Source organism: Mustela lutreola, chromosome 7, assembly GCF_030435805.1.
Source record: "Mustela lutreola isolate mMusLut2 chromosome 7, mMusLut2.pri, whole genome shotgun sequence".
NCBI classification, from domain to species: Eukaryota; Metazoa; Chordata; class Mammalia; order Carnivora; family Mustelidae; genus Mustela; species Mustela lutreola.
In genome coordinates, this window is record NC_081296.1 from 136,942,290 (window position 1) to 137,086,468 (window position 144,179).

The following is a 144,179-nucleotide window of genomic DNA, read 5'->3' on the forward strand; positions in this document are numbered from 1 at the left end:
TCTGTATCTTTTTATTGAGGAGTTTAGTCCATTTCCATTCCAAGTAATTATTGATATGGAAGGATTTACTATTGCTATTTTTTTAAAGATTTTATTTATTTTATTTGACAGACAGAGATTACAAGTAGGCAGAGAGGCAGGCAGAGAGAGAGAGAGAGAGAGAGAGGAGGAAGCAGGCTCCCTGCTGAGCAGAGAGCCCGATGCGGGACTTGATCCTAGGACCCTGAGATCATGACCTGAGCCGAAGGCAGTGGCTTAACCCACTGAGCCACCCAGGCGCCCCTACTATTGCTATTTTTAATATTTTGTTTATTTGACAGAGAGATCACAAGCAGGCAAAGAGGCAGGCAGAGGGAGGGGGAGGGAAGCAGACTCCCTACTGAGCAGAGAGCCTGATGCGGGGCTCGATCTCAGGACCCTGAGATCATGACCTGAGCCAAAGGCGGAGGCTTAACCCACTGAGCCACCCAGGCACCCCTACTATTGCTATTTTTAAAACAATTTGGTTTGCCTTATAGTTCTTTTGTCCCTCTTTCTCTCATGCTGCCTTCCTTTTAAAACAAGATAGTTTATTGTTATTATTATCATCATTATTATTGACAGGTTTTAATTCCTTTCTCTCTTTCATAACTTCTATAGTTAAATTACTCTGTGGTTTCCAAGGGGCTTTTTATCTTTTTCTGTATGTATGTCTTATTTCAATAAAAATATAATCCCTTCACTCCAGATTATAACAGAATACAAGGAAAAGTGAGTACAGCGATAATTTTAATGTAGACCTTAAAGAGTATCATCGCCAAGTTTTTGTGTTAATCAGGGCATTTTCAGCTGCAAGTAACAACAAAACCAATCTAACTGATTTAATCTAGAATATCTGAAAGTGGACTTCACATGCCATGAAGTTCAGAGGTAGGGCAATAACAAGATTGGCTAATCCATGCTCTGACAAAATCATAAAGGACCCAGGTTCTTCCTATCTTGTGTTCATCCATCCTTGGGCTAGCTCCCTTTATGTTTATAAGATAGTTGCTATGATTCTGGAAATCATACCCACACAGATAATGTCCAGCAGAATTGTTCCTTCCATAATATTAAAATATTTATTTCAGTCTTTATTTTTTAAAAAAAGCCTTTCCTAGAATGCAAACATTGCCTCATTATTCATTGGCCAGAATCATATCACATGACTACTCCTGCACCAATCACTGCAAAGGGCACTGGAACACTATGGATGGCTTCAACTCATCAGGGTTTACAGGAGTCAAATGAGGCATGATAACTGAAACTAGACCAGGGTTCTCCCAGCAGGAGAGAAGAGGAAAGACTACTGGGTAGGCAGCAAACAGAGGCACAAAGTGCAACAGAGGTTTGGATGATGAGAGAACTATCTGGTTGAGAGACCAAATAATAGTTTCATGAAGAAGGTGACATTAGGGAGAGGACCTGAAGGATACAAGGACTTTTAAAGGTAGAGATAAGTCCTAGGGAATAATTTCAGACTAGGTGGCAAAGCTATGAAAGTCTGAGGGGTGTTTGAGGCACAGCAAATAATTCAGTTGGGTCTGTTTAGGAAATTTGTGGGAGATACTGTAGAAGGGTCTTGGTCATCTAACTGAGCAGTGGGAACTTAATATGAGGTAATGAAGAGTTACTGAAAGTTTCTTTGAAGGAATGTGACAAGATTAGAATCTCAACAGTGGTGTTACAAAGTTCTGTCTTATTATAACGTATTGGTTTTACATTATTGTATAACAAATTACCTCAAATTGTAGTGCCTTAAAATAACAAACTTTGCATACTGTCCAGAGCAATCTACAGATTCAATGTGATCCCTACCAAAATACCAACATTTTTTCATGGAATTAGAACAAATAATCTTAGAATTTGTACAGAACCACAAGACTCCAAATAGCCAATGCACTCCTGAGAAAAAAGCACAAAAATGGAGGTATCACAATCTCAGATTTCAAGATATACTTCAAAGTTGTAGTAATCAAAACAGTATGGCACTGGCACAAAACAAAACAAAACAAAAACAACAAAACAGATGCAAAGATCAGTGGAACAGAACAGAGCACCCAGAAATAAACCTACATAATGTGGTCAACTAATCTATGACAAAGGAGGCAAACATATACTTTAAGGAAAAGACAGTCTCTTCAACAAATGGTGTTGGAAAATTGGACAGCTACATGAAAAAGAGTGAAACTGGACCACTTTCTTATACCACACACAAAAACTAAACTCAAAATAGATTAAAGGCTTAAATGTGAGACCTGAAGCCATAAAACTCCTAGAAGAAAACAAAGGCAGCAATTTCTTTGACATTGGCCTTAGCAACATTTTTCTAGATATTCGTCTCCTTGAGCCAAGGAAACAGAAGCAAACATAAACTATGAGCCTGCGCCAAAATAAAAAGCTTTTGCACAGGGAAGGAAACCATCAACAAAATGAAAAAGCAACCTATTAAAGGGGAGAAGATATTCACAAACAACCTTTTATTATCTCACAGTGTCTGTGGGTCAAGAATTTGGAAAGATTTACCTGGACAGTTGTGTCTCATGCTCTCTCTTCAGGCTGCAGTCAAAACGTTTTCTGGAATTGTAGTCATTTGAAGGTTTGACTGGGGCTGGAGGGCCCACTTCTGTGGTGACTCACTCACCGGCTATCGGCAGGAGGCTTGAGTTCCTTGTCACATGGGCCTCTCCTTAAGGCTGCTTGAGGTCTTCACAACATGGCAGCTGGCTTCCCCCAGACTGAATGATCCTAGAAGGTGGGGAAAGAGGAAGGAACTGCAAAGTTTTTATGACTCACCTTCAAACGTTATCAAGTTTCAGGTAAAATATTTCTTCTGTCATGTTCTGCTCATTATAATAGAGTCACTACTTAGAGACTACACCCAAGGAATGGCAAATGAAGCTTCACTCTCTGAAGGGAGGAATAGCAAAGAATTTAGTGGACATATTTTAAAACCACCACAGGGAGGTACTGATTTCCTGCTCTTGACTTGACTGGCACCAGTAGTAGAACCAGAGAAGATAGATATATCAGCAAAGATGGCCAAGTCCAAACAATGCAGGTGTTATAGGGCTAAGAAATTTCACCCCTGCTTCCTCTTTGCCCTCCTGAAACCCTATCTGGTTGGTGACAGTGGCCAGACTCTGGCCAAAATGGACTCTGACTAGTAAGTGATTTTGGTTTCAGATGACAGCATTGGGAAAGGAGCCTGAATCTTTACCCAACAAAATAGTTTTTCTAGTCTGCCACCCGCTTTGATATACTTGTTTCTTTATATATATATATATATATATATATATATATATGTATATATATATATATATATATACTTATTTCTAACACACGCATAGATAATGTTCTCTCCCTAATTTTCAGGACACTCTCAAGCATTTGAGTGGCACCACATGTTACTTTGCCCAAATGAGAACTGTGGAAACACCCAATAGTAGTTGGTATAAAATAATGGGCAAAGTATAGCATAGGGAATAGTACAGAGTAGTATCATTTAGTATAGAATGGTGTAGTGTGGTATGGCATGTTATAGAATAGAACAATGCGTGTGCACTCATAGTCTAAACATTTGGCTTCTCATAACTCCAGTGTGAGCTCCTCTGACCCCCGTCCAGCCAGATTTCTAGTTTGGATTCAGATTATTCAGATTATTAGCCAAAAGACAAAGCTATTTTTTGTCTGGCTTGGGATGGAAAATCAGATGGGAACTTCCAGATGGACCACAACTGGTTCCTCAACCTAGGATGGTTTAGGGGAAAGGAAATGAAAGGAAGATTCTCTGAAACAGTGGTTCTCAAAGTGTGCTCCCTAGACAAACAGCAACAGCACCACCTAGAAACCTGTGAGGATCACACATTCTCAGACCCATTCCAGACCGGCTCAGTCAGAAAGTCTGGAGGTGGGGCCCAGCTGTTTTAACAAGGCTTTTAGGAGATTTTCATGTATGTTCAAATTTGAAAATCACTTCTTAGAAAAATCCTACACCCAACTCACTGCATTTAATTTAACGATCACTTGGTGTGAAAAATGAATAAAGGAAGCCTGATTTACAAATGGAGTCCATGGGGCATCTGGGTAGCTCAGTTGGTTGATCGTCTGACTCTTGATTCCAGCTCAGGTCATGACCTCAGGTTTGTGGGATCAAGCCCCGAAACAGGTTCTACATTCTCTCTCTCCCTCTCCCTCTGCCCCCTACCCCATGTACACACTTGCTCAGTCTCTCTCTCAGAAAAAAAAAAAAAAAGGAGTCAAGAAGCCATGAAAGGAGAGAGCTGCCACACTCTTATCACTCATTTCAACCAACATGACCGGCAGGAAGAAGGAAGTTTTCCACAGGCCTCAGTAACAGCAAACTGCCCACCACTTGCGGCTGAGAGAAACCACCATAACTTCAAACTCATTCTCCTCCAGTGAACTTATTGTCAAAACAGCCCTCCCCAGTCTCCTTCTAGAACCTAGTAAAAGCTAGCCTCTCCTTTGTCTCTTTGGATGTGCCTCTGGTTCATCATAGTTTGCTTGTCCTGAATTATAAATCCCTTGCCATTCCCAAATAAACTTATCTTTGTTTAATTAAAACACCATTTATTTAAGGTTGACAGTAGTAAAGTAGTTGGCTGGACACTTGCATTTATTCTTGTTCATGCACAAACACATAATCGCAGAAACACACACAGAGAGATCAGAACACACACAGCCCAATGATGCCGACAACCACTGAGTCGGCTGCAGGAGCCCAGGTTCCTTGACTCCAGAAAGTGGAAAATGTCTAGAGTTCTTTCAAGAAGAAGAGTAAGCCACTGGGTGGGCTCAGTGGGTTAAAGCCTCTGCCTTCAGCTCAGGTCATGATCCATGGTCTGGGATCGAGTCCCACATAGGGCTCTCTGCTCAGCGGGGAACCTGCTTCCTCCTCTCTCTCTGCCTGCCTCTCTGCCTACTTGTGATCTCTGTCAAAGAAATAAATAAAATCTTAAAAAAGAAGAAGAAGAAGAGGATGAGGAGAAGAAAAAAAATTGTGTATTTTTTTTAAATTATAAACATATAATGTATTATTAGCCCCATGGGTACAGGTCTGTGAATCGCCAGGTTTACACACGTAAAATTGTGTATTTTTAAACTTGAGTCCGTAAGACATCAATTCTATCTATAGACAATCGCTGAATGCAAACACCAGTGATCTTCACAGTAGCCTTAAGAAAGTTAAACGTTTTAAATGATGTTATGCAGCACAAAACTCAACATCAGTGATGGCATTGTTCACAGCTCTAAAAGAATACACATCGCACCAGAGATGTGTCTGCTACTTCAGAACTTTCTCCCAGACTACAGATGGTACCCAACAAGGATGGCTTCCAATTTGTTGACAACAATGGTGAGAAAGTGATACGTATTCAGTAGAAATCCTACGTCAAACTTTGAATTTTGACCTTTTCCCGGGCCAGCAACACTTCCTCATGATGCCGGGCAGTGACAGCGAGCCGAAGCTCCTGCTCGCCACAGGATCATTTTCCACTTACGGCATTCTGTAACCACACCACCTTTCTGTTTTACTTTCAGTACAGTGTTCAGTAGATTAGGCAAGACATTTAGGGACCCTGGAGGGCTCAGTCAGTTGAGCGCCTGACTTTGATTTCAGCTCCAGTCATGATCTTCCAGGTTGGGAGATCGAGCCCCGCAAGGCGCTCCACGCTCAGTGGGGAGACTGCTTCTCTCGCTGTCCTTCTGCCCCTCTCCACCGCCACCCCCACTCTCTTTCTCTCAAATAAATAAATCTTAACAAAAATTACATGAGCTATCCAACACCTTGTTATAAAATAGGCTTTGTGTTACATGATTTTGCCCAGCTGTAGGCTCATGGAACTGTTCTGAGCACGATCCAGGTAGGCTAGGCTGAGCTATGATGTTTGGTAGGTTGGGTGGATTAAATACATTTTCGACTTACAATATTTTGAACTTATGAAGGGTTTATCGGGAGGTAACCCCATTGTGAGTTGACAGATATCTGTGGCTTGCTTTTTAACTTGTGCACACCATGAAGGGAATGTTGACTACGCTGCCTTCTTCCAGAAAACTCAGAGCCAAATTAGCAAGTGAACATCAATCAGCCTTTAGCCTAAGAGCCTCACGAGGCTGTCTTATTTTTCCGGCTTTTATTTCCTCTGCCTGGCATTCCTCCTTACTATCTACCTCACTGTACCATTCACATTTTTGTCAGATATTTCAAGCGCTTTCAGGAATGAGGCTGGCAATAAGAAAATAAATTCAAACTGTATCTGGGGGGCTGGGGGCATAGTTTCTTTCCTCAAGCAAACTGAAAACCTGAGGGGAGAGGCAGAGTGACAGCCGTGGGTCCAGCAGGGCCTTCCCCGCTGTACCACAGCCGACGTGGGGTAGGCACCGCAATCAGGATCAGCTTCTGAGAAAGCAGGAGCGGAGAGCGGGGGAAGGAAAGCTGTTCGTGGCAGAAAAACTCTTTGCACAAGTTGTTTCCTGAGGTTAGGAAAAGGACGGGGGGAGGGGGAGAGGAAATTGAGGTCTGGCTTCTCTGTCTTATGAGTTGGACCTCTTTCTGTCCTCCTCAGTCTTCTCATTTTAAGATGAAATCAGCATCCATGAAGGATTGACAAACCTGAGGCAGGCCACCCAGATCCCAGGCATCTCTCCCTTTCCGTGTAATAATGCACACACTACAGAGAAAGACCACCCTGATTCTACTCTGCTCAGAGATCCCGGGGAGACAGGCTGGCAGTTTGGGGACAGGAAATTATATAGACAATTAGGGGCAGCTGGTGCAGGCTCATTGCAAAAGTCAGGAAATACTCGCTGTTTTGATTTCCTATCTTGTGGGGTATTCTTCTTGGAGGGACTTCTTTCAGCTTCAAGGTGGGCTGGTGAGCAAGGAATTGGGGACCAGCCACAGCACAGGGGCTGTCTGGGGGGGCCCACGCCACCAGCCGGCAGTGCCTCCCAGGAAAATTTCCATAAACAGCTCCATCAGGACGGCAGTGTCAACCTTGACCAGTCACTTCTGAGCCCAGTTACATTCATAATGACACTTCTCCACCTGCCCCTTCCCCTAAGAACATGACAGATGAGGGGCTTCATGGAACAAGTCTCTGAGCTGCGATGGGAATCCGTCTCGCTTCATTGCAGGAAAAATATATATCCCTGAACAGCTGTGAGGGATTCTTTCATTATTCATCTGTAATCTTACCGCTAGCCCTTGCTTCCTCTTTTTACAATAAAAAATGAAAACACATTAAACGGCATATTCTGACAATGATTGCTTTTAAACACCCAGGCTGGAATAAAGGAAGTAGTAGAGAGAATGTGAGAATAGAGGGTTTGTGGAGCCCTGGGCTGTGGAGACAGAGGAGAATGGCCCCTGCTGGGTAGAAGGACAGGGAAGTTTCCCAGGGTGGCCTCTCCTCCTGGTGACCATACAGGGTCAGCAAAAGACTTTATGCTTATGCCCCACTCAAAAGCTTTTCGTTTGGAGCAATTTACAACCATCCAGGATCATACCAGGGCTGCTATGTCTAGAGGAGAAGGTAAATTTTATCAAAGGCAGAAACAGCCAAGGGACAAATAAAGTGGAGACAGATACCCAAAAGCCATCCACTCAGTGTTGTCCACATTACAGATTAGGTCTACTGAGAAGATTCAGACCCTTAGGAGGGCTCCTATGAGGGGCCTTACCCTCCAGAAACTCACCCTGAGGTCAGTGTAAACAGGCTCAGAGGAGATGGTGCAGGAAGGGTCAGGAATGGCTTGAGGCGACGCTGGAGCACAGCACAGTTGCCTGGCCAGACAGAGGGCCTGACCAGCTCACACATTGCAGACGTGGGTAAAACCATCTCATGAGGCAGTGGGTGGTGGTGGAATTTGGCCATCTGTCAACCGTCGGAAGACCTCCTCACCTACGAGCAGAGTACCTGACCAGTGTCTGAGTAGCCTTCCTATATATTCACTTGGTCAATTCAATCGGTTTAGTGCACAGCTGCTGCCTTCATTTCTATGTCACTTAATTAATTACCATAAACTCAGCAATCCTAAACAGCACACATTCATAATCTGTAGTTTCTGTAGGTTAGAAGACTACACACAGCTTGGCTGAATTCTCTGCTTACGGGTCTCATAATCCAGGTGTTGGCTAGGGCCGTGGTCTCATCAGAGGCTTCAGTGAGAAAAGTGTTTTCAAGGTCCCACAGGTTTTCCTTGCACTTGCCAGACTGAGGGTATCAGATTCTTTTTTTTGTTTTTCTTTTTAAGATTTTATTTATTTGACAGAGAGAGAAAGAGCATAAGCAGGGGAATGGCAGTCAGAGGGAGAGGAAGAAGTAGGCTCCCTACTAAGCAAGGAGTCCGATGCAGGGCTCGATCCCAGGGCTGGAAGGCAAATGCTTAACCGACTGAGCTACCCAGGTTCCCCTGGTTTCCAGTTCTTGCTGGAATCTACCCTCAGCTTCTAGAGAGTCCTTGTTCACAGTTCCTTGCCACGTGAGCTTCTCCAACTGGGTCACTTCCTTCCTAGCAGCCTGTTTCTTCAAAACAAGCAAAATGGAGAGGGAGAGGGGGAGAGAAATGGAGGCTGATAGGAAAATGGAGTCTCATATGATACGGTCATGGATGTGAGAGCTCCTCCCTTTTGCCATATTCTATGGGTTAGAAGGAAGTCACAGTCCAGAGGAGGGGATTACACAAAGAAGCAGACAGCAGGAGGTGGGGTTCATGGGAACATCTTGGAGCCTGCTTACCATATCTACTATGAGCCAGACTCGGTTTTAGGCACTAGGCATACAGCAGTGAACAACAAGTCACATCTTAAGAGGGAAGTGGTGAGGGGCAGGGAAGGAAGGGAGGGTGGGAGAGGGGAAATCGCCCCGTAAATCTTACACGTTAGATTAAAAGATATATCTACAAATCTCAATATCTGGACCTCGCTTGTATTCTGAATTTTTAATGTAAAAAGAAATTCTGATAATTATGAAACAATTGGAAATTTGAATATCAAGTGGATATTTCATGACATTAAGAAATTATTGTTAATTTTAACTGTAGATAATTGTATTTATGGTCTTTTAATAAAGAGCCCTTCGTTTTTAGAATTTCTTACTGAAATAGGAAAGAGAAAATGATATGTCTAGGCGCTTTTCGTTAAAAAACTATGGGAATAAGGGGTGACTTAATGGCTCGGTCATTTAAATGCCAACTCTTGATTTGGTTCAGGTCATGATCCCAGGGTTGTGAGATTGAGCCCTGTGCTGGGCTCTGCACTAGGCGTGGAGCCAGCTTAAGATTCTCTCCTCTCTCTGCCCCTTCCGGCCCACACCAACCCCCTACCCCACACCGTGCTCTCTCTCTCTCAAACAAACAAAAACTATAGGAGTGACAGAAGGTGGAGATATCAACGAGGTAGAATTTCCAGGGGTTGGTGGTTATGGGGTTGGGATGATGGTCATATGGGAGGGAGTTCATTAAGATATTCTGTCAACTTTTGTGGGTGCTCAAAATCCTGTATAACAAAAGCTTTAAAAATAAACATATTGGTATATACCCTTACCAGTCATCATAGAAAATAAAATAAAATAAAAGTAATCATAGAAATGCAAATGAAAATTATGCGATACCATTCTGTGTCTATCAAATTACCAATTTCTTTTCTTAGTGATGATATCCATTGCAAGTGAGAATGTGATAAAAACAGATATTCTGATACATTTGTGGAAGGAGGCGAGGGAGGAGTGGGATAGAAGTTGGTATACTCTTCAGAAAGCATTTTGGTAACACGTATCAAAAGCCTTAAAAAAATGTTCATATCCTTTGATCCAATAATTCCATTTTTGGACATGTACTCTAAATTATAGGTGTCAAACTGAACAGTTTATGCACAAAGATATTATAGAACATATGAGACAATTCACCTTACCCAACTGGTCTTTGTCCTCAGCTTTGGGAGTTGATCCCTATGTCTTTGGAATGTCCTGCCTGATAAGAGTGTCTTTGCTTACGTGGAGGCCTTGGCCACAAGACAGTCTAACATTGTGATTTATGATGGGGGTTTTGGGCCATGTAGTATCCAGTCTATATCTAGAGGGGCTGGAGGTTAAGATCAGCTACACAGGTAGTCAACCATGGAGCTCCAATAAAAACTTTGGACAAAATAACAACTCCATGTCTGGAACTTTCCTGAAATCTCTTCCATGGCTGCTTTCATCTGTGTCTGTTAACTGTAACAAGCCATACCCATGAATAGCATTGCTAATAGTGAGTTCTTTGAGTCCCTTCTAATGAATTATCAAAATTCAGGACAGTCTTGGTAATTCCCAAACTTATAAGTGGTGTCATAAGTGAAGGTAGTCTTGTGAACTCTTCCTAACTTTGCAGTCAGTATCAGAAGTGAGGGCAGGGGCACCTAGGTGGCTCAGTCAGTTAAGCATCTGACTTTTGATTTCAGCTCAGGTCATGATCTCAGGGTTGTGAAATCGAGCCCCACAACAGGCTGAGCACTGGGTGTGGAACCTGTTTAAGATTTTCTCTCTCTCTTTCTCTCTCTCTCTCCCTCTTCGTCCTCTCCCTCTCTCCCTCCCCCTACTCTGACTCTCTCTCTCTCCATAAAAAAAAAAGCTTAAAAAGAAATGTGGGCAGTCTTGTGGATTGTGCTCCTTTAATTTGCATGAGTTATTTACAAAATTTTAAAAAATCCTGGGAAAAACAGAATAATAGTTCAATAATAGCACTATATTTCACGTATGTAATATTATGCAGACATTAAATATAGCACTTACGAAGAATTTATATATTAATAGGGGGAGGCTATATAACATATCCAAAGCAAAATATTTGATGTATAGTATTTCTACTATATGTATGTCAATATTGGAATACATGTAGAATAATGTCTACATGAATGATGTAGACAATGGGTAGCTTTTTTGGAGTGCTAGGATTCTCTACATCTCTTAGCTTTTCAAATGGTCTACAGTATGCCCATATGTATAACTTCCTTTGATAATCAGAAATGTGTGCATTTGGTTTATAAATTTTAGCCATATCAGCAACAGTTCCATAGCCTAATAAAGATACCTCTTGATGGGACCATTCTCAAAAGCTCAAACTTACGTGACTAAAGATGTCACCAAAAGGAAAGGGAGAGGCAATGCCAGGACGTCTAAGCAGCTGCAGGCATTCTGACAAGCACAAATACAGAGTGTGGAAAGAAGAAACACAGAACCAATGACCTCCAGAGCAAGGACCAAGAAGCGCAGAGAACAGTGACAGGTGGTGCTGGGGAAGAGAAGCTCATGACAGCGGTTCATGTGAGTCTCCAACAGTTCATATGATCTGGCAAACCCTTGCGATCACTTCCAGGTTAGTACTAACTAACTAAGGCTTCAGCTCTTGAGCAAGGCAAAGGGGTCTTGAACTGACAAAGTGTTCAAGGCACTTCCCTAAATAATGCACATGTTCTCATGGAATTCTGTTCTCCAAAATCCTGGCAGAGTGGAATGTGAACGAAAACTAATAAATAAGATGGGTTTTGGTTTAAAGAGTGTCAGAAGGCTGAAGCCAGCAATGAGGTGAAATTTGCAAGAAGAAGAGCCAAAAGCATAAAAAATGGCTTCTGTTTTTTAAAGTTAAGTTTAGGGCCAGTTGGAAAACAAAGATTACAGGAGCCACTGTTTAGGAATGGTGGTGATTTTTATCAGAAGGAAGGCAGAACCTCTATACCCCTAATTTGCTTCCATCTTTTCTGTCAAATAACATCTTCTGCCATGAGATGGGTAACACAAATGTTGATAAGAGAGAATTAAAGCCCCGAGTGAAGAGATTATAAAAAGTGCACCTGTTCCCTAGCTACTCTAATGAATTAAAGTCGCTTACCTCAATGAATTACTTTCCAGGATGCTGATAACCCTTGCAAATGGGATTGCTAAATTATTGTCAGGGATCTTAGAGGCAACCAGGAGGATAGAAGATTCTAGAAGATGGAGGTTGGGGCTTTTATAACAAACTTCAGCCTAGATATAATGCATTACATTTCACTAAGCATTTTCACACAAATTCTTCTTTGTTCTTTGCAATAAACAGTATGGTCAGACCAAATGAGAGAATAAATGCTAAATGGTAAAGCCCCAAACAGAGGTTTGGAATTATAAGTAGGATAGATAGAATTATTCCATCAATCTTGCAGATGAAGACACTAAGATTCAAATAGACTTGCTCAAGGTCCCATTGCTGGTTCATTTTGCAAATACAGGGGCTTATTACTGACATCCATGCAAGAGCTTCAAATTCTAATTGACCTTCCAAAAGCCCTAGGAAACCAAATGGCAAACACTGGGATGTTATATGGATTCACTTACAAAACACACACACATACATCAGAGTGACATCATTTCTACCTTTGCCATGATTATTAAGACTCTTGGATATAATATATCTGTAATTCAACAGAGGATTTCCAAATGCTCTCCCATCAGGCACAATGTTGGGCTGTTCCTTAATGGTTGGAAGAAGGATGTCAGAAGAGGTACCAACCAGGAAACCTGGAAAATTGTGTTAATGGGGCTAGAAGCTGAGACACAGTAGGCTGTGTAAAGTCTTAAAGTCTGTATTCTGTTTTTCTTACAGTTACATTGTTATAAGCCATAGACTCTCCATCCCTTGATGGGAAACAGTGGACTTTCCTGGGAAAGCATCAGCGACCTTGCAGGCCTGACAGGAAGCAGGAGTGGCAGTCGGCAAGGACGGGCAGGGCTTGGCTAGCTAGAAGAACCGCCTTGTCAGGGCACTCCCCTCTGAAATGTGTGCATTTGGTGTCGTCTCTTGCTGTTGGAGGCCGTCCTTCCATCAATCTAGGGGAGAGGAAATCCCACTGCTTGGCATTATTTTAAAACAAGTCCAAGCATTGTCTTCTGAAGCCAGCAAAGTGAGTCTTTGGCTAAGTGGACACAAGTACAGAGAATGGAAGTGGATGCTTCCCCCTTACTTCTGAGGAGAAAGGTGGGGGTTAGGCAGGGAGAAGGAGGCTACACAAGGAATTTGAAAGGGGAAAGGCCACTGGCATGCTTCTAAGCCAGAGCCTCTGGCTCTGATGTTTGACCAAAACAAGGGTTAAATGTAAAGGGATGTATTAGGATTGTGAATGACAAGGAATCAGGAGATGGAAACCAAGCGGAAACTGGGTCTAAGTGAATGAAGAAGGAGCCTATGGAGAGGACAGTAGGGTCATGACCATGAGCGCCAGAACAGATTTTGGTTAGTGTAAGGAAATGCCTTCTAAGAGCTGAGCTTTCAGACTACGAAGGAACAATACTGGGAAGCAGCAGCATTCAGGTGGCTGTTGAGTTTACCAGGAAAATTGTAACAAATTCACACATCAGATGGGAAATAGTACTGGAGCATAGATTTAAGTCCCTGTTAATACTGAAATTCTGTGATTCTATTGCAGAACAGTAAATACATAGATTCCTTCAATCGCAAGCACAGCGACCATCACGTTGGGGAACAGTAATCCATTATGTAACCCAGAAATTAACGTTCATTAAAGTCGCTCCTAAGCTGTCATCTTGATAGTTAGCCAAGCTCCTAACACAAGAGTTCAAAGACACTGAAGTCTCGTTTTTGCTGATGCCCATGGAGAGTCTGCGATCACCTGACTGTGGGCTGCAGCCCTCTGGATGGAAAGCATGTCTGAGTCAGTGCCTGTGTTAGGAGACAGATGGAAGCTGGCCACATGACCCCTGGTCCCACATCCATTCCACCAAATGGAGAGACATGACAAGCCTTTTATTTTCAGGACAGAACACCATTGATTATTCCCTGTTAATGCTTCCCTGTCGATGGCGGGCAGGGACTAGAGGGAAATGGAAGGATGTGATATCCGGGCCCCCCAAAGGGAAAATCAATGTGATATGGTTTGTATTTCATCCTAGGATAACCTCTTTCTCTGAGTGCCAACCCACAGGCCACTGTTTCTCTCTCCACCAACTCCTCCAGACATTGTCACATCCTCTCACACTCACCAAAGGCTGGGGAGGGAGAGGAGAGAAGAGAAGGACCAGGCGTTCAGAATCGTTAAACTCTGCTTTCATTCTCTTTCAGGAATTTACAGTCACTTACAGGCTACAGGATGCACAGAGACTTCCTCAGCAGGTTCAGATCAGAGGAGAAGAGCCGACTAAGTCAGCCGAAGAAACCCTTGTCTGACTTATTACGGATGCATCCAGCAGTGAGCTCGTCTCAAAGGATGACCTTGGAAAACCGACAACCTAGAAACTGCGTGCCCCCTGGCACAATGCTGAAAGTTACAAGTTCAGAGAAAGAGGCAAAGACTTGTATCGCAGGGAGGTGAGAGGCAGGAAGCAACCTTTCTTTGTGTACACACACACACACACACACACACACATCAAATACCAAAAGTGTTTATGTTCCTCCCTCCCCAAAAGGAACCCAACATTTGAAACAAAACGCTTGAGGATCTTGGATCTAACAGAAAGGGGAATTTTTGTTCCCTTTGGGGTCTCAGAGTGAAGTAAAAGCAATACTTCTTTATTGTCTTAAAAGTGGGGAGGCAAACCAGTAATATCCTGATACCTAGAGCTATCCTCACCTTTTGGTTCCAGACAGGGCATTTTATTAGCATTTTACCTCCTCAGTATTGCAAGCCAATAGATCCATAACGTGGTGTTGCCTCTGGAAAGCTCTAGGATTATCCATTGTTATTTTTCCCCTTCACGTAGGAGTTACCTCAGGAGAAGCGAATCAACTTTTCTCCATTTACCTTACTCCCTGGGGCCAAGAATCACAGACTGAGCCCTCCGCCTGGACCAGGCTGGACCAGGTGACCTCCAGTGGGCTTTCCAACTCTCAGACTCCATGTCAGGTCCCTGTGCTGCAGACCAGAGTGGCAAGACGGAGGGTCTGTTTCCTGCTTGCAGGGAGAATGGAGCAGCTTGTGTTTTGTGCATCTACACAACGTGGAAAACCAGTTCCGCCAGAGGTACAGCAGTATGCTTCCCAGAGCACTGCTGTATGTATAGGTGTAGGCATCAAAAACATGAGCTGAAAAAGAAAAAGAAACAAATACATAAAATAAAACAAGAAACATGAACTACTTTTTCATAACTTAGAGGAAAAGCTTGTGTCCTAGCAGGAATAGGATTAATCCCGTTACTCGATTCACAAATGACTTGTAAACAATGCTACCATGAACATCCTCGAAGACTCTGAGGCTATGTCTTCTACACGTTCTTCTCCCCATGGGGGATCTGCTTCATGCCTTGGACTCTACCCTCCTCAGCTGGTCACAGTCACTTGCACCTGGGTCCCTCTTCACAGCAACTCCAGGGCTCCATCAGCTTCATTCCCCTGCCGCCAGGGCTCTTTCCTTTATTCCACATTGACCAGAGAAGTGTCCAGGACCTTTGAGTTTGCAGGGTGCAGTGCTAAAGACACCTTTGGGCAGTCACTTAGTCCCGCACCAGGGGTATCCTGCCGGGAGAGACATATGCTAATCAGAACAGATGTTGGCCAGAAGACTCAGGGGCAGGGTCCCACAGCAGCCTTTGCTGTGGAAGTTCCTTTCCAAGTAATGTGGTAAGTTATGGGAAATGCCAGAAGCCCTCAAGGATTGCCAAACTCACTCAAAAACACCTATGTTCACATACATTTTTGTTTGCTTGTTTTGTGTTGTTTTTATTGAACATAATATACTTCCAGAGAAATGCAGTCCTAAATGTACAGCTCAAGGAATCTCCATGAAGAGGGCATAACCACTTAACAAAGGCAAGAAGTTGACCAAAACTTGCAGGGGCCCTCTGTCTCCTCCAGTGAATCCCTCACACCTCCAGGCATGCACGCTCCTTCCTTCTAATAGCACGTTTCATTTTGCTCGTTCTTAACCTCATATAAATGGAATCACACAATATGTTCTCATGTATCTGGTTGCTTTGCTCACCCTTATTCTTCTGAGATTCATCGTTTCACATGTGATTTGTTAATCTTAATTTCTATAAGGCATCCCATTGATGACTATATCACAATTTATGAATTTGTCGATAGACACAGTTTGGTCCCCTGTGTGTAGAGCTGCTATATGCACATATTTTGGTGCACAGAGGTTTACATTTCTATTGAATATATACCTATGAGTGAAAGTGCTAGGTGGTTGGGTTTGCACCTGTTCAGTTTTAATGGATTTTGTCAAGTAACATTCCAAGGGGGCTGTACCAATGTCCATCTTGCCAGGTTTAGGGGGGAGCCTGTTGCTTCACATCCTTACCAGCATTCGGTGTTGTCAATCTTTTTAATTTCACCATTCTGTTGAGTGTGTCATGGTATGGCATTGTGGTTTCAACCTGCAGTTCGTGAACGACTCATGACGTTTAGCCCTTAATCATATATTTATTGGCTATTTGCATACCCTCCTCGGTGATGTTTTGTCCAAGTCATTTGCCCATTATTCTGTTGGATTACCTGTTTGTTTTCATTGATTTGTAGCAGTTTTAAAAACGGATTCTGGATACAGGTCCCTTGTCAGATCTTTGCATTGCCTGAATAATCTCCTACCATGTGGCTGGGTTTTTATTCTCAATAGGGTCTTTTGGCTTTAATGTAATCCAATGCATCAATCTTTATCTTTCTGGGTAATACTTTTTATGTTTTAAGAAATTTTACCCTACTTCAAGGTATTGGAGATATTTTCCTTTTTTTTTTTTTTTTTTTTTTGGAAGTTGTATTGTTTTATCCTTTCACTTTTTTTTTTTTTTTTTAAGATTTATGTATTTATTTGAGAGCAAGAAAGAAAGCAGGGTGGAGGGACAGAGGGAAAGGGAGAGGGTCTTAAGCAGACGCTGTGCTGAGCATGGAGCCTGAAACAGGGATCAATCCCATGACCCTGAGATCACGACCTGAGCCAAAACCAAGAGCCAGTCGCTTAACCGACTGCACCACTCAGGTGCCCTACCATTTCACCTTTATGATGCAATGTTTATGGAATTGGTTTTGTTTAAGTAGTGAAAATAAGGATTAAGGTTTATATTGCAATGAATATCCAACTGAGTAAGCACTGTTTACCGAAAAGGTCATCTACTCCTTACTGCACAATCGAGTCACCTTTGTCTTTAGCCAAGTGACTGTATGTGTGTGTGTATGATCTGCTTCTGATCTATTTTGTGCCATTGGTGTATCTGTCTATGTGTGCACCAATAATGATATAGTACTACAGCTTTATAAGAAGTCTTGATATCTAGTGGTGTAAGTCTTCCAGCTTTGTACCTTCAAGAATGTATGCTCTATTCTTGGTCTTTAACATTCTGTTCTGTTCTTTTCAAGATTTTATTTATTTATTTGACAAAGAGAGAGAGAGAGAGAGAGAGAGAGAGATCACAAGTAGGCAGAGAAGCAGGCAGAGAGAGAGGAGGAAGCAGGCTCCCTGACAAGCAGAGAGCCTGATGCAGGGCTCAATCTCAGGACCCCAGAAGTATGACCCGAGCTGAAGGCAGAGACTTTAATACACTGAGCCACCCAGGTGCCCCTATATATTTCTATTAATCCTAATAAACATAGATTCTTTAGGATTTTCTACATAAACAATCATATCATCTGTAAATACAGTTTATCTCCTCCCTTTCAGCCTTTACAACCTCTTTTCTTGCCTTATTACAACAGTTACAATCTCTAGAACAATATTGGCTATAAGTATGATTAGGAGATATTCCCAATCTTAGGGAGAAATCTTTCAATATCTTGCTATAACTATGATGTTTTCTGTTATAGGTGATGTTTATCAGTTCAAGAACATATCTTTCCATTCCTAGTATGTTGAGTATTTATCATGAATAAGTATTTGATTTTATTAAAAGCTTTTTCTACATCATTCTATTGAGATGATCTCATTATTTTTCTCCTTTATTGTGCTAATTTGGTTAAATACACTAATTCTTAAGTTGAGATATAATTCATATACTGTAATGTTCATCCTTTTAAAGTGTGCAATTCAGGGTTTTCAGTTTATCCATAAAGCTGTGCGACCATCACCAATATCTAATTCCAGAACATCTTAATCATTCCCAGAAACTCACTCCAATCCCATTGGCAGTCACTCCCCATTACCTTCTTCCCCCAGTCTCTGGTAGCCACTAATCTACTTCCTGTCTATTTGCCTGTTCTGGACACTTCATTTATAAGAGGAATCACATAGTATGTGGCTTTTGTGTCAAACTTCCTTCACTTAGCATAACTTTCTTACAGCTCATCCATGTAGCATGAATCATCATTTCATGCCTTTTCATGACTGAACGATAAGCCCACCATATGGATACACCACATTTTGTTTATCAATTCATTCGTTTTTTCATTTGAAAATTCATTTGAGTTTTTTCCACTTTTTGGCTATGAATAATGTTATGAACATAGGGACATAGATTTTTAATTCATGGGTACATACCTAGGAATAAAATTTCTGGGTATGTTAACCCGCATTTAACTTTTTGAAGCGCTATCAAACTGTTTTCCAACGTGGCTATATCATTTTACATTCCCAAAAGCAATTTATAAAAGCTCCAATTTCTTAACATCCTTGTCAACACTTGTTATCATCTGTACTTTTTAGGGATTTTTTTTAAGTAGTCTCTAATGTGGGGCTCAAATTTATAACCCTGAGATTAAGAGTTGCATGCTCCACTGGCCAAACCAGACAGGTATCCCTGTATTTCTTCTTTTCTTTTTTTCCAGTTTCCTTTTTTTTTTTTTTTAAATTAGTGCTTTTAAGGGTTGAATTTAGTGATTCCTCAGTCACATATAACACCCAATGCTTATTACATCAAGTGCCCTCCTTAGGGCCCATCACCCAGCTACCCTATCCCCCATTCCCCTCCCCTCCAGCAACCCTCAGTTTGTCTCCTAGAGTTGGGTCTCTTATGGTCCTATTATTGTTTTCTTTGTTGGTATGAAGTGGTATTTCATTGTGATTTTGATTTGCATTTCCCTAATGAATAACAATGTTGAACATTTTTCCTGTGCTTATTGTCTATCTGTATCTCTTCTTTGGAGAAATGTTTATTCAAATCCTTTGCCTACCTTTTTTTAAAGATTTATTTATTTTAGAGAGAAAGCACACATATGTGCATGTGAGTGCATGTGCACATGTGTGCAGTCAGGAGGGGGTGCAGAGAGAGAGGGAGAGAGAATCCTCAAGTAGATGCCTTGCCCCACTGAGGGTGGAGACTGATGTGAGACTGGATCCCAGAATCCCAAGATTACGACTTGAACCAAGATTGAGAGTTGGATGCTTAACTGGCTGAGCCACCCAGCCACCCACTCCTTTGCCTATTTTTCAGTTGGGTTGTTTATCTTTTTGTTTTTGCTTTTTTGTTTTTTTTTTGTTGTTGTTGAGTTGTATCTTTTTGTTGTTCAGTTGTAAAAGTTATTCATATATTCTGGATACTAGACTCTTATCAGGTATATGAGTTACAAATATTTTCTCCTACTCTGTAGGTTGTTTTTTCTTTTTCTTCTTAATGTCCTTTGAAGCATAAAAGTTTAAAATTTTTGATGAAGTTCAGTTTATCTATTTTTATTTTGATTGCTTCTGCATTTGGTTTCCTATGTAAAAACTCCTCGCTGAATGAAAGATCATAAAAATTTATACTTATAATTTCTAATAGTTTTATATTTTAGCACTTACATTTAGTTTTTTTTATCCATTTTAAGTTAATTTTTTTTGCATGTGGAGTATGGAGAGATCCAACTTCATTTTCTTGCTTGTGGATAAAAGTTGTCCCAGACCCACCTGTTGAAAACACTGCTTGATTTTATAATATTAAGCCAACATTGCATTCCTGAAATAAATCACATCATTGGACTCTACTTATTAATATTCTGTTTTTTGTTAAGTATGCTCATGAGAGGTATTGCTCTATAATTTTCATTTCTTGTAATATATTCGTCACCCTTTGGCATTAAAATTATGGTTGTCTGTTCCTTTTCTATAATTTGAAAAGAGTTTGTGTAAGATTAGTTTCATTTCATTAAATGTTTAGAAGAATTTGAAGAAATCTGGACCTGGAGATTTCTTTATGTGAAAGTTTTAGTAACAGATTCAATTTCTTAGCTATAAAACATTCATATTTTCAATTTCCTCTTCAGCTGGTAAACTGTTTTCATAGACATTCCATTTCATGTAGATTTTCAGATTTATTGGTATAAAGTTCTTCATAATATCTACTTAGAATATTGGTAACTTGTACCATTTTTCTTATTTTTTTAATCTAGTAGTTTTTTCTTGCTATCAGTTTGTCAATTTTAAGTCTTTTCAAAAAACAAAACAAAATAAAAACAAAACAAAACAAAACCCAGCTCTAGGTTTGATTTTTCTTACATACTTTTTAAAATTTTCATTTCTGCTATTACCTTTATTATTTTCTTTACTCTTCTATTTTCAGATTTAATTTTCTATTCTTTCTCTACTTTTGGGGATGGAAACTAAAATTGATTTTTCACCTTTCTTTTCTTTTATTATATGCAGACTTAAAGAAACAAATTTCCCTTTAAGTACAGCTTTAGCTTTGTTCTTCAAGTTTTGATATATCATTATTTTTATTTTAATCTAGTTCCAATTATTGTCTGTTGATATAATTTTTTTGAATTATTGGTTATATGGAAGTATACTGCTTAATTTCCAAATATTTGAGGAGTTTCTGGTTATTTTTTTGTTATTGGTTTCTACCTTAACCACTTTGGTCAGAGAACATATTTTGGATGATTTCACTCTTTGGAATTTGTTGAGATTTGTTTTAAGGATGAGCATATGGCAAATTTTGGTAAATGTTCCATAGGCTCTTGGAAAGAACACATATCCTGACAATGCTGGTTGTAGTAAGGTATGTGCATCGGTTAAAGTTATTACTTATGTTTAAATCTTCCATATTCTTGATGATTTTTCACTGTACTATCAGTTAGTTACAGTTCTATAATTTTGCTTTCTATTTTGAATCTATAGTAGTAGGTGTATAGTAGGTGTATCAAAATACAAAATTATTATTTCTTCCTGGTAGATTGTATTTTTATGAACTGTCCTGTATCTTTAGTAATGCTTCTTCACTTACATTTACTTTGACTGATATTATAGAGCTATATCAGCCTCCTTTTGGTTAGCCTTTGGTTGGTGTACCTTTTCCAAATCCTTTAATTTCAATTTTTCTTTGCCTCTACACTTAAAAACTGTGCCTCCTGAAAGCAATATATATTAGGTTTTAAAAAATATTTTTCCATCTGGTAAGCAGCCTCTTTAAGATTATCCCAAATGATCCCCACCTTCTGTATTCAAGCCCTTGTACAATCTCTTCCCGAGTGTACACCGAAACTAACTCACCTCTAGTGAATTCTAAAGTTCAGCCATGCTCTTAAGTCATTTTATATGTAATGCAAGTTTATCTATATGAAAAATTCCTGGGATTGTTGGGTTAAAAGATGTAATGTACCTTTGTAATTTTGATAGATACTGCCAGCCTACACAGTTTGTACTAATTTAGGCAATGTGTGAAAGTGCCTATTTAACCAGATGCTTACCATTATAATGTGTTAACAAGCTTCATTATTTTTGATAGGTGAAAAACTTATATTAAAAGTGAGGTTTAGCATATTTTCATATGCTTCAGAGTCATTTGTACTTCCCCTTCTATGAGTGCCTATTAATTTCTTTTGCCTGTTTTTGTATTGGATTGCTGATCTATTTCTTTTTTATTTGAGGGGCTCCTTTTACATTAGATAAATTAGCCCTTATCTTGATGGAGTTACACACATCTCCCACAGGTTCTCATTTGCATTTGCTTATGATACTGCTGTCATGAAGAAATTCTTTATCTCTACAAAGTCTCATCTAGCAACCATTTCTTTTGAGGCTTTTTGGTTTTGTGGCAAAAGAAAGGCCTTCTTCATTCTTAAGCCATAAAATTTTCCTCTTTTTTTCTAGTACATTCAGAGTTTTACATCTTATGTTTAAGTCTTAGAACTGTCTGCAAGTTATTCTGATGTAATGAGTGAAGTGTGGATCCAACTTAATTTTCTTCCAGAATACTACCCAGTGATCTCTACTTCCTGAATAATCTTTTTCCCATTGATTAAAAAGCCACCTTTATCATACACTCAATTCCCATATGTATGTAGATCTGTTTCTGAACCGTTCTGCTATACTGATCTATTCACAAATTATTACCACAGTTGTAATCACTGTAGATTTATAAATTTTAAACATTTATAAATTTTAGACATCAATAATCTCCCTCTACCAACATCCCTTTCTTTCTCATATATTCTTGCTTGGTTTTCCATATGAACTTCAGAAGCAGTTTTGAAAATCTTTTTAAAAAATCTTATTGGTATTTTTATTGGATATCACATTAAATTTATGTTAACTAGGGAGAGGTGACATCTTTATAATGGTGAAATGTTTTTGTGTACGAACATAGTATATCTTTCCAATTGTTCAGGTTTTGTTTTGTGTCCTTCATTAGCACTTTAGAATTTTCTACAAATATTTCTTGAGTTTATTCCTAAGTATTTTATATCTTCTGTTTTCTGCTGCTATTATAAAGTGGGTCTTTTCTTTCCTTATAGCTGTAATCAGACATTGTGTATACAAAGGCTGTTGATTCTGAAAATTAATCTTGGAGTCATCTAATTTATTAAATTCTTATTTTGTTTCTAAGTTTTTGGTTAGTCCTTTTTAGTTTCTAGGTTGACAATCCAATCACATCAGCAAGTTATAATTTTATCCTCTCTTCCTAATTTCTATACCATTAATTTCTTTCTCTTGTCTAATTGCTTTGTTTAAGTCCTGAAGAACAATTTTAAATAATGGTGATTATGTATTTTATTTATATTAATAAATAAATAAATATTTACTTATTTATTTATTATTTATTTATATTTATTTTAATAATGGTGATTAGTGGACATCCTTGTTTCTGATTTAAATAAAACTCTTTTGCTAATCTCAAGCATGGTGCTGGCTTTGGACTGAGATATATTTTATCATACTAAGGAAATACCAAGCTAATCCTAATATTTTATCACACTAAGGAAACACCCAGATAATCTTAATATTAAATGATCCTTGTGTTCCTGAAATAAGCCTCACTTAGTCATGGTGAATTACTCTTATCTGGAGCCAACCTGACTGGGTTCAAATCCTAGAACCATAACTGGTTGGTATTTGAGTTTGGGCAGAATACTCTATCTCTTTTTGACTCAGTTTCCTTATCTGAAAAATGGGGATGATACGACTATCTATTGCATTAGGTTGTTGTGAAAATCAAATACAAAAAGTCGACCATTTTTCCACATGCTTAAGGGGCATTTGCATTTTTTTCCTGGAAAATAGTTCAAATCTCTCCCCTATTTTTCTGTAGGCCCTCCTCTGTTTTTAAAAGGTCTTTATAAATTAGGACTGTTAGCCCTTAATATGTGAAATCAGTTGCAAATATGTTATCCCAGTTATCACTTGTATTTTACCTTTTGCATGCAAGTGTTTTGGTTTTGTCTTTTAGCATAATTAAATACATCTCTTACTGTATCTGGATTTTTTTTTTGTATCTGGATATTTTTATTAATTGACTTTTTTGTTGTCATTGTTATGTCACCATACAGTACATCATTAGTTTTTGATGCAGTGTTCCATGATCCATTGTTTGCGTACAACACCCAGTGCGCCATGCTATATGTGCTTTCATTAATGCCTATCACTGGCCTCTGGATTTTTAAGTTACATGTAATCTGGAAGATTACATTATTGGCCTCAGTTTTGTACCATTCTCAGTATCCCCACCCTTTGTCATGTGAATTTATAATCCCTTCCACAAATGGGTGCAGATTATTTTCCTAGTGGTCCAAAGAGAATGAAAGACATGTGGAACAGAGCCGCCTTAGCTGAGCTCAGTGCAGAACTATGCAATGACTAACCAATACCATTACGAAAGCTCCCTCACTCCAGGTTACAGAGCTGGGGTTGACAATCTTCTTATCAAGGTCAGATAAACATTTGAGGGTTTGAAACCAGGTAAGTTTATGTTCTTTCCTCTCCCCTTTTCACTGAATCTCTTAAAAGTTTTTTTAAAAATTCTTATAAAAAAAATCTTATTTAGTTCCCAGCAGCCCCAAATAGGACTCTGGCCAGAATTAGGCTGCAGGTCAATTTGCTGAGAAATTCATTCTTCCTTTTTCTAGTAATTGTGTGGTTTAATATCATACAATTAAACCTCTGATCAATTTGAAAGTTATCTTGGCATATAGTATGAGGAACAGATCCAATTTGCTTTTTCAGATGGCTATCCAGTTATCCTAATACCATTCACTTAAAATGTTAAAAAAAAAATTTTTTTTTTTAAAGTAAAACTCTACCTCCAACACAGGGCTTGAACTCCCAACCCCAAGATTGAAAGTCACATTCTCTATTTACTGAGCCAGCCAGGCACCCTCAACACCATTCATTTTTATAGCCCATCTTTCCCCTGCTGACTTCAGATACTACCTTTATTGTATCCTGAATTTCTACAGGAGTCTCTCTATTTCTGAATTTTCTATTGTGTTCCATTTGTTAGCTTGTCTATTCATGTACCTGTACCATACTTTGTCTCAGAGGCTATATGCTTTTAATACCCTTTCCCTTCCAAGTGCTCTTTTTCACAGTTTTCTTAGGCTAGTCTTGCTTCTTTGGTCTTCTAAATAAACTTCATAAGCCATAGACATTTCCACCATTTTGGTGGGTCACACAAAATCTTTCTAGGAAGAATATACAGTCTTTTAAAATACTGACTAGTAGGATTAGTGTTACAGGACTAACGGAGTTAATTTACCAAAACTCAATCTCCTGATTGAGTTTTGGTAAATTATTTTTCTGGAAATTTTTGGTAAATTATTTTTCTGGAAATTTGTCCATTTTGTTTAAGCTTTCAAATATACTGGATAAGGTTTTCATGGTATTATTTTACTATCTTCTAAAACTCTTCTGTATCTATAATTATGTGTCCCTTCTTTCCTAATACTGATAATGCCTTCTCTATCTTTTCTTAATGATGCTAAAGTCTGCTTATCTTATAATTTTTGTTGATTTTTTCAATTATATGTTTATTACATTAAATTTAGATCTTATACTATTGTTTTATTATTTGTCTTCTCTGGGTTTATTCTGTTGTTTTTTACTAACTGTAAGTAGAATGCTTAGCTCATCAATTTTCAGTCCTTTCTTCTTCTCTGACTTAAACATTTCAGACCACATGCTTTCCTCAAACTACCCTTTAAGCTGCATTTCCAGAGGGTTAATATAATTCAGTTCTGAGTATTTTCTAGTATCTGTTAAGACTTTTTCATTGGTTCATTAGATATGCTATGAAATTTACAAATATGTTAACAAATTCATTTGTTACTGACTTTTCAATTTCATTCCATTGTCATTAGAAAGAGTGGTCTATGTGACTAACTTGAAATTCACTGAGGTTTATTTTATGGCCTAAGAGCCAATTTTTGTAATGTTCCACCTGTGCTTGAAAATAATATGTAATTCTTCACATTGTTGGGTGTGATATTCTTTTCATGTCCACTAGACTACAAATTTATTATACTATTTAAATATTATGTATTTATAACAATTTCTGTCTATTTGTCACATCAATTACTAAAAAAAGATATTTTAAACATAGTTTTGCCCATTTTTATTTATGTATACTGAGGCTTTATTATCAAGCTTAGTTGAGAATTAGTGTGTCTCTCTGGCAAATTGAACCACTTATCAGTGATTGAGTCAACGTTTGTTATTTAGTAGAGATTCTTAACTTTCGCTGATTATCTTCCTCTTACATTTTTTCTATCCTTTTACTTTCAGTCTTCCTCTACGTATTGGATGTATCTCTTATAAATAGCATATAAGTAGATATTTAAAATCTAGTATTATTGACTTTATCTTTAAACTGGAGAGTCTAGTTCATTAACATTCATAACTGGTAAGTTTAAATTCTTTTACCATCTTATTTTATGCTTTGTTTTTCTCTCCTTTCCAGTTTATTGTTTTTATTTTTTTCCCCCCATATTAGCTTAAATGCTATATTATTCTCTTAGTGGTTATCTTAAATATTTTAACATGTCTACTTACCTAAGGCCCCAAATTGATAAGATTCTTTAATTCCTCCCGAACAACCGAAAGGCAGCTGGACACTGTTAACTCATACCATCCCTTTTCAAAATTATGTGTTTTGTTGCCTGGTGTTTTAAAGCCTTTTTTTTTTTTTTTTAAGATTTTATTTATTTATTTGACAGAGAGAGATCACAAGTAGGCAGAGAGGCAGGCAGAGAGAGAGGAGGAAGCAGGCTCCCTGCTGAGCAGAGAGCCCGATGCGGGGCTCCATCCCAGGACCCTGGGATCATGACCCGAGCCGAAGGCAGCGGCTTTAACCCACTGAGCCACCCAGGCGCCCCTAAAGCCTTTCTTTTATTTCTTGAAATATATTTAAAACATTTAGTTTATACTGCGTGCCAGTAAGCGCAGTATCTAATGTGTTTAACTCTGATTGTCCCACATATTGTTTCTGATGACTCTCACTCATGGTCTCTCCTTCTTTGGTTTGTGGTTTTTACCTATGAGCTACCTATAATCTTTATAACTATCTGTGATAGTTATAAACTAGTTTATAACTATCTTTGATACCGGGACTGAAGTTTCCTTCCTCGTGAGAGAATTTGTGTTGGCTTTGCCAGTCATCTAAGGTTACTCCTGACCTGGGTCCACTGTAAATTAAATTTCCATTTACAGTATTTTAGACAGCACCAGTAAAATAAACTTAGGGCATAAACCTTTATAAGAGACTTGCTGGGGCACCTGAATGGCTCAGTCAATTGAGCATCTGCCTCCGGCTCAGGTCATGATTCCAGGGTCCTGGGGTCAAGCCCCATATAGGGCTCCCTGTTCAGTAGGAAGCTTTTGTCTCCCTCTCATTGTCACTCCCCCTGCTTATGTTTTTTTCTCCCTCTCTCTCTCTCTGTCAAATAAATAAATTAAAAGGTGCAACTTGTTAAACATTTTTAGGTTAAAATAAACTTTTCCTCAACCCATGGCCAAGGTCAAGAAAGGCCTTGCTGTTATTTCTGCTTGGTGGGTTTACTTAGTATTGATGCTTATGCTCTGAGAGTAGCCCTTTGAGGGCCCCCACTTTGTGGGAGATCTCCGGCTAAACTGCCTGGTTTGAGCAGGTCCTGCTTTACCTCCTGCACCACAGTCACCATGACAGAGGCTCAAGGGGACTAGGACTCTGCAGATACTTTCAGAGTGAATAATGGCTTTCATCTCACTTGTCACCCAAAGTTGAGCTTTCACAGAACCTTTGACTTCTATGGGTTCTTTCATTCCTTGTTACTGGTTCAGTGCATTTAAATTGATTTTTTTTTTTTGGACCCTTCAGAATCAATGATAAAACTCACCCACAAAGTAAGAGAATTCAGTAAGGTAGCAGGACCTAAAATTAATTTACAAAAATCAAAAGCCTTCCTATATAAGAATAACCAAGTAGAAGACATAATGGCAGAGAAAACCCCATGAGTAGCAACAGAGAAGATGGAATACTATGGGGTAAACGTAATAAGAAATGCATGATACCTATCCAAGGGAAAGTCTGAAGCAGTCTTAAAAGGCACAGAAACAGACATGAACAAATGGAAATACATCCCCTGTTCATGGATAATTTGGATAACTCGACATTGTAAAGATGCCAGTTCTCCCTAAGTGAGTTAATAAATGTAATACAATCCCAGTTAGACATGTTGGTACTAGTTTATATGGAAAAACAAACATGTAAGAAAGGCCAGGAAAACACCAGAAAAGAAAAATTATACAGAGAACTAGCTCTATCAGATATTAAAGCACATTATCGTTTCGGTTATTGAAAACATTGTGCAACTATGTACAAGCGGACACACAGACAAGTGAGTAGAATCAAAAGCTCAGAAACAGACCCAAGTACATACGGTCCTGGATTGAGTCCTTGACCAGAAAAAGGGAAAATGGGTGACGCTGAACTAAGTGGGTAGTTTCGTTAACAGGATTGTATCGACATAATTTCCTGGTTTCCATCATTATACCATGGTTATGTAAACTGTTAACATTAGAAGCTAGGAGAGGGACATATAGCAATTTTCTATACTATTTTTGCAACTTTCCTGTAAGTCTAAACTTATTTAAAACAACAATGCCAAAGGCAAGGGAAGCAAGGGCAAAAATGAACTATTGGGATTTCATCAAGATCAAAAGCTTTTGCACAGCAAAAGAAACAGTTAACAAAATCAAAAGACAACTGACAGAATGGGAGAAGATATTTGCAAATGACATATCAGATAAAGGACTAGTGTCCAGAATCTATAAAGAACTTAGCAAACTCAACACCCAAAGAACAAATAATCCAATCAAGAAATGGGCAGAAGACATGAACAGACATTTCTGCAAAGAAGACATCCAGATGGCCAACAGACACATGAAAAAGTGCTCCATATCACTCGGCATCAGGGAAATACAAATCAAAACCACAATGAGATATCACCTCACACCAGTCAGAATGGCTAAAATCAACAAGTCAGGAAATGACAGATGCTGGCGAGGATGCGGAGAAAGGGGAACCCTCCTACACTGTTGGTGGGAATGCAAGCTGGTGCAGCCACTCTGGAAAACAGCATGGAGGTTCCTCAAAATGTTGAAAATAGAACTGCCCTATGACCCAGCAATTGCACTACTGGGTATTTACCCTAAAGATACAAACGTAGTGATCCAAAGGGGCACGTGCACCCGAATGTTTATAGCAGCAATGTCCACAATAGCCAAACTATGGAAAGAACCTAGATGTCCATCAACAGATGAATGGATCAAGAAGATGTGGTATATATACACAATGGAATACTATGCAGCCATCAGAAGAAATGAAATCTTGCCATTTGCAACAACATGGATGGAACTAGAGTGTATTATGCTTAGCGAAATAAGTCAAGCAGAGAAAGACAACTATCATATGATCTCCCTGATATGAGGAAGTGGTGATGCAACATGGGGGCTTAAGTGGGTAGGAGAAGAATAAATGAAACAAGATGGGATTGGGAGGGAGACAAACCATAAGTGACTCTTAATCTCACAAAACAAACTGAGGGTTGCTGGGGGGAGGGGGTTTGGGAGAAGGGGGTGGGATTATGGACATTGGGGATGGTATGTGCTTTGGTGAGTGCTGTGAAGTGTGTAAACCTAGTGATTCACAGACCTGTATCCCTGGGAATAAAAATATATGTTTATAAAAAATTAAAAAATTAAAAATTAAAAAAAGGATAATTATACAAAAAAAAAAAAAAACTTAAAGATTTTTTTTAAAGAGTTTTCAATCCAGAGCTCCAAAGAATGCGTTGAATAAACTCTGAGTCACACTAACATGGAACACCAGGAAAATGGCCATACGTCACCACTGTTGGCCAAAAACACTACATTGGTTCCATTTTACAGAGCCCAGATAACTTTGCTTATAGCATGGTATTAATGAGACTGAAATCATGAGATCGATGCCTGGGATGGGCCAGCTGCATTGGTTTTGTCCTATAGACACTTTCTGCAGCACTGAAATTACAAAGATTGTAAAGTTCCCCAATAAAAATGGTGTAGATTCATCAACACAAATTTACTGTGGCCAGTGAGAAAAAAAAGTCCCAAATGCATAGTTTAGAGTGGCAACTTTGCTACTGAAGAACAGTACGAGGGATTAAGATTACCACACTGTACATTAAATTCTACCAAGATAAGGTGGTTTAAAGGGAATAACCTCAGACAGGCATCAAGATAGAACACATGTAGAATTCAGCCAGCCATGGGGCAAACTGAGTATTTCATGCTCCTAAGTATGTCAGTAGCTCCTACAAATAGACGGATCCTATTTTATTTTCCAGGGAGGTGATCGAGGCACTGGCAACCTGTTCACATCTCCATTCAGCTTTGTCTGCACAATGGGCCAGTTGCATTGGCTTTCCATGACTGCATGGCAGAGGAATACTGTGACAGTTCTCCAAATCAGCAAGCAAGCCAGATTACACAGGGTCCTTCACTTTGCCTCTACCTCTCCCTCTCCTCTATACTGTCAGCCGCACTGCAGTGCCCGGTACAAACCACACCCTTTATGGCCTCCTCCTCTCTTCACTTAAATTCTGTTCATCCTCCGGGACTTGGTCCCATATTTTTAAACTCCTCCCTCTACCCAGCTTGAGTTGGAGTGCCTTCCTCCTTGCTGCCAAGATCCCCTGGTATTCTTTCTCAAAGTTTATCATTCTACCCTGGAATATTTGCTTTGTGTCTTCCTCAGAAGACCAGGAAGACCATGACAACAGGAATATCCTTCCTCTTTGCATATTCAGCAGCTAGCAGTGTGCTGGACCAAAAACGTGCTCTATTCACATCTAATGAGTGAAGGGACATTTGGAAAGGCCAAAACCATTAAGACCACTGTCTTGCTAGCAGCTCTGTGAGATGTTTAGCAAGATGTTCAGAACAGTTCATTGCTAACATTAACAATTCAAAGTACATGTCCGTCTGGCTTAGGGATCCATTTTTGTTTTGGCCTACAGAGGACAGTATCTGTTCACTGCTATGGATTTGGAAGATTGTATTGACTTTTGCTCTGGTCACTTCCAAAACCAAGAATCGACCAGAGAAACTGCCTATCTTCTTTCCATGATGTAGGCACAGAGATGTGCCCATTCAGAGTTGCTTTGACAGAGAAACAGCCCATCAGGAGCAACAGGTAAATGGAGTCAGAGGGTGTCACGAGACACCAGTTCCAGGCCCACTGGCACACAGTTAATTTCAGATATACATGGCCAACAGGTCATTTGTATTGTGCCAACAGCACAGGGTATTACTGGGAACAGAAAGTCTAGCACAAAACAGACTTGGGAGTTTGAACTCTGGCTTACACTGATTAGCTATGTAACTTTAAGCAAGTTAGTCTCTAACTATAAGCATATTTCATTGCTTTAAAACATAGACTTACCTACCTTAGAGTTGTTGAAGATTGAGATGCTGTTGACAAATGGCATATAATTATCACTCAGTAAATAGTCATCATTACTATTATTATATTTTCTCTAGGGGCTCTGGAAAGGCTCAATCTGGTTTCATGCAGAGCATATCTGAGAACTTTGGGCAGCAGCCACCTTCCCCAAAAGGTCCCTGAAGAAGACTGGCTTAGCGAGTGCTCAACACAGGTTTGTTCAATGAGTAAATAGGACAATGGCCCTTGAGGACCTTTGTTAGTCTTATCAGCTGTCCAGCACCTGAACTATTCTCCTATGTTTGAGGAATTCCTCCAACCCCAACAGACGCTACACATTCCAGATAACCTCGTTCTCACTTCCTGCAGCTAGGACATAAGCACATGAGTGCTAATCAGATCCATTCATACCAGACTTTGAAACAGAAATTAGTGATTCAAAGAAGCCCGGAACACACAGGATCCCTTCCAGTGAGGGGGAACCCCCCGACATATAGCTCCTGAGGCACCAAGTTATGATGGTAATAAAGTAGAAAATTGAGTTCCACTTTACTATTAGTAGAGCTAGGGCCTGAAACCCCAGTAAATATTCTCTAATATTCTCCAACACAGTACCAAAGGTCAAAAATTGGTGAGGAAATGAGTCTGTTTCACCCCCTAAACCCAAACTAACTCTTACCAGCAGCGGAAAGTAAAAAAAAAAAAAAAACCTGAAGCGAGCACTAGATGGAGGGGTAGCGTCCTTGTATGTAGAAGTGGGCCCAGGCCTCCTTACCAGTCCAAGATCCTGGATGGGAGAAAGCAGAAGAGGGACCACAGTTCAAGCCTGACTCTTTATGAATGGCAACCCCAAGAATATCTATGGGGGTGATCCATCTTAGGATCTGAATAATGTGGTTAGCAAACTTCCTACCTCAATGGGCCAAGAGGAGGGACAAAGAGAAACAAAGGAAGCAGCAGAGACCTTGAGCATGACTTCCTGTGTCTGCAACAGTGATGAAAGGATGTAAATGCTTCGCTGTAAGTCCATGCTTTAAGTCAGTGCATTAGGTGATACAGCAAAGGAGCTCACTCGTACATATGTGTTCATTGAAGTACTGGAGGTGAGGACAGGGACATTCAGAGTGTGTCGGATTGACCCACCAACCCATCTGCCCACCTGTGGACACTGCATAAGCAAAGTAGTGGAAAAAACCAGGAGAGAGCAGGGTCAGAACAGGCAGAATTCCAAAAAGAAAGTGGTTATATAGCATGAAGTCATCAGCATCAACCAAAGGGCTGTATTTTGACAACTGGAAATCACTGGTGAACCCAGCAAGAACAACTTTAATGGTGGTGAGTGCAGCAACCACATTTTGGCATGCCGGTTCTCAGCCCCAGCTGTACCACTGTTTTAAAAAAGAATGAAGCCTGTCCCACCTCTCCATTCTGATGTAATTGGTCTGTGGTTCAGTGGGGGGAATTAGGATTTTTTAAAATCTCCCCAGGTGGTCCTAATGTGCAGCCAAGGTTAAAAACCACTGCTTCAGGGACTCAGAATTAATGAACAGGCAGTGGAAGTGAGGGCGGTATCTTAGTGGCAGTCAAGGGGTATTTTCGTTTTAAGAGGGAATCTTTACACACGTTCAAATGCAAAGATGTACGTGCCAGGAGTGAGAAGCTACCGCTAGATTGAGCAAGGTATCTGATCAAAGGAGAGGGACCGAGGCATGGAAGGGATTTGTCTTGGGCAGGACAAGCACTTACAAGGAAGAGGTGAGGAAGGGTGTATGTCAGTGTGTGCAGTGGGGGACTCCCGTCTAATGCATTATTCCCTGGAAGGAGTTGGGGGAGATTAGCTGCTGAGGTCGAGAGAAGGTGGGGGGTAAGGAGTGTGAAATGGCCACTGTCCACAAGAGCTAATGACAACAGGACTGGGATAAATCCTGAGAGCAGTTCCAAGTGTTGCCATGATTTGGGGGTGGCAGAAGTTTGCATAATCATGACAATTGTTCATGTAGAAATACATGGCCCACTGGGAGGAGCAACAGGTAGAAACTACACAGTGAAATGTGTTGATTTAAGTCCAAGCCACCAAGGCCACTTATAAATTCTCTGATTTTTTTTTCTTTTTCAATTAAAAACATTCCATTGAGGGATCTGCAAGAGTTAGAACTCACTTCTTGAGAAAGAAAATGCTCATTTTCATAATTTACATCTTAAAAATCTTTTTATATTCCCATAACTTAAAAAGCATCTAGTAACAACACTTTTGGCCAGAGGTATTTTTAACTGGTTCTCAAGATGGAAAAGAAAAATTACATGGTTTTAAGACTGCAAAAATGGAAAGGAGAGCTTAACAGCTTCCACATGTGTGTTAATCATGTTTTCTGCTTTCTACAATAATTATGTTTTAACAGAGTAAAAAACCTTTCTGGCTGGGGGAAAACTACCTCTCCCAAAGCTAGCTGATTCTTAGAAAGATAGCAAAGGACTCTGCCAGCAGCATGCTTTCGGTGTGCAAACAAACCATGTATGATACAGCCATACCCTCTCCATCTGACCTGTTACACTCTAGGAAGCAATCATCCCAGGGCCAGGTACCAGGCAACCAGGGACTAGACTATAGCCTAAGGCCCCCGAAAGTGTCGAACTAGCCATTTCTAGACTGTTCACCCTGCCTTACCTTCCCTTCTTAGAGGAAACCCCAATAAAGGCTCTGGCCTAAACCTGCTGCTTGCTCCACTCTTCGGCCTCCTGACCCAAACCTGGTATTCATCCTCTGGTCCTGCGTGGCAAGCCGTGCCTTATTTCCAGGAAAACTGTAATTTCAAACTTTTCTTTGAGTGGCACAGTCCTCTCCATGTCCTCACTTAATCAAACCTTTATAAATCAAACCCCGGGCACAAAACAACATGAACACCTGAGAGATGATACCAGAGAACTCCTCTTTGGCCAAACAAATTCCCAGAGAAAACTTGGGTCTGTGGGCTTTGGTCATCAACTAGAGCCTTGCCCAATTCAGACAAATAAAACCCGGAGAAAAAAATGGTTGTGATTTCATTTCAAAGCTTTAAGATTAGAGCATTATATTCTGAAATGCTGAATCCATGAGTTAGAAAAAAAAAAAAAAATAGAACAAGCAGTTGCTATTGGCCACCAAGCCCTGCAGAACCACTGAAATGTAAAACAAAGACAATAGGGTGTGATTAAGTGGATCACTGAAAATTGATTTTTACATGCTCTGAAGTACCAAGATTAAGCCCTAGCAAAAGACCACCAATAACTCAACAAGTATTTAACATACAACACTATGTTCTCAGGGTGGTTTTCTTCTTCTAAATATTTTCATTTTTGTGAGCCATACCTTAACAACTTCATCATTATTATGCTGGAAAATGCATGACATTTTCCCAGGAAATTAAGATGTAATGAACAAATACCATGAAATCATGGACAGCAGTATCTTACACAAATGTTTTACCATCTATTGTGAAAAATGACTACCACTCACAGACTAAAAATTCACTGTTACATTTTAATCCACTTTAAAGGTTGTTTCCATCCATCCAAATATGGCCTTGACGGCAATTTTCTCCACATCATTCTTTCTCAATATTTCCCGATCTTTTGGGAGCTTTAGGGAAAAAGTATGGGAAATAAAGACATTAATTAACAGTTGCCGCAAAGAATCGTATACAAAACATATCTATACTGATGGAGGGAAATGTTAAGTGCACCTCAGAGCTTAAAGGGGGATGCCAACATACTAAAACATTTAGGTTCAGCAAAGCCTGTGGTTCTCAAATGTCCACATGCACCAGAGTCCCCCAGAGGGCTTGTGAGACTGCCGGGCCCACCCTGTTTCTGATTGAGTGGGTCTGGTGGAGTATGTGCTGCTGCTGGTGGTTGAGGGGCCCCAACACCCCTGCTCTGCGCATCTCCCCTTCTCTTCCTCGTGCCTTCTCACTTCTGGACGTTGCCAAGATTGTTTTCCCTGGTCAACATCTTTGGGATCTGCCTCATTCTTCAATACTGTAGTCGAAGAGCTTTTATTCCAAAAACTCGGCAATTTTAGTAAGTGCTTATCATATCTATTTGCAGTGGCAGGAAAAGTTCTCCTTTTGGCAATAAGTTTGTCAGGCTGGTTAAGAACCTTACAATCCACTCTCTTTGGTGAATCATTCATTTTCCTTGCTTCTTTTCGATGTTGCTGTTTCCAGGCATTTGACATTTGTCTGTTTGGGGATCTTAATGGAGTGTGAAAGCATCCCTGGGCCATCAAAGCAGAACCCACTGATCCCCTCACCTCCCTCTGTGCCATTTCCTGATGGGGTAGGAACCCATCCTGACTGCTTCCACCATCAGTAACTCTACTGGCTGGCACAACCGGAGCGGGAGACAAGGAAACATGGACAAGTAAGACAGCTCAAGCATTAACAAAGGAAGCAGCTGACACCAGAGCAAGCTCCTTTTACCATCCCTCCTGTCACCCTGCGAATCGTGACGGATCCTGTAAACTGTGCCCCCGACCAGACCACATCCACAGTCCCTCGAGTAAGCCATTCTGTTCTCACGCTGGCTCAGAAAAGGTTCACCAGACTTAGGGAATACTGACTGCGGCTCCTAATGCTGAGACTTCTACAGAGCCTTGTCCCCAGGAAACAAAAGTGTATGGCCCACACCACAATAATGAGGCCAAACTCTAGAAAAGACCTGAAATGAATCAAACATCACCTGGAGCCCAAGCAGAGAGGCCATGGCATCAGCACTGACACTGCCAGCCTCGCTCCTTTCTCTTGTTCAATTTCAAGTGACAGAGGTCTGTGATGGCTCTGCTCCTCTGCGGCTCCATAACTTCCAATGCTGTGGTCTAGACTGGGTCTCTGATGCCAAAAAGCAAAAAGATAGGTCACAGTCCTCTACATGGGAGTCATGTAAGTGGTTTAATTACCTATTGTCAGTGTGGAGCTTTACTCATTATCAAAGGACGCCACCAGCACCAGAGAATAAGAAATTTTATTTCAGCTTTTGGTCATTTTCCTGCCAAAACAGCCTTGTTTGCAGCCTGTTTCACAGCAAAACAAATTTTCAACTGCATTTGATTTCAAAAGAATTCAACGTTAAATGTGCCTTATTTATCAAGCACACACCACTCAATAAAGACCACACTCTGCCTCTCCTAAATTTGGCACCATGTAAACAGCTAATTCTCTCTTCTGCACAGGTCTTACCAAAAAGCAACACAAGAGTTTTGATACAAATGAACTTGTTCCCTTTAAAATGCTGTATCTGAAAAATAATCTCAAATTCCCTTGTAAGCAAAAATTTTTTAGGGATTTTTAGGAATGATGTTCATACAAGTGGATAATATCTTGACTTTTGCTCCTTGTGGAAAACGCAGAAGATTAGGATTCAGACAGGCAGACTGTGTGGCCAGCTAGGATGAATCAGAAGTTGGAAATACATAAAAACTGTGGAACTCAGCTTTGTTACTACTTTTAGGCAGATAAAACACATGTGAGCTCCATGATTATTCTCAAAGGAAGTCATGCTATCAGTTTTTTTTAAGAGACTACAAAACCTGATTTTGAAATTATATCTTTCGTTAAAAGGTAACAGACTTTACTCAATGTATGATATCATACACTTGGCTACATAAAAAAGAAATTTAAAATTTATGGTTCAAAAAAACACTCAATTCTAAGGTTATTCCTCTGGAATTGACTCATACAGAAAACAAGCGAAGTAAGTTGGTTAATAATTCTGTCAGCATGCTCATGCAGCAGCTTAAAATGAGGAGCACAATTTACAACCCTGTGTTGCAAAGTATTAATAGCTGTTTCTTAGGCAATTAATTTTCTTCCCCACTTATTACAGGCATATCTGGCATTTTTGGATAATCCCCACTGAATGTATTCAAAGTAGAAAAGCATGCCCAAGAAAGATGATAAACATTCATGACACACGGATTCAAAATTATGGGTCTCAGAGTGACTCAGATATACCAAGGGAAAACAAAAGATTATAACCCAGGGCAGAGGAAGTCCGAAAGTCTGGGATTTTAGTCTTGGCTTGATCATGTGATTTTTTTTGGCAAGTCGCTAAACTCTGTGACCATTCTTGTCTCTCTAAAATGGCAGTACAACCTAGAGATGTTAAAAATGTAAATAAAGTCATATATATAAGTTATTTGTAATCACAGGTAGATAGGAGAACTGCCAAGGCAAGAAGATGCTATCTGCACTGTGGAGATCTGAATAGGACATGATCACAGGACCCGTCTCTGCAAGAGCCAGAGCCTAGTGTGAAGAAAATAAAATTATGCCCGTGTATTTTTCTCTTAAATCCAACAAATTATGTTACAAATATGTCTCAGGACACGATGGGGACTAGGTAAGAATGCACATATGACAATAATGCACATATGATAATAAAACCCCCCCTTCATCGCTAAAACAATATAGTAGTGCCATTTCATATTCAATAGGCACTTTATTTTCTGTACTGCCCTGGATGCAGCCCCAAGGGGTGACAGGAGAACCAGGGGTGGCTCCCAGGGATGCAGGGTTGGCTTTAATGCTACTCCTCACCTCCTAATCTCCCACCTGCCCCTCCCTCCACCAGACTCCTCGTTATGAACAACTGAAGGACGTGTTCTCCCTCTCACAGAAAGTGCCATTTAAATCAGCTTCAAGTCCCCCCTCCCAAACAGAGTCACACCCAAGCATCAACAAGGAAATCCTGGAGTTAAACACTGATACATAAGGACTATCATTTTTAAAGGGAACACAACAGAGCAGCCCACCCCACGTTCTGTGCGAGGAAAAGAGACAGCTGCACTTCGGGGAAAGGAGGCTCTGTCCCACTCGGCACCTATTCAAGCACAGAAAATATCCAGGGGCAGGGCTGGGAGTTCCTCTGGGACATTGCCAGAGAAGTGGGCACTTAGAGAACAGTTTCTCTGTATTTCAGAGCGAATGTACTCAATTCATATAAAAGAAGAACCCTTCCGTCAACCAGGCCCCCAAATGACACTCACGATAATACTTCAGAAAGGGCGGCTTTTCTCCAGCAGCTCAGGCAGCCACTGATTCCTCATTTTGACAAAGTAGCATCCAACTTCAGGCACAGCCATATATATAACTCCACACGCAGCTGAGCCGTCATAAACACACCAAGTATAAAGGCGTGTCAAAAAGACATTTTTCTCCCCAAAGTATGGCCCTGAGAAGCCATTATTATAATAGAGTGTGGATTTCTGCTGCAGGTTATTGACCTATAAGCTAACAATAAAAGTCCCATTTCGTACATAAAAGCTTACACTGTGACATGAAGTATTAAGACACGATCCACTGACTATTTTAAGTTTGCGAAACAACTCAACCACTTCTTCATTACAGCATGAATGTACACATCCTCCTGTGGGAGAACAGCAACTCCGGAGACACGGCGAAGTACAGTCCAGCCACCGAAGATCCCATGAGGCTGCCTAGGAAAATGGAAGAAGTTCCCACTGTCCGTGCTGCTGGGGTCTCCTCTGAGGCTCCCGAAGGAGAACGTGGTGAATTTGGCTTATGGCACTCTCAGTGAATCAAGACCAGGCTCAAAGGCAAACTCTATCTCCTGTAAACACGATGCCACACACAGGTCTCAACTCAGTGTTTACATCTGTCCAGAACTGGCTACAAATTTGGGACTTCCTCAAATGGTATTAAAAGCTCTACATAAAAAGTATGCAAAAGCAGTTACTAGTTTTTCAGGAAAAGAGACATACCTGCTAAAAGCAACAGCTCTGTACACAGGGCTGTAGGAAGCTGCCGGGGCTACAACAGCAACGTAACAAACACAACATCGGGTGACCTTTTTTTTTTTTTTTTTCTTTTTTTAAATTGCTGCTGCAATACTTTACTTTAAAAAAAAAAAAAAACAGAAAACCAAAAAACAGATTTCCACATGATTTCGTAAGAGAAAGAGTCCACTGCTTTGTGTGAAAGAAGGGTCATCCTGGCGGTGGAAGGACTGGGAATGTCAATTACACTACGCGAGATTCTGTGATACCAAGTTTAGGATGCGTTTCACAGCATCCAGTGGGCTCCTGGTGGGCGGGATCCTGCTCTCTAGCTGTATCCAGAGCTCTTTTCTGGTGGCATTTTAAAAAACGTAGCTGGAGCGGAGTCAGTGGCTTTCTCTGCAGCAGAGGTCCTGACCAACCACTCGGGGTTTGGAGATTTCGGGACCTGTGATGTTGGCGTGCTTGGTTCCGCTACATCCACGTGAACTGGTAAGGTGGTTACAATGAAAGAAAGGAAGAAAAGATCAAGGGGAGACAAATTAGAATCCGAGACACTGCAATGCACAAATCTCGGAATGTCTTTATTTTTTAACCTATGAATCCAAGTGGCTACACGGTTTTTTTCCCCTTTCCAAAAATACATACATACATACATACATACATAAAGGCAAATTTCAGAGAGAGAGCAAATATTTCTCTACCTGAGAAAATGGGTTGAACAGAACAAATAAATAAATTCAGTCACACAAATTCATAAGACAGTCATGATCACTTATCGAGCACCCACGAGCCAGGCACTGTGCTATGTAAGTACTGTCCAACCAGAATCTGATTTCCTAATGCAAACCCTTCCAAGTAGGACTGTCATCTCCATTTTCTTGATCAAAAACTGAGGCAGAGAAGACAGCAGATACACTGCTCGGGGACACAAAAGAGCTAGTTAAGTAGCAAGATTTAAACTCAGATACTGGAGGTCAAGCCCTTAGGCTCTTTCTGTTACATCCCATGCCTCCAGTAACACAGCATTTCCAATAAATAGCCTATCATAAGAAAAATCACACAATTAGGCCCAGTGTTTTTCAATAAGGACACCAAAGACATTCTGGACATGATAATCATTGCTTGTGCAGGGCTGTGCTGTGTACTTTCAGACACTTACCATTCTGGACGCCATCCACTGAATGCCAAAAGGACTCCTCAGTCATTTTGAAGACCAACACTGTCCTCCCATTTCCAAATGCCCCCTGAGCTGAGTGGTACAAACCACCATCACGCCCACTGCTTGAGAGTGAATGAATATACACTAAAATACAGCAAAGTCTAGAAAATTTTTGTTTTTACTTGTCACTCAATTAATTTCACCCCTAGAAATGTAACTAGATCAGTAATTTTCAAGTTATGGGTCCCAAAATCAATTTAGTAGGCCATGACCAGTCCTTTTCTTCTTAATGGAAAGGAATAGGATATGTCAGAGCAAACCCAAGAATTTATTTCATATTTACACATACACTCACATACATATTCAAACACGAATTTCTTACTGTGAGTTACTGTAAAAAACAATCCGCAGGCTATTTCTCTGTGGCACATATACGAGAGGTTCTTGAGGGCAACAGCTTTCAAACATGCTGGAACCTCACCCATGGCAGCAAGAAATACATTTGACACCACAACCCAAATCTCAGTCTCTCCCTCTCACACAAACACACACACGTGGGCACACACTCACTTACTCATATTTGGCTGAAAATAAATTTCACAAAACTGTACTTACAGTTACTATATGGTATTCAACTGCAATGGGGGAAAAATCCCTTATCCTAGGGAAACTGGGGGTTTTTGCTTTATATTTTTTAACTATAATATTATTTTACTATGGTAAAATACAGGTAACACAAAATTCACCAATTTAATCATTTCTACGGGTACAGTTCCGTGGCATTACATATATTCGCACTGCTGTACAAGTATCACCACGATCCACACCCAGAACTTCTTGACTGGCCCAAAGGGAAAGACTGTACCTGTTAAACAGTAACTGCTACTCTCCTCCTTCCCCAGCCCCTGGCAGCCACTGTTCTACTTTCTGTCTGCACATATTTGACCATTTGAGGTACCTCGCACAACTGGGATCATGCAGGATTTATCCTTCTGTGCCTGGCTCATTGCCTTTAGTATTATGTCCTCACCTGTGCTGTAGCATGTCAGAGTCTCCTTCCTTTCCAAGGCCAAATAATACTCCCCTGTATGTATAAACCACATTTTGTTTATTGATTTATCCAGCAATGGAAACATGGGTGGTTTCCACGTTTTAGTTCCTGTGAATAATGCTGCTATGAACATGGACATACGAATTATTTGTTTGAATCCATGCTTTCAATCCCTTTGGAAAAATACTTAGAAGCAGAACTTCTGCAGCATATGGTAGTCCCGGGCTTACAACTGTGACAAGCCACGACCCTGGGCCCCACGGCGGCTGCACTATTTTACATTCCCACCAGCAACGCCCAAGGGTTCCGATTTTTCTCCATCTTTCCTAACATTTCTGTGTTTTCTGGTCCTTGACAGAGCTATACTAAGGAGTGTGAAGCAGCCCAGAATCACTTTTGCACACGTTCTCTCAGAGAACACTGCAGTATTTTTCACAGTGGCATAAAATGGGATATAATCCAAATGTCCATCAGAAATGTTTAATTATAGTGTACTCAGCACAGTCATACAATGGAATACCAGATGTATATGGCAGTAAAAAAAAAGGGGGGCCATTTTAGCAGGACAAATCATGAATGAATCTCAAAACATAACTCGGTGAAACTTGTAACTTATAAAATAAGACATCCCATTTACACAAGCCTCCAAAGAATGCTAACTAGACAATATACTGCTTAGAGAGCTATATATGTCTGTTAAAGCTAGCTGAAAAAAATCCCCAAAGAATGATAAATGATTAACAAAAAAGCCTATTCACATAACAAAAAAACCATATGAGGATAATGGTTACCTACGAGGACAGTGGGAAAACTGTAAAGGTGATGTTCGTGTTCTTGAAGTGGATGGTAGGTACACGGATATTTGCTATTACTGTTTTTCTTGACACCTTATCTATTTTCCAGAAATTTTCTTTCATAGCCCTTCAATATTTACTATAAAGCATTTTTAACTTTAAAAACCATTTGAACTTTAAAAATAAAAAGAGGCAATAAGAATCTGTCCTACGACACCTGAGATAAGGGCCAACCTACAACGGAACTACTGAAACCAATCGCAGGGTTTTAGAATAACTTTCAACTTTAAGATTCTATTCACTTATTCATAGAAGAAACGCCAAGTGAGGTCCTTCTCTGAGCTGTGTATTATTTTAGATGCTCAGGTTTCAGAAGTGAGCAAAACAGATTAAAAACTCCTGCTCTTGCAAATGCCCCTCTAGCATCGCTGGCCTGGCATTTGGAATCCGATGTAACGAGTTAACAGATTAACTGCTGAGTACCCTTCCAACAGATGCCCGAAGGACATATAACCTACCCCGGAGACTGGAAGGTCAGAAGAGGCTTTGGGGATGGCCAAAATAGGGCTCTGAATACAATGTCTTATCCTTCCCCGACTCTCCTTTATCTAAAGGAGGCACATGTTTAATTTTTGAAAGAATGGGATTTGTACACCAAAGGCTCCATTCTTGTCATTCATCTCATGGACATGAAATCTGGTTTTCATCTGAGTTCCTTGTGCTTCTTATAGCCACTTCATCTCAAATCTTAGAGAAAATAACCCATTTTTTTCTTTTCCAAGTACATTCTTTAAGAGCATAGAGGGCCATCCCACTTCAGCGTGAGTTACAAACTTGCCCTGTTCTGGTGTTACTGAAACAGAAGCAAGTTTACATGGTTACTCGCTAAAATCCAAGGGTGGCTCTGTGTACCAGATACCTGTGTAGGTTATAAAGTCATAAAGGGAAGGGGAGTGGAGATAAAAAGGAAATAAAGATGCTACCCTTTCAAGAAGGACCTACTTGACCACGCCAATGAAAAGCTCTGTTTCCCTGGCCTTTCCTGAGTGTTAATGTAAAAAGACAAGGAAGACAAGCTACTCCTTTCTGCTCTTCACTTCTCTAGCCTTATTAATACCTTTAAATTCAGTCAATCTCAACTCAAAACTTTCCACCAGTGGGGGAGGGGAAAAGGGAAAAGATTTGTGGCTGCATGTTTAAGAAAGAAGCTGAATTCATCACAGTGACAGGGGAGAGTGTTGGCAGAGATCTGAGCTATTTATTCTTTTAGGAAAATCCTATAAAGAATGACACAAGGAAGCCTCTATCTGCAGTCTTGTTCATCACACTGGTGAAGAGTCCGATAACAGATGTATGCAGTAGCGTGATTTAGTGCCAGGAGCTGGCCCCTGATGTGTATTAATACAGCGGCAAAGCGGAACGCACCTCTCTTCATCACTCATTTCTATAAAAGAGGTGGAATCCGAGATGGCCCGATGTTAGGCAGAGCAAGCCCATTTGTTCTACTGACTGATGGCGCGGGCTCGGGCTATGTCCTTCACCTCCATGGGGCACTCAGGTTGTGGATAGAAAAAAAAAAGAAAATGTTCAGTGAAGCAGACCTTAGTCAACAAGTGAGAGGAGGAGTGGGCTCAGGAGGAGAAATGTTTAATGCTCAAGCCTTGCTTAATCCCTCCCAGTAACATTTCCTGATTTGGGTATGGAACAAGGTTTTTAAACTCTTCTCACAGTTCTTGTCTTATGAACAACTAAAAGCTAAAAACAGAAGCTAGATATTGAGGGTGGGGGGAGAACAAAAGCTGTAAGAAGGGAGACTGTTGTAATGCTTCCAATATCATTGGCTGGATTTTGATGCAGTCAGTTTGGGACCAATGCTATCTTACACAACGCAGAACACCTAAAGTGTGGAAGAGGGCAGCTCTCGAAGTCATAGGAAAACTGATCTGAACTTGGCTTGCAACCATGGAGAAGTGATTTAACCTCTGCAATCTTTAATTTTCTCATGTGTAAATTAGGAATAAAAACAGCATCTACCCTTTAAGTTGTTGCAAAGATTAAGTGAAATAATACAGGCAAAGTAATCAGCTCAGGCCATGGCCACAGAGAAATCACTGGAAAAAATTCACTGTAAATATCAGATGTAAGATTAAGATTGTCCAGTAAGAACCATTACCAAGCAGCAACCCTAAAGAGAAGCTGAAAGAGGTCAATTGTGAAGTATGCTGACACCTACTGAGTTAAGGGAGAGAGAGAGAGTTCCCTAGCTCTCTGAGGTCTCTTCTTCACGCATCAATCAACTATTCTGATCTATATAATATAGAGTATTTCCTGAAGAAAATACAGTATCTATGATATACTCAATTTCCTCAGAGTGAATTCACTATCATTGAGAAAATAACTGGGTATTTCTGAGAGGTCCTACAAAGAGATATGCTCTTTTTGTCCAAAGAAATTCCTCCACTGCACTGAAATAACACAAAAATTTCCTTGTTACTGATTATGTTTAACTATCTTCTTCTAACTCCAAAGAAAAATACTGATAAACATCCAATATTCTAATTACTACCCCCCATTTTTTAAGGACAATATATGTAAAGAGCATAAATCATAAACATACAGCTCAATGAATTTTTACATATGATATACCCATGTAATTCTTATCTAGTTATGACATACAGCATTTCTCAGAAGACTTCTGATTATGTCTTCTCCTAGTCACTACCCCTCACCAAAGATAACCGCTATTTTGGTTTCCAAACAACTGGCTTTGGCCAGGAAACTAAAAGGTTTTAACTTGAAAAACAGTTTTTAATTAGAAAGTTCATGACTGGTAAAGTATTAGCACTCTACTACACATAAAAACAGTGCAAATGTACTATATCGTGTGCCAAGTAAAAAAGTAAATAAATCCATGTTTGGCTACTGACTATACCATCACCCTAACTGGATTTTCATTAACACAGACCTAATTTCCTATCTGTGCTAGAACAAAAGCACAAATGACTGCGGATTGTGGATTGTGGAACACCGGGATTCAGACTCAAAAAGCCACATGACACAGTGAAAAAACACAGACTTCAGGGTTAGAGAGAACTAGGTTGGGATTCTTAAAATGTGTGTGACCTTGGGCAAATTACTTCTCACATTCTCATCTTCCCAAGTAAAATGGAAATAAAATGACCTACCTTATCATAAAGGTTAGATGAAAAGGTATATAAAACATAATTTAGTGCTTGACACACAGTAGGTGCTCAAGAAATGAAAATTACATACAGTTACCTGCATTTGGGCTGGACAGAGATGCTGTGGCCACAGGTTTCCGTTTCCTCTTGATGTCACGTGAACATGGGGGTCCCAAATGTATGTTTGCCTGTCTGTAGATGTGAGGAAAAAAAAAAAAAACATTGTTTTCAACTTTGTAATTCTTACTGTAAGACATTTATGTTCAGCCCAGATAAAATCCTTGACCCATTATAGACATAACACTAATAAGACAGGCACTGTTCTTTGTCATCAAGTGTCAAGCACAAGATTATTCAGAATTAATCATAACTCATTCTTCATGCACAATATAGACCTATTCTAAACTTTTTACTTAATTTCAGAATAGCAGACACTCAAGATTAATTTCAATAAATGTGTTTCATTACATGCTGATTTTTGTACAATTATTTTTCATAAAAACTATAACTGCAATTGTTCTAAACTCACTAATGAAATACCAACTCCCAAGTGGTAATATATTGAAAAGTTTAATGCTGCATGAACACAGAAATTTGTGTAGAATTTTAATAGGAATTTTAACCCTTCTGTTGCTACAATCTGGATTTTTAATAGTGTCTATATCACAAGTTAAGTAAGTTAGATTTCTGTAATTTTTTAAAAAATTACTTGCTAATAATATATTCCCTCATCTGAATATTCAGCTTATATTAAAAACAAAACAGTGGGTGTTCCAAAGCTGGAAAAAAGCAAAAGACTGTCTGAAAGACAATGAACCTCATACTGCAACAGCTGGTCACTATGTTAGTTGCCCACTTCCTCCTTCCTCAAATTAGACAGATCCTACCGCTGATTAAGGACCAAACTAAATATCACCTTTACACAAAGCTTTCCTTGAACATTCAAGGCCTTACTGACCATGAATCATTATTTAACTGGTAAACATATATCTTGTTTCCCTAATGAGGCTTAATTTCCTTGAGAACAGGGACCATGTTTATACTTCTTTGGTAATTTTCCAATGATCCACCAACCTCAGCACAAGGCACTCAGCTGACGGCCATTAAATATCTGTTGACAAGAACTGATATAGATGAGTAAAAGCTTTAAAAACCAAGTAGCCAACTGTACACTTAAAGTGGTTAAAATGGCAAATTCTGTATCCTGTATATTTTACCACAGTTTTTAAAAAATAGCCAGAGTCCGTAACATATAAAAAGGAATCTAATAAAATTACACCAGATGAACTCCAAATTGGTAATCCTAGCTTGGGGAGTTAAGTCTCAACTAAATGATCGTAAAACGAGAACCTCAGTCAAATCTAAGAGCACCCAGCTAACAAAGCACCAAGACAATTACTGAATGGACAAATTTTCCTATTAAGAGGGCCCCCAATCTGGCAACTTCCATAGTTTAAAAGCATGCACGTATATAGTTTTTTTCTCTACAAGCAAAAGCTTAAGAATCGATTCACTTTATAAATAAGAAAAGAATTTAACTGCAATCATAAGATTTTTGGAATGCAAAGAGCACTACAATAGGCAGAGATTTACAGTATAAAGCCTGTGTTTTGGAAAATTCCATCCAAGTCACTGCGTATTGATACGTCTCTCCTGTATACAGAAAAAAAGTTAACTTTTGAGTATCCCATGAATAGTTAATTCTGAATGCCCAAAGTGAAATGTAAATTTAAATGTGCAAATTAGGGGAAAACAGTTCATTTTTCATAACTTAGCAATGTCCTGGGACTAAATCAACATGTTGATTTAATAGTAAGAAATACAGATGACAGAATATCAAAGGTAGACAGGCCTTCAGTCTAAATGGAAAGAAGATAATTCTTTTGAAGCCAAAAACACAGACAGAAAAGAGAGTGACCCTACAGAATTTTGGTTTCTGTGAAAACAAGAGAAATGTACAGAAATGTACAGAATAGGGCTTCCATCTTTTCCACGAACAAGGTACTTGAGTACATACAGATTCAAACTCAAAAACTGGTCACTTTAATCCAGTCATGCTGCTCCAGTCAAATAAAGGGTAACAGTTTATATTCATGTTTCTTTCTTCTTCTTTCTTTCTTCTTCCTTCTTCTTTACCTTAAGAAGGACTCCCCAAAACTTTTTAGGTTAAACGTTAACATCCTTTCTTCAAACTAAAACTCTGTTATTAGACGTCGAGATAGTGGTTACCCTTGCGCTGGGGGACAGAGGGGAGGAGGGACAGCGACTAAACAAAGCACCAGGAGCTTTTGTGGTTCTTTCTGATAATGATCTGTTTCTGGATCTGGATGAGGGTTACCTGAATGTGACTTCATTATCCTTCGTTAAAAAGTTTAATTAAGGGGCACCTAGGTGACTCAGTTCATTAAGTGTCAGCCTTCAGCTCAGGTCATGATCCTGGGATTCCGGGATCCTGGGATCAAGCCCCGAACTGGGCTCCCTGCTCAGCGGGGCGTCTGCTTCTTCCTCTCCTTTTTCCCTCTTCCTTCCCGTCCCCCCCCCCCCACTGCATGCTGTCTCCTTCTCTATCAAATAAATAAAATCTTTAAAAAAAAAGTTTAATTAAAAAAATGCAAAACATTCTTTTTTTCCCTCTATTTTCTTCATTGCTTCTTCAAGATCAATATAAAATGCTGAATTTTATGAGACAGATGCAAAATGAAAAGTACAAGAAAAGTACTCAAAAGAGTTTTAAGATATTATCTCTCAGAGTATCCACTGGGGCTGAACAAAATAAATACTGCCTTTTATTTACACACCATCCATCATTTTCACAGCTTTGCATGTTCGATAGATGTCAGTAAGACAGTTAAGGGACTATATCATCCCTCCTTTATTGACCTAGTCAGTAACATTTATCTCACATTTTCAGAAATGACACATTTGGGAATAAAAAGATCAAATCACTTATGTACGAAAATATTTACATTTTTAATCATTTTAAATGGAAATAGGGTGCTTTTTAAAATGCTTATTTGTTTTAGTAAAATGAAAGTAAGTATTACTTATAGCTACCCTGATGCATCTAGATTATTACACGGCCCTCACTACATCTGGCAGCATCCTTAGGGGGCTACTGTGGACACAAAGGCTCAGGTGGTTCTTCCCATGCCCCGCCCCTCTGGGCCCTGGTTCCCAGATCCCTACATTGGCCTGCTCCGTGATGGCGAGGGCTTCAGGGTTAATTGTCCCTACATTAAATGACCCCTGACTGCTAAGCCTCCAGACTGTTACTTGTTTCTGCGGTAAATGATCTACTTCTACTACCCCACTTCCACTCTTAAAAAAAAAAAAAAAAAAAAAAAAAAAAAAAAAGATTAATTAATTAATTAATTAATTTACTTACTTACCTGACAGAGGAGAGAGAAATCATAAGCAGCCAGAGCAGCAGGCAGAAAGAGAAATGATCTAATATCCCATTCCCAGTCTTTTTTTATTTTTAAGATTTATTTATTTATTTGACAGGTAGAGAGAGAGATATCACAAGTAGGCAGGACACAGGCAAGGTTGGGCGGCAGGCTTCCTGCTGAGCAGAGAGCCTGATGTAGGGCTCGATCCCAGGACCCTGAGATCATGACCTGAGTCTAAGGCAGAGGTTTAACCCACTGAGCCACCCAGGTGCCCCTATTCCCACTCTTAATTGTTAGCCTGAACATGCTAAAATCCTTCAAATTTTGTAAATTCCTCTGGTGATTACTCAGGAAAAAACTAAAGGCTTTCTAAGGAAGCCAGGTAATAAAGCTTACGAAGTCAACCACCTTATTTTGCCGTAAAAGTACTTTTTGCCTGGACTATTTCCTTTCTACTCTGGCGTTTTTCTGCATCTTCATTGTTCACTGCTTTTACTGAGGTGAGACAGTCCCTTCCCTAAAGGACCTTGTAGCCTAATCTTATTTCCAGCCACACAGCTTTTCTAGTTAGAATCTGGATAACAGAGAAACTGAGGCAGGGATACAGAGAAGCCACATTCATTCTTAGAATTCAGTTTAAAGCTCTTTCCCTCTTAACACATTTCTCTTAGGACCATTTCCAGGTTGGAGAGCTATTTTGTAAGAAGTGAAATAACATCACACCTTAGGTCTGAGTACAGAAGAGATACTTGTCTCTCCCTATATCCCTTCCTAGCAAAGATCTGGGAAAGAAAGAAGAGAAACAGTCAAATTATTACAAAGAACAGCAAGACATTTTCCTTCTTTTTGGTTTTAAGTGAACACTAGAAATGGAAGACTTCACAGCTTGGGAAAAATCTATATTTCCTTTTGAGGGCTTTGTCTGCCTTGGAAAAACCTTGGAGGACAGAGAGGGAAGAAAACTCAAAAGCTTGGAGACCCAGAGCCTTGGGAAATCACAAAGGAAGCTGAGTGCTTAGAGCAAGAAGACTCAAAGGAGACAGGAAATGGAAGCTGCCACCTGTATAGCACATTCCAAACATGAGGACACCCTGTTCGGGAGTGGAGAATAATCCGTGTGGCGCTGGAAGGGCCCCCTGTGTTATTTTTGGGAACCTGAGCATGGAAGTATGCACCTGCTGCAGCTACAGCCTCCTAATCAGAGGCAGTTCCAATTTTTGTGTGTCCCCAAATAATTCCTCATCAGTAACTCCAGACATAAAGACTGAAAAAAAGGAAACAAAATAAAATATTGACCTCTCCCCACCCTCATTTTCACTCAGGTGTATTTGGCTCCCTTTCTTTAATTTGTGTTATTTTATTCATACAGTATGTCTGTCTACTCTCACAAGATAGAAACTGAAAAGGGTCAACACAAGCAGCTCTCACAAAGGACAGGGAAAGTCAGAGCTTCCCCTTCTCGCCAATACATGGTAGGTAGAAAGGGTAGAAGACTTAACTAGATTTTTAAGAGCAGTATGTAGTCGCTCCTGCACCGCAAATCATGTACTGTGTGTGGAGGAAAGGAATCGTTCAACAATGCAGGGAGCAAAAGGCTAAGTATCACTTAAGCTGAAATTTCCACCAAATCAAAACTTCCTTCTCAGTTGGAGTGGCAATGGTTATCAGAATCACGTAAGGAGACTTTTACGAAACACGTGCCCTCTCCATGTTGGGGTAAGAGAAGAACCAATAATACGCTTACTCTGAAATTTCTCTTCAGGTAATTCCAATAAGCTTCTACCTACTGTGAAAAGTACTGAGTTAAAAAAGAAAAAAGAAAGAATGAAATGCCAAATTCTCAAAGCCAAACTAGTTAATAAAAAAGATCTAAAAATTTAACCTAAAAAATAACAGAAGGATTAAATGAAAATGGACTGAAATAAAAACGCTGTTCCCTAGTATACAAACAATTACCCTAGAGAAAAGAGAAGGCTACCCTGGTTCTGTTTCATCTGATCTGGGCCTCGGAGTTCGGCTCCTTTCACAGCCCAAGTCCTTCCCCTAAATGCACCCCATTCAGCAGGACTGGTCAAAAGGAACTGATGATGGGTTGGGGGGGGCGGGGAGTCAGCATTAAAAGCAGAAAAATACATTCTTTAAAAATTCTTACTCCAGGAAAAGTAACTAAATTCATTTCATAGCTGTGAAGGTGAATGCTGAAGATTAGCAATTAATTGAAAGAGTATTCTGTATATCTATACATAAACACAACATTTCTCTTTCACTTTTTAGTGGAGGTAACTCAGAGATCAGGTGTGTTGTTAAACGGCAGGGTTACTTAGGAAACTGGGCAGATCACTATGTCCCTGGGGCAGGAATGTACTTTTAGGGGGAAAAAAAAATTACTTTGAGAAATACATGCATGTTTAATAGAACCAATGTTGGCAAAAATATAACTGAAGTGGCTGCTTTAGATTTAAGAACAAAGATGTTTAGAGTCCCTCCTAAGGAGTGAAAACAGTCTTTACCCGCCAATGGCAAGACAATTTAAGGAAGAGTTCACCTTCAAAAATTCACTCGTTTTAAAAACCCATTGAAAAGTTCACGTTTTTAATACGGGAAATAAAAATAAAATTTACCGTGAGAATGTACTTATTTGCTGTATTTTTTTTCTTAAGCACACACAAACAAGTACTATCAGAAAAAAAAATTAATTGATATTTCTAAGGACCAAAGGTCATATATATCATATATTCCAATTATTCTCCTTAATTACCAATCTATTCCCCTCAATTATTGTTAACACAAATTTATGGAGGCCTACCCTGTGTAAAGCACTCTAATGATATGGACAGGGTACACACAAATGACCAGGCTGAGGGCCTGACCACCCGGAGCTCACAGCATAGTGAGGAAGGCCGATGCGTAAAGAGCGAAAAGATACTAAGTCACTGAGCTGTAATCAAAGAACAAAGTGCCAGGGTACAATGAAGAAAAGAGGATCAAATCGAGGGAAGTAGAAAGGCCCCTTCCTCACATGTGATTTTATCTTCAGGGTTAATGGACATTTATGAAACACCCAGTAGGGGAACTATTTTCTCAGATTGCACAGAGGACAGGGGCCGGGCCTGACACTAGCAGCCACTAGTGAGAGCAAAGCACTTCACAATTAGAGGACACAGCCGAGGCTGATCGGACAGGAAGAGATCCCAGCAATTCCAGTGGTGTCTGCACTCAAACCTAACCCTCAGCAGTCCATGCCAAACAGCTCACCAGCGCCTGGAACTTCTCGGCACTCTCCTTCCCTCGGCCAGGCCGAGGCCGGCAGATCACGGAGCGGCTCCGTGCCACCCGCAGCAGCAGCAAAGTTCTGGGTCCATTGGAGAGTTGGGCCGGTTACAGGGGCCAGGGAGGGAAAACGCTTTCATCACTCCGCTTAGGCATAAGATGCCAGCCGGCCGAGAGGGGCTGTCAACAAGACTATCCGGTGAAGGACAAAAGATTCAAGAGCTGTGCACTCTCGGAGGGGAAGTTCCAAGTAGGACTGGGCAGCTGCATGGACACGGTCCCAGCACAAACACCCTCACACACGGCCAGAACGAAGGCGCTACGGAGGTGAGCGTGGCGCGGCGCATCACAGCAGCCCCAGCAGATATGGGACTAATAAAAGGTTCTTTCCCCTAAGCCCTGAGGTAAAACCCGAGGCTGTTTACTATGGCTCCAAAGGTCAAAATTAATAGTGTGAATTGAGTCTTCTTCTCGCTCTTTGAAACTCCTTGTCAAGTGGCACGGCCAGCTGGGCACACAACTCTGATATGCAGATCGTAACGTTTGTGAACAGATAAAATGAATTCCAATGAGCACAGCCCATCATATTTCAACTCTCTGATGGGCAGGAAGGTCTCTCTCTTTTTTATCCACTGTCCAAATGCCTCCTCTTTTATAGTCCATTTGAGGCTATTTAAGCACCCCAAGAATCTGTACAACACCCCATTAGCAAATGACTCTGGAAGCCAACTCCAAGTTTATAAAACTGCCATTATCCTAAGGACAGAGTAGGGGTAGTGGCAATGTAAAATAAATAATCGTGTTAGCTACCAGTATGCTCAACAGTCAAATATGTGATTCCATTTTGATCTCTGCTAGCCCAATAAAAATGAGTATTTCCATTTTAAAGATAAGAAAATTGAGGTATAGGGAGGTTAAGGCACTTGCCCAAATAATGCCAAGGTTCTTAGCCAGGACTGCCTCACACTAATACATGCTAACGTGAGATTAAAAACTTAAAGGAGGTCTAAGTACAAGTGGTGATACGTTACCAAATCACTCCTTGTGAAAGAAAAAAGGTCAGGAAAGTTGGGGAAAACTAAAAAATGCCACAAGACACTCAAAAACCACAACTCGTGACTCGCGCGTCATACAGAGAGCTGTAGCATTTGATAAGTTCTAGTTACGGTTTTCTACAGCAATCACGGTAAGAAAAGCTATCCTTCACAATCAATAAATCTCTCATTTTGGGAAAAGCTGCCTCCAGCACTCGCTCCTTATTACCATTCTAGAACTGTGTCCTTGACAGCAACACCACTGCCTCCACCTGAACACCGATCACACCATCTGCTGTTTGAGCAGCAGCAACTCCTAACACCGATAACAAGTATTACTACTTTAATACAACATCCCAATACCAGCAACCAAAACAACCAACCGAAAGAGCTGGTTCACGAAGCTCATCCACGCACCCTGCCGACTATCCAGACCCCCATCCAGCAAGCCCTCCCATCAGTGAATCACTGTGTGCCGGGCCCTGTGCTAGACCCTGACGTTCTCCGCTTCATTTCAGAAGTCGTCCAAAATGAAGTCCAGCATTCCACCTCCCATAAGGAATCACACACACACACACACACACACACACACACACACACACCACCGAATCACAGAGCTGATTACAAAATGGGATTTCCTATTAAGAAAATTACAAAGCGCCGGTCACAAAATCATATGCATTTAGGGCAACAGTTCATAACCTCGGCTGTGTATTAGAGTCACCTGGGAACTGAAAAATAATGCCAATGCCTCATCCCAGATCAGTTAAATCAGAATCTTCGAGTGGGACTGAGCATGGCTCTAGTTTGTAAAGCTTCTCAGTAAAGCTTCTCAGGTGATTCAAAAGTGCAGTTGGAGTTGAAAAACACCAAATTCAAGTATTTCTAGAGTGGTAGTGCTGGAAACCTCACAACCCATGAATCTATTAGGCGGTGAAAGATCACAAAGACTCCCTTGCCCATCCACTGCACCTGCCATCTGGGCTGTATTAAAATGATACATCAATATAGTGCTCTCTTAAAATCAGGGTCCCATCATTACCTTGTTTATAGCAATGAAATACTAAACAAGAGTGTACCTGAAGTCATGTGCGCCCCCCTCACCACCCCCTCCCTCCCACACCCCTAGTGCTGAATGGCTCCAGCAGTGAGAGGGTGGCTGAGGGGTCCTGTCTCCTGAAGCTGAGTGTTTGGGTGAGTGGAACAGGCAATGTCCAGGCAGGAAGCAGCTTCAGCTCAGTAACCCGACAAGAGGAAACCTTCACAGTTCAGGCATGATTATCAAACTCTTTGTGCTCTTAAAGGAGAGTAATTATAGGCATGTGAAAAAAGGGAAGCACTCCCTGAGGAACTCTTCCTCACATGCTTCCCAAGAGGCACCAGGGCCATTAAAAATTCCATGATGAAGAGGAAAAACAGCCTGGGAACAGCCAGGAGGCAATACAGCAAATTAATACACCAGCCCTCCTCGGGGAAAGCTGTGATAAAACAGGAAACACTTTTCTCTTCGCAAAATAAAATTATACCACTAATGATAACATAGTCACCACACACACACACACACACATACACAATCATTCTAATGATAGGTGTGAAATTCCCAAGGCTGCCCAGACACTTTGAAAGAAATCTTTTCCTACTACAAATAAAATGGAACAAGAAAAAGATAAAATTTCCATTCGAAACAGTTTTTAATACAGTCATTCACCTGCCTCTTCCCTGCCACCATGGCTCTTTAACAGTCCTCGTTAGACACCAGGCTTTGTTAAATGGTGTCCACTCGGTGCAAAGTTCCAACCATCCAGCTCTGAAACCATCTTATCCTTCGGCCATACCGGAGCTAAATGGCTCCTTCTCAACTGACCCCTTGCTGGGCAGGGACCACCACCCCCACTCCCCAACTTCAAAGGAGTGAGAGGATGCCCGGAGGGCTCAAGGTTTCATCACCCACATTTTCTAAAAATTGCTTAGAGGTCACTTATGCTTACCATTTCCCACAGAGCCGTGCTTGCCAAACTTTTATTGACTGTGCTCCCCCATGAGTAAAACATTTGCACGAACATCCTTTATGTATTTAATATATACATATAAAACAAAAATACTACCGGATGTCTCTATGTACAATTTAAAACAAAAAACCATTTTTTAAGGATCAGACAATAAATGGAAATTTTAAAAATGTCTTCTCCTACCCTGAAAGAAGGCAACCCACTTTGCATCCACTGCCCTGGGAATGATATCTAAAAGGACAAAGATGAGCCAAAACTGTCCACATTCTCTCACCTTGTTTGTAGTAATGGTCTAAAGCAATGAGCAGTATTTCCCTAGAGCTGACCACACTGGAAGCTCAGCCTAGACTTCCTTACTCTTCCAAGCCTGGCCACAAGCACTGCCAGCAGAAGGAAGACAATAATGTGGATAATAAGATACATAAAGAAACAGAAAGGGGCACCTAGGTGGCTCAGTGGGTTAAGCCTCTGCCTACGGCCTCAGGTCATGACCTCAGGGTCCTGGGATCGAGCCCTGCATCGGGCTCCCTGCTCAGCGGGAACCTGCTTTCTCCTCTCTCTCTGCTTACTTGTGATCTCTCTGTCAAATAAATAAATAAAATCTAAAAAAATAAAAAATTTAAAGAAACAGAAAGCTGACACCCACTCCAGCCAACAGGAAGCTTTAGAAGCAACAGGGAACCTGATACAAGCTCAGCACAGCACCACACAGCTCTAAGTAACAGAAGTAAAGGGAGGAGGGCAAAGAATCCACTTTCTGCATCTGACAGGATATGGTGCTATTCATATAATCTTCCCAAAGAGCCATTATTTCACATGGGATTAAGACAAAAAGCTGGAGGACTGCTTTCCTATGCATTGAAATCTTGGGTCTTTTGAGACAGCTTGAGGATCACCACCTGTAAGAAAACCTCCCTGAGCCTCCGACTTAGAAGCCTGTCTTCAGGGCTTTGTATCATTCTGGTACGTGTTTTTACACACTGTTCCTCCACACTGTAACTGCTGATGTCCATGCCTGGCTTTCTCAAGAGAATGGAAGCCCCTGAAGGCAGGAGCTAAACAAAGAGCCTGGTGCACGGTACAGAGCCAGCAAGTGCCGAGTGAGTGAATGATGAACAAACAGCAAAGAGAAGGCCTTAGAGAAGTCATTTATTACTTCATTACTACTTCTCCAGTAGAAGCTCTAGCAGTTAGCAGTAGATTGGGGGCAGAATTTATTATTACAGCCCATAGTGGAAGTTCTCATTGGATCTGTGAAAGGATAATTTCTTGTGCCTGCACACCAACCTATGAACATATCCATTTAAGAATGAATTAAGAGAAGGCTAGAAAAAACCTGTATCAGAATTTTGGAAAGAAATCCTTTGTGCCACTAGAAATATTAAAAGTTCTGGGGTTCAGCCTATTAGCTCCTCTTTTGTGCACAATAACCTTGCTAGGGGATGCTACCATTAAAACCATGTTTACTTCCCATGTCACCTAACTCCAGAGAATTTCTGTTGAAAAACGCAGGATTCATTCTGCCACGTCGGCAAAGGATTCATTCTGACAAATGTATACTGAAAGTCTAGTAAGTGCCAGACACTATGTTAGGTACTGGGGATGTTATCAAGGAACAAGAAAAAACAAAGTCCCTACACGACGAAGCTTATATAGTGAGAGAGACAGGAGAAAAAAGTTGTGAGGGGAACCCAACAGGCAAATTCATTACAGACTGTGATAAAGCTTCAGCGAAAAGAAATTGATGAGCAGAAAGCGGTGGATGTGGCCCCTTTAGACAGGATGGTCTGAGAGGTCCTCCCTGAGATGAGAAGTAGCCAACTGTGAGAAGAGGCTTAGCACAGGACTCCAGACAAAGGGAACAAGGGTGAAGGTTCCGGAGCGGAAAAGGTTGCTACTTTTGATGAACAAAACGGAGCTGAGCTTCCTGGCATGGCTGGACCTCTCCCCCAGCGAGGGGAGAGAAGTACATGAAAGGAGGCTGGACACGCAGGCGGAAGGCAAATTACACCGAGTTCTGCAGGTCAAGGGAAGGATCATTAATAACGTTCTTGGAAGATGGGGCTTTTAGCCGAATAGGAAATACAAGCCAGAAGACTTGGGGGTGCCTGCGTGGCTCAGCTGGTTAAGCGTCTGACTCTTGATTTCAGCTCAGGTCCTGATCTCAGGGTTATGGATTCAAGCCCCACGTTGTTAAAAAGAACAAAATAAAAAAAGAATCCATGCTCTAGTACAAGTCAGAAGACAGGTCACAGTTAAGACTTAAATCACTATTAGCCATGTGATCACAGGAAAGACACTTCAACACTCTGCCTCAGTCTCTGTATCTGTAAAATATCCACTGGCCTTTAAAGGTTGTTGTAAAGATCATATTGGATATTATACACAAATATACTTAATAACTTGAAGAGTGTTGTAAAAAAGGAACGGGTCTTGTCTGGAAGAAAATCATCACCAGAAGACGCTTACCTGGCAGAGCAGTGTGCTGGTGAACATCTTCGGTGAGAAGCGTCGGTGAGAACATCCAAGGAGTAAAGGGGAGACAAGGGATTAAACTGCAGGAAAAAATGAGATTATTTTAGAACAGCTCCTATGAAAAGATCTGATCCCAGGGAGTGGCCTGCTGTTTGGTTATTTTGCCCCTTGGACCGTTTGACAATTTGATCATACGAATGACCACCATTCAGTGAAGTCGCAGCTAGGAACAGAGCGCACTGATCCCACACACCTCAAAAAAAGGCTATTCCTTGGTAACAACTTTACAAAAACTTCTAATACATGACAATTACTTAAATGGCAGAAGATAGTACCTTCTATCTGACATAACAGGAACTTATGCGATTGACTATTAGCTCTTGTTCCTAAGAAAACTAGCAAGAAGTTACCTTTTTATTTCCTTATCCTGGTCAGTGCTTCCAGTAAATAATGGTTAACACATACCAACAGTCGTTGCTCATGGAAACAGAACTAGATTAAGAACCCCTAACATCTGATTCCAGTCTATCCCTGAGTTGCCATACATTAAAAGCAACATACTTTCTTTGAGCTTTACTATCCTCATCTGTATAACGGATGCACTGCTTATCTTACCTATTTTATAGGACTGTTATGGGGCTAAATTACATACTGCTTTCAGCTTCTAATTCCAGTTTCTCTTCTGTAAAACTTCTATTTATCTCAAAAGGTGGTTGTGAGGATCAAACTCGGATACAATACACAAAAATACCTCACTTTCTGTTTTCCAGCTTTCTTTGGACTTCTACCAGAATAATCCTTCCCCCAAATTTCAGAACTAAATATATTTTAAGACCAGAGCTCTGAATGGTAATTTCAAAAGAACTTACAAAGAAGTCTAACTTTGGGCAAACTGTTTAACTCTTATGTGTAAGTAACAGATCTGGACTAGGTAATCACCACAGGCCTTCTTCTGCCTTTCGATCCTCTGACGCAAACACGATCAGTACCGTGGCTTCCTGTCTTTCACATACCACCTTAATCACTTTGTACCTGCCCACCATCTGCACTATATTTACTCCATATTTTCTTCATACCAATTATTTTTACTCAACGTTTACTATTTCTATGGAATGACAGATTGATAGAATGATATTTTTTCTAATACATATTATGACTTAAAGTAATAATTGTATGTCCACACACCATCTAAAATCCTAAGTACACACCAGTTAGGTATACTCTAATTCTATGCTCTAGTTCATTCTGAAATAGTAACTTCAAGAGGAAGGTTCCAAGTCTAAGCTGTACATCAATTTAATAAGCCCTAAAGAGTCTAACACAAAACAAAAACCAGTGAGCAACAGGAAACCTGGTATTTTCACCTATCAGTCTTCACCTGTTTTCTACCTAATTGAGATAAAGCAACCTCCACCCGCACAAAAATCGAAAGCTTCAAACATTAAAGGAATATACTGTTGCAGCAGCTCTTTCTGCCCGTGGGTCCTGTCCCTGTGCTTTAATAAACCACCATTTCGCACCAAAGACATCTCAAGAATTCTTTTTTGGTTGTCGGCTCGGGACTGCACCCCGCCGACCCTCAATTATATTCTAAAATTTCATCATTCAGCACCTGAACGTGGGGCTTTGAGTCTTTACATCTGGATGCTGAGCTTCAGTGCAAAACTGGTGAGTACTTTCTCTCCTTCCTTTACTCTCATTTCAGGGGCTTTTCAGGGAGTGTGGTCTTATTGGAACACTTGCATGTCGATTGCTCAGGCCGTAATCCTCTAGCCTGTGGCTGCTCTATAGAGAGAGAAAGCCTGCCCTTTGGTTGGAAGTTAGTGTCCTGACCAGAATGGTAATAAGACCAGAAACTTGATGCACTCTTTTTATTCCTTTTCTTTCTTAAAAAAAAAAAAAAGGAACATACTGTTAGCCATAGTCAGTAATTTTTAAATTATGACCCCTTATAAAGGCCTACATTTGCCAAAGGCCCTCTCCAGGGGTAGCCAGAGAAGAGACTAAGAGACTAAGTGGGCAAGGTCCCAAGGCCTTGACCCCACTTCACTCCCAGCAGCCCTCCCTCTTTCTGTTTCTTATGTTCAGGTCTCATCGCTATACTTCTCAGAGTAGGATGCTGGTGCTGAACTAAATCATAGACAAACGAGGTTCACTCTAATTTCTAACTACAAAGTTCAAAACCAAAATAAAAACGATCCCTATGAAATGTGCATTACAAGTAATAAACAGAAAAACACATTTGAACCTAAAAAGGGGAATTAGCTACAGTTCTTATCAGTGAGTATCAGATAATCTTAAACAGTCCTCTTAAAAAAAATCAGAACATAGGGAACAGGGACCTTACCTCATGTGCACAAGCAGAAATGTGAGGAAAATCAGAAGCCAATGCTTTATTCTTTCTAAAGAAAAGGAAATCAAATGATAAAATAAAGATGACAAAGAAAAGCGATCTTACCTGATTTCGTTCTCTTTTCCCAGCTGATGGTAACCAGAAACTAAAGAGAGGGAGAGAACAACAGGAAAGAAAACAATAAAAGAAGCAGTTGGAAATTACAGAAGAGCAGAATAAAAGATGCTGGGGTAACCAAGTGAAGATGAAGAAAGAACTGGGGAAAAGAAGGAACTAGAGGCTAAAGGAAAGGAATGGTAAATGTATACAAACTTCTTTTGTAAAAAAAATAATAATAATAACTTCAAAAGAAAAAGCTTTGTAATGAAATGCAAACCACTGTACTCTCTAAAAACAAACCCGAGATTACAGTGTGACACCAACAGACTCTTAGCTGTGTGGTGACAACAGGATCCCCCAAATTCAACAAGAACATAAAACAAACTCATATCTTGCCTATTTTGTAAATGACAAATTTGGCCAGGCTAATGAGTATAAGATCACAAGTAGATACCAACCATGAAGCGTATAGGGGACATCAAACAGCCAATCATGTTAGGGGACAAGGCTGTCACAAGAAAGGTGGGGGGAATAATTCTTAGAAGAACACAGTGGTAAGTTTCTTGCCATGGGTCTCTTTTGACTTGGGGGGTGGAAGGTGGGATCTGACTGCAAAGGCAAGGGAAACAAAAATAAAATAAATGGGACATCGGGGCGCCTGGGTGGCTCAGTGGGTTAAGCCACCGCCTTCAGCTCAGGTCATGATCTCAGGGTCTTGGGATCGAGTCCCACATCAGGCTCACTGCTCAGCAGGCAGCCTGCTTCCCTCCTTCTCTCTGCCTGCCTCTCTTGTCTACTTGTGATCTCTCGCTGTCAAATAAATAAATAAAATCTTTAAAAAAAAAAAAAAAAGAACTGGGTGGGAGGTTGGGTGAGCCTGGTGGTGGGTATTGTGGAGGGCACGTATTGCATGGAGCACTGGGTGTGGTGCATAAACAATAAATTCTGGAACACTGAAAAGAAATTTTAAAAATAAATAAAAATTAAATATATATATATATATGTAAAGAACTCATGTAACTCAACAACAACAAAAACCCAAACAATCCAATTAAAAAATGAGCAGAGGGCATGGAAGACATTTCCCCAAAGCATACAAGCCCACAGGCACATGAAAAGATGCCCAATACCACTAATTATCAGAGAAATGAAAATCAAAACCACAATGAAATATCACCTCACACCTGTCAGAATAGCTATTAACAAAACAAGATATAACAAGTGTTGGTGAGGACATGAAGAAAAGGGAATCTTAGTACACTGTTGGTGGGAATGCAAACTGGTGCAGCCACTCTGGAAAACAGTATGGAAATTCCTTGAAAAACTAAAAACAGATCTATCATATGATCCAGCTATACCACGTCTGGATATTTATCCAAGGAATATGAAAACACCAACTTGAAAAGATACATACACCTCTACGTTCACTAAAGCATTACTCAAAATAGCCAAAATGTGGAAACAACCTAAGATTCCATCAATGGATAAAGAACATGTGGTGTATACATCATACACATACACACAACGGGATACTACTCCATCATAAAACAGAAGGGATCTTGCCATTTATGACATGAATGAACCATGAGGGATTAGTTTAAATGAGTAAGTCAGAGAGAGAAGACAACTACCGTATGACATCATTTATATGAGGAATCTAAACAAAAACAGTAACAATAAACAAATGAAAGAATAAAACAAAACAAAACTCATAGATACAGAGAATGGATTGGTTGTTCCCCGAGGAGAAGGGGATGACAGGCGGGTGAAAGGGCTCCATTTCAAGCTGATGTATGCTACCTAGATTTACGTGATGATCACTTTGTAGCGGATACAAATACTGAATTACTATGTTGTACACCTGAAACTTACTTAACATCAATCAATATAAATAAATAAATAGGAACAGCACAACTGGAGGCTACTTTTATAATGCAGCATCTATATACACAAACAGCAAAGAAATAAAAACTAGTCTAGAAAGGAAAAAAAAAATCACTGTCTTGAGTTTAGGGCATTAGCCATGTTAACTGTTGTAAAGTACACATCTTGAAGATCCTCTCATTCAGCGCTAAAGTCAGATTTCTAGATTCCTTTCAAAAAACTTCCCTCTGCCTCCTACTCCAACGAATGGGCTAGGATAATGAGTAAATTATAGAAGCACTTACTCCTTCTGCCGAGGGTCACTAATGATGTGGCCTATTCTCTCAGTACTTATGCTGGTCTCCTGCAAAGGCAAGGAAGACAAGAGTGTCATCTAACCACAGAAACAAATAAAGTATGATCTGTCATCAAGTTCACACTTTCCCATAACTGTGCCAGCAACCTCAAAGGCACATGTCAAGTGTCAATCTTAAAATCCAATAGCAAGTTTATTTCTTTTTATGGAAATTTATCTTAAAAGTGTTATGCTTTCTAGACTTATTTTTCTCTAGTGTTCCCAAAAAGTCATTATAAACCTTGTTAACTATAGATAGCATTTCAATAGTAAGTTATTAAAGTATACAGAAATAGAAACAATTTTTTAAAAATCCAACAGTAGCTGATTTTTAATGGGCTGCACACCAAGTTCCCCAGTGCAGACACGGCCCCTTCATAATGGGAAATTCACCCCATCCTCACTGGGAACACCTAAAATCTGCCGGCTAAATGTACAAGTATTAAAGGAATTTTGCTAACTTACAAAAACTGTTACCCTGTCTTGTCTGTTAAGCATCATCTCTTAAAGTAAAACAGAAATTTGTACAAACTGGTTCTTAAATTTAGGGTTCTTAAGACTGTAATATGAAATCTTATCCATAATTCCACCAGAAACTAATCATCTCCAAAAAACTGAAAAATGGCACAAGGCACTCACCACCCTTCACTTCACTTGAATATATTTACAATGACTGCCTACCACAGGACCTGGGGAAGCACACCGATAGCACACGAGTAAGAGTCATGCACACACGAGTTAAGGGCTAAGATGAGAGCATGTAAGTCACGGGCATGAATGTCGAGTACGTGAAGTCTGTTACTCAAACACATTTGTTACTGGGCAAATATGATCAGTATTCATTTATGTGTGTGGATTAGCCTAGAATATTAGGGTATACATTTTCGCAGTACTGACCATAGGAAAATTAATCTGAAGTCAGATTCTGGGCGGGAATGGAGCTAAACGAAAAGGTTTCCCAGACTGTATTCTTCACATTCTTCATCTCTTATGCACATGCCTCCTGGTCACAGACACAGCCATAGTAGTAGGGCCAAGGGAAAGGATGGGTGAAAAATGAGCTATTTGTTACTGCAGAAAAATTATTAACTTAAAGTGCCGTAATGTTTAAATTTACAGTTTATTACTGTGTAAATTACAAGCAGTACTTTGCGTAATTAGCAGCTCGCTGGCAGGGAGCTGTGAATGAAACTCATTATTTATGATTACAATTTAGAGAAAGAGAAGAGAGGTGGGGGAGGGGGGAGAAGGGGGGCAGAACATTGACCTCTGCTAGAAATGACAAATATCCCTTTAAGGTGATGAAGATGAATTAAACAAGTAAATATTATCCCATTCATTTGAAATTCTTAGAGGCATATCCAATAGGCCCTAGAATTTCCTTCCAGGCAAGCTAAAGGAAGCCTTCAAGACAAACTGATTTACTTCCATGGAAGTGGAAGGCTCTTATTTTATAAGAGCTGAAACAAAATAAGGTAGATAGGTAGAACATTATCTTTCAAGCCCAACTGATAAAGGAAAAAGTAAAACCATCTCTCTGTTCCCTACTCCCAACCTCCAGCCTGCCTCTACCTATTAGCTGTCCTGTTAACTAAGAATAAGCTCTCAGAACAGTGAAAGCAGCATTTTAATGTCTGTGAAATCAATGAGCCAAAAGAAGAAGGTATCATTCTTTCAATAATCAAATGTCTTCCAATTAAGAGATTTGAAATTGAATTTAAAGATTAAAAATATCTGAGTTTGGGGCGCCTGGGTGGCTCAGTGGGTTAAAGTCTCTGCTTTCGGCTCAGGTCATGATTCTAGGGTCCTGGGATCAAGCCCCGCATCAGGCTCTCTGCTCAGCGGAGAGCCTGCCTCCTCCACTCTCTCTGCCTGCCTCTCTGCCTACTTGTGATCTCTGTCAAATAAATAAATAAAATCTTAAAAAAAAAAAATCTGAGTTCACCTGGAAATAAATAGCTTTTTACATAGCAAAAATTTCAGAAAACGGTTCCCTAATTCAACTATAAAACACCTGAGGGTAGCCAGGCTGTGGCTGTGATCACTATGTACCTGGCCTGGCACAGAGCCTGACACATAGTAGGCATTCTAAATGTTTATGCAATGAATGTTTATGCGTTAATGTTCTGAAATGCCTCTCACTCTCTTGCCCTTTGCTCACGACCATCCTCTCTAGGTACGAGCTCCAGTCTTCACCTACCTTGAATCTCAAAGCTACAGTAAAAAATTAATTAAAATCGTTTTTACGGGTACCTGGGTGAGTCAGACAATTAAGTGTCTGCCTTTGGCTCAGGTCGTGATCCCATAGTGCTGGGACAGGACGGTTCCCTGTTCAGTGGGAGTCTGCTTATCCCCTTCCCTTTACCCCTCCCCCTACCTGGGTACTCTCTCTCTAATTAATAAATACTTCTTAAAAAAATAATAACTTTCTAAGTTTTAAATTAGAAAAGATAAAAGAGAAACACAGCTGGGTTCAATTCTCTCTTCTGCCACATCTTTCTGGGGAATATCAGACATTACCTAGTTTCTCTGAACCCAAGTTTTCCTCATCTGCTAAGTGGTTCGGAACATCACCTATATGTTTGTTAAGAGGATTAAATGAATTGAGTGCTCAGTACAGTCCCCAGCAAAGGGGGAACTGAATAAATTGTAGATATTCCTCCCATGTGGCCAAGGAGAAGCTTTTGAAATCTGGTAACAGGTTTTCTTTCAGTTTTGGGGTTTTTTGTTTGTTTGTTTTGTTTTTTTTTTTTAATGAATTCTGGAACAAAAGACCAAAGTTAGAACAGAAGAAGCATTTATGAATTCAGGAGGAGTTATAAAGAAGCCAAGAGTATTTTAACTTCTACAATAATAATATAAGATTAATCAAAAGAATAGAAGAAACTAGAGCAGGCCTGCAGATTACAAACTGTCATAATAGTATTTGCTTTGTCAAAACTTCTGTATGAGTTAAGCTTCATCTTTTATGTGTGTATCCATTTATATCCTACGTTAAGGTTCACTCTTGTGAACTTGAAGAACATTTCAATTGGCTTAATTTACTCCAGGGAGTTCTGCAGCACCTAGGATTATTGAAAACAGTACACAAATCCCACAGGAAATACTGTCCTCCCAGTCTCCCAGTGAGCCCAGTAGACATAGAGAGCGGTCACCTTCCCAACAAGCCTTCTTCGGCCCTTTCTGAGGCATCGAGCTGCAGCTCCAGGCAGACGATTCAAGCGGGCATGGTACCCTAAAAAAAAGAAGAAAGCCCTCAGAAACAGAATGCAGAAGATTCATTACCAATGATATGCTTCTAGATCACCAAAGGTCTTCATCCCCAGGACCTTACTAGAATGACCCTTAAACTAGTATCATTAGTCTATATGCCAAGGATTTATAATTCTTACGTCTTTGCAGTATGATCTTAGGTGTGTCTTTAACTCTGACCTAGGGATCCTCACCTAGAAAGGAGGGATAATCACTCACTCAGTCCTAGCATACAGGGCTGATGGGAAGACTCAATTAAATAACACAGGGAAGGTATTTTATAAATTGAAAACAGTACACAAATAAAAGGTGTTATTAATAATTTCTAATAATAAATTAAATCCTAGTTATTATCTCAAAAACACTGAAGTCATAAAATAATAGTAAAAATAGCCTGTATAAGTGTATAGCCATTTATACATTTATATACAAAAAATATACATAATATACATAAAAATGTTTAGCCATTTTTCTAATTGCTGTATGTGTTCTATACATAAAAAACACAACTAGAAAAATCCACACCCAAGTCTTATTGATGACACTGTCTCTGGGTATAGAATAATGGGCCATTTTAAGGTGTCCTTCCTGCTCTCATTTGTGTGCATTTTAAGTGGTCCATAAAGAATTTTCAGAAATGGTCACTGAAATGTTTGACGCAAGTTATTAAGGCAGCAACATGCGCCTCAGCCAGGCAATAATCTCTACCAAGAGCCAAATGTTTTCAGAAGGACTTTCAATCACGTAAATTCATCCTTAGAAAACGCTATAGGAGTTTATAGCTCTGAGCATAATTCTGATCACCAAAAGATGCCCAACAAATACTTGATCACTGACTGATTACTGGGCACCCCAGAATCATCAGTTTATAGAGCTAAAAAGCTCTGAAACAGTCTTCTCAAAGCCACAATTATTTTAAGTGCCAACCCCCATCTCCCAAGGCAATGAAGTGACTCTGTCAGAGTCACAGAGCTAGAAGACAGTACCTGAGAGTTAAATTAGCACCCTGTTCCTTCCTCCTGTCCTAGGCTCTTTCCACTCTACTTTGCTACATCATAAGTAAAGGAAAAGCAAAAGGAAAGGATGTATTTGTGTTTAAGTCCACAATAATAGAATAAAATCAAATTATTTAAGGAAATATTTTAAAATCATCCAATTAAAAAAATGTCATTATACCTTGTATGTGAATGTTCTTACTGAAATCTGTTCTCTTCCAAGATCCAATACTTCAGGCTCCCACTGAGCACTCCATAGCCCATCGGTTTCACAGCAGGTAAGCAGCAGTGACACGCTGCTAGGCTTCCTAAATCTGGCACAAATGGCAATAGCAAGCTGAAGGAATGCCCTGCTAATAGATATCCCAAGAGTCTCCATGGGTTGATTTAGGTTTGAATGGAGAACCTCAAGCTTTGAGACTCACCCTTGAATCTTCTAGGAAAATCCCTGGACTAGCTCCAAATTTCAGAGAGTTAATGCATACTTAGAGGGATGAGTATACTGGCCATGGGATGATTCTCCCCAAAGAGAACCATAAAAGTTGCAAAGTATATTTTGGTCTCCTCAGAACGTACCTCTTTGAGCTGGTCGAGAAGGTAAAAGGAATGTGGAATCAGAAAGTTTATCCAGTCCAGAATCCATTCTTTCTACTTCAGGGCAATGATCAGGAGCCCACTTTGGCAGAAGATTAGGGACAGTGAATCCTGGGACACATTCTCCCTCATAGAACCAATCGCTCTGCTCATCATCTCCTAAAATAAAGAAATCATATCATAAGCTGGAATTTTAATATGCTCTATGGAAAACTAAATGAGAAAATGATTTCTCAGAGCAATGGATTTCATTATACTTTTTAAATAAAGTCAAAGTACAAAAAAATTTGTTTTGATCTTTCTTCTTGACCTATATTATAATGAAAACTAGAGTATCAAACTAGTTTCACAAAAATTTCATACTGTGTTATACTGGACTTCTTTTTAGAGTAAAAAACTAATAAAGCTACCATTTACTAAACCCTTACCACCTATGAGGGTCCATGCTAAAAATCTCTAAGTATGTTATCTCTTCTAAACCCTACACTAATTCCAACTTATAAATAAGGCAACTAAAGCCCAGAGAAGGCAAGACCAAGTTAGTGAATGATGAAGGCAAGATCTGAACCCGAAGTCTAACTCCAAAGCCTTTAACACAAAAATAAGTTGCCTCTTATGTAGCATTCTGTGGTATAAATGGGCCTGGGGGTTCAAAGCCCACAAATGTCTTTCAATTCAAAACTAGCTATTCCTCAGGATGTTTTATTTGCATTTGTTATAACGGGTGAATAAAAAATGCATACCCATACCTCAATTCCTACATTAATGGGACAGAAAAATCATCTTGACACTAGCAACCCAAGCAACCAGGAAAAAACTAACCACAGGAAGAAGCAATATAATCCCTTAAGGCTTGTCATGAAGTTATACCATTCACCCAAGGCCAGACTCTTCACCAATGACAAAATCAAGGTGAGACCCATAGAGTCAGACTCTTGGTTCAAACCTTTTTCTACTGGCTAGGATGACAGCTTCTCAGTTTGTAACAGAACTTGCTCCCACCCACAAAAAGTAGTAAGACAGATAACTTCAGGTCTGCCACTCCATACTCCTTTCAAAACAGCAAGGATGAAGGGAATTACTACAAGAACATCTAAATAATTCACAGCGCATTCATTCTCTAATGTATGCCAGATCCCAGGGAAAGCTGGTCAGGCCATGGTTAGGGCATGAAGTATCAGATTCATGAGCCTCTAACAGGATAATGGTAACTCTTAACCCACCTTGAAGATCTCTAAAAGGGAAAAGGAAAACGTCCATTAAAAAGTTACTCGAAGTGTTCCCTTATAAAAACACACCACCAACAACTACTTCTCTAGACCAGTGGTTCTCAAACTTCAATTGCATCAAAGGAAGCAGAAAGGGTTGTCAGAACACAGGCTGCTGGGCCCTACTCCCAAAGTTTCTGATTCTGGTCCAGAAAGGATCAAAAATTGAATTTCTAACCAGTTCCCTAGTGATGCAAAGCTGACTTCAGTACCACATTTTGAGAATCACTACTTTGAAAGCATCTCACCAAGCCATGTACATAAGATGAACTACAGATAGGCTTTAGAATTAACAATGAGGGGCACCTGGGTGGCTCCATTGTTAAGTGACTGCTTTTGGCTCAAGTCATCATCCCAGGATCCAGGGATCCAGCCCTGCACTGGGTTCCCTGCTCAGTGAGAAGCCTGCTTCTCTCTCTCCCACTCCCCCTGCTTGTGGTCCCTCTCTTGCTGTCTCTCTCTCTGTCAAATAAATAGAATCTTAAAAAAAAAAAAAAAAAGGAATTAACAATGATTAGTTTCTCTGCACGTCAATATATTAATTCCTTTCTTATTCACAAGCATTCCTTAGGCCATTTATTAAAACAGTATAGTTAGTTAGACCATACTTCCTAAAGACAAATGATATCCCATAAGGGCATTTTGTTGTTGTTGTTCTTAAGCATTCACTCAAGATTTTTGACAATATAAAAAGGGACTCACTGAACTGGAGAAAACCTTGTGAAGTCATCTAGACCAGTAGTCGCCAACCCTGGGCTCACCAGGATGCATGACGCAGCAGCTCCCCCAAAAGACTACTGCCAGAGAATAAGGAAGAAGCTGATGGGTTAAACTCCAGACTTCCTACTCCTCCTGCTTTTTCCAAAATAGGTTTAGCTGTTTCATCATCTGAGGTTCTATGTCTAATTCTGTTTGAGGGAGAAAAAGGAGAATTTTCCCCTTATCTGGCTTTTCCAGTAACTAATTATTAAGAGCTTACTATATGCCAGGCAATATGTTACCCACTGTAGCTCCAAATAGTAAAAAAAAAAAAAATTCCTACCTTGGAAGACTTCAGTGGAAAAGATACACATCTACAAATAATAACATCATGGTAAGTGATAACAAAGCAGTAAGTACAGGCAAAGACTAGGGGTTCCAGAATAGGAGACCTGCACTGAGTATCAGTCAGAATCTTTAGGAAATGCACACACATTTAAATGGGATAATCGAGGGGTGCCTGGGTGGCTCAGTGGGTTAAAGCCTCTGCCTTCGGCTCAGGTCGTGCTCCCAGGGTCCTGGGATCGATCCCCACATCGGGCTCTCTGCTCAGTGGGGAGCCTGCTTCCTCCTCTCTCTCTCTGCCTGCCTCTCTGCCTACCTGTGATTTCTCTGTGTCAAATAAATAAATACAATCTTTAAAAAAAATAAATAAATGGGATAATCGAGACTTTAATGAAGTGACTATTTACAAAAGTGTATACAGTATTAAGAGGAACCAATACGAGACAATGAAGCACCTGGGAGCCAGCACAGTGGGGAAACTTTACCCTTCCTAAACCTGCAGCAGCAAGGAGAAAGAATGGTTATCAGAGACCAGAGAGAAAACTGAGGTTGTAGAAGACTGCCCAACAGAAAGGGAGCCAGGGAAAACTACAATCCAACTCAGTAGATTGCATTATTTTTGCCAACTCTTCACTACCTCCCTATGATAATACATCCGTGCCTTTTGCCCTTTATCATGGAATTCCAGAGCCTTCCCCTTGAGGCAGAGCATACTTCCTCATCCCACTGATAACTGGTTTGTCAAGTAACATGCTTTAGGTAGTAGAACATTAAAAGATGTGACCCGGGGCGCCTGGGTGGCTCAGTGGGTTAAAGCCTCCGCCTTCGGCTCAGGTCATGATCTCAGAGTCCTGGGATTGAGCCCCACATTGGGCTCTCTGCTCAGTTGCTCAGTAGGGAGCCTGCTTCCCCCTCTCACTCTGCCTGACTCTCTGCCTACCTGTGATCTCTCTGTGTCAAATAAATAAATAAAATCTTTAAAAAACATTAAAAAAAATAAATAAAAGATGTGACCCAAGCACAAGCTTTAAATATATATGTATGCTCTGGTTTGGTCACCTAGCATTCACGTTTTCCAGCATGAGAAGTCCATGCCTCCAGCAGAAAGGTCCCAGGATAAGATACACTGAGTAGATACAAATATAGTTTAAATCCTGGAGACCAGCTGAGCTCAAGTTGGGCCAGCTGAAAGCACAGCCAACCCTTAGCCCCACAGCAAGAAATAAATGCGGTACACCACCAAAATTCTGGGGCTGTTAAACACTACTATCAAGATAAAAACTTGCCTAATACACTCAATCATCCGCCTCCTTCCCTCCCTCCATTCCTCTGCCAATGGCTCCTATTGCCCAAACCCAGTAAGAAAATGAGAGCAGAAAGCCCCACCGATGCAGTCCACAAATATGCCCTGGAGGGAGAAAAGGAAGACTGTGTCTCCGTGGATGAGCAACGATTCAAGAAAAGGTAAGGGATGAGATTCCTGGCAAAGACACCAGCGTCAACAAAGACATGGAAGCACGAAATAAACAGCTTTGTGCTGAGAACTCCCAAGCATCTAAGTATCATCAGAACCCGTGAAGTTGAAACAGAGAGGAAAGCTGGGGCTCTAGAATATCCTAAAATCTTCCATCAGAAACCAAGGATTCCTTACCAGTAGAAAGGTTTTCTAAAGGCCCAACACATAACCTGTCATACAAAGGTCCACGCTTTCTTAAATTTCTGGATAATTATACATCATAATCTTCAAGAGACAAATTGTGAGTGGTGCCTGGGTGTCTCAGTTGGTTAAATATCCGCCTTCCACTCAGGTCCTGATCCCTGGGGTCTGGGATGGAGCTCTGCATCAAGCTCCCTGCTCAGGGGGGAGCCTGCTTCTTCCCTTCCTCCCTGCTCGTGGCTCCTACTCTCTCTCGCTATCTCTGTCTCTCCTTCAAATAAATAAATAAATAAAATCTTTTAAAAAAGAGAGACGTTATACTTCACTGAGCAGTATAAGAGCAAATAAAAAGCAGCATTTGTAATTCTGAATAGTATGCACTAATTCATTCATGGAAAGACAACCAGACTTCCTGGTATGAAACAAAAGAATCAAGACCTGAGCCGCACCCCAGCTGGGAGTACACACACATAGCCTCTAATGACACATGGCTCCCTCAGAACCAGAAAGAGAGAGACAAGTATTCCCAACAACCTCGATTATAGTAGGAAGCTCAGCAACTCCAACCACGCCCATGACTCTCGAGGCACGAGTGAGATACCCGCCCTCATGATGTCTCTCCAAAGTCAGAACTTGGATCCTGAGAGTTACAGTCCCAGGATTCCTTCAGTTACTAGGGAGCCTATCTGGAACAACCTGGACATGTATCTGTTTTCAATCACTTAAAGAAAAATCACTGGATCTCAGAGCTAAAAGGGACTTTAGACATCTACGAATCTCTTATTTAGATTAACAGAAACACAATCCAAAGGAGCTACATGAAATTATCACTGGTACACAATTAGCGTGGTCCTAAGCAAATGCAGAGGATAAAACACAGTTTCAAATTACGGTGTAGGCTGTAAAGATAAGGGACTGGTAATTAACATACACCAGCCTTATTCACAGTGTTCTATGCTAAACTTCAGGAGTTTTAACATTAGAAAGAAGATGTGTTTTATAAAATATTCATCTAGAACACTATGTTCATTTATAAATGAGGTTATAAAAATAAATTCTTTTATAAAAATAAGAATGTCTTAATATCCAATAAAAGAATACAATACAGAAGGATATTTTTTGGTTCTAATAAAATTAGCAACTTCCCAGAGTCCCATCCTTGACACTATATTCCTCTAATTAATGAATTCTCAAAGTCTGAACTACCTGCATAAAAATCACTGCAGGTACTTAAGAAAAATTCAGATTCTAGGGGCCAACTCCAGACCTATTTGATTTCTAGGAACTCAGGAATTTTAACAGGTGGCCTTTAAATGCTCTAAAGTTTGAGAACCACTGCCATAGACAACCACCATACTCTCAGTGAGTCATTCATCTAATCATTACAATCTCCCCAGAAATACTGAGCCAACATCCCAAAGCTAGGATCCAGGTTACCTTGCCGTCCTTCATCGTTGGTAAAGAGCCCTGTGTCACTGCTGCTACACACACTGCTGGTTTCACTGGAAAAAAAGAGTCAAACATAATAGAACACATCAGCTCCTGTGAAAAAGAAAGCAGTGCCCATTCTGGTTGTCAAATCTAACATCCCAAGTTTCCGTGATTTTACTCCAGTTCATTAGCCAATCACAAATGTAAATTTCATAATTAAGCCACAGAAGAGAGCTTATTTTCCTGTAAAACAAATAAAAGGAAAACTCTGTAACTTTTGCTTATTATTTCAAAGTACTTTATAAACATCTAAAGTCATTTTGTTAGATTAGCATTAGAAAGTTATGTATTATGGTTCATAGACGTAATCTCAACCTGGCTAGGTATATAAACAATACAAAGCGATCAACCCATTTTGTTTATAAATCCTGTCAACTATCAGTTTCAAATGAAGCTATCCAACTTTAAGACATCTAACATCTATCATATTTTTTCCGCATTTACACAGCAACTAACAAAAATCCATGAACAAGAAGAAAGTCAGTATAACCAAAGGTATGTTTTCGGGTTTAATGGGTACAACAAAACTCATTTTCAAAACAGAAGGTTAAAAATAAACATACAGGGGCACATGGGTGGCTCAGTCGTTAAGCTGTTGCCTTTGGCTCAGGTCATGATCCCAGAGTCCTAGGATGGAGCCCTGCACTGGGCTCCCTGCTCTGTGGGAAGCCTGCTTCTCCCTCTCCCACTCCCTCTTCTTGTGTTCCCTCTCTTGCTTTGTATCTCTGTCAAATAAATAAATAAAATCTTTTTAAAAATAAAAATATAAATATAAAAACAAACTCCATTTGAACCCACTTAAATAAAACTTTTACCCTATAGAATTCTGTACAATTGGTTTCATTTCCTGAGCCATCACTAACAACTGATTCTTGCCCCTTCTGATGCCGCATTTCTTTGGCCTAATCATCATTAAATTTGATCGATCTGGTTCAAGAAAAATTACTCTATTCTTTACATTACGAGCTATTTTCTTGAGTGGGAGTGTTTCCTTCCAAGCTAGCCAATTTTTTTACCTACTCTACAAGATGGAAGAAACCAAAGCAAGGAAGAAACATTCTCATCATATGGCATAAGGAACAGGCTTGGCAAAATCCCAGTCTACATTTCTGGATCAAAAATCTGAAAATATTCTGTATTTTGCAACATTTCCAAATATCTTGCCAAAACTAAATCCTTAAAATCCTGATTAAGTAGCAATGCTTTCCTCACTTAAGTTTATCTCTGAATAAATCCAAGAAATTTGCTGTAGCAAGAGCCAATAAAACATACTCAATTTCTTTAAAGGCTCTTTCGTTTTATTTTCTTCTGTACTTGTAAGTGGGAGCTTTCTCAGGTGTCATTCCAAGAAATGGCTCACAAAACTATATGACTGGATTCTGATGGATTTAGAATCTTCAAAGAGCTCTGTAGTTAAAACCAGAAGATATGCCCTCTGAGTTCTGTACTCTTCCCACTTCTGAGTTCAAGGAACTGTGCCTGCTGAACGTAATGGTGTTATTTTTGTGCTTCTAGCAAATTCCTAAGACTATCAGTGGTCCAATTCCCTTGAGTCCTACTCACATTCTCTCATATTACTACTTTTTTATCCTCATCTGGCCTCAAAGATAAAGCAAATTTGACATTTTTTAACTCCTCTTGAGAGTAGGGTTTAAAAAGCACGTTAGGCCATGGAACAGATACTCTAGCCCACCATCATGTCATATACTTTACTAGTCAGCAGTATCACTAACCAAGATTTAGGGACCAGCAAACAGCTTGCCACCTATTTTTGCATAAGCTGTGAGCTAAGAATGATTTTTAGAGTTTAAATGATTGGGGATTAAAAAAAATAAAAAATCATTTTGTGACATGTGGGAATGATATGAAATTCAAATTTCAGTGTCCATAAATAAAGTTTTATTGGAACACAACCACAGTTATTCATTTACATATCATAGATGGCTGTTTTCACACTACAACTACAAAGTTCAGTAGCTCCAACACAGAACATATCACACACAAATCCCTAAAATATTTACTATCTGGCTCTCTACAGAGAAAGTTTGCTGATCCCTGCTCTACACATATTACAAATTCTACTCTTGAGTATTTAGAATTAAAAAATTAAAACCATTTTTCTTGATCACAAAATCTATCAATTCTTTTCCCCATTCATTTCTAGCCACCTATATGTCCTACAAGATAAGATTTCCTTGATCCTTTTTTGCATGGATTCCACTCTCTTGTTATTCTAAACAAAGGGACAAGCTCAAAGAAATATGCTTGATCAAGAAAGGTGCTAGTAACCTAAAGCCTTTCTGTCGACTGCACATTTCCTATTTTTGTCAACAGCATTTAAGAAGACTCACTGTTTTTGAAAAAGCCTGGACTAACCTTGTCTAAGCTTTCCCACTTATAGTTAATTAGAGGAAAGGCAATGAAATATCACCAGAATTTTAAGACTATGATCAAGGGAGATGGGTATTTTCTTCATAAAGAAAATAATTTGTCATGAAGAATGCTTATTACACAAAAGAATCACCAGTCTACTGGTATCCAGAAATGACTACTTCACAAATAGCATCTGCCAATTCTATTTATTCTCTCAGAAGGACTTGCATTGTGGAAATTTAATTATATGTAAGGAACTCTTAGCGTAATTTAATGAAAACAAAAGTCGAAACTTTGTGGTATGTCTGCACATAAACATTACGATACAGCAAGCAAAAATGTAGTGTTGGCCAAAAAGCAGAAGCAAGTATTTCCCCTTCCAAGTTACAGGCCAACGCTGTCCAGTCCTGCAGACTTTATTCACTTCTGGCTCAGAGATATGATTTCTTTGGAAAAAAATAAGATTCATGGGACTTTAATGACAATCTGGTCAACTATAAAATGTCAAGTTAGCTAATTAAGCATAATGTTTAATATTTTATTAAAACTAAGCTCCCTTCTTTCAATAAACACAAGTTTCTTTTTGCACCTTTGTAGTTCACAGGTCAAAAAATAAAAGATGTCAGGATCCTACATTTTCCTATTCCAAAACCTTCAAATTTGTTTGTAACTTTTTTGCTATAAGCATTTTTACTAGGCAAGAAAAAAAAAGCTCTGCTCCTCATTTTATAAGAAAAAAATATGATCCTACCTTTAGGGTCCACTCTACTGGTGGTACTCTGAGGCTTAGTGAGAAGACAGAAACAGCCTTTATTAATCTTCAGAAAAAGTAACTAGACAAATCCCACAAAGATAGCAGGTGTGAAATCTTGTCTTTTCCTAAAATGGCAGCAACTCATAGAGGCATCAATGCCTCCTGCCTTTGCCTTCGGAGCTGTTCTGTACTCCCTGTTCTCACATGATTCTAAATATAAAAGTTTGCATATAAAAAAAAAATCTTCCTAGAATATCTCTAAAATTTCTAAAAATGTATTAACCCTGCAAATAATTTACACATCATTCAAAAAACTCAATCCTAAATTGGGGCAATAAGAAGTTTCTCACAGAAAAAGGAGGAAGAAGCCCCATATCCATTTCTCCTAACCCTTCAATCACTCACTCGGTAAGCATTTATTATTTACCATACACCAGAAACTGCTCTGCCCAGTACTAAAACTAACAAAGAAACAAGTCAACAAAAACATACAGGTGTACATTTTATTAAAAACCTAGTCCAGGGGTGCCTGGTGGCTCAGCCATTGAGCATCAGCCTTCGGCTCAGGTCATGATCCCAGGGTCCTGGGATCGAGACCTGCATCTGGCTCCTGGGATCGAGACCCGCATCTGGCTCCCTACTTGGCGGAGAGCCTGCTTCTCCCTCTCCTGCTCCTCCTGCTTGTGTTCCCTCTCTCACTGTATCTCTGTCAAATAAATACATAAAATCTTTTTTAAAAAAATTTTTTAATTAAAAATTAAATAAATAAAACCTAGTCCAGACTAGAGAAGCTGTGAAAACAGAAAAAGAAGAATGCTTTACAGTGAATAATACTTTGCAAATAAGGGGTTGGGCAAGCCTACAGTTTAACCTTAATGATACTGAGGCAACCAACCCATTTCAGAAGCCAGAAAACACCTCAAAAGCCCTCTTATGTGAGTAAAAGTAGTAATAATATATTACACTTCTGTATAGTGGTCTTCACTAAAAAATGTTCCCACACTTAACTCAGCAGCATAGCCACCATTCTAAATAAGAAACAAGTAAAATTAAAGCCTGGGTTTTAGACCACCAATTGTGTTACCTAATTATTATAATATTGTCAGAAAAGCAACCGAACCACATCCAAAATGAAATAACGGGCGTGTAAAGAAAATCACCCTAACCTGCGGTTCCAGAGGCTTTCCTCTGCCAACATTTTATAACGAAAATTTCTGAACAGATGAGAAAGTTGAAAGAAGTTCCAATTACCACTCACACCCCATCACATCTACTGCACATCACACACTGCAATTAACATTTTGCTTTTTCTGTTTTATCACACGTCTATATAAGAAACCTTCCCACCCTGGCATCTTTGTAATTCAAGGCACTCTTGGTAGACCAGGTGATTGGTCATGGCATCCACTCTCAGAGAAGTAGATTATCAAGGAATCAAGCTTAATAAAACACTACTGATACCTCTCATCAACTTGAAGAATTAATTCCAGGGTGAACACTCGGCTAAACACTGTATACCTTGGTATGAACGTTAAAATGTTTTCCAAGTTCTGAAAATGAAGTGCCTTCCCTGTTAAAGAGTATTTTTTCAAGTTAGCAAAAACTCTTAGTTAAAAAGTTTCTAAAACTACAGTGTTTTTATTCTACAGAAGAGATCAGTGTTTTGGTCTTACTAAGTTCTCTAAATCTGAAATTCATGCTTGTTGGTAAAAGCAAAGTCAATGAAGTGAAACCCCATCTCAGCACCTAGAAACACCAGCAGTAACTCTCAACTCAATTTTACTCCTTTCCTCCCCGACCCCTACCCCTACCCCACCCCCACCCCAACCCTATACCCACAGGATCATCCGGCACTATCTGGAGAAATATTTTGTCAGGACTTGGGAGCAGGGGAGGGGGAGTTGGTCTCCTACTGGCATCTGTCAGGTAGAGGGAGGGATGCTGTTAAACATCCCACAATACAAGGTCCACAGGACAGCCCTCACAACAAAATTATCTGGCTCAAAATGTCAGTAGTGTCAGAGTTAAGAACCCTCACCTATAGGGATGAACAAACTACAGGATGCAGTGGGCAGGGCATCATGTTAAAAGAAACACCACTTCAGAGGAGGAGAGGAGGCTGTGCCCTTCTGTTGGATAAAACCAGCGTCCAGGGACAGAGGTCAACATCCCATAGTAGTAACAATGTCATTCTCTTGCCAGAGCTTCAATGAGTCTTGGGCCTCTGGATCCCATGGAATCATGAGAAGGTAGCTGGACCTTCAGGCCTACTGGTAAACTGAAACTACTCAAGTAGTACAGAGGATCCCTCCCTGCCTAGCCTGGGCAGAAAGAAGAGCATCTATAGGGAGAGCAAGAGATCCAGGCTGGGTAAGAGGGAAAGATCTCACTCATTCCAATGTCCCGGATGCCTAGCAGAGCACCTGGCACAAAACAGGCCTTCAGCAAATGTTACATAAATGGAGTGAACTCCTTCAGATCAACTCTGCTGCTTCCCTCCTATGGCCTTTGTGGCAGGTCCTTCAATCTCTAATCCTATTTCCTGCATGTAAAAAGTGAATGGGTTCTTTAGAGGATGTGATGACATGAGGCATGTGAACCCATTTTGTGAATTCTAGAGCATTATACAGAGGCAAATGAAAGACTCAAAAGCTACAACTATGGTGCTAATTCTTTTATGTGCCCAACATTATTACTTTAGAGGCTAATAATAGTAATTTCCTGATAGTCTTTTTATTAAAATAGTAATCTCAATTCTATAGGACTCTCAATTAAACTTCCATAGAGAAAAAAGAATTCTATGGGACTCAAATCTATTTTCATTTTGAATGGAAAAATAAATGTGGCCTATGAAGTCTAGTATTTTCCCTGGGTTTCATCCGAGAGAGGCAGACGCAGCTCTCAGCAGATATCCAAACCAAAAGTATCTCAAACAGCAGTCTGGTACTTGAATTGAGTTTAAGAAAAGTATTAATATATTACTGTTAATTACTGAGACCAGTAATATCATGTACTGGGAGTTCTATTATAGGCCCAGCGAAGTACTGAGTGCTCCAGGCTCCATGTACAGTATGGTATATGCTTGGGCTTCTCTCTCCCTCTCCTTTGCCCCTACCCCCTGCACTCTCTTCCTCTCTAAAATAATCTTAAGCGAACAGAAAAGAAAAGAAAGAGCTCTCTTAATGCCATATCTTGAATTTTTAAAAATAAATATTCATTTTCAGTATACGTATTTAAAACACAACAAAATATACTCTCAGTGATCTATATATACCCTTGCTTGCCCTTTGAGTTCCTGAATGCTCTTCCTTTGAAATCAAAGTAAAAAACATTCCCCCAAATTCCAGAGGAAATATTACTCTGAGAATACCATTCCTCAAACTAGCTTCATACTAAGGAAAAAATCTCAGAGGATGGGGAGACATCTATGGTAACAAGACTGTCAGATGATTCCCAATGATCCCAGTCGCCTGGTATTTCCCAGCCTGGTAGTCTGTATAACCAATAGCATAGGCAGAAGTAATGGCAGGTTACTTCTGAGATTAGGTTTTAAGAGACTATGGCTGCCATCTTGGGCACTCAAGCAAAAGCTGGCACGCTCTCACTCTCCCGCTCTCTCAAAACATTCCCTCTAGGGAAAAGCCAACAACCACGTGTCTTGAGGACACTGACAGCTCTGTGGAGGGGCCCACATGGAAAGGAACCTAGACTCTCAGTCCAACAGCTTATAAAGAATTAAAATCTGCCAACAGCTCTATGAGCTTGAAGTGAATTCTTTGGCCCCAGTTGTGCCTTGAAACAAATGTAGCCAGGGCCAACAATCTGCAACAATATGAAAGAGTCTGAACCTGAACCACCAGCTATGCTGCTCCCAGATACCTGACTTCAGGAACTGGAAATGTTTGTTGCTTACAGCTACTAAATTGTAGGGCAGCTTTTTTTCTCCATCAGTAAGTAATACAGCATTTTCATTAATCTTTTTTGAAAGTAATTCCCTGCTTTTGAGCCCTAACAAGAAGCTTCTAGTCTCAATAAAACCAATCTCTCAGGGGGCACCTGGGTGGCTCAGTGGGTTAAACCCCTGCCTTCAGCCCAGGTCATGATCCCAAGGTCCTAGGATAGAGCCCTGCATCAGAGCTCTCTGCTAGGTGGGGAGCCTGCTTCCCCCACTCTCTCTGCCTGCCTCTCTGCCTGCTTGTGATCTCTTTCTCTGTCAAATAAATAAATAAAATCTAAAAAATAAATTTTTAAAATATCCCTCAGTATTCTCATAATTGGGAGGAAAAAACAGTTTGTCCTCTGAACTGACGGCTTGCTGGTCTTTCATATTCCTAATCACAAAGAACTACAAATTTGTTATTGAATGAGAGTAGTTTATACCTGTGTCAATTAAAATAAAGAGGTACAGAATTAATTTATCACCTATAATCAAAAAGGTGGTATCAGTAAGTTAATACCCGGATTTCTCACCCACTGATTTTTTTTTTTTTTAAATAGCCCAAAAAAAATCTTTGCTCAATTTTTTTCCTGGGTCAAGGTGGTAGACTTATAACCATATATAATCAGACCTCAGAGTCCTAAAGTAAATATGACTGAGGGAGAGGTTTTTCAGAGAAACATCTCACATCAACTGTAAAATTAGTCTCACAATAGGTTATAAGAATGTATAATGAAGGAGCTTGGTTTTCGGTTTCATTTAGAGGGAGGACACCATGCTAGAAAACCACCTCACTGGGTTCACGGGCTCATTAATGCGGCCCCTGCCCCAGGTATACTTTGTAAAGGTAATGATTTTCCTCAGGACTATGCCTCAGTTATTGCACTGGGGACTGTGCCTTAGAGAAACCCACCCATCCTTTAAGGACTTACCTTTTCTTAGAGCTAAGAGATTCATCTTCAGTTAGATGAAATGTCTTTTCAGAGTCAATTTTTAAAGAGCATATATTCTGAGACCCGAATGTCTGAAAATGTCTTTCTGCTGCCTTTGCATACGAAATCTATCTAAGCTGTATATAAAATTCAGGGAGGAGTGGGAAGAGCAACCTTACCCCCTGTCGAAATTCTAAAGGCAACTGTAGCCCCTCACATTTAGTACGGCAGGGATAAATGCTGGTGTTTTTCTCATACCTTTTAAAATTGTTCTTTAGATCTGTTCTGTTCCCACTACCAAAGCAGAATGCAAAATTTTGCCAGGATACGTCTAGGTAGATGTGTTTTTTTCATTTGTTTTTCCCTTTTAATCTTTACACTTAATTTTTTCGACTCAGAACACTTTTTCTCTTTAGTTGTATTTTAAAAATCATTATTCCAATTCTTCAGTTTCTTCCTGTGGAATATTTACTCACAGACCGGGCCTCTATCCTTTGTCCTCCAGATAGATCAACTTTTCTCTCATTTTTACCTCCTCTCTCTGCATTTTGGGAGGGCTTCAAAGTTTTCCACATCAAATCAATTTTCAGCAAAATGAATTGTTCTTTTTTGTTTTTTATTTTAAATTTATTTATTTTATTTTTTTTAATTAACATATATTATTTGCCCCAGGGGTACAGGTCTGTGAATCGTCAGCCTTACACACTAAATCTCCTGTTTTAACACTGCAATTACATTTCAAATTTCCCTACAATTCTCTTCCCATACTACTGGCTTTTCAAATAGCCACCTTGTCCTTATGATTTACTGCTCCTCTTTCAAAGTGAAATAAGTCATTCAAACACAAATATTGTATGATTTCACTCGTAGGTGGAATCTGAGAAACCGAACAGATGAAACACAGGGAAAATGGGGGAGGGAGGCAAACCATAAGAAACTCTGAACTATAAAGAACAAACTGAGGGTTGCTGCAGGGGAAGTGGGTGGGAAGTGGGCTAAATAGTGATGGGGATTAAGGAGGGCACTTGTGAACACTAGGTGTTATATGTAAGTGATGAGTACTTCCTAAAACCAGTATTACACTTTATGTTAACTAGAATTTAAACAAAGACTTTAGAATACGGGCGCCTAGGTGGTTCAGTGGGTTAAAGCCTCTGCCTTTGGCTCAGGTCATGATCCCAGGGTCCTGGGACCCAGTCCCATGTCGGGCTCTCTGCTCAGCAGGGAGCCTACCTACCTGCCCACCCGCCACCCCCCCAACCGCCTCTCCACCTACTTGTGATCTCTGTCTGTCAAATAAATAAATAAAATCCTAAAAATAAAACAACAACAAAAAACTTTAAAACCAACCAACAAAAACCAACCAAATAAAAAAGTGACTATGTCTTCATGCATCCTAAAGAAGATTTTCTGAAATGTTCTTCTGGTTTCCACTGGCAATCATTTTCAAAGATATGTTTTTCCTCTAAACTTTCAGAATGATGTTCCTTTTCCCTTATTCTGCAGAACTTGCTCAAAGGACTCTTCTTGAGAACTGGTTTACCTAAAATCTGGTTATTTGTCAATAGAAAGGGTGTGTAAATTACCCCTGGTCCCACTCTCTAGTCCCCTGGATACGGGAAACATGTTCTTCTCACACTACAGCTGGCCAAGACAATGTGCAGAGGCGCTGGCCGAGTGCCCCATGTCACTGGTAGCTTTTCTCTCATATAGCTATGTTGGACTAAGACAGGATCTTCTTCTAACTCTCAAGGGTCTGAAATATATAAAGGTATATAAAACATTACAATTTCTGGAATGCACCACTAAGTGATTTTTTTCTTCTCTGCCCATGCCAACAGTAAACTTTATTCTTGGAGAATCTATTTCCTAGGATTCAATTTGTTGTGACTGCCTCCTACCCCAAACACAAATGCACACACAGAAAACACTAATTCCCTATCCACGTGTATTCTGGTAGTTAGAGCCTCCAAATGAAGATGGAAAGATACCAACTGGGAAGTACGGTAGTTCCCCCTTATCCACAGCAGCCACTTCAACACCCCCAGTGGATGCTTGAAACTGTAGTTAACCCTCCGATATGCCATGTTTGTTCCTACACATAAATCTGCGACTGTTTTATTTATAAATTAAGCACAGTAAAAGACAAGCAATAACCAATAATAAAACAGCACAACATAGCATAATAAAAGTTTTATGAATGTAGTCTCTTTCTCTCAAAATACCTTATGATTCTCACTCTTCTTTCTAGGATCATGGGAGAGGATAAAACGGCTACGTCCCGAGCTGAAGTGAGCTGAATGACGCAGGCTCTGTGAGGCAGTGCTGGGCTACTACGACTACTTCTGACGATAGGGCAGGGCTTCCAGACTGCACCAGACTGCACCTGCCTGCGGGTAACTCAAACCACTGAAAGAAACTGTGAGTGAGGGGGGACTCCCGCAGGATGGACCACTACTCTGGCTCAAACTGCAGCTGCCTGATTTTCTGACTGAAATGAACCCTGTATTTGTGAACAAAGGTCTGAGTACAGAGAAAGGAGGAAGGCTCTCGCTCCCTGCCTTCAGCGTCAGCTCGGCACTGCTGATGTGGGCTTCCGACCTCACAGGTAGCAGCCTTGTGGTTTGAGGAAATCTTGGGAAGAGCCAACTCTAAGTGCTAGGTCCTGGTGATATGAGTTTACATGTTTTATGTCTTTGTAAGTATTTTGGTGGGCAGCTGATCCTGCCTATCAAATGCTTTTTATTTTCATTTTTATTTTTTTTAAATTTTTTATTTACTTATTTGACAGACAGAAATCACAAGTAGGCAGAGAGGCAGACAGAGAGAATGGGGGAAGCAGGCTCCCCGCTGAGCAGAGAGCCCAATGCAGGGCTCTATCCCAGGACCCTGGGATCATGACCAGAGCCGAAGGCAGAGGCTTTAACCCACTGAGCCACCCAGGCACCCAGATGCTTTTTAAAGTATGAAGTTACAATGATGCCCTGGAATGGGGCTGTGACTAAAAAGAATGACAGAAAGATCATACAGCACAACCTCTACCAACTCTACACTAACTTAGCACATGGTCCCCAAGGCCCAGGCTTGAACCCCTTCAGTGACCTAGAACTCGCTACCCCGTCAAACAATTCATTTCATTTTTAGAGTTCAAATTTTTCGGAATGTTACTGAGGCAACACTGAACCCTCTACTTTGAGTCCTACCACCGTCCTCTAGAGTCACACAAAATAATCCGAACACATTCCTTTCTTTCAAGAGACAGATCTTCAAATACAGTAGTATCAAATCCACCTCCCAAGCTGTCTTTCTTAGTTGTTCCTAAAGATCTACTAGCAGAACTTTGAGTACATCTACATAAGCACACCATGCTGGCTATTCAATATTCCCAAATGCAACAGCACCGTCTGCAACAATGGTACATGTACTCTCGGTCAGCATCCCTAGTTATGGAACAGAAAACAGAACAACCTCAACCTACCACATATATTCTTTCCCACAGTTCCAGTGGCCCCTGATTAATGACCTCCACTTGCAAAGGAGGCTACTTACCTTAACCATGAAATAATGAATGCTATTGATCCAACAAGCTACTGCTATAGAGAGTTACTGATCACCCAATCTTTGTTAAAATGGTCCTCATTTAGCAATTTCACTGTCACAAACACCTGGAGCAAAGCATGCTCATAATTAAAGAGTTTGGGGGAGTTAAAGTGAAAGGTGATGGACAGAGATCTCAGCTTTCTCCCATTTATTCTTGCTTCTGAGCTATTGTTTGTGTCAGAAGGGATATTGATTTTCTATAAAAATAAGAAAACAAGAGGCACCAAGGGGCCGCAGAAGGTCAGCCTGGGCTGGAGAAGGAGGGGGGAGGTTTAGCACTCTATCTCTGTCACTTGCCTTCCAAGAGAAAGGAATATTTTCTTTCCTGTGAGATCGGCCTCTAATACATCACCTTAGAAAGGCTCCAGACTGAGACTTCAGGCCAACACCAAACTGATTCACTTATAAAAGAACAGAAACTAAACTATATTCAAGGGGAACAAACAAATGTGTTAGTGAAAAACAGAGCAAAATCAGGCTATGAATCACCTAATGGCTGCTACACAGACAATATGAATAAGAACAGTAAAAAGTAATTGCACAAAAGAACCGTTCCATTTTAGAATGGAACACACATACAAAGGAAAACATTAAAATAACCGATCTTTTTGCAAGCACAAAATACTACCACCTCATCCACTTTCAGTTCCTCAGAATCCCTGAGGGATTGGTTGGTGCAGAATTGAAGGAAGAACAGAAAAAGAGAAGTGAAAAAGAATTATTGGTCATGTTTAAAGCTATTCCATGGTTAATTAATAAAGTGAGTTTAAGGAAATTAGAAATAAAGCTCTCTGGTTGAGTCATACATTTTCAAACCTAAAACTCATGACATACATTTTTTTAAAAGAACTGTATCACTGACAAGGCTAGGTTAAATTTAATGATCACCTTCATCCTAATAATTCTACAAGTTTGAATCATACAGGCTGACAATCCTCAATGACTCATAAAAAGTAAGGTTCTAGGGGTGCCTGGGTGACTCAGTTGGTTGAACATCTGCCTTCGGCTCAGGCCATGATCCTGGAGTTCAGAATCAAGCCCGGGTCAGGCTCCCTGCTCAGTGGGGAGTCTGCTTCTCCCTCTGCCCTTCACCCGGCTCCTGTTCTCTTTCCCCTAAATAAAAAAAAAAAATCTTTAAATAATAATAATAATTGAGGGAAGAAGATTTTAGTTCCATCTTACTTGAGAGACTGAATATAATTTGCAGTCTCCTCTCTTTCTCCACAGGGTAGATTCTGGGGGGGAAATACAAAGCACTTCTGCTCATAACTACAGATGAATCAACATAAGGCATACTCCCAAACAGTGAGATTCTAAAGACGTAGTATTCTCATTTTCGGTCTGCTACTACTCTGCCTATTATTCCCTCACAGCTACAAGGCCATGTTATTAAAGACCTCTGAAGTCACGGACCAGGCAAATAGCACAAATGGCGGGGTGGGGGGGCACGACACGACAAGATCTTCTCAATTTAGAAAAGAATAAGAATTTCGTAAGAACTGCTGCCTGCTTCCACTTACCCAGGCTCTCATATAACCAGAATGTTTATTATTACAACCTGACTATAACGTGCAATAGATGTGTCTGGGGTAAGAAAGAACTGGAAGGACTGAAGGCCTCACTGCTAAATTACAGACTCCCTATCTGGAACCATTCTCAGACTATTAAGAGCAGACAGAGTTAACAGACTCTCACCTACAATTATGTCATAATTTAACAAGAAATTCTGGGGAAAAAATATATACAAGCTATCATTGCAAAAAAACAATTAAAAATCACTATTCTCAACAGTAAATTATTTGGCATATAGGTTTGATATTGAAACAAACTTAAATGCCTCAATCAAGGGTTTTGGTATTGTGAAAGGCTGTAAGTTGACTAAACATTTATTTGATTAAAAATAACACCAACAAAAAAAACTTTATAACCCAAAATCATACATATAAATTGGGCAACTAAGTCTGAGGAGATACATTAAAAGAAAATTAAGAAGCGAAATTATAAGCTTATCTGGTTGTGCAGACTGGCAAATATAAAGTTAGTCAGAAAAACTGTTAAAGCTGGATTTAAAATCACCCATGAAAGGTACAGGGATAAACATCTAAGCAGCTTTCCCTATTACTGACATAGCTTCACCTCATAGTTCCTAAGATTTATGTCTTTGTTTTTCAGACAAACTTCAAGAGGAAAGTCCTAAGAAAAGCCACATATTCTAAGCTAAGATGAGATGGAAAAAGAGCCATGGAAAAGGGACACTAAAGGGGCAGCAAAACATGGTGGTTAAGTATGAACTTTGGAATCAGGTTCAATTCCCAGTTTTGCCACTGGGTGACCTTGGGCAAATTATCTAAATGCTACTAACCTCCATCTCCTCTTCTACAAAATACGAATAGCGGTCCTACCATACAGTGGAGTTCTAAACATTCGATTGGGACTACCAACCCACTAGGCAGCCCCCATAAAGCCATTTGATTTGATGCTATGAAGAAGATAGAAACAATGTAGGGATATCAAATCCCAGGTAAAGCATGGGGTGGTCCCTCACCACCAAGAACTGCCCCATTCAAAACACCAACAGCATCTTCCTTGAGAAAGAGTTATCATACAATGATATTAAGAATAATATTAAAGTATCAAGGTGGGGATTAGTCCAATGTTCCTAGGACTACCTGAGATATAAAAAACAAAGTCACCAAAAACTGCACTGCCATTTTAAACATGCACCTAAAAGACCCAAATGTTTCTGGCCTAGTGACATCTAGTATAAGACTAATGGGATTTGGTACTGTTATTTTCAAAGCCCACTATGTGTTCAGACTACGTGAATGTCAGCTGTAAAAAATAACTACGTGAATGTCAGCTGTAAAAAATAAGCTCCACAGAGTCAAACTGGAAGGAGCAGACAACAGAATTATAGCCCAGTACCTAAAGCCATGACTCTTGATGGGGAAAGGCAGCTTACCAGGAACATACACGAACTCCACGTGCCTGGCACCAGCATTTTCTCATGTACACAAACACACGCCCCAGCCTCTGCTGAGACCCTCATTCTACCAACATCTACGTTTGATCTACATGGCATAAGCAGCAGCAAGTTGTTTTTAAAATAAAATTCATGGCTTCGCATGTGAAGTACACATTTAAAAACAATTTTTAAAAACAAATGTGGGGCGCCTGGGTGGCTCAGTGGGTTAAGCCGCTGCCTTCGGCTCAGGTCATGATCTCAGGGTCCTGGGATCGAGTCCCGCATCGGGCTCTCTGCTCAGCGGGGAGCCTGCTTCCTCCTCTCTCTCTCTGCCTGCCTCTCTGCCTACTTGTGATTTCTCTCTGTCAAATAAATAAATAAAATCTTTAAAAAAAAATAAAAATAAAAATAAAAATAAAAAATAAAAACAAATGTGTTTGTTTATATACAGCCTTCTTGACATAGGGAAACAGAATCATGAATGTACTGTAAAAAGCTAGAGATAAACCCTAGCTGCCTGCTTACGGGAGGGCTACAAAGTCAACACCACGGTGGCTGGTTTGGAAAGAGAGCTGAACTCATCAAGACTTGGGGTAAAAATAGCCAGGAAAATCTCTGAGTAAGGGAGAGCTCACCATTCTGACATGTTCTCATCAGAGCCCTGTTTTTGTTCATCTGCTTCACACTCCATCCTTTCTTTCCTTCCTGTTTTGCTTAGGAAAGTCCTATTTTCTGCTGATTCACACAACCCATGACCTGAGGAGGCCCAGGGAGTATTCTCCTTCCAGCGGGACAGACGCTGCTTCTTAGCCGATTTGAACCTGCAGCCTCTCTCATAGCTCCAATCTGACACCTTGAGCTTCTGCTGAAGGCTTGCGGCCACCTCTGATGTCACTCGCTTCACCTTCCGCCGGCGCCGGAGCGGTCGACATGGTGCATTTTCGGTAAAGGAGTCAGACTCGTGCCAAGAGTGCTGCTTACTCTTAACAATGGCATTGAGCGCTGGGTGCCGTTTGGCTACCATTGTGTCATCGGAGTCACTAAAATTGGCAATAGGGGCCATTTCTCGACAGTCCTTGATGGCTTCATCAAGACTCGACTCGGAGGCCTCACTGTAGCAGCAGGTATGTTCCGCCAGGTGAGTGAAGTCGGAACGGCGCTTCCGGCCTCTTCTTTTGCGAAGCTGCCGCCTCTGCTGCCGAGGACTCAGGGCCATCTCCTCCCACAGCTCACCAAGCTTATTCTGCTCGGATGTCTGCTCTAAGGCTGAGGCTAAGTCATGCACCAGCTCATCCATGAGGCCACATCTGCCAAAAGAAAGTTCAGAAAAAGAAAAAGAAAACCTGAATAGGATTCTGCTGTTTAGAGTAATTTTATAAAATAGATCATGGCACTGCAGGGTCCACCCCATCTACAGAAAATAAAGTCATCTTTCATCTGGCTACACTTAAGACTGTTCCTACACCCATGCACCTTTAAGCCACTAAAAACAGAGGTGTTTATCCTTGTTAGGTACCTCAAGTCAACATGCTTTTAAAGCACAAAAAAAAAAAAAAAAAAATCACTCACCAGATCACAACTAGGATGTTAGCAAAAATGAGCAAAGCCAGGGATATAAATCTTTCCTCCCCTTTTCCCCAATTAAACTTGTCACTAAATTATCTGATGATCGAATCCAAAAAGATTAGAGAAAGTCTCATTAGACAGGAGCAGAAAAACACACAATTTCAAAACCATGGATAAAGAATTGTTCCATGGGCTGGGGTCACTTGTGGAAGGGAGGAGAAAGACAACTTAGTGACTCACTTTAAGGACCACTGCTTGCGGTTTCAGTGATCAAGAAATTGTGGTAACCAGATGTGCACCCTGAATGGAAAAAAGACACTGTCTGCCCCCACTCTGGTCCCAACTACCACCTGGAAGCTAGCAGGGAAGGAATTTTATCGGGTATGTCATATCTTTTTTAACAATTAGCAGCTTCTAAGCTCTTCTCCCATCCTTCAGAAAATTAAGTGATCATAATTATGTGCTTTAGTACCAATCACACAAAATCAGGACGTAACTGATGCTGAAATGACAGGGACAGATGGAGTCTCTATGATTTGTGGCTAACCGCTTTCTACATTTTTCTATTTTTCTATTCATTCTTGTCAAACCCTCATACTTCTAGGGTCACTTCAGAGGCAAACCTTCCAAGGGATGAGAGCAGTACGAGCAATTTTCAAAATGCCCTTTTAAAGGTAAATGTCTAATATAATTTTTACAATACCTTATTAAATACATATTAATTTAGTATCTTTTCCCTAGCTCTCCTTAAGCCCAAAGTATTTCAAGCCCATAATTAGAATTTAAAACTGTGAGCCACCACTCTCAGACCCTATTTCCATTCATGCAGTTTACATTTGCAAAGGGTTTTCTAAAACCTCTTTTCAGGCTGTCCCTATGCCAATGAATTCAAAGGCAAGAAAACAGGAGGCTGGCTTATCTATCACATGGGTGGGAGCAATGGGACATCTAGTTCCACAACCACCAAACAAACAAAAACGTCTCCAGGTGTCAAAAGCCACAGAACATAAAATGACCACGTCCTTTCAAGCAATAGGAGGTCATTGAAAACGCCCTGACGGGGGTCTGGGAGACAACTGCCCTTAAGACCAAAACATGTGGGGACAGCACGTCTAAACCTAATTCCTTATTAAAGAACTACTGCTTTTAAGACTCAGGCAGAACTGTACACTTTAACGTGGAGCCAAGTTACAGAACTTGCAGCTGTTTGTGCAGAATCCTTTCCGATCTAAGGGAATGCAATTCGAACAGCCGGTGACAGAACCCTGAGCCCCCCACACCTTCAGTCTCGGGTGCACGCTCCAAGAGAAAGCCCTTGTCCAGCAAGCACTCGAGGAGAGGAAAGGTAAGTCACGCAAAGAAAAGAAGGGGAAAGGCAGCCGCACGGCTGGAGCGAAAGACCGGGTTGCGAGGAGCGGGGGAGGAGGCAGGCGTCAGGAAGCAACTTCTCCTGTGGGCTCACCGGGGCAGGGGGTCAGCCCTTCCCGGGCAGAACTGCAAAAAAAGGAAGTCCTGGCGACTAAGAACCCTCCGTAATCAGGGGTCGCAACATGGCCACATATGTGAGAAGGAGCTTGTTTGGGAGGACTCTCCCCCACGCCCCGGCCCGCCCCCGAACACTAGAACGAACACAGCTCGGGACACCAAGCCCTCACGCTGTCGCCTGCCCAAAAGAGTCAGAAAGAAGAAAGGAGAAGAGGTGACTGTCGCCCCGGAGACGCCCGAACCTCGTTCCCCGACATGGGGTCGATGGGCCCTGAAAAACAAGGCCCAGCCGCCCTCGCCCCTCCCGCCAACCTCCGCAGCCCCGTGGCGGCTATAGCCCCTCGGCCTCAGCCGGGAGCCCCGATCCCCGCTGGCGCCGGCCCCCTGGACCCCGACCCTCTCAACCCACTCCTCCCCCTCACCAGCTGCCGCAGCCACCTCCAATGGCCGCCGCTTTTGGGGCCGAGTCTCCCCGCCGGGGTTTCCCTTTCTGACCTCATTTCCGGTCCGGGCCGGAGGGGTGGGGCAGTGGTGGAGGGGGAGGGGCTGGCTACTCGAGAAGTCCCGCCCCTGCCCAGCGCTTCCGGTCCGTGGCCGCGCCCACTTCCGTCCCACGGAAGGCGGGGCCTTGGAGAAGCCGGAACAGGGACTGGGGGGGCCCCGGGGGGCGGGGGCTAAGGGCGGGAGGGTGAAGGATGAGGTCCACATCTGGGGCTGGACACTCCTCCCCCGGCTGGCCTCATCTGCCTCGGGGACGTCAAGAAATTGGGCACTAGGGAGGGACTTCGGCCTCGCCCTTGTTTGCTGACCTACTTTTAGAAAGGGTGTGTGAAATGGAGGGGAAATGGATCCTCATTCTTGACTGAGAGTTGGCACAACGATTAGCCTGGTACCTTTGTAGTGAATCACTCAGTCTTACAAATACAAATGCCTTGAGCAACAAAACAAAGTACTATGGGATTATAACTCTAAGTATAAAATCAATTCCCATGCATCTCTACTGACATAAACTAATGAATACAGACATGAATAAAGTAATAAACGGGGAAAAGGAGATAAATCTCTGGTGCAGAAAAATTCCAAAGACTTTATGTAGATAATTCACCCTGAAGTATAACTCCCAAGCCCTTGAATGAGGGCTGTGTGTAATGACTTCCTTCTAAAGAGCACAGTATGGAAAGAGGGGAAGTGAGGAGAGTGGAGACACTCGGCAAGTACTACCTCGGCCAGGTGATCAGGATTAACATGAACAGTGATAAATCACCCTGATCCTGTGTATGCTAGCTATGATATGATGAAAGTGGCATTTTACCTCTTTGATATTTTCCTTCCAAATCCCGTACACCCAGTCTAATCCAGAGAAATAAATCAGACAAACTCCAAATGAGGGACGTTCTACAGAATGCTTGACCAGTATTCCTCAAAACTGTTAACGGCAAAAAAACTCAAGGAACGTCTGAGAAATTGTCACAGCCAAGAGGAAGCTTAAGGAAATGTGACAACTAAATGTTGTGTAGTATCCTAGTTGGCAGACTGAAACAGAAAAAGGATATTAAGTAAAAACTAAAGGAACTTGGATAAACTATGGAATTCAGTTAATAATAATGTTTCAATGTCGGTTCATTAATTGTGACAAATGTTCTATATATTAACGGAAGAAGTTAATAATGGGGAAACTGAAGAAGTTAATAATGGGGAAACTGAGTATGGGATATAGAGGAACCGCCTGTAGTACCTTTGTAATTTTTCTGCTTACCTAATACTAGTCTAAAATAAAAAGGTTATTTTTTTCAAATGCACATACCTTTGACCCAGAAATTCTGCCTCTGAGGAATTTTATTCTGAAGAAAAACTGGAAATTGGCACAAAAATTTTAAATTGTGGAGAGAGGGGTAAGAAGACTAGAAAGAAAAATCCGACAACAGGGATTAGTTATCTAAATTATGGTACATCTATGGGATGGAATAACTCTATATCCTTTTAAAGTTGATGTGGAAGAATAATGAACAAAAAGTCATCAGTTTCTGGTTGTGTACATTCCTACATGACTGTGTTACTCCAATAAAAAGGTTATTCTAAAAAAAATAGAGTATGTTGTATTCATGTATACAGGAAATTAAATCTGTACTTGCCTGGGAATGTAACTAAAGTGATACACTACACATCACTGAAAATAGTTCCATTATAAATGACCATATCTTCTACCTGATATTTTTATGGATTTTCAGCATTTTCTTTCCCTTTTTTTTTTTTTAAGATTTTATGTATTTGAGAGAGAGAGAATGTGAGAGAGACAGAGGGAGCACAAGTGGGGTGGGGGGGACAGAGGGAGAAGCAGATTCCCCGCTGAGCAGGGATCCTGACATGGGACTCAATCTCAGGACCCTGGGATCATGACCTGAGCCAAAGGCAGAGGCCTAACTGACTGAGATACCCAGCCTCCTCTTTTCAGAATTTTCAATAGATGAAACTTACAATGTAAAGAATTAAGGAAAGAGACGAGGAGGACTGAAGTTGGGTGCCAGCACGATGAAGAGAGTGGTCAGTACCATTTACACAGCTAGAGAAGTCAAGAAGAGAAACAGCTTTGGTGAGAAAGTGATTAATTCCATTTTGGACACACCAAATTTGTAACTTTCACAGGAGAGAAAAATTGTTCTAAAGTTGTCCACAACCATCAGCCCTCTTTTTTGGTTAATTGAAGTTCTTTCCCACAAGCAAACTAAGTGTCCATTGATAAATAGATTTAAAAAAAAATGTGGTGTACACACACACACACACACACACACACACAGGAATATTACTCAGCCTTTAAAAAGGATGAGATGGTTACCATTTGCAACAACGTGGATGGACATAGAGGGTGAAGTAAGTCAGATTGAGAAAGACAAATACCAAATGATTTCACTCATATGTGGAATCAAAAAAATGAATAAACAAACAAAAAGCAGAATCAGACTTATAAATACAGAGAACAAACTGATGGTTGCCTAGGGGGAAGGAAAAAATGGGTTAAGAGGAGTGGGAGATACAGATCTCCAGTGATGGAAATGAATGAGTCATGGGAACAAAAGACATAACAAAGGGAATATAGTCAATAATACCGTAATAACATTGTATAGTGACAGATGGTAGCTGCTCTTGGGGCGAGAGCATATAGAAAAGTTGAATCACTATGTTGTCGACCTGAAACTAATAAAAGATTGTGTATCAAGTATATTCAAATAAAAAAATTTAATAAATAAAATAAAACTATGAAAAAAGTTCTCTCCCACAAATCACAGCATCTCCCATGATGTCAGTTGCCTCAGTCAGCTCTGAACGCTCCCATATTTCTTGAAATCCAACTTTTATTTTCAGCTTTCTGTTAGTTATCTTCCCTGGTTTACTCCACCAGCATCTCCAATTTAAGATGTTGAGACAAAGCTTAGTTTCTTCCATAGTCCCTATCAAATCTTCCCCTTCTCCACTGTTCCCTGTTTGGGAAATGTTAACACCATCATGCAGTCACCGAGGTGAGACGGTTTGAAGTCATTTTTAGTTCCTGATTCTTTCTTTCTTTTTTTAAAGATTTTATTTATTTATTTGACAGAGAAGAGAGAGATCATAAATAAGCAGAGAGGCGGGCAGAGAGAGAAGGGGAATCAGGCTCCCTGCTGAAAAGAGAGCCTGATGCGGTGCTCGATCCCAGGACCCTGAGATCATGACCTGAGGCCAAAGGCAGAGGCTTAACTCACTGAGCCACCCAGGCACCCCAAGTTCCTGCTTCTTTCTTATGCCCCTTTATCTAATTAAATGCCAAGCCTCATAGATTTTACTTTTATAGTACTCTTGCATCCACTCTCCCTGTTTTGTTTGTTCTGTGTCGTTGGCCTCGATAGGCAACCACTCTTCTGGATGGTCTGTCCCCAAGTCATTCTCTACACTGGCAGCAGAGTGAGAGTCCCAAAATACAATTGCACCTCATCTGTCTTTCACTATCTCTTGCATCATACTTGAGCACACCAGATCACTTGCCATTTCTTTTTTCTTTTTAAGGTCTTATTTTTTTTTAATTTGAGAGAGAGAGTACAAATGGGACAGGGGCAGAGAGACAGGGAGAGAGTCCCAAGCAGACTCCATACTGAGCACAGAACCTGATGTGGGACTTGAGCTCATGATCCTGATATCATTACCTGAGCTGAAATCAAGAGTCAGATGCTTAACTGACGGAACCAACCAGGCGCCCCTCACTTCCTATTTCTTGAGGAATACTACGACTTAAGGTGATTTAAAGGCTGAATGCTTATGGGAACTCCAGAAGACTTCCCCTTGCTTGTCTATGGCCTCCATGAAGACTTCCGCTTGCTTGTCTACTCTGTTGGACTCCCTCAGTACCACCTGGCATCTTTACTAGAGCATTTTCTCCATTCAACCTTGAATTAGAGCCAATTATGTGCAAGTTTGCCTCCCCAGCTAAATTACTCATTCCACAAATATATACCAAGCACCTATGTCAAGCTCTGGCAATAGAGCTGTGTGAACAAAAATGAAGCCAATCCCACTGCCTCAGAGATCCTGTCCTAGCCATTATATTCTCATCAATGCCTAGAACAACACTTTGCGTGTGGTAGGTGCCCAGTAACTGTTGTCAATTAAAAAAATATATATATGTATATATATATGTATAAAAATATATATGTGTATATATGTATATAAAATATATATGTATATATACATATATGTGTGTATATGTAAATATATATATATATATTTGCTGACTAAATGCTGAAACAGGAAATTAGAAGGGATTGTCTCCATCTTAAGAGAAAATTTAAATAAAAACTCCACCTTCAAGTGATGATGGCAGTCAGAGGTGGGACCACTCAAAGAAAGAGCATGACAAGAAAAGTCTGGGGGGTTGAAGGAGACAGCTCAAAAGAACAGAGAGCATCTGAAGAGAACGACTGTACAGAAGCCAGAAAAGGGAGAAATTTAAGAAAAAAGAGAACCAAAAGGAAAATTGGTGAAGACTAGTTCTAAGGAAATGCTATCATACTTGATAGCTAAAGTCACTGATGACATGGAGTTTGGGGCCGACTGCAAGCAGCTGACAGTAGAGGCAGGAGGAAAGTCAAGGGTAAAACGCCGGAACAGACCAGCTGTGTCCAGAGCTAACTGCTTAGACTCTTGGAGCACCTGCTTCACCCTCTGTGAAACGGAGACAATAATAGAATGTACACGTCCCTTCAGTGGAGATTAAATGACATAACGAATGCAAACCATTTAGCACAGAACCCACCACAAATTAAGTGCTGCAAAAAATTAGTAGTTACTGAGAAAAGGAAGAGAGTCTAGCCAACGAGTTTCCCTTAATGGACCATTAAAGCAAAAGTGTTGGTTGAATGAGAAAATCACCAGCTGAAAAGGATCCACATGTGGGAAAATTAATAGGTTTCTCCCTCTTGTGTCCCTGTGTCCTTCCCACAAAACACACACACACACACACACACACCACACCACACCATAGGAAAAGCACCTCTGCTGCTGGTTCATTAGATTCCCTGCAGTTAGAATAAACAGAGAGTACTCACCATGACCTCAGCACCTATGATCTGGCCCCTGCCTATGTCTCAGCTTCACCTTGACCCCTTTCCCCACCATACCAGCCCACAAAGAGCTCTCTCTTTGCATCCCCCAGGGCCTTGGCAAATGCCATCCTGCGACCAAGAATACCTGTCTACAGGGCTTTGTAGGCATGGGTGGGGGATCTCCTCATCTTTGGAGTCTTAGCTAAAACATCACCTTCACATAGAGAGATTTCCTAACACCATCTGAAGGAATTCTATTCCCCGAGCCATTTTCTATCTCATCCTCCTTATTCCCTGTCGCTTGTGTCATAATCCAACATCACCTTGTTTATTTGATGTGTACTTGCTTATAGTCTGTCACCAGCCACTAGAACATAGATATCATAAGAAAGCGGACATTGTCTTTCTTTTTGCCTTTCTATCTGCTGGGCACTGTTTGATGAAAGCAGCATTTCTCATCTTCTCATCTCCACAGTGTTTTTCTAGGTCCCCTTTTCTCTGCTGTCATCATTCCTAAACCGATCCTGGACATTCCAGAATCTTCCCAGAATTGTTTCCCAACAGTCTCTGGAGATATGTTACTAATACAGGCCGTGTCCATCAAGGAGAGTAGGAAGAGGCACCCGGGTGGCTCAGTAGGTTAAAGCTTCTGCCTTCAGCTCAGGTCATGATCCCAGGCTTCTGGGATTGAGCCCTGCATTGGGCTCTCTGCTCAGTGGGGAATCTGCTTCCTCCTCTCTCTCTGCCTGCCTCTCTGCCTACTTCTGATTCTGTCTGTCAAATAAATAAATAAAATCTTTAAAAAAAAAAAAAAAAAAGGAGAGCAGGAAGTGTCAGCATTTACTTGAATAAACGAATGACTCCCAGCAACAGGCCCTCCTTTGGCCCCAGCACTCTTTCTGCTTTGCATTACAAGAAACACTCTGGATGCCAGAATGGGAGTGTGGGGGCAGGTGTCCATCACTGTGTGGCAGCTGTGGCAACAGAAACAGAACTCCCAAAGAACACACCAAGTGTGGGGACAGTGGAAGAGACTATTCTTCTTTTTTTTTTTTTTAAAGATTTATTTATTTATTTGACAGAGAGAAATCACAAGTAGATGGAGAAGCAGGCAGAGAGAGAGAGAGGAGGAAGCAGTCTCCCTGCTGAGCAGAGAGCCCGATGCGGGACTCGATCCCAGGACCCTGAGATCATGACCTGAGCCGAAGGCAGCAGCTTAAGCCACTGAGCCACCCAGGCGCCCTGGAAGAGACTATTCTGTATCCAGAGCAGGTAGCCACAGGCCATTAGGTGGCAGCTGGCAGATGTTTGCCAAATTCCTCCTATGCCTTGCCTTTCAGACTCTCTCACATACCCTTCTCAACTACAGAATTTTGAGGTATTGTTGCAGTAACATTTACTGAAGGCTTACTGTAGACATCTCTATTAGTTTCCTATTGCTGCTATAACAAATTGCCACAAGCTTAAAATAATGTCCCCACATGGATAATCCAGGACGGTCATCCCATCTCAAGGTCTTTAACTTTATTTTTTTTTTTAAGATTTTATTTATTTATTTGACAGGCAGAGATCACAAGTAGGCAGAAAGGCAGGCAGAGAGAGAGGAGGAAGCAGACTCCCCGCTGAGCAGAGAGCCTGATGTGGGGCTCAATCCCAGGACCCTGGAATCAGGACCTGAGCCGAAGGCAGAGGCTTTAACCCACCGAGCCACTCAGGCGCCACATCAAGGTCTTTAACTTTAATCATAACTGCACAGTTCACATATTTATCCAGTGTATTATCCCCACTTTTGAGATGAGGAAACTGAAGTGTTTAGAGGCTAACGAGTTTACCTAAACCCACACAGCTGGAAAATGATAGAGCGACGACAAAGTAACAGGGACGGAAGCAACCAAACACAGATTACTCACCCGCTATGCTTGGCTGAGCTTGTTCTTACGTGGAAGGCATTGGAAGGAAAGAAAAGCAAGAAACTGGAGTGTTCAGATGACTGAGCCAAGGCAGTCGAAGTTGGTTCTGGCTTAGCTGGGTGTATGTGGTGGTGGGAACCAAGGTTTAGAATATTTACATTTAGGGGCGCCTGGGTGGCTCAGTGGGTTAGGGCCTCTGCCTTCGGCTCAGGTCATGATCTCAGGGTCCTGGGATCGAGTCCCGCGTCGGGCTCCCTGCTCAGCGGGGAGCCTGCTTCCTCCTCTCTCTCTCTCTGCCTGCCTGCTTGTGATCTCTGTCAAATAAATACATTAAAAAAAAAAAAAGAATATTTACATTTAATAAGATTATCCATATGGTGAATGTATTAGTTTACGAGGGCTGTTATAACAAAGTACCATGGTTTTGGTGGCTTAAACAAGAGAAATTTATTTTCTCACAGTTCCAGAGACTTGAAAAATCAAAGATCAAACTATTGGGAGGTTTGGTTTCTTCTGAACCCTGCCTTCACATGGTCTTCCTTCTCTAGTTATGTATCAAATTCCAAATTCTTTTTATAAAGACACCAGTCAAAGTGGATTGGGGCCCAATACTAACAACCCAATTTTAACTTAATTACCTCTTAAAGACCCTTTCACCAAATACAGTCACATTCTGAGGTACATCAACCCATGAATTTGCAGGGAATACGACTCAGCCAGTAAGAGTTAGGTTTAAACCTATAACCTTGCTTTTTATTTTCTATTTGTTCCATCTCTTCTTTTGTTCCTTTCCCCCTCCTTGTCTTCCTTCTTTTGAATTGGGTGTATTTTATTATTTCATTTTATTGCCACTGTTAGCTTAGTAGTTATCCTTCTGTGGTTGCTTTAGGGTTTCTAGTACACATCTTTAACTCATCTTGGTATGTCTTCAAATAATACTGTAACACTTTATGCCTAGTACAAAAAGCTTGCAATAGTATCCTTCCATTTCCTCTCTCCCAGCCATTGTGCTATTGTTATACAGTTTACTACTACATATGGCAGAAATCCCACCATACCTTGTTATTTGTTTGCCTTCAATAGTCAGTTATCATTTAAAGAGATTTTTAAAATAAGAAAAGTCATAATTCAAAAGAAAAGTGATAATTCTACAAATACCATTTTTGGTGCTATCTACCAATTCCTTTGCAGAGACCCCAGTTTCTGTGTGGTATCATTTTCCTCCTGTCTGAAGTATTTCGTTAACGTTTCTTGTGTAGCCCTGGTATATTGGTGGTGATTCTTCAGGTTTACCTGAGAAAGTCTTTATATTGTCTTCATTTTGGGGGGAGCAAGTTTGCTGACTATAGAATCCTAGCTTAATGGCATTTTTCTTTCATTACCTTAATGCTGTTGCTCCATTGTCTTCTGGTTTATATTATTTCCAAGATAAAGTCTATTGTCATTCTTATCATTTTCCCCACTATGTGTGATATATTTTTATTGTTGCTGCTGTTAAGATTTTGTCAAGCACTAGTTTTAAGTGTTTGATTATTATGAGTCTTAGTGTCATCATGTTTCTTTCTTTCTTTCTTTTTAAGATTTGTTCATTTATTTGACAGAGAGAGAGATCACAAGTAGGCAGAGAGGCAGACAGAGGGGGAGGGAGAAGCAGGCTCCCAGCTGAGCAGAGAGCCCAATGCGATTTGGAGCTCCATCCCAGGACCCTGAGATCATGACCTGAGCTGAAAGCAGAAGCTCAACCCACTGAGCCACCCAGGTGCCCCTGTCATCATGTTTCTTATCCTTGGGATTCATGGAGTTTCTTGGATCTACGGGTTTATAATTTTGAATATGGAAACTTTGGGGCCATTATTTCTTCAAATATTTTTCTCCTCTCACTTTCTACTTCTGGGACTCTAATTACACATATCTGAGGTTGCTTTAGGTTGTTCTTTTGTTCTTTCTTTTTTTTCTTTGTTTCGTTCTTTTGGGTTTTTTCCCCTGTTTTATTTTGAATGGTTTCTATTCCTATGTCTTCAAAGTCATGTTTCCTTCTGCAGTGTCTAACATGCTGTTAATTCTACCCAATATATTTTTAATCTCAGATGCTATATTTTTATAGAAGTTAGGCTTGAAAAAAACTTCCATGTCTCTCTTTAATGTGTTCATGTTTCTCTCCACTTTATTAAACACATGAAATATAGTATGTAGTAATTCTGGGTTTATTTTTATTGATTGCTTTTCTTTCCCATTTCTTTGTGCCTGGTAATTTTTTATTGTTTTCCAGACATGACTAATTTTACCTTGTTCAATACTAGAAATTTTTGTATTCCTTAAATTATTTAGGACAGGAGAGTAAATATGGTCCTTATTATTCCATTGTTTTCCAGACATGACTAATTTTACCTTGTTCAATACTAGAAATTTTTGTATTCCTTAAATTATTTAGGACAGGAGAGTAAATATGGTCCTTATTATTCCATTAATGCAAGAAGCAGAAGTCCTAGGCCTTGTATTACATTGAGAATCTTTTTTTTTTGCACCAGAATGCTTTTTTATTATATGTTTTTAAATAAAAATTTTTTATGTTTAAGATGTACAACATGATTTCACATATTCATAGTGAAATGATTCCTACAGTCAAGCTAATTAACATATCATCTCCTCTCATAGTTAACCAATTTTTTGCATAATAAGTGCACCTAAAGTTTCTCTAGCACATTTCCGGTGTTCAGTACAGTATTAGTCATCATGCTTCTATATTAGATCTGGAGACTTAGTCATCCCATATAACTGTAATTTTGCACCCTTTGACCACCAGGATTTCCCCAGTCCTCAACACCTCCCCAAAGTTCCTAGTATCCACCATTTTAGTCTCTGATTCTATGCGTTCGAATTTTTTTTTTAATACTACTTTTAAGTGAGATTGTTCATTATTTGTCCTTATCTGGCTTGCTTATTTCACTCAACATAATGGCCTCCAGGCTCATCCACATCACCACAAATGGCAGGATTTCCTTCTCTCTGATGGCTAAAAACATTCCATCTTTAGGTATATGTGAGATCTTCTTACTAATTTCACCCGTCAAGAGGCACTTGTGTTGTTTCTTGTCTTGGCTACTATGAATAATACTGCGATGAACATGAGTATGCAAATAAGTCTTCTTATAAGATCCTGATTTCATTTCTTTTAGACATATACCCAAAGTGAGATTGCAGGAGCATATGGAAGTTCTATTTTCACTCTTTCAGGGAACTCCCTACTATTTTCTTCAACGGCTGTGTCAATTTACATTCTCACCAATAAGGTACAAGGGTTCCATTTTCTCCACACCCTCACCAACAAGTGTTATCCCTTGTCTTTTTGATAGTAGACATCCTAAGATATGTGAGGTGATTTCTCATTGTGCTTTTGATTTGCATTTCCCTGATGATTTGTTAGGCAAGCACAAAACAGATCTCTTTGACCTTTGTATGTTTTCTTTTGAGAACTGTCTATGCAGGTTCTTTGCTCATTTTTTTAATCAAATTGGTTTTTTGCTACTGAATTGAGTTTCTTATATACTGTGCATATTACTCCTTATCAAATGTACGTTTTGCAAATATTTCCTCCCATTTAATAGATTGTCTCCTTAGTCCGTTGACTGTGTCCTTCATTTTGGAGAAGCTTTTTGGTTTGATGCAATCCCATTGGTCTATTTTTGCTTTTGTTGACTGTGGCGTTTGAGGTGATATCCAAAATATTATTGCCCTAATATCAGGAAGCTTTGTCCCAGGGACACCTGGGTGGCTCAGTGTGTTAAAGCCTCTGCCTTCAACTCAGGTCATGATCCCAGGGTCCTGGGACCAAGCCCCACATAGGGCTCATCTATGCTCAGCAGGGAGCCTGCTTCCTGCTCGCTCTCTCTGCCTGCCTCTCTGCCTACTTGTGATCTCTTTCTCTGTGAAATAAATAAATAAAATCTTTAAAAAGAAAAAAAAAGAAGCTTTGTCCCTGGGTTTTTTGGTTTTTTGTTTCCCTAATAGTTTTGTGGTTTCAGGTCTTACACTTACAGGTCTTATTTAAAGACTTACACTTAAAATTACACTTAAAGACTTACACAGGTCTTTAATCCATTTTGAGTAACCTTGTTGCTGTTGTTGTTTAAGATTTTATTTTTAAGTAACCACCCCCCTCCCCCCACAATGGGGCTCAAATTCACAACCCTGTGATCAAGAGTCATATGCTCTACCAACTGAGCCAGCCAGGCAACCCGAGTTTAATTTTGTACGTGGAATGAGATAATGGTTCAGTTTCATCCTTCCCGTGTCAAAAAACCAGTTTCCCCAGAACCATTTGTTGAAGACTCTCCTTTGCCATCGTATATTCTTGGCACCTTTGTTGAAGATCAGTTGACCATAAATGTGTGTGTTTATTTCTGAAGTCTCTATTCTGTTCCTTTGTATTTATTTCTGAGGTCTCTATTCTGTTCCTTTGTATTTATTTCTGAGGTCTCTATTCTGTTCCTTTGTATTTATTTCTGAGGTCTCTATTCTTTTCATTTGGTCTACATGTCTCTTTTTACGCCAGTACCATGCTGCTTTGATTACTATAGCCTTGTAATATACTTGGAAATCAGGGAGTGTGATGCCTCAAACTTTGTCCTTTTTGCTCAAGAGTGCTGTGCATATTCATGGTCTTTTGTGGTTCCATAAGATACAATGAGATTCTTGAGACCAGAAATGAGAAACAGTTTTATCTTTCAATTCAACTTCTGGGACATTTATATTCCCTACACATTCTGTTGATGAACAGTTGTTTCCTGTTTTCAGTTCTCTCTTTCTCATAGTCCCTTACCAGAGTCACTCGTAAGAGTCCGTTGATCTTTCAACATTCCACCTGGAAATCTCATTACTTAAATCCCTAAGTTCGTTAAGTACTTTTTCTTCTTTCCAAATTAGCTCAGACACCAAGTTTTATTGATTGATTCACCATACATAAGTACAGGTCACCTTTTGTCCAAACTACTCTAGTAGTTCCTTCATCATCTTTTCTGGACTCCACTTGCTTTCCAGTCCCAAAGCCATTGCCCTGTATCCTAGGATTAGGTTTTGTTTCGATTTTGGTTTTGGCAACATCAAACTTCTTGGTACCAATTGGTTATCTACTTTGCAGTAAAGCTGACTCACAAGCCACCCCGACATTTAGTTTCTTAAAACGACAGCTACTTACTATTTCTCACAAGTCCATAAGCTTTCTAGAAAGCCTTGCCCATCTGGGCTAGGATTGGCGGACTGGCTAGGTTTGCTCATGTATTTTCTGTCAACTGAGGGCTGGCTGTCCCAGACAAGGACAACTTGGCACTCCTCATCGTGTCTCCCACATGCCTCCAGCAGGCTGTCACCCTCAGGTTCGCATGATCAGAAGCAAGTCATGGAATGTTCTTATGACTCTGGTAATGTCCCCGTAAAGGTACACACAGAGGTACGTGTTCTGAGATAGAACGGCACCGTGCTTTTTCATGCCTTTGCTTAAACCAAGCTACCCGAAGTTAGTGATGTGACTGGGCCCCGAGTCAGTGCAGACAAGCACTAACAGTGGGTGTAGAACAGGAAGGCAGGAAAAACCAGGGAAAGTTATGCCACAGTCTATCCTCCCTATGAAGTAAATATTAGTATATGATCATTGCCCCCATTTTACAGATATGAGACTAAGGCACAGAGAAGTTAGGTTACTTGCCCAAGTTTGGGTTTGAACACAGGTGATTTGGCTGTGGAGTCCATACCCACAATGCTGTGCTGCGCACGGGGAACAAGTGATAGCATTAGAGGAACGTCTAACCCATCTGGATAATTGTCATCCAGCCTCCTCCGGGGGTCTTCCAGGGATGGCAAGCTCACTCCTTCCTAGCTCAGCCATGACCCCTGGGGTCAGCCAAAAGCCCCAGACCTCCAAGGTCTGCCTCCCAGGGGTGCATGGGGAAGGCCCTTGCCAGTCCTCACTTCTCGGCCTCCAGCGCCTGTGGCCACAGTGAAGTCTGTCAGGGGTTAAAGGCAAGGAAGGGAGAAACAAAAGAAGGAATAAAGTTAAGAAATGTGCCATGAAGCTTCTCGCAGCGCAGAGCAGAGAAAGTCATTTCCAACTTCTTTCATCTCCAAGATGAAGCCACTAAATAAAGGGGCAAAGCGGCGAACACAAGGGCTTTTAATCTGTCTCATCTCCTTCATAATAACTGCAAATTTTCCCTGGGCCCCTGGGAGTGAGCCTCTTCCCTGCGCTCGGCCTTATCTCCCCCTCCACATTTCGCCGGCGCCGCGCCGCTCCCCGCGCGCGCTGCCCGGGCCGTCCCGCCGAGGCCTGGGGGAGCCGGCGCTCCCCGCCGCATTGTTCGCGCGGCCCGGGGCTCGCAGGAGGGATGAAGGCCCGTCAAAGGGAAGCGGGCTCGCCGCGGCTTCATTAACGGCGGCCTTTCAGCGGCGCGCATATCAGAGCCAGGCCTTTTCAGAGGCGCTAATTAGCAATTTGGAGCCTTCCCCCCTCTGGAGAGGCGCCTTCAATCTAACAAGTGGGAACGGCGCTGGCGCTCCCTTTTTTCTTGCACTTAATATTTATTGTTTTCCATTTCTCCCTCTCCTGTCCCTCCTCCTCCCGGCCCGTCGCATTGTCGGGCTCACCGCCACCAGATAAGGCCGATGGGGCGGGGGCGCCGCGGGAAAGAGGGGGGCACCATTAATCACTCTTTTAATTCTCTGCTAATGATAACTTTCTCTCTCGCAGCGAGAGAAGTTAATCTTTCTTGGATGTTGAGAGGAAGGGGAGAGTTGGGACCGAGCGGGGGTCGGGGGAACTCCGAGGGATACGGTGATGGCCGAGGGGGGGGGGGCGTGGGGGCGACTCGAATCCTATCCCCGCTCCTCCCCTAGTTCCCCAACTTGACCTCCCGACCGGTTGGCGTTACAGGGAGGGGCTTTCGTTCTTCCGACCCCCGCTGCCCAGCAGCAAGGCTTCCCCACCTACTGAAAGAATTCACCTTCTTCCAAGTTCAACTCAGAGGGCCACCTCCTCAGGAAAGCCAGCAGCGATGATCCTGTCCTGCCTCAATGTCCCTCCTTCCTCGTTCTGAAATCCCACAGTGCCTGAGGCACCACTCTTCTGGTGAAGTCTGCCCATATTACAGTTGCCAGTATTACACCTGGAGAGTAGAGACCACCAAATCTTTAAAATATGTATATCCTCCATAGGACAGCAAATGTTTATTGAATGAATGGATCAACTCATTCTTGACTGCCACAGGGGCCTATAACCTTTTTTCTTTTTGCTTCCTTCTTTTTTTTTTTTTTAAGCTTCTTTGCATAACATATGAATAACACCCCTTTGAGACGAGAAAGCCAAGGCACAGGGAAGTGAGGTCACTTGCCTGTGCTCACAGAGCTGTTAGGCAGCACAACTGGATTCAAACCCAGGGCTGGCTGGCTGCAGAATCTTGTTCTCATGCCCACTTTGCTAGGATAGGATCTTGGCTTCCACAGGGCCCCTGCTTCCCTACCTGGACGGAGGAATGGGCTGGGAAGGAGGCCCAACACAAAAGTCTAGGCAGGCACAGAAGGTAGGGCAAAGTCAAATAAGCCAGGCCCCCAGCAACAAGCGAGATCTGACACCTGGTGTTTGGCTTTTGGCTACAAAGCGAGGGCTACCGGCAGTGGCCTCAAGACAATGGCTGTGACCACCCCCCCCCCCACCTGTTCTCCCTTCTCACCCCAGGCCCGCCCCGCTCACTGAGGCAGCAGGAGCAAAATTCCCAACAAACTCTGGGTGCTGCCATACAGAAGTAAGTGGAGCCGAGTGCCCTGGAGAGGGAGGGAGGGCAGGAGAGCCCCCGAAAATCCCCTCCGAATTATAAACATATCCTCTTTAAGTACATTTCTAAGGATAACATTTGTATTACTCTGTCCTGTGCCTGCAGATAGGGCCGTGCGTATCTCCTCCATCTCCCCTCCTTTCTCTCCGCTCTGCTGGGAGCAGTCCCTATCTGGAGCCGCGCTGGCAATCCGCTTCCCTGCAATTGTTTCGATCGAAGGGAAAAATTAATTTCTGCCTATCGTTAATTGAGAGAATTGTGTGGAGGGCGAGAGAAGGGGAGGGGAAAGGAGAGGAAGGAAGGAGGCGGAGGGGAGCAATCGTGTTATTAACCGTGTCCCTTTCATAAGCAAATATTCTGATTGCCATCAGTGAGATGAGAGGCTCATTAATGCAGGAAGCAGAGAGGTGATTAGAGAACTTTCAAGAGCTATTGAGCTAAGCGGGAGGGAGGGTTGTGGGGATCTGGAGGCCAGGGGAATTTGGGGAGGACTGGGCTGGGGGAAAAGCCACTGGCCTTTTCAATTCGTTGGGCTTTCCTCCTCTCTGGTCCCCCTCAGCCATTTTCCCCAGTACACAGTTCCAAAGGAGTCCCAACGCCATCTGCTCCAGTTGCAAAGAATGCAAAAGAAAGTGAGTAAAAACTTCACAAAAGTCACATCTTCTCTAAAGACCCCATCCGCCCTGATGCTAAACCGGTAGTCTGCAAATTTCCTAGCCCCCAAAGAGGTCTGTGTAATAGCACATGCTTTTAAAATTGTGTCATTGTCTTTACAAGATCCCTACTGTCTGATTTGCCGGTCCCCACAGTTCCTATTTATTGACCCCCAACCTGCCTCACTTGTGTATGTCCCCGCCAGGTCTGCTCTGCTATTTGTGTCGGCAGCCCCAGGACAGAGCTGAGAGCTGCCGGTGGCCCTGGGGCATTGGGGATTAAGAGGGAGGGATGGGTTGAGGAGGTAGGCGCGGGGGCTGGTGGCAGGAGTGACAGCAGTTGATAAACCTTACATCCTCTCGGCCCACCTCTGATTTCAGCCATCACTGTGCTGCTCAGGTCCATGTGAATTCATCCCAAGCAAACCGGCCTCCAGAAGTACCATGTTCTGTCTCTCCAGTTTTCTGCTCCGGAGACTTCTCCAAGAAGAAGGTGCTCAGCAGTACCCCTCAGGTGACACACTAGTGCGGTGGAGCTGGATGGGAGAGTTTATACCCCCAGGGATAACAGTCAAGGTGGGCAGGGGCAGAGGGGAGCCTCCGGACAAACACCCAAGGCTTTTCAGAAGGGTGTTTCTGGAAGGGTACTGTACCCAGCTCAGAAGGCCTGGGGGAGTCAAGCCTCACTCCTACAACAGCCTCTCTGGATAACACACTCTTTAATTGGTTTTTCCTTCTTATCGGCCTCACTTTCTCCACCCTTCACCCGGGTTTCCCAGGATCAGCTCTCACACTATCTGTGCCCAAATCTGCTCCAGCTGTGCTTTCAGGGGCACATGAACTAAGACAGTGGTCACACGAGTCCCCAGTACAGAGGACAGGAGACAGTCACTCAGAAGAAGTGGCAAGTGCTACTTCAGAGAATGGCTCCCTGTGGCCCCGAGCACCACTGGTGCTAGAGACAAGGGCGTGTGCAATGCCAGAAGAGCCAGGACCAGGAGCCAGGGAGGACCCAGAACCTATAGGTGGAGCTCAGATGCTAGGACAAAGCTGGGGGGTGGGGCGGGGGAGCTGGAGAGGACAACACCTGAAACTGACAGTGTATGCCTTGGTCAGGGACAGCCAGGTGTGTGGCCCTATGGCAGCACAAGCACATGATGCAACGGCTTACTTCCCAGGCTGTGGCCAGCCGCCACACCAGGGCTCAGGGTGTTTCAGACACCGCATAGCCATTTTGGGATGCTTCTGAACCTCTCCCAACTTTCTTTCCCACATGTGGACATGATAAAGTCCCCATGACACACAGGAACCCTGCCCAGTCCTTCCTCACATCCGGGTCCTTTATCTCCCAGAATCGGTCCCAATGCCTGATTTCAAATTAGATGCTCCCAACTGGAGGCACAAAGAGGGGCCAGGCTGCCTCTGGAAAAGGAATCTGGGGGAGAGACAACTGACTGAGGGCTCAGGGGACTCCTAGGGAGCTCTGCTTGCTCTATTCTCCAACCCCCACAGCCAAAGGGGTTCTCTTCCAGGAGCCAAATGTTCCTTCCCATCCTTATTCTTCCCCTAAAAGTGGGAGAACCACCTGCAGAAAGACCAAAACCAAAAAAAAAAAAAAAAAAGGCCAAGGAAAGAACTGGAAAGAGGAAAAGGAAGAAAAAAGGAGACAAGAGAGAGCAAAGAGAGAGAGAGAGGCACTTGGAGATTTTCAGAACAATCTCCATTCTGTACGGTGCTTTCTGTTTAAAAAAATGAAAAAGGAATGATGGAGAAGGGGAGAGAGTCAGACAAGTTTAATGATGTGTGTTCAAAGCTCAGATTGGAAAAATGACAGAGAAAAGCAGCCTGTTTCGGCACTAATAAATTGTTCTCTGCCGTAAGAGGCGCCTGTCGCGGCATTAATACAGGCCCCTAATACACGGGTCAGGGTTAAGTAATTCTCTCCGGCAACTTAAGCGAATAATGAAGCTGGCAGCGGCTGGTGGTGCGGTGGGAGAGATGGTCTATGCCGCCGGCACTTTGTCTTCATTTATTATGCCAGCGGCGGCACGGACGGGAAGCCTCCGCCGAGGAGCTATCGCTTCATTTCGGCAAGGTAATGAAAGCCGGGTTGGGGGGAGGATAAACCAATTTGCCGGCTGACACTGGAAGGAGTGATTTGCGGACTCAGGAAGGGGAGAGGAGGGCCTATGCACAAGGAGGCACAAGGCTAAGTAAACCAGAGTGGGCCTGTGCTTTTCCACTGTGCAGAGATCTGGCAGGGGCAGGGGCAGGAGCACCGAGCGGGGACAGGTGGGCAAAACTGAGGACCCAGGTGAGTGGGAAGGTGGGTGGAAGGACCCGCTAGGAGTGAGGGGAAGGAACAGAAAACAGGCCGAGGAAAGAAAGGTCACAGAGGTATTGGGCCAAGGCTGGAGAATGAAGCATTGCAGGGAAGAAAAGAAACCGAGACAGAAGCAGAGGGTACAGTTAAAGGTCAAGAGAATGGCAGAGAATGGTGGGCGGGAATTACAGGGGGAAATTGCGTGTTGGCTGATAACCAACTGGAAATATCTGGAATTAAACTGTCTTTGAATGGAGAGTCTGAAGTTCCCCCAGGACACTTGGATGATCAGGCAGTTCAGGGATTACTTCCTCTGTGGACAGCATGGGCCAGTTCGGCCATCAGGAGCACCCCGGGTAGCTTCTCTCCTCCAGAGATATCCTCAAGCAGCAATCTGAATTTAAGGGCAGAGGGTCTGAGGTTGTCATTGGAGAGTAAGTTGAAGTCCTATTCCAAGTCTAGAATGACTCTTCCCTCCAAATCACTCAAGAGCATCCCTCTACACACCCAGTTCCGCCTTAAAACTAGGGGGAACCCTCTCCTAGGTCAGATGCTCAGTTGAGTCTCCCCTGCAGGTGCTTACTCCCTCCAGGACTCTGGCTCAGTTACAAATTGTCATTCTTCTCTGCCAGATGCGTGTAAGTAAGAGAGCAGGACAGAACAGGTGATGGGATCTACTTCTGCCCATCCTCATAGAATGTTGGCACTTATGTCTTGTATGTACTGCAAGGTCACACCTGAACAAGACAGAACACTCATAGGAGCGGGTATAACCCCAGGGACCAAGACAGGGTTAGGAAAAGTAACATCGCCCCAGTGACATTCCCAAACATTGTCACCTTCCTTTCAGAACCAAGACCTTTGGACAGCTCCAGCCAGAGCCCCAGCCAACTAAACAAGATTTCTTCCCCTATTATCACGTTTTCAAGTTCCCTAAGATCCATGCTTACCTCTCCCTGCAACATCAAGATGAGGGGATCTCCAGCAGTCAGTCAGTGGAGAGGAGTCTCAACTTCCCCATCCTCCTCTTGCCAATAAGCACTTCTCTCCCTGTTGCCCTACACCCAATCTTCCTCCTGATTCCCTGCCAGCCACCCGCCCCCCACCCCGCCAAGTAATGCTGCCACTTTTCTCCCCTGATGTGGGTTAAGGATTTCCAATAAGGACCAAGTATTTGAAGCTTAACACTGCAGTCTCTGGAGGAGCCAGGCCAATTTCACACTAATCTAACCCATGAAGGGAGAGAGCATCGGAAGCAAAAATTACATCAAAGAGAAGTTAATGCCGAGAAGCAGGCGACATAAAAAGGAGCTGCTTTCAGTTTCAAATGACTACACCAATCTGGATTAAGAGATCAGCCTGCCGAATGCCTGTATCACCATTTCTGTGCCCGGGCACCAGGCAGAATGAAGCCTTGTCCTCGGGGCCCACTCTGATTGGGGGGTCAGAAGAGAAAATGAAGCTTCCAGCCTAACCCCACACTCAGTGACATAGGGACACGCCCTGGGCTATGGGCTTTTGAGGGGAAAAAAAGTTAAAGAGCTCTAAGAAAAAAGACAAGAAGGAAGCATATCAAGATGCTAGTTTTTTAGGTGGTTTCCCCCCTCCTCGTTGCTCCAAATTTTCTGTAATAAAGTTATATTACTTTCATAGTAACAAAAATAAAATAGATGTTTGAACAGCAGTGGGAACTCAATGTTTTTCTCTCTATCTGGAATTTATATCTCCAAACATTTTCCTTGGCACAGCACTTAGCACAGTTACATTTAAATGTGAAAAAGCACTTTATCAATGTGCTAAGGATTATGGAGGGATAGGGGCTATAGATTCATACACTGATTCTATGACAGAAATGTCAGCCTGAGAAACTTGTGACACTTTAAGTCCTTTCTTGTAGAATATGGGGATCGGTACTGTTGGACTCAGCCCTTTGCATAGAGCCTCACTGAATACCACTGGCAGAATGAGTAAAGGAATGAATAAAAAGCAAAACAAATTCATTTGACCACATTTCACTTGACCACAGATAGAATCTCTCCAAAGTAGTCCATTTTCCCCACAGGGTCCCATTGCTCCTTTCCAAACATATGCCCCAGCTGCTGCCCAGGACAGCCAGTACCCCCGGCCCTGAGGCCACCTATCTTTCCCAACCTGCTCACTGCTGGGCTTCTTCCCATTCCTTGAGCCTGAAGCCCACTGACCTGAAAGTCCCCTGAACCTGGGGAATGACCCACAGGAAAAAGAAGTGGAAGCACAGCAAAAGCAAGTGGACCCAGCCTGCAGTGCCCCTGGAGAGGAGCCGCCAGTCATCCCGTTTTAAGTGGAGCTGGACTGAAACCAGCCTGCCCACCCCTCCTCCTGTCCACCCCCAGGCGGCAGCCTGACAAGTGTAAATCCCAGAATGAATGAAGGCGCCCGGCCTCATGGAGCCAGTGTCTCGGTGCGCATCTCCGCGCTGATTGACTTGTAGCCTCTGCGCGGCTGACTCTATCAGCTCCTCGGCGCCTCCAATTCCAGGTGTGATTTAGTTTGGAGATGAGAGGTGACAGTTAACATTGGTACTCGTCACTGTAGATCAGACGCAGTCACGCTGTCTTCCCCCTCCCCTCATCCCCTGCCCGCCTCGTCCTCCTCAGAGACAGACGCCGCCCAGCAAGTGCAGCCCATGGCTTTCCTTCCAGACTCCTTTCTGTCCTCTGCATTCCCAAGTGTTTTCTCCAAGCCCAATGCCTTCCTCTGGCCTGACCCCAAACGGCCCTAGAGCCCTTGTCTTTCCAGGGAAGGCTGAGAGGTTTTTATTTTCACCACCACTCCACCTTCTCTCTCCTGGTTAGGCCAGCCTCTGAGGGCTCTTGGTCCCTGCTAGCCTTTGGCTCAGGACTCCCTCCAGATGATGGAGGCATGCTTACTGGGCTTGCCCCTTCCTCAACAGGGGGACAGTTTCAGTTTTCTTTCTTTTACTTTTTCACTGAGGTATAAGTCACACAAAGTGCACAATTAGGTGTAGGGCACCATGACCTTTTATGGACACAAGGGCTCCTGTGGCCATCGCCCTGATCTAGCTATAGAACATTCCTAGCATGCCGACTGACTCTCTCATGTGCCCATCCTCCAGGCAAGGAGACACTGAAGAACAAAAACCCTTGTGAAAAGGACACCTGGATTAGATGTGAGCAAAATCTCCTGGGCCTGGAGGATCCAGAAGAGTCTAGAAGGTTGTGTGTGCGGAAGGAGTGTCTCTGTGCCAGATCCAGGAAGTAACCAACCTGGGAAGACCAGCACGGCAGAGCGTGCTCGTGTTCGCAGCCATGCCCTGTGCTTTGACTAGTGAGGTTGCAGAAGTGGAGATCTCAAAAGCTGCTCGGTCAGACCCCATCACTGGGATGGACCACATCCCAAGCCACGGTGGCCTCTCCAGTTTCCAAAGAGTCACCCCTGTTTTGGCAATTATGTGACCTTGTGTGGTGGGGGCAGTTTCTTCTTCCTGAAGACCTAATCTCTCTTTCATCTCCTGAAGCCCATTTCATTCATTTGACAGGCCCCTAGTAAAGGTGTGGTGCATGTAAGCCCCCTAGGCTTATCCCTGCAGAGACCAGGAAGATGTGGTCCTTCTTAAACAACCTCTAGACTTGCAGGAGAAATGGACATGACCCCCAAATCAACAGAGCAAATAAAGTAAGTGCTCTGTCTGGAGATTGGCAAAGGGCAAAGAGCAAGAGAGGAAACAGTAGTTAATTCTATCTATAGAGAATGAAAGGTACCAGAAAAGGCAAATATGGCAACTATTTCAAATATGGCAGAGTAGTGGGGACAAGGAACCATGCCTATCTTGCAGTCTTAATTGCCTAGACACCCGTCCCAAGGTTGTGCCTATCTGCGACCTGCCGGGGTTTATGCTGCTGAGCATAGTGGAGATCTCAAAAGCTACTTGGCATAAACCTAGGTGGGTGGCAGATAGCCACACACCTGGAATGGCCCAGCCTGCACTGGCATCATGGAAATTCTTTTTTTCCTGCAACCACTAATTACTGGGTGATGAATGAAGCAGAAATGTAGCAGGAAACTTACAGGAAGAAGACAGATAATTAGTATGATATTTTTAGATTGCAGTCATGGAACCAAGGGACTGGAGACCCCAGATCTTTTTATCGAGCTATAATACACATGCAGTAAAATGCACAGATTTGGGTGTACAGCTCAATATTTATATATGTATAGATCCAGCAGTGTGCTGGTAAATGTTTAACTGGCTCCTAGGAGAAAAAAGCCCTGATTGTCAGTTTGCCCATTACCATGGTGTAAATCGCATCACAGCAGATTTCGACTCACTAACTGATGTCGCTGCAGGCAGAGCTGGGAAGAGATTCACACAGTTGGCTCTTAGGAGCAGGAGGGAGCCACATTTGAGTCAGATCCAGAGCCCTTCTGTGTCCTGTATATAATACTCATGCATTCAAATGAAGATAAGGAAAAGTTCTAGTCCTCTAGAAGAATCTATCATGCTCCCTCACCATCAAGGGGAGATTTTTTTTTAAACAAATGTTTTTAATAATGTATTTTTTAAATAAAAAGTGTATCTATTTAAGGCGTCCAACATGATCTTGTACTCACATACACAATGAAGTGATTACTACAGTCAAGCTAATGAATACAGCATCTCCTCACACAGCTACCATTTTGTGTGTGATGAGTACCTCTGATATCTCCTCTCTTAGCAAGTTTTCAGTGTTCAACACAGTATTGTTTAGTTTTAGTTATCATGTCTGTACATTAGATCGCTAGACTTATTCTTTCTATGTAATTGCAACTTTGTACCCTTTGACCAATATCTCCCAAAGAGAAGTTCTTGAGAGTATAATCTTGTTGGAAGAAGACCTGGATGAGATTTGGACGAAGTCCCTCAGGCCACGGAGGACCCAGAAGAATCTAGAAGGTCAATAAGGTGGTAGTTTCTCGGATAAGCAACTGCTCCTTTCTAGGCTTCTAGAAAGTGCAATGTGGAGCAAGATGAGGGATTTTAACCGTGCAACCCTCAGAGTTCTAAGGGATCCCCTGTTATAATTCAGGGACCACTGATAAGGGGGCTCCAGGAGGGGGCATGGGCAGGCCTCTGGTCACCCCGCTCCACTATTCAGCTTCAGTGGCTCTGCTGATGTCTGTGTTATGTACTGGATTTCTCTACAGGATTTCATTCAAGAAAACAGTTTTGCAAGTATAGGTTGTGCTCCCCTTGACGCTCCAAGTGGTCTCTGTAGCACTAACATGCCTTGATTCTCTCACTCTAGGACCTTCTCCACTTCACTTTCTCCACCTTCCCTGAACCCTACACTGGGCTAGGAATAGTGTTCCCACCTTCTCAACAGGATACACCCCCATCTCCAACCCCCCCCACACACACTCATTCCTATTCTGACTTCACTTTTATTCTGACTTCATGCCTATCTGCCTTTGCAGCTGATGAGAATGGAGATTTCTGACCTTTCCAACCCCTCCTGCCTTGGATCCTGCATGGGGGTAGGGAAGACTTTGGAGTTCTCCAGGGTAAAGGTGAGAATTGGACTAACATTGTCCTCTTCCTCCAACCCAAGCCAAGGACCCTAAAAATACTTTGATTGACCTCAAAGTTGTTCACACAGGAGTAGGAGAAGAGCTTCTCTGACAACAGAGAGCTGGCCTGGCATTCACAGGTAGACTGTGATGCTTTCCTGATGACTGTAAACAATTTCACAGAACACCAACATCAGACAAAGCCACTCTGTGACTGTGATGAATCAAGGTGAAAACAAGACTGCTTCAAGATCATGTCTGCACATAGACAAAAACAAAAACATTATCCAAACCATAAAATGACCCACTACACCCCTATCTGGGCTGCTGCTAGTGGTGATGGCTGCTTCTTTACATATTATAGCTTTAACCTAGAGCTATTCCTGTTTTCCTCTAGATAAGCATCATTAAAATACCCAACTATAGAATTACTCCAACCTCCTGAGAGCATCTTACCCAGAGCAAAGTCCCACTTCCTTGAACCCTCCCCCAAATCCCCTACCACGAGTCCGAATCCTATGATAATTCATTTCTCACCCTCTCTTACAACCCACAGACAATCCACAGTTCCCCATGACTTGCTTTTGCCTCCTTGCAACAAATCAACAAGCCCAAGTTGTGCAACCACGAGCACATTCCTGATCTTTTTGGCTGGAGAACATTGGCACACAGGTTGAGTTTCCCCCATTCACAAACCTTAATGCAGAGGCTCAAGACAGGAAGTCGTGTTCATGAGGTAAGAGAAGTTGACAGAAAGAGAAGGTCTGGTACAGGTCCAGTAGGAAGGCAGATTCAGGAAAATGGGACTCATATTTATAGGTCAGGCATTTCTTATATGGGTCTTTCTAAATTCATCACAATCCAGAGAAGTGAGGGGTGTTTGCCCCATCTTCACAGCCGAGTAAACAAAGTTTGAGAGAGAATAATACATTTGCCAAAGCCACACAGTAAAAGGCTGGGATTTGAAATCAGGTGTTAGGGAACTGAATGTTTGTGTCCTTCTTCCCAAATTCATATGTTGAAGTCCTAACCAATGATGTGATGTTATTTGGAGATGGGGCCTTTGGGTGGTAACTGGGTTTAGATGAGGCCATGAGAGTGGGAGCCCATGATAGGATCAGTGTCCTTACAAGAAGAGAAAGAGAAACCAGGCTCTTTCTCCCTTTCTCTGCCCTGTGAGGACACAGTACAAAGGTGGCTCTCTACAAGCCAGGAGAAGGGCTTTCACCAGGAATTCAACTGGTCAGCACCTTGATCTTGGACTTCCCAATCTCTAAAACTTTGAGAAATAAAGGTGTGTTGTTTAAGCCACCTAGCCTTTGGCATTGTGTTATGGTAGCCTAAGTAGATTAAAGCATCAGGTTTGTCTAATTTCAAGGGCTGTGCCATAAGAAGCTTACTCCTTGATCAATTTTTCCCATTTTAATATTAAAATTTCATTATAAAAGTAATACACAAACAAATTCTTATCATAGAAAATGCTAATATTTAATCAACCTACCAATCTTAAGTCTTGGTCTCTCCTCTTAATCTCCCAGAGATGATCACTGTGAGTAATTTGGTGTGTACCTTTCAGTTCTCCTATGTACTCACACACTATGTGAATACCCTTAGAAAACATGTATCATCATTCTGCGCTGTGGTTTTATTTTTACATAAATGGCTTTCCATGTGTTACTCTGCAGCTTTGCTTCTTTCACTCAGCAGGGATTGGAAGCTCCACAGAGTCAGAGACTTTGGTCCCTCCTGTTCACAGGTGTGTCCCCAGGACCTAGAGGAGTGGCTGGCACACAGCAGGTGCTTGGGAAATGTTGATTGTTTGGATGAATGAATGAAGCTTTCTTAGTGAGCTTTTCAAGTGAGGGGCCTGCAAAGCTGCCCCACTGTCTTCACGGCATGATACTCCATGGTGGACAGGGCAGGAGGTGGCCCTCTACTTTGTGTGGCCATCCTCTGTGGATGGACACTGAGTTTGTCCCTCTCATCAGTGCTGTGGATACTGTGCCCATGTCACCTCGTGCATATGTGCACGTGTCTCTCTAGAGTAGACAACAAGAAGTGGCACGGTTGGGTCGTAAAAAGTACATGGTTTTAATTTTAATGATCTCTTGCAAACAATCTTTTCAAAGATTTACCATAAACACTTCCAGCAGCAGCGCAGGAAACGACCCACTTCCTCCCCTTCTTGATGACCCTTGATGTTACCACACTTTGTAATGTCTGCCTTCCTTGATGGGCAGACGTGGTGCCTGCTTTAAGCATTCTGCTGCTTGTTTTCATGGGACGAAGAGGGACCCTGGTGAAATGTCTATGGGAGAAAAGCAGAGAGAATGGTAAAGAAGACGCCGGAGTTTATTCAGGGACAACCGGGTAAAATGAGTTAGGTAACACTGACTGAGCACAGCCCTGTGTCGATGTGACGTTCACGTCTGGAGGCAGAAGATCTGGGTTTGAATCCTGGCCCTGCCACTTGCTAGCTGTGTGACACGCCCCCACCAACCCAGTGAGTCACTTAGCCTTTCTGAGCCCTGAGTCTCCCATCTGTTAAATGGAGATAATAATATTACCTATTGGATAATGTTGTTGGAAGAATTAAATGAGTTGATATTTGTTCTTAAAGTACCTGCCTGTTTTATGAGTTATTCTTAATTAAAAATATTCTATGCCAGAGTCCGCATTTTCTATGTATATTGATTCATTTAAGTTTCACATTTGTTTTAAATAAATCCTCTTGTTAATCCCATTTTTGGGAAAAAGGGGGAAAAGCAGGCAAAGAGAGGTTGAGAAATTTGTCCAAGGTCAAAGGGCTCTGCTGTTAAGGGCAGAGCTATGATTCGAACCCACGTTGTCTAGCACCACTAAACCACTGCACTGTATGTCAGTGTTGTAAAAGGGAGGTGGGGGAGCAGGATTTTACTCCTTGGAGTGGCTGTGAAAAGGGGGATAAAACTCTCAGAAAGATATTTAGGAGAAAGCTGTCATAGCCTCTGTCAGAGGGCACCCTGGCGTTGTCCAAGGTGTCCCAGTTTTTAGAACAGGGGCTTATTTTCCGCTCCACCCTCGTTAGTTCTGGAATCCAATGTCAAAAAGCCTTGTGTCCACATGCAGGCCCAGCATATCCTTGCTCTGTGAACTCAGGCAAATCTTCCATCATGGAGAGCCTCCAGTCTCTCTCTGTCAAAACGCAGGCAGCATTTCCCCCTGCCCCCCAGGATTAAAGCAATAATGCTTGCAAAAACCCTACACATAATGGAGGCCCAAGGAAACCTTACTATGTTTCCTTCTTCGGGCCTTTGAGCCAGTTCCGAATTCAACCTACTCCCAACTCTCCCTTTTAGAAGCTCTCATGGTCACCAGGAGGAAGTAGGACCAGCAGCATTCCAAGGATAAACCCATGAGCACAGTCTGCTCCAGGCGCAAGCAATACCAGGGGCATTGTCTTAAAGACTTTAAAAACAATCACGAGAATGATTGAAAGTCAGTCTGCTTTTTATCACTAACATGCCCTAGAAATTCTAAACCATGCCAGTGATTAAAAAAAAAAATGCTTCCCTGAAAAACTTTTATTGGTCTAAGATCCAAGTGCCTGCATTCAGGATGCGCCATTTCTCCACACCACCCTTGGTACACCTCTGGGTAGGAATTCTAGTTGGTACAAGTGTATCTGCTCCACTGGGGGGGTCTTTCCCTGGGTTTTGAGGAGGGGGGGCTAGCAGGAAGCAGGGAGGGTGGTTCTAAGGACCACAGATAAGAGAGTCATCTATTACTGTGTAATGAACCATTCCAAAGTGACGTGGCTTAAAAAAACAACTGCTTTATGGCTTATGATGTTGGGGGTTGGCTGGGCCGCTCTCAGCCAGGAGTTCCCAGCTCTGCTCTGTGTGCTTTGGCTGGGCTTGGCCTATGGCTTCAATATGCGCTAGAGGATCCAAAGTGACTGGCCCCCGAGTTGGGATGGCGGGAACACTGGGACTTTCTCTCCTCCTGGTCTTTCATCCTCTAGGCCTTTCTCTGCATGTAACTTTACTTCTCTCTCTCTCTCTCTCTTTTTTTTTCTTTTGTCCTTTTTTCTTTTCTTCTCTTTTTTTTTGCACATAACTTTTCTAAGAGGTTGACCCAGACTTCTTTACAAGGTGGCCAGAAACCCCAAGAGAACAAAAGAAGAAGTCAGAAGGCATCTTCAGCCCCAGGCCTAGAACTGGCACAGCTTTACTTTTGCTACAGTTCACAGGCCAGTCCAGACTCAACATGAGAAGGAACCCACGAGCACGTGAATTCAGAGGGAGCTGACACCTGACTCAGCCACGCGCCCTCTTGAAGCTGGGACTCTCCTGCATTTAGGGAGTCTCTGACCCTAGGTGACCTCGCTGTGCAGCAGAGGTTCTCTCTGAAGCCTTCCACAGCCTCACCCCAGCACACAGACTTTGGGCAAGACCTGGCCTCCCCAGGGCCCATTTGAGCCCACCTTCCAGAATAAGCTTTTCTGACCTTTTCTAATTCCCATTAGAACTGACTGACCATACTGAGTGTGCTCGCCGTCATTCAGTGTGCTGAGTCCCAGCCAGTCCGGGGCCTTACCCTCCCACCTCACAGGCAGCCGGAGGGGTCTTCTGGAACGGCTCTCTGGGTGAACCTTCCAGGCACATCTCCTGAGTCACCCATGAGGCTTGGAGCCCCTGACTAATGATATGCCAGCAGGAAGGGCCATGCTGTCCAGGAAATTAGTGAACCCTCAGCCCCAGACATTTGGGGGACTTTTCTTTCCAGTTACCTCCTCAGCGGGCTCAGTCTGTACCTTTCCTCCATACTTTCGAGCACAGCGATTAACAATTACACAAGCAAGTAGGGCTGCCTCTGTCCCGGCAGCCATGCCTCGGGCTTGGAGCACTGTCACTGCAGGGAAGGGCTGCCGTCCGGGGGCGGGGGGCGGGGGAGGGTGCTCAGGTGTACTCCTGCCCTTGGCGGAGAAGCTCACCTGTGAGGCCCACTGCACACAGCTCGTTTTGGCAGGTCCCTCCAGCCCCTCTTAGCGTTGCCACCCTCCCCCGCTCTGAGCTGCGCCCCAGTGTGTATATCTATTACAAGAAGGGGGAGAGCCAGCCAGCAGTATGTCATGGGAGTGATAATTACATCCCCAACTCCCATCATGCCGTCTGCTGCTGACCTCTCACCCTTCCTTTCCTTCAATCACCCCCCGGCATCACTCACTCTGACAGAGCAGCGGCACAGGCCCTGTGACCTGTCAGCCCGGGGACATGACTTATAGGGCCTCGCAGGTGGACAAAGGGAAGGGAGATAGGCCACATAAATCTCCCTAGTGAATAAAAGAGAGTAATGGAGGGCGCTCCCAGGACTGCGCTAGCAGATTCCCGTGGTCTTGTTATTTGGTGCAGAGTTACGGTGATGAGGAAGTAGCCCCAGCTGACGTGTGGGTCCCAATCAACCTTGCCAAAGCCAGCAGCCTCCACACGGGTCCCAATGTCAGTCACATCCACCCTGATGTCCCTGGGGAGAACGGGATGGGTGAGGGTCGCATGACTATGGAAGTCAGCTCCTGGGCTGGTTTACTGCATCACAAGGGGAGGGAAGGAAGGAGGAAGAACCAGGCTCAAACCAAGCAACCCCTAGCCTGGCCCCTCCTGGTTGGGGTTCTCTGAGCAGCTCCATCAGGGGCTTCATTCCAGGCAGTAGACAGGGCAGGAGTATCACCAGCCTGTAGAGCTACCCAGTTTCTAGAGAGATCCTGGAGTGGTGCCTCTAGTCACCTGGACAGTAGGCGCTGGGAGGAAGACTTTACGAGTTGTGTGCAGGACTTCTCAGGGCCTTTCCAAGCTTCACTGATTAGCATGAGGGGACCTGTCCCCAGTGAGGGATCTGAGAATGAATAGGAATCTGATAGCCTAAAGCCCTGAGCTGGGCAGGCATGTCCCCCTTCCACAGAAGGATCCGCTAGTTGGTATGAGTTGATACTTCTGAAACACACTTGTTCATAAGACACCAGTCAGCTTCCAAGTCCTTCTTTACCTATTCATTTAGCCATGGGGCTTCAAACTGGGCCCCAGAAGCCAAATATGGCCCCATAGATGTCTTCTGTGTGTTCTGCACTTGTTTTTGTCAAATTAGAACTTGCATTTCTTCAGACAGAGAAGACTCCTTCCAGGACACACTCACAGACACAGGCCTTGGGACCATTGCTCTCTCCCAGTTCCATCATTTACATCACCTGCCTCTTCCCCGTAGGGATCCTGATGCCTGAAGATGCCCCTGGTACTCAGGCATGGCTCTTGGGTGGTCCTACTCAGACCATCCTGCTTGCAGACCTTCCCAATTCACCACCCACTGGCAACCTCTTCCATCTGTGTGGATGTTGCATCCATTTCCTCAAACCCTTTGTAGCTTTGACTGTACCTGAGCCTCATAATAATTCCCCAAGAGAGCAGTAGCATCATCCCCACTTGGGCAGATAGAGAACATGAATCAGAGAGGTCAATTGGCTTGCTTTGGGCCATACAGCTTGTCGATGACAGAGAAATGAGGACCCAGAGATTCTGATTCCAGATGTCTCTTTCACTAGAGCATAACTCTACTCAATTGTTGCTTCTACCACACCCAACAATACATTGATAGCTAAATCTTCATACTTCAGAATTCAAGAGCTATTTGGTCTAATTCGTACCCTATGAACGAGGAGCCTTCATGATGACCCCAACATAGGTGTTCCTACAGCCCCCTCCTGGCACGTTCTGGGGCCAAAGAGCTCACCACATCAGAGGTATGCCTTGTTCCTTCCTCGGGCAACACCTGCCTTTAGAAGAGTCTTATCTTCCTGGAGCCCAAATCCATGAGGTCCTCTTACTGCCACCATTGGCTCTTCTGTTCCCCTCAGGATCCACATGGAAAAGCCTCACTGACTTTAAGATTTTGAAAACCCTTTGTCAGGCCAAACAGACTCAGTCGCTATATCAGCCAGAATCACAAAGGACAAAATCTTAACCCTAAAGGGAATGTATTGGTTCATGAACCTGGCAAAATCCAGTGTTAGGCACTAAGGATTTGAAGGGTTCAAACATTTTCAGGAACCTGTTCCCCTTTCTTGCCTCTGCCTTCCTCCTCACCGACACTGTCCTTAGGTAGAGACTCCCCACGTGGCAGCCCCTGGCCGACTCAGCCTAAGTCCCACCAGCTCAACAAAAGTGGCAAAAGAAGATCTCTTCTTTCCCAATAGTTCCCGAAAAGGCCCCAGACAGGGCTCTCTTTGACTGGGCTTGGATCACCTGTCCACCCCTGACCCAGTCCTTGTGTCCAAAAAGATGCAAATCTTTCTGACCTGAATGGTCAGGCCTGAGTCATATACCCACCACAGGAGGTCGGTTCCACCTACCTGATGTACACAGTGGGGTGGGGTGGGGTGGGTACTCTAAGGAAAATCACAGGGAGCTCTTTCTAGAACAAGGGAGAATGGAGGTCCGGTCAGAACAACCCCGGCCTGCCGTAGTCGTCATGGTCTGGAGGTCTATCCTGTCCCGATCACCCTCTCCGTGCGCCTCCGGCTGTGTTACTGTCTCTCTGTGGGGGTGAGTTCAGAGAGAAGAACGCAATCTCCAGTGCGGTATCAACTGCAAAAAGTGGGTCACAGGTATGTCCCACCCCTGAACACATACCATTTCCATCACACACGAAGGCTCCCATTTGCTATTATGGGACCACACTGCTGTACCAGTTCCCCGAGCCTGCAGGCCACCTGTCACAGGGAGTGTCACTTAGCTACCCATCTCCCCCTGTGTGTTAGTACCACAGAGGTTTTTAAAACAAAGGTGCCTAATTTCATATGTTATCCTACTCGATCTTAGCTTGAGAGTTTTTGCCCCATGATTGCCGTGCACTGGAATCACCTAACACAGGATTGCTTCAGCAGTCCGAAACTATATATATGGCTGTGTGTTTCCTAGCCAAGTCTTTGATCTAAAAAAAAAAAAAAAAAAAAAAAAAACTTACTAAGACAGGATTAAGAACAGAGCCTGTGGCCTGCCACTAGACGTTCCATCTAGGCTGACATCAATCCAATGACAGGATAGCAGCATTACCTATCTCCGAAAATTGTCGTGATGATTCAATGAGTTGATATTTGTAAAGCTCTTAGAACAGGGCCTGGCACATAATAGATAGGAAAGTGTTTGCTAAACAAACAAACAGCTGAGACTTGATCGATCAAAAAAAGGTGGACGAAAGCTGCGCTATTCTTCAACTCACATTTCTGTTTCAGGACTCCAGTCTCTTGTGATAGGTTTTCTCGAAAACCTTACAATATAAGAATGTGCTATCTCCGGCTTTCCTCTCATCCATCTTACAAAACAGGGAAAGTGAAGTTTGGCTGGGATGAGTGACACTGGCCCCTTGTGACCCACACCCCTTTCTAGGAGTTCCAAATCCATCTGTTTGATAAACATACTGTTCTAGAGCTGTCTTGGGGAGTATCAGTCTTACTAATAAAGAATGTGTGGCACCGCCTATCGGAAATCTGAAACAACACGATATTAGTGTCTCTCTTCTTTGAGTCAAAGCTGTATTTAATCAAGAAGCGTGAATTCAGGCAGTTGAGTGTCTGACTCTTGATTTTGGCTAGGGTTGTGATCTCAGGGTTGTGGGATCAAGCCCTGCATCAGGCTCCATGCTCAGCATCTCCCTCTGCTCTTTCCCCCACTCTTGCTCTCTTTCTCTCCAAAATAAATGAATAAAATCTCAAAAAAAAAAAAAAAAAAGTAAACTTAGTTTTATTGAGGTCCAAAACAATAATCCCCAACCAAAGTCAGAACCCTTCTCTTGATCACTTAACAAGCTAAGCCATGGCTTCTTGCCATAAAGAAAAAGTCTAGAATCAATTAAAAATGTTGTGACCTCCAAGTCACAGAACACTCAGCAGCTGTGCTGGTTGTGAGGCTGGATATAGCCTGCATACCAGGAGGTCCAAGGACAGTAGGTCTTAGGGCTGGTTTAGCTGCTTAATCGTGTATCGAGGACCCAGTCTCTTTTTGTTTCTGTTCTTCTCTCTTTGGCTGTTGGTTTATGCCTCATGGTCACAAGATTGCTACTACAGTTCCAGACATTGTGGCCTTCTTTAAGGCACAAAGAAAGGGAAAAGATAAGCACCAACGAATTCTCTTCTCTAACTTTTTCCTATGGGGAAGCAAAATATATTTTCTAGAAGTTCCTAGCACACTTCCTCTTTGTTTATCATTAGCCAGAAGAAGATCACCCGGCTACCCCTAGCTACAAAGGAAGCTAGGAATGAGATGATCTGTGCTGTGTAATGAGGGGTGGCAAGGGATAAGTGCATTAGGAATGGTTGCTAGGTGGCCAACAAAACATCCGTGGCAAGACTGTAGTCCTTTCTATGCAACCCTCACAGCCCAGATGTTAGCACTGATAGTAGTAAGCTTGAATTCATCTTTTCCAGCTCCCCCATTTGGCTATGATAAAACAGGTGCCCGAAGAGAAAAAGACTTGCCCAAGGCCACACAGCTAGTTAGTAGCTGAACTGTGTCTTCATCCATAAATGAGGAGAACAATACATTTTAGTCAAGACTAGTGTTCTCCAGAGAAATGATACAGATATATAGATAGATATGGGGACAGATACCGACACGGGTATGGATACCTATCTCTATGTATCTTTCTGTCTACCTATCAGTCCATCGAGAGAGAGATTAAGAAACGGATTTTAAGGAACTGACGTATATACCCATGGGGTCTGGCAAGTCTGAAATCTATAGAGCAGGCCAGCAGCCTGGAAATTCGGGTTAGAGTAGATGTTGTAGACTCGCGTCCCAGTCCTTTAGGGCAGCAGGCCGGAAACTCGGGCAGGTCTCCTTCCTTCCTTCCTTCCTTCCTCCCTTCTTCTTTGTTTCAAGATTTACTTATTTGTTTGAGAGAGAGTGTGTTTCATGCATGTGTGTGAGCAGGAGGACAGAGGGAGAGGGAGACAGAATTTCAAGCGGACTCCACACTGAGGGCAGAGTCTGACGTGGGCCTCGATCTCATGACCCTGAGATCAGGACCCTGAGACACAGCCAGGAGTCGGACACCTAACCCACTGCACCACCCAGGCACCCCTCAGGCAGGATTTCTGTGTTGCAGTTTTGAGAATTTTTTCTTTGGGAAATGTCCGTCTTGAGGCTCTCATCATATTGGATGAGGGTCCAGATTAGGGAGAGTCAAACGCTTTACCCAAAGTCCATTGATTTAAATGTTAATCACATCTAAAAAATACCTTCCCAGCAACTTCTAGGTTGGTGCTTGACCAGACAACTGGGCAGTGTAGCCTCACGAAGTTGACACAAAAAGTGAACCATCACACAGTAGCACCCAGCCTACAAGCCCGGTATGATGACAAAACCAGTTAATACTGGAACATTCAGAACTACTGGAGAGTGTTCGTTGAATCATGAAATGGGGAAATAAGGAGACAAACAAACTGGGACTCGAACCGGGTCGGTCACTCCCACCACAGCTCCTGAGCGCCGAAGCACACACTCGGGACGTTTGAAGCTCCAGGCGACCACAGCGATGCTTGATCCCGTCAGACGCTGTGTAGACTACGAGCTTAAGGTGGTTCACAGCTTACGTAGGATGTCACCCTACATTCTTCGCAATGGTGTCCTATCTTTGAGAAGCTGGGTTTCCCGCGGTTGCTGTGATAGAAATCAACACGGGACCAGAAATGAGGTGGCGGTGTCCATAGGACAGCAAAGTCTGCGAAGATGTGCTAACAGGCACACACGTCCCATTTGGTATGTAACCGGTCTGTGACAACAAAATAAAGTCTTTTTCATTTCAACTTACATATACCGTGTTTTTTAGTGGTTCATTAGCTGTGAAGACAGGACTACTTAAGTTGTTTAGACCTAGCCACTTAATAAAATGAACTTTTAGGTGTCTCTTTCATGAGAATGACTGAGATGCTAAGAGTGCCAGGAACGGAGAAAGAAAGTATAGGCACCTCTGTTCTTTCTTCTACCCTGTCACCTTTCTCAGTGCTGTGCCCGAAGCTTGTCCACACCCGAGCTTCCCGAAAGACAACAGGAAGCATAAGGAGCCTGGTGAATCTCCATTGGTTCAATGACCAAATACTTCTCTGTTCAATGCAAGGTCCTATTCCTTGTGCTGGGACAGAGCTGGGAACAGATTAAAGAGTCCTTTTTCCATGGAGCTTTCTTGAGTGGGATGGAGACCGAAGAGGGCTTAAGTGCTGTAGGCTGAGCTGAAGCTGCAGGAATCCAAGTAGCGAAGCAACACCCTAGAACATTCCAGGTGAAATTAGGAGTCAGGCCAGTGGAGCCAGTGGGTCATCCTGCCTAGCCCTAGGGACAAGCCCCACACTGGGGTCCCCTTCTCTCTCCGGGGCAGCACCTGCATGCTGAACAGAGTTCCCTCCATCATCCCCTCGCCAGCTCCAACCTCCACCTCGAGCACCGTGAGGCTCAGCTGAGTGGCTCCATTCTTGCTTGGAAAGGGGTTGCCACACAGTCCTAGGGCGCGAGAGGGAGAGAGGGAGACCCTCCCTCTCCTGCCTCACCAGCTGGGCCAGGGCCTCTGAAGAGCTGCGGTGCACGGCCCCCCGCCCTTCCCCCCATCTGCCGTTTAACCATGATGGAAGCTGCTGTCAGTGCACAGCGACAGTAATAAACACTCTTCTTAATAACACAGGGTGTACCTCTTATTAAAATGAATGGACTCCCACGGCGCAGCCTGGGGCCGCACGGCTGGCAGCCAGCCGGGGACAGCAGCCCTCAACTAGAGCAGTTTATCTGCTGTAATTACTGGCAGGACAACGCAGTGGGGGCTTCTGGGGGCAGGCTGGAATGGGTCCAGGCCCGGACCGAGCTCAGACATCCATTCACACACTTGGACATGTCCCCACAGAAGAATCTCTGTATCCCCGCCTCCAGACCTCGTTCCCAAAATATACCTTCCCACATCCAAGGGGGTATAGAGACACCTATCCAGGGACATACACACATATACACACACATCCAGAGCTGACATGGGAACCCTCTGGTGGGACCCATGCCTGCCTGATGTGGCCAAAAGCAACAAGAGAGATTGCTCTCCCTGATGGTCCAGTGCCGCAGGTATGGGGGAGAAATGGGGTTATACACATAAATGAGGCTCAGGGAGCTCACACACAGCTGCACGGGCTATCAGGAACCAGGTGTTTACCTTCTTGGCAGTATTTAAGATCAGGGAGAAATAGGTCCCTATAAAGATCTATAAGATCCCTATAAAGATCCTATAAACTCGATATGAGATCACAGAATCATAAACATAGACTCTTGGGGCTTCATGGCATTTAGCAAAATTATAATTCATCATTTTTTAGATTTGTTATTTAGTTTATTGAAGGAAGGAGTGAATTAGGATTTATTTATTTGACAGGGAGAGAGAGAAAGAGACCACTAGCAGGGAGAGAGGCAGGCAGAGGGAGAAGCAGACGTCCTACCAGGCAGAGAGCCTGTCGCAGGACTCATCCCAGGACACTGGGATCATGACCTGAGCCAAAGGCAGATGCTTAATGGACTGAGCCAACCAGGCGGTGCAGGAGTGAGTGAATTAGTGAGTTAATCAGAAGTTTTGCAGAGGAACATGATGAAGTATGAGGGCCTTTCAGAATTTATGCACACAGGCAGAAACACACACATGAACAAAGGTACTCAGGCACAGATACATGCATATGCAAACACATGTAGAGGGACACACACAAATGTTTACACACACACACACACACACACATCTGACATCCCCTTTCTCCGGCTGGCTCAGTCACAGTGTTAGAAATAAACACACTAGGGAGCACCTGGGTGGCTCAGTTGGTTAAGCGGCTGCCTTGGGGTCAGGTCATGATCTCGGGGTCCTGGGATCAAGTCCTGCATCAGACTCTCTGCTCATCGGGGAGCCTGCTTCTCCCTCTCTCTGCTCCTCCCCTCGCTCATGTTCTCTTTCTCTCTCTCTAAGAAATAAGATCTAAAAAAAAAAAAAAAGGAAAGAAAGAAACACACTGTAAGCTCATGCAGGTGCCCTGAGACCTAGCTCCTGAGACTCTGCTTTTTAAGTTATTTTTCCTCTTGAGAAAGGAGGGAAAAGTGTGTTGTGAAGTCATAAGAGAACTGAGACAAAAGGCGGGGGGGAGTGCCCACAGCATTCCTTGCTTGTGGTCCTCATTCAGGCCCTGGCAGCCCAGCCTGCTCATAGCTATGTTGAGACCCCATCAGGCAGAGGACCTCCCCCTCCCCTGCCAGAGCCCAGTATTCCTTGCTCACAGGGACCCTGAGACCCCTCCTAGGGATCCTCCTGCAAAAACAACGGTATTCTGCTCCACTGTGTCCTTGGCTTTAGAGAAGCCCCATTCCAGAGATGTGGGGATGCTGAGAGGGAAAGTGCGTGTGTGTGTTTATGTGTGTGCACACGCACGTGTGTAGGTGGGTGTGCATGTGCCTTTGGGGCAGAGAGGGATGGACTTCCTTCCCTCCCAGTTGGAGCAGCTCTCATTTTCCAACCCAATACTGAGATTACATAAAAGAACTTGCCCAAAGGGTTCTGCGGTTTACAAATATACAAAATTTAAAGCCCTCAGAACTAGCCCAAGAACGACCACATCTTGCTCATCTCAGTCTGAGTCGGGCAGCGTCAAAAATCCTGTGGATGAGGTTTTAACTAACGAAATGCTAATGGAACCGGTCATTTCAAGGCTTTGCTGAGCACCTCCTCTGGGCCAGGCGTGGCAAGGCACTTTCGAGAGACCATTTCGTCAAATTCCCACTTTAACTGTATCATCACCTCTAATTTATAATGGAGCACACAGAGAGTAAGTAACAGGATTAGGATTCCCAGACAGGCCCTCTGACTCCAGAGCCCACGTTCCCTATCAGTACACAACACTGCCCTCGGGGAAAGCAAATGCATGAACTTCAGGAGCCCACACTGCAACCAGCTGAGTTCACCAGCCTGTTCTTGGAAGCTATTCCTTATAAATGAGGTGCTGAGTGGGGAAGGATGCTTTTATGCTAGCCTCTGAGAAGTGATGGATGGCTGCCATGGGGGCACTGGCCCCATGCCTCACACAGCCACTGGGCTGCACTCCTGTGTCTGTCTTTGGATGACTAGATTGTATTTGGCCAACCCAGGCCTTCAAGAACACCTCGTAAAGCTGGATTTATTTTATTTTTTTTAAGATTGTATTTATTTATTTGACAGAGATCAAAAGTAGGCAGAGGGGCAGACAGAGAGAGAGAGGGGGGGGGAGGAAGCAGACTCCCTGCTGAGAGCCCGATGGTGGGGGGAGGTGCTCAATCCCAGGACGCTGGGATCATGACCTGAGCCAAAGGCAGAGGCCTTAACCCACTGAGCCACCCAGGCGCCCCGTAAAGCTGGATTTAAAAACAGAATATATACAATGTGGATGAATCTTGAGGACATTATGCTAAGTGAAATAAGCCAGTCAAGAAAAGACGAATACTGCATGATTCCACTCATGTAATATACCGAGGATAGTCAAATTAAGAGTTTCAGTTTGGGGAGATAGTGTTCTGGAGACTGGTTGGACAACAATCTGAAGTTAATCCGAACTTAATGCTACTAAATCGTACACTCAAAAATGGTTAAAATGGTAACATATTTATATGATATGTTTGGAGCACTTACTATAATAATATTTGTAACATAGTATCAATGAAAATATAATAATAATTAGGAGCACTTAAACATACAAAGAAAATATTAACAGGCCAAAAGAGAGAAATAGACAGCAATACAATAACAGTGGGGGACTTTATTAACCCCACTCACATCAGTGGATAGATCATCCAGACAAAAAATCAATTAGAAAACATCAGCCTTAGATGACACATTAGATCAGATGGACTTGATGGGTATATACAGAACATTCCATCCAAAAGCAACAGAATACACAGTCTTGTCAAATGCACATGGAACATTCTTCAGGAAAGATGATGTGTTCGGCTACAAAACAAGTCCTAACAAAATTAAGATTGACATCATATCAGGCTTCCTTTCCAACTGCAATGGTATAAAATTAGATATCAATTACAAGAAGAACATTGGAAAACTCACAAACATGTGGAGATTAAGCAACATGCTACTGAACCACCAATGGCTCAATGAAAGAGGAATAAAAAATACCTTGAGACAAATAAAAATGTAAACACGACATATCAAAACTCATGAGATGCAGCAAGACAGTTCTAAGGAAGGGAGTTCATAGCAGTAAATGCTGACTTTAAGAAACACGAAAAATTTCAAATAAACAACCTAACTTTACACTTTGATGAACTAGAAGAAGAGGAACAAAGTCCAAAATTAGTAGAAAAAAGAAAATAACAAAGATCAGAGCAGAAATAAATAAAAGAGGGACTAAAAAGACAATAGGGAAGATCAAAAAACCAAGAGCTGGTTCTTTAAAAGATAAACAAAATTGATAAAACTTCAGCTAGATTCACCAGGAAAAAAGAGAAAACTCAAATAAAATCGGAAAGAGAAGAAGCTACAACTGATACCCCAGAAATACAAAGGATTGTAAGAGACCACTCTGAACAATTATATGCCAACATTTGGGACAACCTAGAAGAAATGGATAAATTCTTAGAAACACATAACCTAACCTTGTTCATGAATGAATCATGAACAAATAGAAAATGTGAACAGACTGATTAGTAATAAGGAAATTGAATCAGTAATCAAAAACCTCCCAACCAGCAGAAGAACAGAAGTCCAGGACCATATGGCTTCACGGGTAAACTTTACCAAACATTTAAAGGAGAATTAATACCAATCCTTCTCAAACGCTTCCAAAACCCAGAAGAACAGAGAACACTTCCAAACTCATATTATGAGGGCACATTACCCTGAAAAGAAAAGAAGGGAAAGAAAATTACAGGCCAATATCTCCAGTGAATACAAATATAAAAATTGTCAACAAAATATTAGCAAACCAAATTTAACAATACATTATACACCATGGCCAATTGGGGTTTATCCCAGGGATGCAAGGGTGGTTCAAAATCCTCAAATTTGTCAATGTGATAACCACATGAACAACATAAAGAATAAAAATCACATGATTGTCCCAGTAGATGCAGAAAAATCATTTGATGAAATTCAACCTACATTCATGACAAAAAATCTCAGCCAGGTGGGTATAGAGGACATGCACCTCAAAATAAGGAAGGCCACATGTGACAAACCCACAGCCAACAACATACTCTATGGGGGAAAGCTGACAGCTTGTCCTTTAAGATCAAGAGCAAGTCAAGGATGCCCACTCTCACCGGTTTTATTCAACACAGCGGTGGAAGTTCTAGCCAGAGCAATTAAGCAAGAAAAAGAAATAAAAGGCATCCAAATTGGAAAGGATGAAGTAAAACTGTCCCTGTCTGCAAATGACATGATAGTGTATCTGAAAAACACTAAAGACTCCATCAAAAAATTGTTAGAACTAATATAGCAACATTCAGTGAAGTTTCAGGATATAAAATCAATACATAAAAATCTGTTGTGTTCTATATACTAAGAAGGAACTATCAGAAAAAGAAATTAAGAAATCCCATTTACATTTGTATCAAAAAGAATAAAATACCTAGAAATAAGTTTAAATGAGGGGGTGAAAGACCTGGAAACTGGAATAACCTAAGTGTCCATCAACGGATAAATAGATAAAGGAAACATGATAGATACAGATATATAAAATATTATGTTGCCATAGAAAAGAATAAAATCTTCCCATTTTGATAACATGAATGGACTTTGAGGGCATTATGCTGAGTGAAATAAGTCAGACAGAGAAAGACAAATACCACAGATCTCATTTATATGTGAAATCTCACAAAAACAAAAAGAAGCTCATAGATACAGAGAACAGACAGGTGGTTGCCAGAGGCAAGGGGCGGGGGGAGGGGGTAGGCAAAATGGGTGAAGGGGATCAAAAGGATAAACTTCCAGTTATAAGATAAATCAGTCCTGGAGATAGAACATACAGCCTGGCAACTATGGTTATTATCCTATACTGCATATAGGAAAGTTGCTAAGAGAATAAATCTTAAAAGTTCTCATCACAAAAAAATTCTATGACTACGGGCAATGATGGATGTTAACTAGATTTAATGTGGTGATCCTTCTGTTACACAAATACTGAATCATGATGTTGCGCATCTGCAAGCAATATAATGTTGTAGGTCAATTATACCTCAGTAAAGAAAAGAAACAAAGAAAAGATTAAAATGTTCAAGATGTGTATTTCAGCATAAGTGCAAATGGAACGAAAGGTCTGGAACAGTTAGGCTTGCTGGAAGTGTCCCCAGAGACAGTATGGTTGTGGGTGTGGAGACCTCAGCCCTCCTGCAGCCTCACCCCAACCCTCCTAGGCTCCCCCTCCCCCACCCCGGGGCAATGGGGCAATGGAAAGGTCAGCCTTCATTTGAGGGTGGCATTGCATTTGCATCTCCAAAATTACCCACTCCTCTCCCTTCTCCCTTTCCTCCCCCCCCCCCCCCCCACCCCCCCCCGTTTCTCAGTCGTGGCTTGCCGGCTTCACCCAAGCCACAGCTGGAAACAGCTGGTGTCCTCCTCTGGTTCCTCTGGCTCCATGTTTCTAACTACACTTAATTAACTTGGCTCCAAACCATAGGAATCACTTTCCCTGCACACTATGGCAGGGCCAGTTCAAAATCACTGTTCCCATCCCAGCTCAGGTGGCTCCAGGCCAGCTTTTGGGGGCAGGTCATGAGGAGGCAGGGCCCAGAATTATGGAGACAGTAATGATTACAAAAGGACATGCATTTGGTTCACACCACAGGAAAGGGTTTTGCGTCCATTATTTCATTTCATGCTCACAACAAAGCTATGGTGGTGTAGCGTTAGCCCCATTTCACAGATGAGCAAACTGAAGCTCTGGGTAATTACACAAGATGCCCGCATTTCCGACCCCCTCAGTTTTCCCGAATGAAGAGAGTAAGTGTCTTATTTTAGGATATAGGATAGGGACATTCCTTTGGACCACTGGTGGCTGGTGTGGAGAAGTGGCTGAGCAACCCCGTCTGCCGTCCCAGCTTGCCCAGCTGAAGGCCTGCATGACTGTGTCTATCAGCTCTGGGTTAGGGGGACAACAAGGCTTCTAAATAGGCCAGCCATGGTGGGCCCAATGCCCAGGGAAAGTTCTAGAGGTGAGGTTTGCCGTGAGCCCCACTTGGAGCTCTCTAGTATCTGTATCCAGGCGGCTTCCGGGGACCCCTTGGATGGAACAGGAAGTTGAGAAGGAAGATGTGGGCTGCTTTGGGGAAAGGGACGGTCTCACCGATTTCGCATTGACAGTGAGAACAGCCAAAATGGCCATTGTTTGCACCAGGCACCTGCTCTGGGCTTCTACATCCGTGTTACTAAGCTTGGGATCCCTTGGCATCACCTGGGAGCTTCTAAGAAATGAGGGCTCTCAGCATCCACCCCAACCTGCTAAGGGGAAATCTACATTTTAACAAGATCCCATGGTGATTTAGACCCTGCTTTATGGTCCTTAGCACCACACCCCCATCAAGTGGGCTTTTTCTCCTTCGGGATTTTACAGCTGAGGAAACTGAGGCCCAGAGAGGTGGAGATCATTGTCCAAGGTCAGAGGTAGGAAATGGCAGTGCTGCAATTTGAGCCCAGGGCGGGACGGGCTCAAAACCAAGAAAGGAGTGATGGGAGGTTTCTGAGCTAAGTCTCCCATTCTGAGCTTTTGATTCTTATCTGGTTTTCACCAGACTGCCCGGGTCGAGGTGGGGAGGAAGTCATTCCAGGGCTGCTCTGGGCCTCAGCCTCACCCTCCCTTACCCCAGCTGGGGCGTCACCATCCTTGGCCACCGTGGCAATGTGTGGCGGTTCTGGGCAGCCCCCCATGGGAGGCGCTGGAAGGGCACAGCTCAGGCACTTCGGGCGACAGGGAGACCTTTCTGCCTGCCTGCTCCCACAGCTGCGCTGCTTGGCCCTCCTGACATCACAGGCGGTCAGAAGGGCAGCCCAGCTCCCAGTGAGTCAGAGACATTCTCCCACCTAACCCCTGGGGTGGGGGCCAGGGCCGGGGGTGGGGCAGGACGGTGTCTCCCAGTCCCTGTCTTAGGAAACCACGGAGCTACACTACTCTCCGCCAGCTGCATCTCAGCCCCTGGGGCTGTAGCCCATGACGCATCTCATTCCGAATCCCTCAATCTTTCCCATTAGCTGAGATTGTGGGTTCAGAGCACAAACATTGCCGCCTGTCACCGGTGCTGCACATCAGCCCAGCGCCGGGAATGGTCTCGTCTCCTTCAATCCATCACGCAGGCTTTCTAGCTCTTGTTCCCAGACTGCTGCTCTCCGTGCCCATCCCCAGGCCTGGCCCAGGGGATTTGCTGAGCTGCCAGGTGTCAGAAGGGGAGCAGGAGAGCAGGATGGAGCACTGTGACTGTAAGCGGAGGGCAGGGACCTCTCCACCCGGAACCCAGCCACACCCGGAGAGCCCGGCCTACACCACCAGCCGACCAGCTTCGGATGCACAGGAAGTGGATGAGGGGGCAGGGCGGGCAGTGGGAGGCAGAAGGCGGCAGAGGCCTTCTCCACCACTCCCCAGGCCTGCGATCTAAGTTTGCTTCTCCGAAGATCCACTCACTGTGGCTAGAACCGCAGATCCCAGGGACCCAACCCTGGGGCATCCAACTCAGCACCGCAGGGGGTAGGGCCTGAGAATCTGCATTTTACCAGGGCTGTTGCATGGGATTCTGAGGCAGTTGGTCCCTGAACCCCCACATTTCGACACTCTCCTGATGGAGCACTGATATATCAGTTAGGTTAGGCGAGGTTGTGCTGTCATAACGAGTCGCTCCCAAGCCTCAGTGGCTCAAAACAAAAGCGAGCCAATTCTGGCTCGAGCTGCACGCCTGCCGCAAGTTGGCAGGGAGGCTCTGCTCGCTGACGTTACTCAGAGATCCAGGGCTGGAGCGTCTCCCATCAGCAAGGAAATTCCAGCCCCGGAACAACACACAGCACGTCTGCCCACAACCCACTGGCCAGAACTTCATGGGGCAGGTGGGTGGGGGATGGGGAAAGATAGCGTTCCCACGTACCAGGAAAGTGAGAAGCATGGGACTCAGGCAAAGAGCTAGAATGCCTCCCCCACTCTGAGGCCCAAAGACCACTCCTAGCCCAGTGAAACCCTGACCCACTGCTGCTATACCCATGGCAGAAAGAGATTGAAGACACAAGGCAAAGGCCTGGGCCCCCCTGCATTTCCACCACACCTTAGAAGCTCCCAAGTTCATGCACATGCTTTACCCCACTAGGGATGCTTGCTACAGCAGTATTATTTACACCTGTAAGTTATTTATATTATATCTACCTTTTATTTGTATCACATCACTTCATGACCATATTCACTTAGCTTTCAGCAGCCAAATAAGCCTTATAGGGAAGGATGGAGTTTGGTGCCCAAGGGTCCTGGCTCCTAGTCCAGGGACCTTCCATCAGGCTCTGGCCGAGTTAGGGCTGGGACAGGCTGGTTCCATGAACTTTGGGCTTTTTGGGTTTGGGTTTGGCTCCCCCAAGGAGCTGGGTCCCTGTGCTCCTTGGAAGTCTTACGTTCGGTCTGCATAGGTCGAACCCCTATACTACTGACAGCCCCAGAGATAACTGCCTTTCTCTTCCATCTACAGGGAGAAGACAGACTCCATCCATGTCAAACTACCACTCCCCTCTCCATCCGTACTTCAGCCCACCCCCATGAGCCTGGCACACAAAACACCTGCCACAGCATTCAATTTCAAGGGCAGCAGGGAGCACAGGTGAAGCAATGAGTGGTCTGTCTGGGAAACTAAGAGGGGTTGCTGTGGGAAGTTAGGACAGGTGAGTCAGAGGGAAGCTGGAGCAGGAAGTAGGGGGACTTGGCCAACCTCTGGGAAATGAAGGGGATGAAGAATGGCTTAGGTTTGACTCTAATTTTTACTGCCTCGATATATAACCCAGGCTAGAGGGGGCGAGTGAAAACAGCATAACCAGGGCACCTGGGTGGCTCAGTGGGTTAAAGCCTCTGCCTTCGGTTCAGGTCATGATCTCAGGGGGAATCAAGCCTCACATAGGGCTCTCCACTCAGCAGGGAGCCTGCTTCTCCTCTGTCTCTGCCTGCTGCTCTGCCTACTTGTGATCTTTGTCTGTCAAATAAATAAATAAAATCTTAAAAAAAAAAAAAAGAAAACAGCATAACCTGGTTACACAATCCACATTGTGTAAGGCCTTGAGTGTTCTCAGAGCTCCCAGGAAACTGTGCACATCCACAGAGGACACACAGAGGACCCCAGGCCCGCCTTATGCTGTGGTAACTTGTATACTTGTATGCTTTTCACCTTAAAAGAAGTTGGCACCCTCCACGTATGATTTTAATTTTCTCCTGGGAAAAAATGCTGCAACATTGGGACTCAAAGGTCCCCAGACCTACGCAGCCACTCCATACGCTTCACCCCAAGACCTCATTTTCCCTTTTTCTATCTTTACTGTGCACCCTGCTCCTGCCTCAGATAGTAAAGACTGGAGTGGAGAGGGGTGAGCTTGAACCTGCTGACCCTCCCCGAGGGAACTCACATGGTGTCTGGCCTCAGGTTGTGAAACTGCACAGAGATTGCTGAGGGTCAGGAAGGGACAGGGAGACCTATTTCAAGTCCAGAGACCTGGGATGGAGTTCTTCACGCAGTGATTTCTTACCTATGGGGGCTTGGAAAATCTACTCTCACCAGCTTCCTTATCTATAAAACAGGACAATAATAAGTCTACTTTTGATGACTTTTTAGTTCATTCATCCAACAAATGTTTACTGAGCACCTACTATGTGCTAGGAACTATTCTAGGAGCTGGCAGCATAGGAGAGAATAAGATGGAGTCCCTGTGCTCACAGGGCTTTAGTCAATGGGGAGGAGGCGGATGGGGGAGTAGGCAAGAGCCAAGGATTATAGTTCTGGTAAGTCCCATGAAGGACATAATGTGCCATGAAGGGTGATAAGATAAAGGGTATCCAACTGAAACTAGGAGGCAGCTAATTCAAACTAGGAAGTCTGAGAATACTTCTCTGAGGAGGTGACACTTTAGCTCAGACTAAAATGCAGGTGAAGATCTGGGGCAGTATATTCAGGCTGAGGGAAGTGCAAAGGCCCTGTGGCAGGAAAGGCTTGGCAGGCACAGGGGGTGGCCAGGGTGGTTGGAGAAGAGGCAGTGCTGAATGAGGCCACCCTTGCAAGAAAAGTGAGCTCCAACATAGGTCACAATGAACAAGCTTAGGAACTAGTAGGTGAAATCCAGGCCTCCTGCCTTGTAATGCATCCCCTCAGACTTGCTCCCCACTACAACTGGCTCAGGGAGAAACAGAAAGTATTAAACAGAAACCTGGCTGCAGGCCACCCTGGGACCACATGAGCCCTCCCACCTGCATCCAGGCAAGCTCAGGCACTTGGTTGATCTGGCTTATAGCGGGGAACAGCTGATGCCCCCTCCAACCCAGAATGCACCATCACTGTCACCGGAGGAGACACCTGGAGTCCCCTGGAGTTCTCTTCCTGCTCAGAAGCCTCACTTCTGCCCTCCAGCCTACACACACAGAGGAAGAGTGACCTCTAGTGATGGATGCCCTGCAGAGAACTCAGCACTTGGCTGGCTGACCCCCCGGGGTCCCTGCTTCAGGAACCCAGGGTGGGGTTGCCTAGGCAACGTCGGGCAAGGCTGCATTGGATCTGAGGAACCACAAAGTGACCTGTGCATCTAGAACACAAGCTGTTCTCCCGGCAAGGGCATTCAGCCGGCTTCGGGAGTCCTGCTGGGGGTCCAGGCTCTGCCTCCGGTCAGCTGGGTAGCCTGGGAGCCTGGGAGCTGGGTGGGGAGGGGTCCTGGGGGGGTGGGCACTGAAATTCTCCCAGGCTCAGCTTCCCTTTCTAGGCTTTACAACAGCCTTGAGTCTCCCACCAAGACTCACGGTAGGTCTTGATCTCTCCATTTTAGAAATAAAGATGTAGGGTCACCTGACAGGGCTATAAGGCATCGGAGCCAAGAGTCAAGTCAAGAAGGGTCAAATCCAAAGTCCACTCTTTTCCACTGTGCCTCATGCTTCCTCTGCCTGGACCTCACCAGCGGACCAGCACCTCTCAGGTGACCAGTGAGCTCCCAGGGCAAGGCCAGCCGTCAGGGGTCCTGTCGGCGGCTGCACACTCCAGGAGGCAGGGCCGGCTCAGTATGCATGAGCGGGAGGCCCAATGGTGCAGGGTCGGTGCGTGTGCAGGATTTGTGTGTGTGCTGAGTCCATGTATGTACAGGGTCCGTGTGTGTGCAGGGTCTGTGTTTGTGCAGGAGTTGGCTTGGTCCCACTCAAGGGCCTTCCCAGTCCTGCCAGGCCTCTTCCTTTTGTCCTTGCGCAGGAGCTGGAACACCCCTCACCTTAGGATGGGAAGGAAGGGGCAGAAGGACTTCTCTGCTTCCCTGAATTTGGGCTGAATGCTCGTTTGCATTTCGGTCTGCACAGCTGTAGACCTTGACTGTTAAGAACCCCTCCAAGGTCCTGTGCACCGATCGCTGCTCCTGGAGTCCTGTCTACAACACCCAGCTTTAGGTGGGAGGCCTCCGGTGGGGGAGCCTCACCCCCTACCGTCCCTACGTTCTGTTCCGACCGGGGACACCTGTATTGCCACAAAATTCCTCTTTATACTGAGCTGTCATCTGCCTCCACTAAACGTTGAACCACTGATGCTAACTTCATTCTGAAAGTCACACGTGATAAATCCAGGGAGTTTTTCTTATGATACCTTTGAAAACACCCATCGAAGACTCTTCTGTGGGACAAATAGCCCCAGTTCCTTTGAACACTCCTCATGGAGTACCTTGTCTGGGCACTTCCTTGTCCTGATACCCTCCTGCCAACTTGTCTCTCTGACCCAGGTCATTTGCCAAACACTTTGGAGAACTGTATGTGAAGATAAAGAAACTTGGGGGGAGAAAGCCCATGAACATAAGATAATTGTCCCACATATGCTACATGTTTCTACCAAATAGGGGAAACTTTGGAATCAATCACTCATGCCTGAAATAGTATGGTTTCTTATTTCTGTTGATTCAGCCCTCCCAAGCTTTCAACAACAAAAGGGTCTACGATTTTAGCTAGTTAACAGAAGGTTGCTTAATGAAAAGAGAAGGAAGGGGAGAGTGAGAGAGACAGAGAATCCTGGTGCCTGTGTTCCCCACCCCCCCACCCCCAGCCAAGGACCAACTGGACACTAACTAATGTATATGTTCAATTCAGTACCTATTTATGGAGAATTTGGGGCTTTAGAACTTCTGACTCATCCCCCTTTGGGGAATAAATTCTTGAACTGCCCTGAGGTGAGGCGATCAGATTTTCAGAGTGGAAAAGAAGCCCAATTGTTGACTAGTGGGCATTTTTTTTTTTTAACCCACTGAGCCACCCAGGCGCGCCCCGACATTTTTTTTTTTTTAATGGGAATTCTAATTCCTTCCGGTTTTGGTGTCTGTAGCCCAATTCCCTTCTGGGGAACCAACCCTCCCTTTACCTAAGGTTCCGTGCTCGGAGGGCCCCAACATCCGCAGAACGCAGGTCACCTAGTTCCCAGCCAGTCCCAGCTTCCCATCCTGGACCAAGCAATTGGTCTCTTAGTATCATTTGATTGTTCTTAGCCCTGAAGACAAGAAAGACAAGTGAGGGACATCTGGGTGACTCAGGTCATGATCCTAGGGTCCTAGGATCGAGTCCCACATCTAGCTCCTTGCTCAGCAAGGAGCCTGCTTCTCTCTCCCACTCTGCCTTCTTGTGCGTGTGTGTGCTCTCTTCTGACAAATAAATAAAATTTAAAAAAAAAAAAAAAAGAAAGAAAGAAAGGCAGGTGAGAGCAAAGATAGGGCTAAAATCTGAGGCCAAGTGCAGGGGGACCTGAAGGAAGGAGCTCATGGGTTATCTATCCATCCTTGTTCCTGGGGTGTGGTAGTCTGATGGGGGCTCTGACTCCAGAGGTGACCCAGGCACAGCCCTCCGTAGTCCTGTCCCGCTGCCTAACTTCCAGAGGGGAGAACTGGCTGTCCCACCCCAGCGGAGTGACAGATGGGATTTGCTCAGGCCAGGTCAAGACAAAAAAAGTATGCTTGCTGGGATCGTTTTCAGAAGGGATAGGAGACGGTTTATGAGCCTCCAACATTCCTGGGGCTTGGGCACACAAGTAAACACCTTCTCAGCATTTCTCAGCTGGAGACACCTTCCTCCCCAGATGCCAATCACAAGCACGTCTGTGCCTGAGGCCCATGTCCGGCCATTCCCAGGCCGGAGCTCAAGGTCCTGCTCGCAAACTTATGCAATAGATTTGTATCTAGCACCTATGATGTGCCCTTCCTAGGAGCTGGGGAGATAGAGTGAACAAAACAGACAAAATCCCTGTTCTTTGGACAGCTGCGTTCTATGGAGGGAGTCAAACAATAAACAGCAACAAGAAAATATATAATAATAATAATAATAATAATAATAGGTGTTATGCGGGAAATTTAAATGGGGTGAAGTGCCCGTGACTGCCAATGGGACTTGCCTGGCTGGTCAGAGAATCTGAATTTTTTTTTTTTTTTAAGAGAGAGAATGCAAACAGGGTGGGTGGCAGATGGAGAAGAAGAGAGAGAATCTTAAGCACACTCCACGCTCAGTGCAGAGCCAGACATGGGGCTCGATCTCATGACCCCGAGATCATGATGTGAGCTGAAATCAAAAGTAGGAGACTCAAGGGACTGAGCCATCTGGGTACACCAGGGAATCTGGATTTTTCAAAAGTCAGACTTGGTGGGGGGAGGATGCCTGCGTGGCTCAGTTGGTTAAGCGTCCAACTCTTGCTCCCAGGGTCAGAATGCAAGCCCCACGATGGGTGAGGAGCCTACTTAAAAAAAAAAAAAAGTCAGTCTTAGGAAGATCAAGGGATGAACATTCTGGATAGAGGGATGGGCTAGTGCAAAGGCCCTGGGGTGAGAAGATCCTTGACATGTTGAAGGAACAATTACCAAGTAACAGCATCCAGTGCCAGGCAATGTTCTAAGCCCTTTATGTCTCTTACTTATCACAGCCGCCTTCTGGAGTAAGGTCTTTATCATCCCCATTTCACAGACGGCAAGGAGACATAGAAAGTTTGCCCAAGATCATCTAACTAATGAGTGGGAAAGCTGAGATTCAGATCTGGCTGGTCTGGTGCTACGCAAAGGGCAATGCTGTGGAAACAGACTTAGGGACGTGGAGCACAGATGATGCTCAAAGGGTCAGGACAGGATGAGGAGGTTCATTGAGAGAGGAGAGAGGGAGAAGAGGGCTGGCGCTGAGCCCCGAGCACTGCCACATTCACAGGTGGAGCACAGCCTGCAAAAATCAGGCTTGGCCAAGGGGGTGGAGGGAAACCAGCGCGTACATTGTCATGGCAACCAGGAAGAGGCTGTCTGAGGAAGAAGGAAGAGGTCAGGGGTCACCTGTGTTGAATGCTGCAGAGAGGCCAAGTATGGTGAACACAGAGAGGTGACCGTGGCTTGGTATTGGGGGTGGGGAGGTTACTGGTGGCCTGGAGAGGAGCAGCCTCAATGGAATGGAGGGCTCAGAAACCCCACTGGGGTGCGATGGGAGAAGGACGTCAGATGGGCAAGCAGAGGCGGCAAATCTGGTTGGCACTAAGGAGCAGTGAAATGAGCACTAGACTAGGAGTCCAAAGTCCCTCCACCCCCTGCAACTAGCCCTGTGATTGTGGCCAAGGGGTCTAACTTTTCTGAGCCTCAGTTTCATCATCTGTAAAATGGGGCTGATGTTAATGCCTACTTTGCCGGACTGCAGTGAGGTATCTGATGAAAGATTACAAAAATGCTTCGAAAACCACACAGCCCTGGGAAAAGAGAAGATATTTCTGGGCTCTCGAATGGCTTCCCTCATGCTGGAGTGGGGATTTGCTCCCCTCCCTCTCTCTCTGCTTTAACCATCTGTCTCTGCAGTCTGAAATCTGTTCCACCTGACCCCTAGCTGACCAGAGCCTTCCCTCTCCCTCTGCCCTGCCACAGCCTCCTTCTCACAGTCCTGGCTTGGCTCTGGGGGGCTCAGTGGAATATGCAAATGTCTCCCCAACCAGCTGGTGTCTGCCTCCCAGAAACACATGTTCCAAAGCCCCTCTGCCTCACCAGGGAGGGGGACCAGAGCCTCTGCTGCTCCACAGCCTAGAAAGGACACATGGCTGGGCAAGGAACGATCCAGCCGGCAGATGGGGAAGGGCCGCTAGGCGTGGACAAAGAGGGCAGGATAGGGGCCGGGGATGCGTGCAGGCGAGGGGACCCGTGGGCAGGGATGAAAGGAGCAGAGAGCCGGGCGCGTGGCTGCCCACCATGAGAGCGCTCACAGCCCACCAGGAGGCATTCATCCCCACCGACCCATCTACATCTACGGGGCTTCGTGGTAACAATTTGAGGCAGCGAAATTCTAAGGGGTTTTGCAAAACTAGCCCTGCCTAAATTAAAAAATATTTATCATAAAATACTTAAGGCCCTCAAAAAGTGATCAAGGATAACCTTTCAGCTTCAGAAATCACATATGTTTCTCCCCAAATTCAAGTGGAAGACCCCTGGGCACCCCTCTCCATGGACCTGCTTCTCTGAATTCAGTGTCTGTCATCCCTGCATTTACCATGCATGAACCCATCCTTAAGCCAAAGGTACTACTGTTTCGTATGTTTTATATGTCTATATAAACAGGCCTGCACAGAGCTCAACTTCTTGCAAACCGCTCCTTTGGGCTCCAGGTTATACTTACGGGATTCAAGCACGTTCTCAACTCACTTCATCTTTTTCTTTTCTTTTTTCTTTTCTTTCTTTCTTTCTTTCTTTCTTTCTCTCTTTCTCTTTCTTTCTTTCTTTTTCTTTCCTTCTTTCTTTCTTTCTTTCCTTCTTTCTTTTTTTTAAGATTCCACCCATTTATTTGACAGAGAGAGAGATCACAAGTAGGCAGAGCGGCAGGCAGAGGGGGAGGGGGAAGCAGGCTCCTGGCCAAGCAGAGGGCCTGATGCAGGGCTCCATCCCAGAACCCTGAGACCATGATCTGAGCTGAAGGCAGAGGCTTAACCCCTGAGTCAGCCAGGTGCCTCTTGGCCCCTATTTTTCAATAGCACCCTGGTCCCCTGACAGACAGCACGCTCAGTCTGTGGCCTTGATCCTCTGGTCCCCCCACTCCCCCGCCTTGTCCCCTTAAGCCCAGTCACAGACTCCAAGGGAAACTGCCAAAAAATCTCAAGCTAAGACCTGAGGTCTTGTGTCTCTTTGCAGCTGATGGTCCTGGGAAGACCCTGGGGAAGGAAGCCCCTGGGATGGGGGGTAGGGGTTGGGCAGTAGACATCTCTGCTTCTGCCCGGTCAGACAAGGATAATGAGCAGGCTAGACCGGGGCTCACTGTCAACACCACTCACACGATGCCCACTGCGCACCAGGGACCATTCCAAGCACTTCCTACGCATTTAATCCTCACACAATCCCACGGCGCAAACGCTGTTACGTCCACTGCCTTCCAAGGGAAGGATCTAAGAAACAGAAGGTTGAAGGAACTCGCCCATGGTCATCAGCTAGAGAGCCAGGACTTGAACCTGTGCAAACCACAACTGGGCTCCCTTGTGCACCCCAAGTCTCATCACGTGTCCCCCTCCCTGCTGCTCAGATGATGGTCACCTCTGAGCCCCATGTTTGGCACTTCTTGAGCCTGAGAACATGACTACCTTGGTGCCAAAGGAGCCCCATTAAAACCTCCAGCACAGATAAAGGAGCAGACCATGTGGGGCTGAGAATCCTACTCTCAGGCCCCTGGCATAGGGCGCTGTGAGCCCAGCTTCCTGCGAGCAGGGGCACCGGGACCCAGGGCCAGCACTGGACTGTGGCTCTTCCCGTGCGATGGGTCTTGCTCTAGTTATTTGAAGAATGGATGGGTAGAGTAAGAAGACACCCAGATTTTTGAACTAGGTGGTTTCTAAGATCTCTTCCATCTCCCAAGTTTGTGTGGCTCTAAAGCAGAAGTTGGCAAACATTTTCTGTAAAGGCCAAGAGAGTAAATATTTGCTGCCTTGAGGTCCATACAGTCTCTGTCATGATTCGTCGGTTCCTCCAGTGTAGCCCATGGCCACGGACAAGACATAAACAGATGAGTATGGTTGTGGGCCAATGAACCTATATTTACAGACACTGAAACGTGAATTTCATATGATTTTCACTGGTCATGCAGTACTATGTTTCCTTCTGTCCCCCACCCCCCAGCCATTTACAAATATAAAAACCTTCCTTAGCTCTCAGCTTAGTGAAAACGGGTGGTGGGCTACACTTGGCCTATGGGCTTGTAGTTTGCGGACCCCCTACTCTGGAAGGGAAAGGCTGAATTGGGAGGCCAGAAGTCCTGGGATTGAATTATGGAGTTATCGCCCTGCCCTTTTTAAGTCGTGCAATCAGGAGCAAGTACACAGCCTCTCTGAACCCCACTTCCTCTTCGGTACACTGGAGATACCAGCATCTACCGCCAGCGTGCAGGCGTGAGAAGAGTCAAGAGCATATAACCAGCTCTTGGAAGCAGAAGTGGTCCTTAGGAGTATTACCAGGTCCAGGATTCTTCTCCACAAAGCCTTTCGAGGCTGAAAAGTTCAGGACACCGTTAACCCTTTCCATCCTTTGTCCCTGCCATCTTCCTCTGTCCCCCAGCCCTGGGTAAACTCTGTTACCCAGAGCCTGCTTCTCTAATGGCCTAAGACATGCACCATGAAGGGCCCAGGATCAGCCGGTGCCTCACCAGCCGTCCTGGGACCCTATGGCCTTGCTCTGAGAGGCATGACAGGACTCTCGGGCAGGAGAGAATTTCACAGTGCTCACACCAGACATCCAGAACTTGACAAGCTCTCCGTTCATCCCTCCTTTTCTACAGCAATTTGCCCAGGGCAGTTTACTCACTGGGTGGTTCCAGATGGCAGATTTCTAAGCTATATCAGGACTCTGGCTTCTGCAAGGATTGAGAGTTCCCTTGTGTCACCAATATGACCAACGGCAAAAGGGTAACAGTTTTAGAATGGAAGGAAGACACGGGACTTGGGCATCACAGAGCTGTGAGTATCTCAACCCCAGGGTCTGGTGGTGGGCAGCACAGAGCCTCCAAGAAAGAACTGAGGACAAAGACCAACATGCACATTCCCTTCCTTGGGCCATGTGTCATCTGGATTCCAGCCCTGCTGGGAAAGGGAGACACCTGGAGTTCCTCTCTTCCGTACTTTCCAGCATACATTATGCATGCCCGGGCAAGGGAGGGAGAGGACACAGGGCAAGGAGTGTCACCAGCAAGTGACCAGGGCTGCCACGTCCAAGTACCACAGACAGGGGGGCCAAAACAGCAGAAACTTTCTGACACAGAGTTTACTTTCTGACACACAGTTGTGGAGGCTGGAAGTCCAAGATCAAGGTATCGGCAGGCTTGGTTT

At 42.9% G+C, this 144,179-nt stretch overlaps 1 protein-coding gene across 3 annotated transcripts; it reads right to left on the reverse strand.

Annotated features, from left to right (window-relative positions):
- Positions 1–36,064: 36,064 nt before the first annotated feature.
- On the reverse strand, positions 36,065–90,349 carry GPATCH2L (G-patch domain containing 2 like). Of its 3 annotated transcripts, none has more exons than XM_059182743.1 (10): positions 90,228–90,349; positions 87,390–88,061; positions 72,140–72,204; positions 66,716–66,892; positions 65,048–65,127; positions 61,843–61,901; positions 59,570–59,624; positions 57,217–57,302; positions 45,143–45,237; positions 36,065–39,345 (listed from the first exon to the last, which is right to left on the reverse strand). In XM_059182743.1, the coding sequence occupies exons 2-10, from the start codon at positions 88,049–88,051 to the stop codon at positions 39,185–39,187; spliced, it is 1,440 nt and encodes a 479-aa protein (XP_059038726.1). In that variant the 5' UTR covers positions 88,052–88,061; positions 90,228–90,349; the 3' UTR covers positions 36,065–39,184. The 3 variants fall into 3 exon arrangements, with proteins under 3 accessions (XP_059038726.1, XP_059038727.1, XP_059038725.1); XM_059182744.1 differs by lacking the exons at positions 59,570–59,624; positions 90,228–90,349 and adding exons at positions 59,681–59,720; positions 88,561–88,994; XM_059182742.1 differs by lacking the exon at positions 90,228–90,349 and adding an exon at positions 88,561–88,991.
- Positions 90,350–144,179: the final 53,830 nt, after the last annotated feature.

Bases quoted from the DNA above. Each gene is read 5' to 3' on its own strand.
- GPATCH2L (XM_059182743.1), bottom strand. From the start codon at position 88,051: ATGGATGAGCTGGTGCATGACTTAGCCTCAGCCTTAGAGCAGACATCC. The intron at 65,128-66,715 runs GTACGTTCTGAG...TCTTTTTTTTAG, and splicing joins TTCTCGACCAGCTCAAAGAG to GGTACCATGCCCGCTTGAAT. The intron at 61,902-65,047 runs GTGACCGCTCTC...TTGCCTTTGCAG, and splicing joins GAAGAAGGCTTGTTGGGAAG to GAGACCAGCATAAGTACTGA.